A 144179-nucleotide genomic window follows, 5' to 3' on the forward strand; every position below is an offset into this window, starting at 1 on the left:
AAATTTCCAGTAGATTTATTTATATGAAGATCATAAAGGTCTGATAGGCTTTATGAGAGTAAAGGACGAAGATTGTAATATCGCATTCGACTGAATAGATCCATTCATCACCGAACGACTCCTTTCTTGGCTCGAGAGAGAAAGACCCGAATAAAAATTGTCTCATAGGTATATTCTCATTTTTCAGTTCCCGGAGATTAAACAATATCTTCATGGTGAAATACGGCCAATTAATGCAGGTCGATAAAAGGGGTCTTGACAGCCTTGATAGATTCTTGACCTTATATCTCGTTTCATTTCACTATCAAGAAAATGATGGTTTACTGGCTGGTTAAATAAGTGCGCTTTAGATAAAATAACGTAACATTATTACTAATTATCTTGGTGAGTTTTTAGATTTGGTATTGTCCAATGTGCCTGACTTACTAGTCAATAAAACGTGATAATTTAGTGAAGACGGAAGGATACCATCCTCCTTTTGATTTACTATTAAATATTCATGATGATCAGTCTACTAGTCATAAAAGACATATAATATTCCTTAGATTTATGAAATCAATATCTCGTTTCATTTCACTATCAAGAAAATGATTGACTGTCCCGTTATATACGTGCGCTTTAGATGCAGCATTTTACGTCAAAAATGGTTACGTTCTCTAAAAAAATAAAAAATAAAATGTTACTCTTTTCATTCGGTGCGTAAAAGTCGACTACAGCCGAACAACGTGGTTCCTGATAGGGTCAACATCTCAGCAACACCCTACCATGTTGATATCATAACAATTTACGGCGAACGATTTACATACAGCCGTACTCTCAGCGGGAATTGGTTCAATAAGTGATCCTAGGGATTTCATCTGACATACTTATTCGACAATTGAATAAATCATCCAAGGGATGTAATGATCGAACAATACTAAACAAACAATAATATTAAAAAGTGATATTACTGATTACATTGCATAATACTTATTATAACGTTTGACTGATCAGAACGTTATAATGGATAAGAGTTATCATTATTATAATAGGTGAAAATAAACAAATGAAGAACTTGATTTACATTATAGCCTACGATATTAATTACAAAAATTTACAAGTAACATTACAAACAATAGAGGGTTTGTGGGGGCGTCGGTGATCGCAACGGTTTAGGTGTGTCCCGTGAGAAGATGTCAGTACTTCAGAAGGTTATTCTGCATCTCAAATGGGGCAAAAACTTCTCTAAAGTTCAGTCTAATTCTCAGTTGTATTCGACATATTTCACATTTCATGTTGCTTCAACCTTTGACGACTTTATTCCACAAACACCCTCGTATCTCATAAAATATCAATTCTATTGTAAATCTGATTACACTAATAGAAATATCATTAAAAATCCCGTAAGATTCATTTGTTTTTATTGATTTATCGTAACCTTAAGCAAGCATATTGCATAAAATAAATTAGAACTTCTTTCAATTAATTATTCTTTTTATGTAAGGTCTTGGTTGAAATGAAAAAGTTAGTGTCACGAGCGGGATTCGAACCCACGACCTTCGGCTCAATACGCCGCTGCTCTAACCACTTGAGCTATCGTGACTTCGATCGCCCATGCCACAAACTTCTCATTGGCTCAAGTGGCTAGAGCAGCGGCGTATTGAGCCGAAGGTCGTGGGTTCGAATCCCGCTCGTTACACTAACTTTTTCGTTTCAACCAAGTTCTTACATAAAAAGAATAATTAATTGAAAGAAATAATTTGGTCAATAGGCCACTAAATATAATGGATATAATAAATGTTTTAAAAAGGGTGTTTAAAAACTGTGAAGGGTACACAATTTCATACCCATGATTTAAAACCATTAAACATAATGGATTTAATAAATTAGGACATAAAAATTTTAGATTTTCGAAAGTTTTTGTCTAAAGTTAAAGTAAGATTTTCCTGGCTCTGTAAATAATGACTTATATGCGCTTACAGAAAAGTTGCCCCTAGTAATGATCTTAAAACACATGTACGTAATTTCTCAAAGGTTAGTTATCACAAGTCTAAAATAAACGTTTAATTGCTAATAATTTGATTTTTCGGTTACAAATGGTTTAAACAAATTAGACTTTAAAAATTTTTATATGTGATTAAAGCTCATTAGTAAGGACAACTTTTCTGTATGCGTCATATCTGTAAGTGTTTACAAAGGGGAAAAAATCTTACTAGACAAGAACATTGGAAAAGAGGCAAACTTTATGTTCTAATAGATTTTGTACTTTGTGTGCTAAAGCCATGGATATGATCAAATTTACAGTAGGAGTAAAATTTTATGAGATACGGGGGGCTTTGTGGGAAAATGGCGGGAAAAGTTGAATTAACACGGAAAGTATAATAAATCGAAATTGTAAGAGTTTCAACGCGACTTTCCAATGAGAAGTTGATTTTAATACTGCTCAATTTTGAACATGCGAAAAACGTGATTTACAACACAATTAAAATATTATCCTAATACACACTGTAAGAAAAATAACTTTTAATTAGTGATTAATTTCTATGTCAAATATTATTTAAGTACATGTTTAAATTGGGGGTAAATCAAAATGCATTATATTATTTATGCATCTATTTCCATATTTAATTTTACATTTTTTATTAAAACATTTTCATACCACTCTAGTTCCCTCCCTTTGTTGAAACTGTGTAACACTGCTGTATTTAAATTTAATTATTCCAATTAATTATTCTTTTTATCTAAGGTTTTTGGTTGAGATGAAAAATTAGTGTCACGAGCGGGATTCGAACCCACGACCTTCGGCTTTTTCATCTCAACCAAAAACCTTAGATGAAAAGAATAATTGATTGGAATAATTAATATGGTCAATTATGATCACTTAACAAATATGGATTAGGTAAAATAGGAGATAGATCAAAATCTATTAAATTATCAATGCATTTATCTCCAAGTTTAATTTTACCTTTTGTAATTTCAAATTTCTCGAACCAATCTGGTTCTCACCTTTTGTTGAACTTATGTAACACTGTTGTATTTAAATTTAAAATGAAGTTGTGCTTTGTTTGAGTTTGAAAACCCAGATTTTTGACAAGTTGTCAACCCTGCCTTTAGGTTTTGAGAGGATATTTCTAAGTGAAACGTACCCAGCTACTCTAAAACATTCTCGTTTAAGAATTTTACCTACTTTTTTTCTGATAATTCCTAATATATGGCAAGTAAACAAAACTTTCATTTATGGTGGGGTGCTGAGTCTGATTGTTGCTTCTTTTAAAGTTAATTTTTCTAATTGTTTTTACTAACAACTTATCGATAAATATTTCTTGATAACCATTCTTTCTAGCCAAGGTTTTAATTGTTTGTGTTTTTTTGTATAATTAGCTTGTAGTAATGGGAGTTTCAACATACGGACTATGAGATAAAAGAATCCATCAACTTTATAGGTGAGTAGAATGTGCTGGTATCATTGTGTCTGTAGTTGTGGATTTTCTATATACGAATATTTCATGCAGATTATTTATTATGGACAGTTTTAAGTCTAAAAAGTTTAAACAACCATCTTTATTTATTTCCAATGTAAAATTTGTATGTACTAGGAAATAAAGAGTTAATTAGTAGGAGGAATTCTTTTAGATATTCTGAGGTTCCGGACTATATACATAAAACATTCCCTTTCCACAACAGCATAGATTTTATTAATTCGTTATTTAATTTGAATAAAAAATTTTCAAAGTAACGCATGAATATTTCGGCCCAAAGTGGGTATAATGGAGACCCCCATTGACAACTCTTTCATTTCATAAAATTTATTGTTCAATTTACAATAATTAGATAGTAGTAATATATTTAAGGTAATAGAGTTCTCCATATTTATCTCCGTATTTGATCTATTAGTTTAGTGAATTCTTTAACAGGAGTATTTATAAATAAATTAGTTACATCAATTGACACTAAAACACAATTATTAGGTATATTTGTGTTATCAAGTGTAAAGAATTGTTATACCGATTTTAGTTTTGAAGGTAGTGCGGGTTTCAATTATTTTATCTATTGTTATCATCCGTTTGTGGCATGGAAAATTATAAAACGGCACTACTGGGCTTGTAGGTTTATTTACTTTGTGGATTTTGACCGTTCCATATTCTATTGGGGGTTTCGAGTCCATTGGTATGGTGTTTTAACAGCTATTGACCATCTGTGAACAGAATATCAGCATTTTTTTATGGCGATTCGAACTCTAACTTTTAAATTTAAGGATGGATCTTTTTTTATTTCTTTACAATCGTTATTGTTTAGAAATTGTTCAACTTTAGAAAAGTATTTTTGGTGTTCAACGATAACTATACTTGATTATTTAGAGATCGTGAGATGGGGTCTGGTGATTTACTCCCAATTTTAAACATTTACTTCAATTATATTCCACGTACAAATTAATCACTAATTATTTTAAAATTATATTTCTTACAGTATGTATTAGAATAATATGTAGTTATGTAAATCACGCGTTTCGCACGTCCAAAACTGGGCGGTACTAAAACCAACGTCTCGTTGGAACGTCGCGTTGGCGGTGGATTGGCAAGTCCTGATGATGAGCATTTAATGCTTCAAATCCATATAGTTCCAAACGACAAATCTGTGAGTAGAACAATCCTTTACAAAAAAGTGAATCGACATACTCACCACACCTCAATTATTTCTTAAAATGTCTAATACCCTTCTACGTCACTAACCTCACTATTCACAATTACATCAAAATTTCTGTTGTTTGAGGTGATCTGATCCCGCTTCCAAAGGTGCCACACCAAGCTTTCGATCCATCCTAACCCTACTGTCCAAGCCTTATTTACACATTCCCATCTTGTTGCCTTTAACAACGATGGTCTTGAAACCTCCTCGCCCCTTTATGGATCTAGGATGTAGGAGGCTCTTTATGGAGATGCTGGCGGAAATTCTCTACAACATTGACTGTGCGGACTTGAGGCTGACATCTTCGGCTTCTCCTTCGCCAGCGAGGCTCAGGGATTCTTCGCAAATATGTTCGAGGGACTTTGTGCAGTTTCTTCGGCTTTGATCAGGTTCTCTGCCTTCAAACGGCGACGGAGAAGGTTGAGGAGCTCAAAACGACAACTGTGGAAGATGTGCTGATGTGCTCTGCCACCCATGGGGGACGATGCCTGCGGCATGACCATCCTGGCTTCGTCTTTGGCTCATTAGGGTGACCATCTTCTGCGAACACGTTCTTCTGATTGGTACTTTTTAAACCTGACCTCATCATCGTTCTGGAATACTAGCGATCTTAGTATCGCTAAGATACTTAGCGGTTGGGCGGACTCGGAGACTGCTAATCAACAGAACATCCTGATGTACTTCGGTGCTGATGTTCGGAGAGAACTGAGAAGACTGGTGGGCTTGGTAGGTGTTACTATAGATGGAAGGGAGTTTGGCGCAAGACTTCGTAGAGAGCGCTGAGAAAGATGGGTCTGCCGAACTTCGTCTTGGTCTGGGCTTCGAGGAGGGCGCTCGTGGGATCACACATGTACTTATTATATTACACATATTTTGTAAATAATACTGTTTAAATGTTTTATAAGCTGTATATATATATGGTTAAAATGGTTGATCCTATTAAAGTTTTCCTTTCAATGAAAGTGGCATAAAATAATCTCCAGAATAGCATTGTACGATAAAAATATGGGATTCTCATTTAAAATAACAAATAGTGTCATTTCCCAGCTAAATGAGAAAGTTATGCTAAATCTGTTACCACCTTTCGATTCCTAGCCAAAATTTTTAAAGTTAAGCCAAAGTTAATCGTATCTGAATTAAATTGGTGGATTTTAGAAGTTGATACACCGTATATATAAGTTTTAGTCTTTTTGACATAGGTTATTGTCTTTATTTTTATTGAAGGTAACTCAATTTTATTTTGCATTCTTTTCAAACGGGCTTGCCTCCAATTTACTTGTGGACTATAGAAGTCTTAATTGTGTATTGAGTCTTCTTTATGTTACATGATTCATTAATGGAAGATCCTTTCACAAAGGTATTAAATCACTCAGTTTTGTTTTTCTCGCCTGTGAGTATTGCCCACGTGGCATGTGGTGTTTTTCAAAATGTAAATAATACTCAGAAAATGTTATAATATATTATGCAAAAATAGATACTTTTATTATAAGAAAAAATATTTATTTATTAAAAACGAATACAGATTAGAGACGACCGTGTGCGAGTTTGTAGTACGTGTGGGAAACAAAGCGTGGCAGTTGGTCCCACTCGGTTTAATTAATGTTAAAACAATAACGATTGTAATTACTTTCGGGTCCTTATTAACCGAAATGGCCCGGATATCTAAAATCGTAAAAGGAAAAGTTAGTTTTACTTCAGATGAAATGTGACAAGCGTGCAACTTGTGGTTTCATCCTGATTCTGAACCACACAATTTTCAACGGTAAAATCGCAGTTAGATCGGAACTATTATTATAGCTTTTCAAATGATTTATTTGTTCAAATTATGAATTTTGTTGAACAAAACTAAATCTTGGTTGAAATAAAAGCAAATGCTATAAGATTCAACGATGTGGCGAAATAGAGTAGTCATCTAAATAGCGTGACGAATTCGATGAGGGTCTCACCCTCAGCGACAAGGAACAACGTTCTATCACAGTGGTTGTTAAGTGTAGTCACCAGTCACGTCAAGTGACACTAAAGATAATCCGAATGGATGTCTAACAGCCAAATATCGACGTTTCAATGGTCGGTGGAGAAAACCATAAAATCATGTCATTTGGAACCGCCGGAAGGAAATGAACTATAGCAGACAGAAACGTTTATAGTTGTAATAAAATCCACCAGTTCAGCTTCCTGTTAGACATTTAGCAAAATTAGTCGGAAAACTCCTTTCATGCGTTAACCTGATGATGGGCGTAAGCATTTATTTAATTAAGTACAATTGCTAGGCTTGGTAAACATTTATAGAGAATTAACCCTTTTCAAAAATTCTTTTGGAGCATTAAAAATGTCTACGTGTCGTCTTACAGTCTTACCTGAACGGGTTATTAGCACCAATAGAGCAGCCTACGCCAGAAACAATTGACACAGAATTTTATGTTGTGGATAATACTACTACTGGTAATAGACCGAATTTGCTATGCTAGTGGTCCTCGGTTCGATTCCCGGCAGTATGAAAGAAGTATTGTAAAATGGTTTGATCCTTCCAACGGGTAATTGGACGTTAAACCTCATACAAGAATTACGTCTTTTCTTCCTTTTACTTAATAAGTTATAATTTAATAAATAATAATTTTAATAATTCTAGATCTCACAGAGCTAGAAAAATGCAATTCTTACAAAATCAAGAAATTCGAAGACCTGCTTGCCTGCTTTCTCACCAGTCTTAAATCTCGATGAACTGATCAACTCCAAATAATTATTAACTAACGGTCACTAAACACCCCACATTTAAAAACACTTAAAAGTTTTTCGAAAAGTAAAATATGCGTAAATTGCTTTTTTTCCAGACCTTAAAAAATCTATGTCAGCTTTTTTTTAAAACACAATTTCTGCATTTATTCCAAAAACGTTAAAATTAACTTTCAAGTTATAATTTTTATTATTTAACTGGATCTTTTTAAACACTTATTACCCTTTTTATGTAATACATATATTAAGTATATATTGTACATTTTTATTATATAATCTTAATACATTATGTATTATTCCAATTAATTATGCCTTTTATCGAACGTCTTGGTTGAGATGAAAAAGCTAGTGTTACGACCGGGATTCAAACGAACGACCTTCGGCTAATACGCCGCTGCTCTACCACTTGAGCTATCGCGACTTCGACCACTTGGACACCAACTCCCATCATAACCTAAAACCTTATGCATATATCTAATACATATTATATAATAGATAAAAAGTATAATTGATTGGAGTAATTAATAGGTCAATTGTGACTACTAAATAGATATATGAAGTATTATATGTTATATTATTATATAAAATGGTGCCCTTTTTAGATGACCCTGTTGAATTTCTCTTGACCCAATGACGCTATAAAAAAAATTAAAAGTACGTATTTAATATTTTTTTAGTCTAATTACAAATTTTTATCTTTTTTTTGGAGAAAAACTATACAGGGTACCTCAGGCCCAGATCAACTCCAAAATTTCAAATACGACCCTGTACTGTGGACTGATGAATCCAAATTCACCACTAATCGTATACTAAACCGACGGAATTTTCAAACGTGGGCAATGTAAACAATAAAGGCAAGTAAAGTTTACTTTAGTGAAAAATCAAATTATTGGAATTAACAACGAAACTAACGAAATGCGTTTTTTCAAACTTTTTGCCATAACTGTCATTTTTTGACCAATTTAAAATCCGATTGCCGAGGTTGTTTTCAGCGTAAAAACCCCTTTAATCTGACGAGTCAGCATGTGTAGGGTCGTATTTAAAATTTTGAAATGGAACTAGGCCTGAGCTACCCTGGTTAATTTTTATCCAAAAAAGATAAAAGTTGGAAACAACTGAAAAATACTACAACGTATATTTTGTGTTTTTGATACCGTCGTTGGTTAAAGTGAAATTCAGCCGGGCAATCAAAAAAGGACACCCTGTATTACATATTAAATTTAAAATTAACTTCCTTTTCAAATTATAAAATCATTACAGAAAAAATTAATTTTTGTAGTAACAATACTAACAATATAATAAAATAGGTACTTTATTTGTTATAATCCAGTAAAGTACAATAAAATTACAGCAACTAAATAAGTACCATTACGGCATGGAAAGTTCCGTCTGCAGGAGATAAATAAAAACATAAATAGGGCAACAAATTGCAGAACCATACAAAATGTGAAGTGAGAAAAAAACTTCCAAAGAGCATAAATTAAAGAAAATAAAAAAACTAAAATCGTGAATAAATAAAATAAGAACATTAATAAAGAAAACAAATTGAAATGAAATTATATATTATTATAAAAGATTCATTTCATTGATATAAAAATATCTGTATTACCATTCGTGACTACAAAATCCTAGTGGTGACATTGGCTCATAGTTTAACTTGTTAATTAAATTGTCTCGGGAAAGAAAAATTAAGTTTTATTTTCGTTGTATTTTACATGATACATTTCATGAGTGGTAGTATGCAAATGGGTATACATAGTTCTAATCGGCAAGGGACACTGTGGTTGGTGCCTAATGGCAGGTCTCACAATTTTTTGGTTGTCATTTATTAACTATGATAGCCTAATTCCGGCCAGATAGACTTGATTAATCTATAAGGTAAACAAAGAGTGGTTTAACGGTTTAAAAGATCGGCTGTCATACAACCGTCTGGCTTTCGTCTGGAACAAAAAAAGTTGAATAACACTCGTTCTGGCGGAAAAAAACGTACAAACACACGAAGAAATGTACAGACGGGTGTATTAAAATACTATGGACTGGCTGGTCGAGCATAAGCAGGCTTACCGTCGGCTAACAATGGGGAAAGAGCCGTTCAGGCCGTTTGTTTGTATCTATTTAATAATCCTCGGGTCAAATATTTACGGACGTTGTTGTGTCATATGTGCTGCACATCTGCACTCGCCGAGCCGAGAAGCAGCGAGCGAGGTGACGCATCTACACGCCTTATTTAACACTTGTCTCCCACCCTCCTCTTTTGTCATTCACACGTGTTTATCCCATTACATCTCCTTCCTCCTTTCAATTTAGTATTCATTGGCCAAAAGGCGTTTCTATCGAGAGGGTGCCGAAACTATAAAAACCCGCAACAACAACCTGCCAAAGAATACATTATATCATGGGTTAATGCGAAGTTAATTGCTTGTTCTCATAACGTTCCGATTGGCGCTGTCCCCTATTAATTTTGACACTTTTACCGTTCAACTCACTTCCGATAAGTAAATACTTGTTGTTGTTACTTAAATTTATCTGTTTTAGTGGGATTCAAGAGAGTCATGCAATGAGAAATCCATGAGTTAAGGGAATTTTTGTTTCCGCATAAGATATTTACTCATACGGTTTGCTCGCCACGCCTTGAAGTATAGGTACCAATTTAGTCCAGGAATTTAATTTTAATTTCGTATACACCTTTCCTTCATTAAATACCATAATTATAAAAAAAGATAAAAATCTGGACGAAAAGCTTATTACTTTTCTGTGTATTTATTTATATTCTTTTTATGTTCTACAAGTAATGCATGTATATTCAGAGTTTTATGTTTAGTTTTCAATTTACAACGATCTCCGACGACAGACGGATTTAATTCCATGTTGTATATACTTTTAGTAATATGTTTCATGATGTGCTCAAAATTGTAAAAAAAGTATTTCTATCTATCTATCTAAATTTATGTTTTTTTTATATAATTATAATATTATTTGTACCCTACACATATTCGTACATATTACAATAGTGATTTTAAAAAAACGTTTTTTTTTTCACACGGTCACAACACTAACAGTAATTTCACTAATCTCGTGGTCCGCTTGACCAATTAATACATTACAATTAATTAAGGTTTTTTTAGTTGAGATGAAANTATCTAAATTTATGTTTTTTTTAATATAATTATAATATTATTTGTACCCTACACATATTCGTACATATTACAATAGTGATTTAAAAAAAACTTTTTTTTTTCACACGGTCACAACACTAACAGTAATTTAACTAATCTCGTGGTCCGCTTGACCAATTAATACATTACAATTAATTAAGGTTTTTTTAGTTGAGATGAAAAAAAGTTAATGGCACGAGCGGGATTCGAACCCACGATCTTCGGCTAGATACGCCGTTACTAACAGTAATGCCAGCGCTGGCACCCGGAGGGCAAATGCTGTGAGAAACCAGCCAATGCTCGTACTCAGTGTAAAGAAATGATGATTTTTGTGGGATTACGAAGATTCGTATCGGTAGGCGGAAGATTTTTAAAATGCTGAAAATTTGCGGGGACAAATTTGAAGTACGTAGTTAGTCATAGTACGGCGGATTTCATATTTATTTTTTCTGTAGAATAGAGAGGAAAACAAAAGCTTAGTGGTCATTTTAATTTCTTGCCTCGCGGAGCCGATTACTCTTTTAGCGGATGATTATGATTGACGGTGATTCCATTTTGCGCAACAATCCTCGGTTTCGAAATTTCACTGACTGGCCCTATCTAGTAAGTAGCAAAAAGTGCGGCTTACCTTTTTTTTTTTCATAAACCAAGACTACAGTTGTAGGCATATGATTTGACCCGGACTAGGCTTTCTCCTTGGAGGTACACTTTACAATACCGAAGAAGCAGTTGCGGTTTGAGACGAAACTGTGGAGTGAAATGCAAGGTTGTCTGGTGTCGTTTGTGACAAACCGAGCAAGAAGATTTGCATTTGCATTTCTATGTTTGATGTTGCGACAAACAATTGATACACAATTGCTTACTTTTTGCCAAATTAAATCTTTCCTTTGGAATGAAGGTGGGACATGCATACGCGTTGTAAGCGGATTGAAGGCTAATTTTACATTTTACTGCGTCCTTTCCGTCTAGAGAGTGGCTCACGACTAAATTGTAAGAGCCTTTAGATTTATTCGTACTCGTTTCTCCTGAAAGGATTGGATGTCATGACAATATTTTAGATTTTTCTTTAACAAACAATACAAGCTGCTCAAAAGTAGGAATTTGTTCGTATTTGACGTTCATCTCGAAAGATTTAGCAGTTTTGGAGTCTAGTATAATCAGAGCGAGATGAAGTAATAAAAAATCGAATGGATTGGGAATTTTTAGAGCTCGACTCATGTTTCAACCGTATAATTTGTAATATTTGCTTAAAGTAGTCGGACAACTTTTGTCTTGAAATTCAGCTACAAGCGCTTTCCAAATGTGTTCATAATTCTCTGCTGAGGGCAAAACGCCGGATGCTTGGGAGCGCCTTAGTGAGGAGTCGCCCAATCAAATATTTTTGCCCCATCGACCAAAGACGGGTAGTCATGGATTGTGGTTTTAAAACTGTGGTAGAACAGCGGCAATTCTCGGATGTCCCCGGAGAAAAACGGGATATCTATTTGATGAAGTTTTACCACTGCGGGCTTTTGATCTTTTTTGTCTTTAGATGCGTTAAGCTCGTCCTCTGCTTGTTTGATAAAACTATAGGTCACCAACCGCGTTAATTTTTTGATAGACGCTACTTCCTCAATAGTAGAACGACTTTATTCGGATTTCGGAATATCAGCCATTCTGAGGGTTGTTACTTTCTTTTGCGTTAAAGATGTTGAATGCGCTTGAACAAGTTTACTTGTTTAGATTCAAGGATCTTTAATCTAGTTTGTAACTTTCCTTCCATTGTTCACGTTTTGTAGCGTATGGGTTGAGTACTACCACGCGACAAGACACAACTTCCAATTTCTCAAATTGAACAAGCAATTAAAATCCGGCTCGGAGGATCGGTTTTATTCGCGGAAGACCACCCGATTTTTTTTGGGGAAAATAATGAAAAAAATTGATTTGAAATAAAATAAAAATGAGAATTTAAAACTTAAATAAAAAACAAAGTTTAAATAAATAAATAAACTCGCCCAATAGCAGTCGATTAGCAGTATTGGTGGGCAGGAATGATGAGATGGAACGGGGTGCGGGAAAACATGAGGTGGCTGGCTGGTTAGGACAACCCACTTACTTGTATCCGAGACTTCTGCACTTGGATGAAGAGTTGCTAAGTCCCAAGTCGATTTCCCCAGCGGTTTGGTCGAGTTGAAATCAATAAAAGCGGGTGTAAAAAGCGGTTAAAAAACAGATGCGGCAGTGGTGCACTAAACGAAGAGAATGAATTCCAAAAAAGCTAGTCTCTGCCGGAGTGAGGCTCCCCATCCGACATAAATACGAAATTAACCAATTTCGTTCGGAAAATTAAAGAAAGAAAATCGAACATAAACAATATGCGAATGAGCAATAAATACGCAAAACCCTGTATCTATCTACATTTTTATGTATAAACAAATTATAATTAAGAGTCTAAATGAACCGCGTACTAATATCTCCTATCTTATCAAAACTTACAGATTGAGACATAGGGTTGTTTTTCTACATTTGTACGATCAATGAATTTCTTAATTGTGTTAGTCACAATCGTTCGCTTGTGTTTATTGTCTCAGAAATTGGCAACATCTGTCCTTCCTAGGCCGGCGAGATAACGTTTATTATTTATTTCTGGGATTGAGGTGTTTTGTTAACCCCTCGTTGTGTGAGTCGAGACCGAAACCGGTTCTCAGGAATCCCGGGGGATGTTCTCCGGTTTCGGTGGCTGACTAACCCTCACAGCCAGTACGCCATAAGCGTTCTCGCTCCCAGCAAGCTCTTTCATTTGGTGACATTCTCAGCAATCAGCAGAAAAGTTACAATTTAATAAAATTACATGAACTTTCAACGCAAAGACAGCTGTGAAATCTATACTAAGCAGTAGAAATAAACACATCATGTTAAAAGGTGTAAAGCATTACGAGAAAGTAAACTTTTATAGAACGTTCAAAATAATCAGATACACTGAAGGACAATTTTAACGCAACACTCAATATATTTCGTTTAAAATTAACTCCATTACCATTTTACATAAGTTACAGGTAATTAGGAGCTATCGTAGTCAAAATGAACAGCAAATAATACTTTGTTTACTTTTGTACTGATTAATCCCATTCGCACAAAAAGTAGCGTCTTGCCCTTCTGTTCTTCTACGCCTAAAAATCAATTTGAGTTAATCTTTTTCCATCGTTGATTTCATTTGATATTACTCTTAATTTTCATCTCAACCAAGACCTCACATAAAAAGAATAATTAATTGAAAGAAGTAATTTGGTCAATTAGACCACTATGGATTACTCTTAATCTTAAACCTTTTTCAATGGTTCCAGGCAGGCATTTGAGGAGTATGAGGGTCATAACATTATTAGAGGAAGACTACACACGGCCAGCGCGAAGTCGCCAGGAGAGAGCGTAAATCATTCTACGATAAGAAGGGTTCTCCCGCGCTTCAGAGATACAGGACTTCACACTAGAAGACCAGGACAGGGTGGACCTAGGTCTACAGACGAGAGAAACGATAGATTCATCCATCATTAGACTTTACGAAACCGCATCATTACGTGAAATGAGATAAGAAATCTGATAACAAAAGTCCTAAATTTCTCGATTTCCTCCAGGACTGTTAGAAAATACAAATAACCTCAAGGCCCTGGCCTTGACTTCAGAAAATGGCCAAGCTGCAATTCGCACGGAAAGTGAATTGGACTTTGAAGATTAGGGACGCGAGTTCTCTTTACTGATGAGGTGAGAGTTGGCCTCAAATCTTCAGATGCGCCTAATTTCATATGGAGAAGTTCAGGAGCAAGGTAAGCCCCATGCTGTATGGTTTCTTAGGTGGCATTCCATGATGGGCTATTGATGTTCTCGGGTGGCATTTCATTGGACGCCCGCACCGAATTGGTTGTTGTGCAAGGAAGATCTCTAACTTCACAGAAGTACTTACAAGACATAATCGAATCGCCTTTTGCCCCTCACATTAGTGAGAGATGTTTGTTAATGCAGGATAATGCTAAGCTCGATAGAGCACGTATTGTGGACGACTGCTTGAATGCGGTTGGAATTGTGTGCTTGGTGTGGCCAGCTCGAAGTCAGATTTCAACCCAATCGAAAACATTTGGGACCAACTTAAGCGACGAGTACGACAGCAAAACCCAGGTCCTAACACCCCAGAAGAGTTGGAAACGGATGTTTTTGATGAATGCGAAAGAATTCCTCAAGATTTTACCAGAAATCTTTTTCAAGGAATGAAAAGGCGTTTAACGGACGTGATTCGTGCCAGAGTGGAAATAATTAGTACTCAAGAGGACAAAAACTTTTTTTTTACATTTTTGTTTTTGAATCTTCTGATTTTTATTCTTTACACGATAATTTTTTTTGAATTGGGCAATCGACATTTTCTTTTTAAATGTCTTATTTTGACAACCAAATCTATTTTTGGTATGCAAAATATGACCCTAAATACATTAAAATTTAAGGGTGGTGTATTTATTTTTTCCATGAGTGTAATTAGTCCAGGTAAAAAATCGCCTTCTGGCGGCTTATGATCTCATTTATCAAATAAAATAACAATCATAAATCATCAATATCTATACAAATAATGAAGAGAGAAAGTTTGTTTGTATGTAAGAGGTAGTCTAGAAATCTACTGGTCCGATTTTGATCAAATTTTTTTAGGCGCGTTCCTTATGATGATAGGAATGACAGAGATCGTTTTGTCATGTTATTATTGGCCATGTTATAATTGTTATTATTAGCAGCAAGTAAAGATATGAAATTTTGTATGTTAATGTGTATACCGTAACGCAAAAGAGTTCAGCATTACTGCTAATCTCCATCACTGAGATGCTCGATTAGAGAACGTTGTGGGATGTATGCATGGAAGGAGACGTCTATCATGTCGCGCCGGCCCAAACAAGCGAACGCTAAAAGATTTAAGAAATTCGGGAAAAGTTGTGGGTGGTGTTACTTCGTTTTTGCTGGTGATTTAGGCAAACTTTGTCTGCTTTTTCAAAAGGAAGACAAGCAGTTAATGTTACGGTGTTAATGTTAAAATCCCCGACACTTTGGAATATAAGGATATAGTTTAATTAAGGACAACTCTGGGCGCTTATTCAGGAGGTGGAGGTAACCAATTGTCTACTAAATTACTAAGTGTGGGTGATGTCTTAGTTCCCAATGAGAACGATTTGATTTAGGCAGATAATAAATTAGTAAGAATTGTAAGATCTATTAAAGAATTAGTTGACAAGATTTACCCAAATATACACTGACAGGCAAAAAAATTCCACCTAATTGATTTTTTTTCATTTTCTCGATAAAAGAAAATTCTGCCCTTAATTTGTCTCATTGTTTTTACCAATAAATATTTGTTTATGCTATGTTTTAAATTGGAAATATCAATTAGAGGTAAACACGCTTAATCCTTAATCCAAAACAAGGATAAAGTAATTTTCAATGTTTACTTTTTAAGGAATTTAAAATGTTTATTCAGCCTCATTTGAATTCTGAAACTTTTCATCTTCATTTCAGTTTTTAAACTTAAAAATGCCACTTAGTGCTGAGGATGTTGCGCGTGGTGTGACACTTATTGATGATGGACGTTCTATCAGGTATGCGGCTATTACCATCGGAGTACCCTACGAACCCCTGCGAGACGCCGGTAGACGTTTTCGAGAAACTGGTTCGATAGAAGGCCCGATTCTGAACGCTGAAAGAATATTATATCAGTATGGATTAATGGGTTTTCGCCCCGTAAGGCTACGGCTACTATGGATACGAATTCTGACGAAATTTTGTTCCGACGAGATGTCCAAAATCCTTGTCGGAACAAGGTGGTTACATTGTGCGCGTTTTCTGATAGTACGTTTCTGTCTCCCAGCAAAATGGACGAACGTCCGTTGATTAAGCTATTGTTGATAGGTGGTGGGAAAACATAGCATGTTAACCACTTATTTTCCACAAGACACGAGAAGGGAGAGTTTCAAACTTATTGCTAGTCCCTTAAATAAAATCCACGTATGTTTAGCAGTCATAATTGACCATATTAGTTAATTATGCGGAAATCGTGAGATGCGGTCTGGTGTGATGTAGGTTTCAGAAAAAACATTTCCTTTATCGTGCCAACGTTTCGATCTCAATAAAGATTTCCGAACCATCATCGCCTAACGGTCACTAATCACCACACATATTAATTAAAATGAAATTTGAAAAAAAGGGAAAATTTGGACGATTGTAGGTTGAGATGAGTTGGTGTCCGAGTCGATCGGAATCGCTATAGCTCAAGTGGTAGAGCAGTGGCGTATTGAGCCGAAGGTCGTGGGTTCGAATTCCGCTCGTGACACTAATTTTTCGTCTCATCCAAAAACCTCAGGTAAAAAGAATTATTCATTAGAATAATTAATACGGTCAATTAAGACCACTAAACAAATATGGCTTAGTGCTAGTGTTGATTTTTGGAGAAACGTTCTCCAACTTTGGCCTACAAATATCTCTGTTGTGATATTTTTTGTCGTTCATGTCCTACAAACACCAGTCCTCAAAAACAAGACTAATCAGTTTATCATATCCATGGTGAAATACCAAAACTGCCTAAATTGAACATCAGAACGCACGAAAAAATTACTGGTTTGAACGCTCGAATCATTCTGACGACATCGTGCGTGTTCTAACATGCACTTCGCTGCCAAAGTAAACACTCTCATTGGAAAACAAGTATTGGTTTGTTCGGACGAAATAGTCAGAACTCGTCCGAACAAAATTTCCTCAGCATTCGCATCTATAGCAACCGTAGCCTAAGAGAACCACAATTGACCAGAACACAGAGTTGCACGGCTCGCATTTGCTCGAGAACACAGCCATTGGTCTTTGGACGATTGGTCTGCTGTATTTTTTTATAGATGAGGTCTCCAGATTGGCGTGTGTATTATCCACAAGAATTTGACCATTCTTTAAATCCTCCAGGTCTTAATCNAAAATCCTGCATTATTTTCCGGACAACCCAATATTTAGAAATCGTGAGATGCGGTCTGGACCGCATCTCACGATTTCTAAATAAATTTGTTGTTTTTGTTAAAATAGGAAGAGTGTTGTTGTTTTATTAGCTTTTATGTTATACCGTAAAGCTACCATTGATTCAATAGTAAAAGGGTTGGTTAAACACACAGAGAAGTAGGATAATTTTATGTATTCATTTACTTATAGTAAATAAAAAAATATTAAAATGAATTTAATGCGTATTATCGCTGTCCTGAAATGTATGCTTTCATTGTTTTTGTTCGTAATTCAGGCTCTGAGGATGACTTCAAATGAAGTCGAAAGCTTGGCAGAACTGTCTTTAGATTAACGAACACCCCAAATCTCGACCACAACCTTGATCATTTTACATCAGTACAAAAAGAATGTAAATCAATAAATAAACTTTCTGTACAACTTGTACAAATTTTCTCAACAAATTATTCAAATTTTTCATACTACCTGAGCGATGCCGGGGCGACGGCTTGTAAATAATAAATATTACAAGTAAGAAGAATATTGAATCTTTGCCTCCTCATATATATAATGAAAGCTCCATCGAAACCAAACCATTCTTTTATCGATCTTTCCGTAGTACTTAAAAATGGCAATTGCGCTAAGATTTAAAATATTCGCTAAGAGTTTTGTTGTTTATTTCAATGTACATTTATTTTTATTGTTGTGTTAATTACAACATACGTTTTTATCTATACCAAATTAAATGAAATCAGAAATTCAAGAGTTTTGATAAAAAATGTTTAATTATGATGATTAAAATTTAACTTACATTTTTTTAAAATTTTAATTAAATTTATTCTATCAGTCAATGATTATCCCTTGTTTTCGTAAATTTTCTTTCAAACTTTCATAAGAAGGTGTGTCCTGTTTGTTTTGTTTTGAAGGTTTTATAATTGGCGTACACTTTTCTTGTTCTGTTTTTATGAAGCATAACAAATAATTCCCTATTTTTCGTGGTCCGCTTGACCAATTAATAACATTCAATTATCTTATTATTTTTATCTCAATTTAAAACCTTAATTAATTGAATGACAAGTAATTTCTGCTGTTAAGCTAAACCGTATATTTATACCAAAAATCAACCAATTTAGCTATGATCAAATAAGGATCATATAATTAAATTTTTTCAATTATTGTTTCGAATGAGAAATATTACATAATAATATCATTAAATATTCATATTAAATATAATGGAGATCGTAGTTATTACATTTAAGATATTTCCTTCACAATTTTTAGTCGACGATGGAGTAAACGTGTAGAGATTAAGTGTAGAAATACTTTGTTTGAATATAAAATATATTTTGCATTGTATAAATTCTCTTTTCCACATCCAAAATGTAATTGTTAAATGTAAACATTGTTTGTAAATCCCAGGCCCTGAAGATGATCTCAATAAAAGATCGAAACGTTGGCACGATAAAGAAAATGTTTTTCTGAAACCTACATCACACCCGACCGCATCTCACGATATCTGAATAACTAACGATGGAGTAAACTATGAAAAAATGGAAAAATCTCCCCAAGTATTTTAGCGATTTTTATTACCAAGGCCCATGTATTTTTTGTGCTGATTCTCATGAAACAATTTTTGATTCAGTAGGCCTAACCAATTGGCTGCATGCTATAACAAATTATTTAATTTTATCATGCATAAAACAAAGTTTTTGTTAATTAGTTTTTTAAATGTAAATTACCTACTTAATCGAACTATTTTTGTGTTTCTAGAAAGAGCAATTATGAAAACAGTTAAAATCTCAACGAAAAGATCTATTTGTAATGTAAAATAAATCATTACATTACATCGCTCATCAAAATTAAACAAAATAAAATACGCATAACTATTTCATATAATGCTATACATTTACAAGATTATTTTAATAATAGTATGGGGTTGTTTGCCCCCCTCCCCCATGAATATCGAGTATCGGGGGGGGGGGAGTTAAATGTGACCAGACTTTTATGTTTCTGGGATTGAATATATATGTTTTGTATCTATTTTCTAGTTGACGACCTGTGGCACAAATACGAGGCGAGCATTTTAGGATATGCTGTAGCAGCGGACCGGCGACGACTTCACAAGATCTGTCCCTTTTCGTTTTTACTCGTGTAAACAAGATGATATTTCTGATAATCGATGGCTATAATGTTTGATATAATTTAACAAACGCAACAGTGAAACTATTTTTTTAAATGTTGGGTTTTTTTCTTCTATTCTAAATTCTAAGTAATTTGTTACAAGATCCGGGTGGATTTATTTCAATTTTTTGACATTACACATAAAGTTTAACTCTGATTTTCCCAGCTGTATCTCTTTGGGTTAATTGTTAAACCATTTGCTTTAATTTAGGAAATGCCATTTTTAAATGATTAACATGATGTGATTTCGACATTTGGGCGAGAAACATAAAGGTGGAAGGATTTCGTAAGATCTAAAGAAGAAAAGTGCTGATGCCCCTTAAATTTATCCATTACTGATTTTATGTACGGTATGGGATAATTGAAGCATCATAGATGTTACTTTAGCTCTCGGTAATCGATCACCATCCTAACCACCTTAGGATTATTTTTAAGAAATGACGAATATGTCTCTTCTGTAATATTTTGAAAGTAACTTTGACAAAATTTCTTGGGCAATTTCTTTTTCTGAAGTGTTTTAGAAATATAGACTGCAAACTACTGGCTTATCGTTGTTCAATTCTGTAGTTCAGTCGTATCCCATGCCTTGACCAGGGCGGACGCATTGAGATCTCGAGTATGATCTCCGTACGACATTTGATAAACATTCACGCATCTACCTTTTCTTCGCATTGTCCACATCTGATTTATTGAAGGAATAATTTTTCGTACACACCCCTCGGGCTAGGACTCAGCCGAATCACCATACCTGGAAAGAAGAATATATACAGACAATTAGAAGTAGTAGTTCAACAAATGAAAATCCCAGCAAGAGGAAATTAGATGATAGTCCCAACCCATAGAACAAGGCAGAAATTAAAGAAAAACCGATCTAAAGATTGAGCTAGAATGAAGGCGAACCGAATTTTAGTCCAAATTAGCGCGAAACTAATTTGGTAAAACGACGGGCTCGTTTTTCGTGTATGTTGAAGGGATCGAACGCGATGGAGACAAAGCACTTTCAATGCTCGTCGGCAAATGGTTATTCTGAGACCAAAACCTCAAAAATGGAGACATAGTCAGCATCCGTAATGTAGGTAAAAACATAAATAAAATCACATCATCCATAAAAGACGTAACCAATTACCTAACAGAAAGCCAACAACTTAAGCGGGAAAAATTGTTCGTCTGTATCCCTGAGTTCCTGTTAATAAAAAAGGGTGTAATGTGTAGATACGAGCCTACGTAAGGAAGAGATTCTGCAAAAGTTAAATTCCAACCTTCCTCCTGTGACCGTAGAACGTTTGATGAAATATGAAAACCTAAACTCCTCATCGACGAGAGACCCCCTAACTCTTGCACGGAAGTGATAGAAATAATTAACGCAGGCGCATCTCAGAGCATACCCCTTCATACCCCTACAAAGAAAACTACTGGTGGGATGCAACATGTAAAGAACCCTGGGACAGTAAACGAAATTTCTTCCAAAAACGCAAGTGCAACCAAACTCTTACAAACTACTTAGCGGTGCAAAAGGTTTCAGCTGTTGTAAGAAAAACATTTAAGGAGAAAAGAAGAGATAGGCACACCTTTTGCAACTCCCTGAACAGAGAAACCAACATTAGCTGGATATGATCCATTAAAATGAGTCAACAGAACAAACGAAAACTACACAGCCCCAGAATGCATGGGAGAGTTTTTAACAAACTTGCCCCACCCACAGTGCCGGAAAACATGGAGTCCATAGACACTCGTGACAATGATAAGGCCAATAAGGCAATAACCTCTGAGACCCCACGTTGCACGAGCTTCAGACAGGCATTCCCAAAACTAAAAACTCTGCTCCAGGCATAGACAGTATAGCGTACCCAATGATTGTATACATGCGCGAAAGAGGCAAACTATATCTCCTGAAAACATATATACTGACGTATGGCTGGAAGACTTGATTATTAACCAGAGGGTGCACCACTTAATTTACACAATCAGGGAACGAGGTAAACTTCAAGACAACCCGCGAACACACTGACCAATAGTGCTTACATTTAGACTTTCCAAAGCCTTTGAAAGAATGGTCAAAGACAGACTTGAACGGTTTCTGGATAAACATAAAATACTACCCGAATTCCAACATGGATTTAGGAAGGATCATAACATCTTCGACAACCTAGCCACTTTTGCATCCGACTGCCAGTATAATTTTAAAGAGTTAAAGCCCACACCCGCTCTGTTCTTCGACATTTTCAATCCTTATAATAATTACAATTAATTAAGGTTGTCAGTTGAGATAAAAAAGTCAATGGCACGAGCGGGATTCGAACCCAAGATCTTCGGCTTGATACGCCGCCGCTCTACCACTTGAGCTATCGTGACCTCGATCCACTCGGACATCAACTTCCCATCTCAACCACACCTTTTTGCCATTTTTCAAATGTCGTGTAATCAATTTGATTCTCGGCGACAAATGAAATGGCCACGGAGAGCTTTAGTGAAGTGATATAACCTTATAATAATGTGAATATTAAGGTTCTAAAAGCTGGAAATACCCAAGGTGATAATAATGGCGGTGACAAACTGAACAAAGTATCGAAAAGAACACCTGGCAATAGAAGATAGTGAAGTCACTCCTAGGGATATACATTCGGGACTCCCTCAAGGAGTGGTGTTAAGCCGGATATTATTTTACATTTGTACGACGTCATTTAAGAATCTGTCAGAGGCGATATAAAATGTTAACATATTTTTGTATCGACAATGACATTAAAATATGACACTATTTACTAAAAATTTGTACATACATTTATTTATTTGTTTAAAGATTTATTTATATAAAATGTACATAAATGTTATTTGTTACACGCTATTTATTACTAACTTATTAATCTATTTATTTATTTTATTGCACAATTATTTATTTATATAAAATGCACACAAATATTATAAATATTAGTGTGGAATATCCTATATAACGTGAGCCATGGCTGATAGGCAAACTCTAAGGTCAATTAAAAAAATCAATAAACAAATACAAATATTCTGAAGTTACCTCAGAGTTGTTAAGTTAACTCAATTGTACAAACGAAAAAAATATTGATTTAGTTCTTCTTTTGGAACGCCTACGCAATTTATGAACCCATTCTTGTATTCTAGGGGGAAATAAATTACATATTTTTGAAACCAAAAGAAATAACACAGACGACTAGGGAATCCCTTGAGTTCGGTCTTTTTGGAAATCACGTACAATCACGACAGCTAGGTACTGGTAATACTGGAATAACGAACATTGCAAACATCCAAGAAAATTTCCCAAGTTGTATATTTAAGTGTAGGATAACTAGGGTCTTTGAGGTCACACCTGCGTTGAAAAACCTTGGAACGCTAAAAATCGACCGAAATTGTATATAAGTCATCATAAATGACTTGGTATGGTATGGTGAAAAAGGATATTAGGAAGCGGGGTTTGCACTCCCCAGGCACTGTAGCCTTCTGGCTTATTGTACCTTCCTAGTTCCTTAGTTCAGTGCAATAATAGACTCAATCCTTCTCCTTAGAAGGATCAGGTCATTGACTGTCGCTGCTGCAATTTGATTCCCTAAGTTTTTTCCGTACGTTAGGTTAAATCTCCATTGAGCTGTTGCTTCGCATTCGAAGATGATATGAGTGGCTGTTTCCTCCTCCTCATTGCATAATCTGCAAATGGGATCATCGTTGTACATACCCATATTGTGTATATGTTTTCTCAGATGCCAGTGACCGGTTAGTAGTCCTACCACTCCTCTGAGTTTGGCCCTCTCCAACTGTAGCAGTGCTTTTGCCAGTCTTGGTGAGGGTTGTTTCATCATAAGTTTACTATGTTTAGCACCGCTAGAGTTTATCCCCTTTTCCTTTTGTTTTGTTTGGATCCATTCTGCGATGGAGGATTCTATATTTGTTTTTGCTATGCCAAGTATAGGTTCAGGGCCTATGCAGACTTGTATCCAAAAAGACTGGAAGAGATGGGTTTTTGAGGAAAAAGGAGGAAAGTGTGTTGTGATTGGTGGATTTTGAGAAGATAGGGGTTGTAGATAGGTAGTACAGTGTACGTCACAAATCGGGCGCTTCGGTGACGGAGACAACATAAAACCGCCAATAAGACAACATAAAATTTGGGTAAATCGTTCAGCCTCATTTTCAACGTTTTTCATCACTCTTCAATGAGCTCAAGATGTTCCTGGATATTGGACGCTTGAGTTAGAATGGAGTTGGAAGATAAAATGGCAGCATCGTCCACAAGATTGTGGATTCAATTTTTTGAAAAAGATAGTTCCTACTCACAATAAGTTGTTTTCAACCATCCGGATTTCGAGCTTATAGCTCATCATCAGGTTGAAGGAATTTACAACTAAATCGACATGAATTGCAAAAGTGAACCCTCCGATCCCACGGCCAACGCGGCGTTCCAATGAGAAGTTGATTTTTAATCCCGCTCAATTTTGAACGTTCGAAAAGCGGGATTATAACACAGTTAAATATTATATTAATAAATACTGTAAGACATTAATTATAAATTAGTGATTAATTTTTTTTTTTTATTTATTAATTAAGATAAAAATTAATATGATACATTAATAATAGATTAGTAAATTAATGATAAAATTAATACAAATTAATTAATTTGATTATTTTGTACGTCTAATATTATTTATGTACATATTTAAAATAGGCGGTAGATCAAGATCTGTTATTAATGCATTTATCTCCATGTTCAATTTCCAGTTATTATTTTCAAATATCTCAAACCAATCTAGTTCCCTCCCTTTGTTGTAACTAAGTAACACTGTTGTATTTAAATTGAAAATGAAATTGTGTTCTGCTTCTTTTAGATGGTCCTTAAATTCGTAAAATTTGTTCGATTTAGGCAAGTGTTCTACTATTGTACACAATTATACTAAATTGTGGGTATTTCAATTAGGTTGTTTAATAGGACAGTTTTAAGACAACTCTTGTTTTAATTCTCTACCGTTTTGTCCTGTATATTTAATGTCGCAATCATTACAGCTAAGTTAGTAAACCCCGCTTTTTGCCAAGTTGTCAACCTAGTCTTTAGGTTTTGAGAGGATGTTCGTAAGAGAACACGTACCTCTAAGGCTACTCTAAAACCTTCTTGTTTAAGAATTTTACCAACTTATTCTGATCGTTCACCAATGTACCACCCTCTTTATTAATTTCCAATATATTACGGTGCAGAGAATTAACTAGTTGGAGGAATTCTCTCAGATCCGCTAATGTTCCCGACCATATCTATAAAATATCGTAATAAGTCGTAAAATATAAATTTAACATTGGAAATTAATAAAGATGATTGTCCAAACTTTTTAGACTTAAAACTGTCCATATTAAACAATCTAATTGAAATACCCACAACTACAGATACTGATATAATATTTATTAAATACAACAGTGTTACATGGTTTCAACAAAGGAAGGGAACTAGATTGGTTTGGGAAATTTGAAATTAAAAAATGTAAAATTGAACATGGATATAAATGCATTAATAATATAAGAGATTATATTTTAAATATGTACATAAATAATAGTAGACGTACAAAATAATCAAATTAATTAATTTAATTTTTATTAATTTTATCATTAATCTATTATTAAGGTATCATTTTAATTTTTATCTTTTTTTAANTTGGCGGGTTCACTTACTATTAATGTCGAGAGACGTGGTTGTAGACCTCCTTCAACCTGATGATGAGCTAAGGGCTCGAAATCCGGTTCGTTGCAAAACAACTTACTGTGAGTAGGAACTATCTTTTTAAAAAGGATTGAACACCGCACTCACTCCACCAGTCATCATTTCTATAAATTGTGTATATGAAGTCTTTCAAGGACCTTGGACTGTAAAATCTGTACTTTAAAAAAGTTTATGAAAACAATAATTACAAATTCTCCTCTGGATACAATCTTCTTTTAGTGTACCATGTGTATTTGTGTAGTTTACTTGCTATTGGTTTTTTGGTGTCTTCTGTTTCATTCGTGGCCGAAAAAGAAACTTATTCTTACCACATCCAGTTGTTTTTAATACTAAATTATGTTTTTGCGTAGGCGTTGAGTTTACTAGAGGAAAGTTTAAGCGGCGCGTGTTTTATGGCATGTCGATCACAACCCACCCTCTTCAAACAATAATAGGGGGAAGAAGTTAAGAACCACCCGGCACGTTTCACAGGACATATAAAATATTATTATATAGCGGTACAAGTGAATTTAATATAAATTACCGTGAGGTATTAAGTATGCTTCCTCTTCATATCCATCGACAAGATTACAAAATAATTATTCAACATGTTGATGTCATTATGCAAACAGAATTAGTTTAAAATATTCTATAACTTACAACACGCTAATTTAGATAATTCTATTTCAAATTCAATCATTATGACTAAGCACGTTGAGATGTTTCTTTACCAATGAAGGTACCAGGTACATCGTTGGATGGAATTAAATAAAATATAAGTACCAGGAAGTACTGGTCCTTTTGTTATCAAAATTAAGTGAACACAGCGACAATAGGCGTGGAGGACTGCAACGGTTAACACGTTGACATGGCGACTCTTCACTAAGGGTCCTGAGTTCGAAACTTCGAACCAAACTTACTTATAATTTTTTTTATTTTTAACACCGGAACCCCGCAGGCTGATAAATGTATGTATAATTTAAAAACAAGAAGCGCTTTATTGGGAAAACAGCATTTACCAGTAACAAACTACTACTGTATCATACCTATGTATTTCATCAAAATTATTTAAAATTTTTTTTTACTATCTGTGTGAATCACGCTCGGTACAAATGAAATGAAATTAAAATTTTGTAAGGAAAAATATGATAAAACTCTCCGAGATGCGGTTTTTCTCTTTCTACCGAGTCAAAGGACCGATGGAAACCGTCAAAGGACGTTCCATAGCAGATGTGTGCTCAGTTATCGAGTTTTCACTCAACAGCCAACACGCTTTTTCACCTTTATTCCACAGTTTACGTGTTACCTAGTTTTTTTATAACGTTTTTCGAATACTGTATTTTCTAATTTAACTGAAAAACTCTACATTCTCACAGACTTTAAATTTACACGTAAATCAGAGCCAATTCACTGTCTCCTTCGAACTCTCTTCCTACCGTTTATTGTAGTACAGGAAATTCCTTGAATCTTCTTACCACATAACTACCTCTAGCAGCAATATGTACCAAAAACATTAAAATATCGTTCAGTCGATTCCCCCATTCATCTACCTAATGGATCTGGTTCAGGGGCGACGATGACAAATCTGGTCTATTCGTTACTCTATTTGAACACACCTTCGCCCCTCATCCTTGTATACACGTTGCACCTCTTATGCATCACGTATGGTACAACCTTATACCGCAATCAAATCCTTCAAAAATGAAATTTCTCATTCACAAATCCTCAAACACACTCCCACGGACACGATCTCATAACCCCACAGTATTCCAAAATCTTCCCCAGAGGGCCATAGATATTTTTAAACATATCATAAACCGGTCCGCGGCAAACTTCGAGAAAGAAATAATTACAAAAATTAACGAAGAATGAATAAACACAATTAAAAACTAAGAACTAAGAGCACTGAATACAAAAGTTTTTTAAAAATTTATTTACTCATTCTACGTTTATTTTTGAAATTATTATTTTTTCTCGAAGTTCGCCGCGGACCCGGTTTATGATATGTGGGGGGGGCTTTCATAGTAGGAACTGCTCCTTCTGGAACAGCTTGGATTTTTCCTTCTCTAACTGCTGCTCCTTCTAACTTCTCTTGGAAGTGCACTACCTATTTGTGTCATTCTCATTGATCAGTTATATACTCCGTTATTCACTTAGTTATTTACTCACTTACTTATGGAGTACTCTGAGGAAGCATGGAATTTCTCCATCACCTGGAGAGCGCCGAAATGGAATTGATGAGTGGAAGGACAACCTTCCGATGAGGACATTACTGATGACAAGCCAAATAAAAAATAGTCTTCAGATGAAGCACCTCAGCAGGATTCAGCATGCTCAAATTGTACAAGTCTCGATACGATGATACGGAAGAAGTTGCAGGGTCAAACAGCCAGCGAAAGTGGATTATATAAAAAGCTTAAGACAGCTACTTAGATTGGGAATTTATAGAGGCTGGTCAAGCTCAGTGAGTGATTGCGCTAAAATCCTTCCAAACGGATCAATGGTTCCAGTTAAATTGCGTCGTCATTTTGAGGGTACACTTCCAGAACTCCTGTAGAAATAACTGTTTTTTCAGGACAAAGTCCACAGAACTGGCTTGTTCTCTAACTTCAATAAAACGCATGCAAAAACTGTTAATGAAAATTCACTAAAAGCTTCTTACATGATAAGTTATCGAGTGGCACAGGCAGGTAAAGCTCATACAATATCTGAAACCCTCATAAAACCGTGTGTAAACGGTATCATGCATGCTTGTTGAAAAAACGGTAAAACTTAAATGTTCGGTGCTATTATCAAACAATACTCTCAAAAGATGGATACTTGACTTATCAAATGATATGAAAGAATTGCTGGTTTCTCGCATCCACACAATTCATTTTCTTTTCAAATCGACGAATGAACTGACGTATTTTATTGGTTTTTGTCCGTTATGAATAGTCGGGATGTTTCGAGGAGGATCTTCTCTTGTGCAAACCATTTCTTGCTTCTGCCAATGCAACAGGTGCCGAAATAATCAGTTTGTTGGACGATTTCTTTACAAATAACGAAATTCCATGATCTTATTGCATTGACGATTGCACAGATGGTGAATAAAATGACTTGCCGAACGATCGTAGTGATTACTAAAATAAAAGGTGAACCCAAGGAGTGCATCAGCAGTCATTGTGTTCTCCACACAAATGGTTTACCTAAGAATCAAATGCCAGCCTCTTTTAAGAAAGTTTAGGATGAGTGTGTTCAAATTATTAATTATATCAATTCGAGGGAATTGAAGTCAAGACTTTTCACAATATTATGTGACGATATGGGAAACCTTCATCATTCCCTGCTTCTCCAAACAAAAGTGAGGTGGCTGTCTCGTGGTAAAACACTTTCACGATTACAGGAATTAGGTTCTTAAGCCTGTGATGATGGACCCCAACTTCAAATTGGCCACGTTTTTTATGATGAGAAACGGCAATGTATACTATAGTATTTATGAGATATTTTCAAGAAAATAAATGAGATGAATCTTTTTTGCAAGGGAGGAGTATCACAACTTTTGATGCTAATGATAAAGTTCGCGCTTTCAAAAGAAAAACCCTATTTCGGGTTGTCTCTGTTGAGAAGGAAGAGGCGGAGTGTTTTCCTGTGTTAAATGATTTTTAAAAGGAAACAAATTGGAGCTTGCGAACGGCTCGTTGATTGATAAAATATGTGAACACCTTCGAAGTTTGGAGATGTCCTTTGAACACTACTTCCCAACAGCTCCATATACAATACTTCAAGACCATGAATGGAGTGGTAAGTTTCGACAAAGCCAACCGGTCTATATTCAAGTGAAGATGATTATTTTATAGATATCACTTCAGACTCTACCTTGAAATCTACTTTCGAGTCAGGTACTTAGCTCCATTTTTAGCTTCGTTGAAATAGCAAACCTTGTTCTTCTTCAATTTGCCACAAATTACCTATGCGAATTCGAATATTATACAGCCACCAAAACTAAATACCGAAGCTGTCTAGGTGTGTACTCACAACTTTCCCAAATTGTGCAGGTTAAAACAATCTCGCTCCCATTATTTCATTAATCATCAAATTATTACTTTTGAATTTGTCTCTAGTTTTTCCTACCTATGGATTCCGTTCTGTCCAATTTGATTTTTATGTTCCGGATTTTATAAATAAAGTTAAGAATATCAATCTAATATTTGTTTGCGTAGTGTTATCCCCATCCAGCACCTCATTAGGAACGGACCGTCTAATTTATAAAACTTTAATTTGCTACATAATGTAGGTATCTAATTTTAAGTACTTGAATGAGAGGAGTCCGCCCAGGATTTTGTTCTATGAAAAGGGTTGGCTGACTAAAAAGTTTGGGATGTCCTACTGTACACATTCGTCATCCTTAATCCTACTTGGCCGACAGATACTTTAGAGTATAGGTCGGATTCTCAAACTTTCCTTTGTACAGGGTGGACGCGAGAGACCCTCAGGGTATCGTCCTCAGCCTGATAATGTACTCAGTATATACTGCTGATATCCCCTCCTATAACTAACATAACATACTTCCATCCTCTCTTTCCGAACACGTCATAGCTGACCGAACCCTCTAGACACATATATCATCCGCTACCTAGGCGCTATCTAGACAAACGACTTATCTGGAATCCAATACACGACTTAAAAATAAAATAGAACGGAACGGACGATTACATAAAACACTACTAAACAATAGATCTAAACTCTCCACTGACTATACAACTCAATACAAAAACGAACCAATACAGGCATATGGTATAGAACAATTGGACTCAACCAAACCTTCCAATCTCTTCAGAATATAGACAGTACAATCATAAATTCTTAGATCCATCGTCAAAGCCACGTTCTATATTTCCAATAGCGATATCCATAACGACCTAAATGTTGCATTTTTAAATGACATTGCAAAATCAGCTACAAAAAATTCCACATTAACTTCCATCTCCACTCCAATACCCATGAACAACAACTTGTGCGCAGATTATTGCTCAGTTAATCACAAGGAAGAGAAAGAAAGTCTATTAGAACACAGTATAAATTAATTATGTCATTTATTATTTTCATACTCATTTGTCGTATGCCATCACGTTTAAAATGTTGAAGTCGTTTATTATTTCTGACTAAAACTTTAAATTGTCATTGCTTGTTTGTTTTTTGTTAACAAACGATTTACACAAATGAAAAATAAGATGTAAGTATGGACAAAACAAATGAACCTGCGTGTGACAGGTAGTTCACTTTTCCTTCCGATAAAATCGTTTCTTATTTTACACAACAACAAAATCCCTTCCTCAAGTATTAAACTTAGAACTCAGTAATAAGAATACTACAGGTTTTCATTATCAGGGAACTCAGCAGATATTTAGCGGGAACTTGAAGAACAAAACCGAGGGGGGCATCGGTGGGCGCAACGGTTTAGGCGCTCATCACTGTAAGCTAAAGATCCCGGGTTCGAATCCAGCGGCCCTGCATTCGAACCCTACATACTTACAAATGGGCTTTTTTGTTCAAAAACACCGCATCCCCGAAGGTTGAATAAGATCTCTGCTGTTGCAAACCCAGGTAGATGCAATTATAGAATTTACATCTGATTCAGTTTCAAATTTCTTTCAGTCATTGCTTCTTACCGGTATAAAGGGACAATTATTTATCATTTTGTGATTTATCTTCTTTCATAAAGACAAAGAAGGGGAGCAATGAATAATATCAATAAAATAAGAATTAGGCGGTGTCTGACAGGCTGTTCACCTTCCGTCTAATAATCAGATTTCTAATTTTACAAACACCACTTCCTTAAATAGTAAATATATACGTCACCAAAGAGTATTGCTAATGTATTGTCTTATATTATCAGCCTACTTTTTGCAGTATATAAATTAATGATTTAATTGAATATCCCTGGAGGTATGTGAGTCGTTAGCATATGGGAATCGCCGAATTTGACATGTACATTCATTCAATTTATTTTCAAATCTCTTTCCGCCTTAGACCGTATGGACTAATAATTTATCGTATTCTAGCAGAAGAGCTCAAGTTGAGATGAGAATTCGTTGGTTTAGATAAGAAATAGGTACTCTCCTCTACCTTCTAAGGCAGGGCAAGACGACAATGTTGAGTATAACAGTGCCATCTCTTTCAGATTAATTTTGCATTAAAAATAAGTATTTAAAACTGAGAGGTAAGAATTGTCTCTCTTGTTTTTGTGATAAGGGCAAAGAGTGGGCGCAATGAGTAATATCAATATTGTACGAATGAAGCTGGGTCTGACAGGTTGTTCTCTCTCCTTCCTCTTTCCGATAATCATTTCTACTATCAATTTAATGAAATTATTATTTCGGTGATATGAGAAGTGTAGAAGTGGTCTTCGGTCTTTGGTAATTGGTATAGGCGAGGTTGATTGGAAGGACCTCGGTGTGTTTGTGTGTGTTTTATTTAACCCCCTCCCACCTGAGGGCTAGTTAAACTTATCATTGGGAAAGGAAACAAAAATCACGCGTCCCGTAAGGGTTTGTCAAGGCGGTAAAAATCTTTATTCCGTTCTGGGGGTGGGAGGTTCGGGACGCCAATGAGGGTGCGAGTTGAGCGCAGTATCACTCACGCTCCGCCCCATTCCGCCCACTACACTCTTTTCTATAAAGCCGTTATTGAATTAAAGGCTATCATTTGATTTCCACACTACAGTCTGGAAGGACGCTAAATATTTCTAATTTCAATTCGGAGTGTAGTTTATTTCGGTCTGAGTGTAAGTGGGATGGACTACTCGTACCTAAACCAAGCGGCGGCTGCGGCGGCGGCAGCCGGTTTCGACGGCTCTTCTTGCAGTTTGAGCGGCGGCGGTGCAGGGATGGAAGCACCTCCGTTGGGCACTTGTTCCTACCCGGATATCGGCTCCTGCAGCCAAATGTCATACAGGTACACCATGGGACGTAGCTATAACTCGACCACCACCGGCATGTCCGCCCTCGGCCCGGCATCCCAATGTCCACCAGTTATGCCGAGGAGTCATCAGGATCACAGAGCGCCCATATTTCCTACTACAATGAATTTACAAGGTGAATCTTTTAACCACCGACCGCGATAAGCGACTCGACGTCTTCTCTTATCGCGAGATGCGTTTTATTAACCCTCATGTCGCTTATTCGATCACTTTGCTCCCAGTTTATCCACCCTTGAACGATTCAGCTGCAAACACAACAAAAAGACGTTTTTCCTAATTGCATTTGCTCATTTACCCTTTAGGCGAACGACATCCGGGAAATTAATACCTGGGGTTGTAGAGGATTTTGGTGAACCGCGTTGTGGTAAACCCAATGTTCCTTAAATTATTCACAACTCCCTTTGAACTGACTGCTACAATCAAATCTATGAGGGCATCCCTTTCTATGTACGCTCCGCTGCATGCCGTTACCGCCACGTGAATACAAAACTCATAAGATTATTTTTGAGAATAATTAGTCGTTTTTTTAGTAAAAATTAAAGTTTGTAATGTACAAGCAAGAAAATAATTCGGACAGTTTTCGTTCCCTATTGTATACAGTTCTTCTTCACTGTGGTTAAGCCGAAACAGTTTAACACAATAACATCCTTGATATTGCAAAGTAAAACACTGAGGCAAGGATCTGTTTTGTTAAATCTTGTTTATTTTTAGTTAATAGTTGTATTTTTTTCTCTTTCCGATCGTGGTTTCAGAGATAATTCCAATTTAAACTTAATAATCAACCAGGTTTTGACTAAAATTATGAGTGGACCGAACTCCAAATTCATTCTATTGAAAAGACTAAGATTGAAAGTAAAATTATTAAATTATTTACTAAATATTATTATTTATTCTGTTTATTGAACATATTATTATTTGTAAATTATTAAAAAGTCTAACAATAAGACGAACGAACGACCGAATAAAATAAGTTTTGATATCAAAATCAAATACTTTTTTAATTATTTATTTTTTATTAGTAACGAAATTTTGATTTTGTTGGATGGAAGAAGAAAATTTTTTACGCTTTAAATATTTATATGCCGCTGAACATTCGTAAATGAATAAATCGGATTTAATCATGATTAAACGCTAAATAACCATTAAATAACTATATGCCCCAAATACAGTTGCAATTCGACATGCGGTTTATTTTCAAATAAACAGACTTCAAAAGAGTTCTCAAAATGACTGAATTCGAGATGAAATCTATCGATGTTTATTAACTATTATTGAAATTGCATCTCTTTTTTATAGAAATTTTCGCTTTCCTTTTCTGCTCGGTCGGTTTTATGGCGTTCTTTTCCAAACCCTGATTAAACATGGTTTCAGATGAGCAGATCATGCTTGAATTTCTTAATTCGGTTTAATGTATTTCATCAGGCTCCACTTTTTTTATATGCAAAAAAATAACAATACTAGGATTATTACTTATAATGATTGAACTACTTAAACCTTTACTTAAAATGACCCATTTTAACTGTAGTTGTATAATTTTGGCTATAGCACTGCAATAATACGAGGGACGGAGGTTAAATATATATAAGTATACACATATATATCCTAAATTGTAACCCTAATGTGCTAAACAAGCTACGAAGTTAATTAATTACAAACATCAACAATAAAAATATTTTGCACGTTGCCTATTACGGGAATGTTTTGCCTTTTCTGTTAAATTGTGTGGCGTTAATTCAATCAGCCGGATAACAATTATTTCCTGTGTGTTTCTTGATGTAATCCCATCGGGATTCAACTGATTGTAACGCCGTTTTCACTATTTTAAGTCCGTTCGAAGGAGGAGATCCAATTGCCCTCTTTAACTTTGGACGTATTCAGTTTGTCTCGTAAATGAGAGAAATAATCAAATTTCGAGGTTTAATAAAATTCGACGGGGACTTTGACATGTGTATTACATATAAGCACCCATTTTAAAATTATCAAAAATAACTTTTTCTTTCGTTTTCTATACTTACAAAGTGTTTATGTTCACGCTGTCTAAGTTTAACAAAAAACTTACACTACAACTGACTACTTTTACTTTAATTTATATAAAATCTAATAATTAGAGAGCCGAAAAACTATGATCGCAAAAGCAATTGATTCACAATTTTAGCAAAAATGTTTTTCTTAAACTCCGTACAAACATTAAACGATTTTATAGTACTACAAATCAAGTAAAAATAATTGATTAATAGAAAAACCACTGTAAAACAAATAAGAAAGAATTTGTTATACGAACTGACAAAACAATCTTTGCAAAATAATTTTTTTAATCCTTTGTCACTACTGGCTTTATCGTCTATCTTCTAATAATCAATTTTATAAAATGCATGCCATAAACATTCACATATATGTCCTAGGATTCATACTCGAGTAAAGTGTAGTGCACGATTAGAAATGGGATTGATGAAAGAACAACTTATCAGACATAACTTCGTTCTTATATTATTGATAGCACTCATTGCGCCCCCTCTATGTAGATTTTATTATTATTATTTTTACATATTTACTGTTAATTCTGTACTGGCATTTGGAAATTAATCTGAATAGCAAGAAAAAATTGTTATGCTCAAACTATCGACTTGTCAGTTTTTCCGGTGAGTTTACCTTTTCCTTTTCTAAATGACGAATTCATATTAACTATAATAGGTGTCCAAATCGTATGATAAATTAGCTCAAAAAAATAATCATTTTTCAATTAGTGCATAGTATTTTTAGTTAAATCGTTAATTTGTGGTTTTAAAAAACAAAATAAAAAGCACTATTATTTAATTTATTCAAGAGTGTAAACCAACTTTTGGTAATATACTCTATTATTAATATTTAATAGGCTATTGGTTTAATAATATTACCTAATATCGATGTGATATAGTAATATCATTTTGCACAAGTTCAAATCACACACAAATAAAATAAAACATGAAAACTAATTAATTGAAAATTTTATTTTTTCCTCCTCAATTTGTATTTTTTAAATTTTGCATACTATTCTGGGGTGAAGTTAAAAAATAGAATATTCGAAGGATTTTTATTATACCGTTCAATGCGATCAGTGATCAATATTAAGCTTTTTCCAAAGGCAAAAGAGCATGTCTATTTATTATTTATGGAGGAATAATCTCTTGAAACCTCAATTTTAGTGTGTATATTTCCAAAAAAAAATCGCCTCCCCGTGAAAACTCAATTCTTTAATATTTACAATTATTTTCGGACCACAATTTTATTAAGACTTCTTTTTATATAAGCGCTTGTAATTTTCACTTTTTTAGTCTCAAGTTTTATTTACGTGATTGTAATAATTAATATCATGATTTTCTGGTTTCTGTGTTAATAATTAAATGGTTTTGTAAACACTTATAATATAATAATATATAAGTACATAGATTAGAAAAATCTACTTTTTGTTAAACAAAAAACAAAACAATTCCAGTTTTACAATCGTTCTACTCAATATTGATATTTATTTATTTGCTTCTTATTATCTGATAGCTTGACTAGTTAAAAAAAGGCTTTTTTAGTACATTCAAAATTTAATCTATAAATTCTGTCTTTTCTGAAGAGGAGGGATATAAATAGATCAAATAAATAATAGAGGGAAACTAGGAATCAGCCATAAAACCTGTAGCTGACAAATGGAAATGCTATGATTCTCGACAACAGACTTCACATCTCCCCGGGGAAGAAAACAAACATTTCTAAGTATGTTAGGTTCGAATGCAGGGCCGCTGGATTCGAACCTAGGAACCTTGCGGTGATGAACGCCCTGTCAACGCCTTAACCGGCCACCGTCGCCTTTGCTATGAATTAATAAAACCGTTATATTTTCACTATTAAGAAATTTTACTGATATGAAATTTGATAAAGAGTGTCTATTTGACTCTTCTAAAAATGAATGTCTTCAATGGTTTTTAGGCCTGAGAGGATGAAGATTTATCCCAGTTTAAAATGTAAATTCTGTTAATAGAATTTGACATTAATTTCAGGAGATTCGTGCATTTTGTCTAAACTCGCTTCACTTTGAAAAAGAAACCTGTCCAAAAAAATCTATAGTCCAACTTATAACTATTACCAAGAAGTATATAATACAAAAGATGATTTAATTTGTGATTTGAATCTTGCCAAATAATTAATTTCAGAATATCGGGCAATTGTTTAATTAAAAGCCAAGAGATTCGCATTGTTACGTATAATACAAAGGTGTTTTTTTAGAGCTAGACTAAGCCTACCTGAGTACAAAGCGGAAAATCGCTAACTATAGACTGGGCGGTGTTAAATTTTTATGGGAAATGAATTTAAAATATAAACTCACTGAGAGTTAAAACAATTGAACGTTTTACTAAAACGAACTAAAAACTGGATAACAATAAATAAATCTTGGGCGGGCAGAAAAGTTTTGTAATTGACCTAACTCTGTTGGTCCGCTCATCAAACGCCAAATTTAACAATTATTCGTGACTTATTAGCTGATCCGTTATAAATATTTTAGTAAAATCAAGGTTTAGACTACAAATTAGCTTTTTAGATCATTAAAATCATAGAAATAGAGCTTTATTATTTCTCATTTGATAAGATATATTTTATAGATGATTTTTTAATTTTTTTGGCCCTTGAACATAGTTGGTTCTAAAGGGAATTACAGCTTTCCGACGTTTTGGCATCCTGTGCCATTCTCTACAAACTATTTTATTTCTTTACCATATTTTTTATTATGATTATTTACTATTTATTATTTTATTTTAGAAAAATAAAGTAGTTTCTCCAGAATGGCACAGGATGCGGAAACGGCGGAAGAGTGTAATTTCGTTTAGAACCACCTTCAACACAAAGGCATAAAAAATGGTCATATTTAAAAAGAAAAAGGAAACAACTAAGAAAAGATCTATTTTTTATATTTAAATAAACGAAGATTCTTTCGTTCATTCATTCAAATTAGATTTGTTCCGCTTTTGTAACGGTGGGGTATGTGAAAATTTCAACGTAAAAATTGGCAATTAAGCACAAACTAGTGACGCAAATCGAGAAAAATCTTTCAATTAAAAATCAAGAGTTTCACAATTTTATGTGTAATACCATTTTTTTGTAATGCAGTTTTGAGGTGCACTAAGCCTAATGTCAGTTAAAACTGAAAACCTTTATTAGAAAATAATTTAATGAAAGAAATGCAACTAGACGAACGAACTGAGACCTAAATATATTAAACCGAAATTAAAAACACAATACGGATAATAATGAATAAATGTTGTAAGAAAAAGTTTCGTACTGTCCTAAATCCCTTGTTTCGGTCACCAAACGATATTTATAAAAGTAGGAAAAAAGGTTTTGTTATAAATTCTATGAGATTAGGTTGTGATTAGATTGTGAGGAATGACCTCTGGTGAGATTGAAAGTAGCGTAATTCCGCGGATAGCTCGACTCGGTTGGTGAAATGGTAAATACATACAAATCAACAAATCGAAATCGACTCCCGATAGCTGGATAAAGGTGAAAGAAGCTGTATAACAGACGGTGACTGAGTGAACCGTATTATCAAGATGGTAGTGAAAGCAGAGGGTGGATGGGCTGAATCTCTTATAAGAAGAGGGGCCAGGAAAAGGGGAAATAAATGGCGGATCCTTCCAAGGGTCTACTGTTGCTCCATTGATGACAAATGAAGGAGGAAAAGAGAAATCATCTTTTCTTACTCTTTCACAATTAACAGGCTGAAGATGCGTAGGAAAATCTTTTCGGACCCAACAACTACTCGGTTAATCCGATTTAGTTCTAAGTTGCTAAAAGAGATCTTAGATAATTGCCTGTTAGCTGATTGCCTCTGCCCCCGCCACTCACCCTTCGATGGAACAATGTTTCTTCTTAATTCGTCTCCCGACCTCATGCCGCCCCAAGCAATTCAAACCCCGCTATTTATTTTTATATTTACGACCCATTTGTTTATGAGTTCACCACCCGTAGATGACTCCGATAATACTTCAACTCGCTGCGGGACACATGCCCCTGCTGATTATGGCCCGGAAAAGCCCAGATCGCAAATAAACGACAATTCAAACCGTCCCTGAAATAGAGACAGTTATTTCGCACAATTGTCGACAATTAAATTGATTGTGAAAGGATAAAGAAAACTGCCTAAATACTTAAACACGAACCCTCTGGATCAAGGTTGAAGAAAAAAGCAATTCAGTTGGTACTGCCAAGCTTTCGGCCTATTTTAACGTCATCATCAAGGCAAAACAATCTTATATATGTCTACAGATAGACATATAAAGTTTTTTTTTTCAAAGACCTTGGTAATACTAGGACTGAGTCGGTCTTCAAGGAAATTTGAGATTGTCTGTAAAAAACTTACGTATGTCCTTCGCTGTACTGCCACTCCTCCAATCTACTACAACAGTAGAACTTTGTTCCTTTTCCAGCAACAAATGCCATACGCTATTTGGGACTTTACATCGACAAAATACTTACATCGAACCCCCATACTCGAGTCAAAAGAATAGAACTGAACAATGATATAAACCATTGCCCAAGCGTCCCACTTCATACCACCTTACTATCCACACAGGCCCCAAAATCCCATTTGTCCTCGAAACCGGAAGAAGTGATATAGACACCGCCATAAAACCCTAGATGGTCATCCCAACCTCCTAGTCGAACACCTTTCAACCCAAGCCCTCCCCGACAATCCTCAAGACACTTAGGGCGTCGCGATTTCCTCCACTCTAATAATGTTATATGTAATACAAAATTGGTGAAAACAACTAAATTGGTTCTAGCGCTTTGACGCTGATGTATACATAACATAATAATAAATAAAAACAAAAAATTGTTTTTCAAAGCACTCACATTTGCCAATGATTAAATAAAACATAGAAAAATGCAAAGAAATAGGTTTACCTTCTTATACTTAGATGCCGTTTGGTAAAGAATTTTTATTATTTTCAATGGATAAACAAGATAAATTTGCCGCCATTGGATTGTGCTGTGTGTTATTATAATATCAATATCTATTTACCACGTAGAAAAATTACTTTCATATTAGTCAGTGAATGCACCCAAAATCTCAAAATCTGGGTAGTAGCAACAAACTGATATCTTGGGTATGGGGATACTGGTATCTTGGGTATATCATTCCTTGGGACACAGAGGAATTTTTAGAACGAAAAGACCGACAAACTGGCAAGAAAAGGATCTGCAAGACTATGTATAGGCCCTGAACCTATACTTGGGATGACGAAAATAAACTGTGCTCTTCAGAGGTGGTACACACAGTAAGCGTATATTAAAAGAACCCTCATAAAAACTGGCGAACTTATTGCTTCAGTTAGAGAGGGTTAAACTCAGAAGGGTATATACATAAGAGTATAAAATAATTTTCAGGGGCTTAACATCCAACTCGTAGGATCTCGCTGACGAGGGTGTAAAACCACTTTACAGTACAATACTCAATTAAAAACCAATGGGTTGTGCCAGGATCCGAAGCCAGGACCGTTAGCGTGGCAAATACAAGTCAGACTTCCTAACTACTCGGCCACCGCGGTCCCTGACTGAAAACTCAGAGGAGTGGTAGGACTATATACCGGTCACTAGCATCTTAGAAAACAACTACATGGGTAGGTTTAATAATGATCCCATTTGTGGGTTATGCAATGAGGAAGAAGAAACAGCCATCCATGTCATCTTCGAATGCGAAGAAACCACTCAATGGAGACATAACCTGGGATACAATAAAAAAATGTTTCAACGACATTCAATGACTTCTTAAGAGATGGATCGAGTCAGTTGAACTGAACTAAGGAACTAGGAAAAGTACAATAAGCCAGAAGGCTGTAATGTTTGAGGAACATGAACACCCACTTCCCACTTCCCTAACCATTTACGTTTGTTAAATGTGTCAACGTATTCCGAAAGGTTATCTACATGTTTTTGAATTTAAAATTATGTGAGTTTTTGTCATTAATAACGATTGCCAAAGATAAGTAAAAAGGCAGAATTCCATGGGAAATAAATTATATTATTCGGGGTTACCCATGCTTTGGCAGAGGCTATTTCCTCTTCTTGAAACCGTGTTTGCTGGATCACGCTTAGCCATAAATGCCAGTTTTGCATGGTACTGCCTATTTTTACCAGGGAATGCTATATGTCAAAAAGGCCGACATTTATTATCATTTAATAATACCGTCTTAACCAATTGTCTGGTGCTCCATACTTAGGCAGTAGTTATCCTTCCGATAGCTGCAAAATGTGGTGAAATCTTACTCTGCTGCTCCCATTCCGGAGGGACAGATTTGATTTAAACGGTATTTAAACTTCGTATTGGCACAAATTTGAATGATTTACATCAATAATTTGGTATAACAGAAATACTAGTACAATTAAATTCGATTAGAGAAGGAGTCGGTCTCTTTACGACATGCGCACCTGGCTGGTGGACCTCTTCCTACCACAGCTCAGAGAATGGCCAGGCTTCAATTCGCACGGGAACATGTGAATCGGGCATTGGAAGATTAGGGACGCGAGTTCTCTTTACTGATGAGGTGAGAGTTGGCTTCAAATCTTCAAATGGGCGTAATTTCTTGTGGAGAATCTCAGAAGAAAGGTACGCCCCATGTTTATGGTTTGGTGGATCATTAATGTTGTGGGGTGGCCTTCCTTGGACGCCCCCACCGAATTGGTTGTTGTACGAAGAAGATCTCTAACTTCACGGAAGTAGTTACAAGAAATAATCAAAGACATGTAGTGCCATTTGCCCCTCACATTAGTGAGAGATGCTTGTTAATTCGGGATAAGGCACTATAGAGCACGAATTGTGCATGACAAATGCGGTGGACATGAAGTTGGAATTGAGCGCTTGGTATAGCCAGCTCGCGACGAGTTCGACGGCCAAATCCAGGTCCTCACCCTTTGGTTGGAAACGGCTCTTCTTGATGAATGGGCAAGAATTCATCAGGATTTTATTAGAAATCTTTTCCAAGGAATGCAAAGGCTTTGAACGGACGCGAATCGTGCCACAGGTGGCAATCTCGGTATTAAAGGGGGCAAACCGTCTTTTGTTAAATATTTTTATTTGTTTTTTAATTTTCAACCCAATAATTTGTTAGAATATTATTTTTAGAACTAAACCTATTTTTGGTGTGAAAATCAAACTTTAAGGGTGATGCGTTTGTTTTGTCCATCAGTATATATTAGGGCTGTACTAATACAATAAGAAGGGTTATATTCATACTGAACAGGCAGGTGCTCAACAAGTTTTGTCATGAATTACCGAAATGCTAAAAACACCTGGTCAGGCTAAACCTATTTTATGATTTGCATATGATGATCAACATAAAGCCCTCACAAACGCGGTATCCCATGTTTCCCGAAATGTTTTTTGATCCGTATAGATATAATTCACGATTATTCATGAAAACATTATTAAACTTTTGTAGACTTTCTATTACCATCTATTAGCAACTGAATCAGCCGAGTTTTTCTGGATATAGCCACATTGATTAAACGGGACCAACACCTTAATCCAATTTAACAAGGAGAAACCTCATTTAGTTAGCAACTATCCCGCATAATTACACAATAATAAATGCTAGTATTATCACTATTTCTGGTAATAATAATAAATATTTTATTTAACTAAAAAATGAAAATGATAAACAATATTAGACTAGGCCGCAACGGTTAAAGACGTTGACACGGCGCTCATCCCTGTAGGTAAATTCGAATCCAGCGGCCAATGTTCCGAATTCAACTAAATGGTCTTCCTTTCAAAAAAATCAGCACCCCGGGCTTGATATGACCTCAGCTTTTCCAATCCCCGGTAAAAATAAATAAATAACAAATAATAATATAACATTACGCCTGACAATGGTCCAAATTATTCGTGTGTCGTATCTGTGGCATCTAACACAACTATAAATATAAAACGATTATTTACAAAAAAATATGTTCCTTTTTGAAAATAATATCTACACAATTAAGATAATTCCAGGATTAGTAGTTATATCTTCAAACGAAGTTTTGAATCGTTATTTTATTTCTGCTTTGTTTTACATTCCAATATCTTTAGTTAACATTTGGTTAAAAGCAAAGCATATTTATTTAGTAGCGATAATCAAAAATTCGGGCTTATGTTTCCCATATTAGCCAGAGTAAAACGGTACTTACGCTGATTGGTTTATACGGGGGAAGGGGCGCGTGGTAGAAAATTCCAGGGGCGACAGTGGAAATCGAACTCACGACCACAGGGTCGGCGAGCCGAGAGTATAAAGCCTTGTTCCCACGGCATGTGGCTTGGCGTGCCTGATCTATAAATCCTACTACTACACCGTACTAGCGTTGTTTTTTAAATCAACACCGATTTCATAAAAAAAATTTACCCAATGGTGACTACAAGAGCTCGAGATTCGTCAAGCCGCACGCCATGGGAACAAGGCTTAACGCGATAGCCATTCGGCAAATGGGGCCCACGTTGTCTTTTAAATCTGTATGTTTTGTGCTTCATTGACTAACTTACTATGTACTTATGTATTTAATATATTCCACAAAAACCAATTTCAGAAATAGAATAGAATTTGGGTATAAGTTTTGATATGAAGAAAGGAAACATCATTCCTAATGACTGATTCAACTAGACTTTATCTTTAGAAAAACAATTGCACAAAAGAAACTTTTCTGACTTGCTCGCATTAAGAAGCGCGAAAAAGTAATGAAACACTACATTTGGAAAATTCTATTTCACAGATTTACCCCTTTTCCTTCTGTTCACGTCTTTTCAAACAGATGCATTTCAAAAGTAGAATAAAATCGAAACGTAATGACAGTTGGTGTATTTTCAGGTGGCCTGCCTTACAAAGTCTACCCCTCTCACGAAGGCGTGCTGACGGAAAAAAGAAAACAAAGGCGGATTAGAACGACGTTCACTTCGGCACAATTAAAAGAATTAGAAAGAGCCTTTCAAGAAACGCATTATCCGGATATTTACACCAGAGAAGAAATTGCGATGAAGATCGACCTCACGGAAGCACGAGTACAGGTAAAAATTCTTAAACAAATTATTCAAGAAAACCAAACAAATACGAAAATCCGTTCTCCGTTTTACATTGGTGGATGGGAAAATTAAAATGTTAATTATATTAAATGCTATACTATATTACTATACAAAATATAATATTAAATACTATTTAATTAAATAATTAATTAAATTAAGTAATTACTTACGAGTCATGTTTCACCCTAATATGTCCTTTTCACTCCATATTTCATCGCTATTAGGGGCATTCACGATCTTTGTGTTAACCCTAACCAACTCTGTTAAGTCTTGTTATATCGAGAAAAACGAGACGTAGACTTGTAGAATCGGCTAGTTATCATTGCTTGATCTAACAGGCCAGGGCCTATGTTAGATGTTACGTCGAAGAAGTAGTCACATTGCTAGCCGTTAGGGCGTAGTTAACCAACATGGCAGCCATGAATTTAACAGCTGTTTTTTGTTTACACGTATTTTTATTCTTAAATACGCATTAATTAAATCAGACCAATACATTTCTTTTGGTAATTTCTGAGTTATTAGGGGTATTCACGATGTTTGTTAGATGTTAACTCGTGTTAACTCGAATAGAGAAATGTCCAGTAAGATCGTGAACGCCCCCTTCTTTTCATAGCATGTTAAATGTTACTTTTTCCGCAATCGTGTCGACGTAACTTGTATCCTAACGTCAAACAGCCTACAACTTTTGGAACATGGGATGTATCTATTATGAACGAGGGTGTAAGGACACGTCAGAAATTAACAAAAGAAATGTATTGGTCTGATTTAATTAATGCGTATTTAAGAATAAAAAATACGTGTAAACAAAAAGCAGCTGCTCGATTCATGGCTGCCATGTTGGTTACCTACGCCCTAACGGCTAGCAATGTGACTACATATTCGACCTAACATCTAACAATCTACCCTGTTAGATCAAGCAATGTTAACTAGCCGATTCTTACAAGTCTACGTCATAATTTTTCTCGATCTAACAGGACCTATCAGACTTAAAAGGGTTAACACAAAGATCTTGAATACCCCAATTGTTTAATAGCGGAAATAACAAAGTAATATATATATTTAACAAACAAAACGTAATACTGAATCTTTTTTTTCTCAATCTTTCTGAATGAGGTAAATTGTTTATACTCTAGAGGACAAAATTTACTCAACCTATTTCTCTTAAGGGCCTGAATGAGCTTCTCTGTTTCCCCCTGATACCGGTAATATCCTTATTCAGAAGTTTCCATAAATAGAGATCTTCAGTCACTCCAACCATTATTACATCATATCGTCCAGCTATTCAAAATACGTAGTTAGATTTTTACTATTTTCTTTTATTTTAATTGATTGGAAGTTTTAATTCTACCACTGCTTAACAAAATAAAAGATTTGTTCTAATTGGAATCCCCTCAGTTTTTACTTTAATTGTGAAAGTGTTTCTAGGTTTCCTTTGATGATATGAAGTTTTAAAGAAGTAGTTTGATCTATAAAGTATCCCACTGGGTTCGCGAGCCAACGATTACATACATGCCTGGCCTACGGTATCAACAAGTCTGTCTGTTGGTGCAAGTCGATATTTTTCAGCGGGATTAAATTTTCAATTCTTCTCCCAAGTGGGATTAGACTGATAATGCTAACAAAGTGAATTGCGCGTCCAGATGATGAGATTGAGCGAAACCGGTCCCAGGACGGGGGCGAGGGCGAGGGCCGTTCTCTGGGAGCAAGATGGGACCGTGTGGAAGCAAGATTTGAGGATGCAGAGGAGTGGATGTCAAGCGGGGCAGTAGCTAATTTCACGGCGGCGCGTGGCCTTTTCCACGGGGAAACATCATTCAATTCCACCCTCTCTCGCATCCACACCCGCACCCGCGCCTCGTTCGCCGTTCGACTTTTCATGCCATCCCCGGCACCCTTTGTGAAACCCCACACCCTCACCCGCACCCCTAGCCTTCCCGATTCCATCCAATTACACATCAGAAGCCCATCAGATAATTGACTTCGGAAGAGTGATATAAACAGTAAACATTACCAATCTACCATCATCAACTTCCTCTGTGCGACCTTCTAATGATTGTTGTTAGCCTATTATGATCCATTTCAGGGTAGTCGAACAGATAACCTGGAACGTGGAGGTCTTACATTCTAAGAAAAGTGTATTTTTATTTATGCAAATGGTAGTTGTTTTTGTTAGTTTGTTTTGCCCAAATCTTTTTTCTCTGTATACGCTTATACACGTATACCGGTATATGCTTATTTGATTAGTCAGGCGCGTTGGTGAGTATCTCTGTTATTGGAATGCAGCATCACTGGATTAGATGATAGTCAGTGGTGTTAGGCTGGTCTCACATTGAAACCGGCTTGTTTGTCCCTCAGTAGTGGTCGTTCCGTTGTTGTTGACATGAATTTTGAATGATTTTGTCGAATTTTTCATATTTAATTCGATATTTTAAAAGAAATTTCTTGAATTAAAAGAATTACCTATTCCCATGGCTATTCATGAAAAATCCAAACAACTTCACATCAAAAAGTTCACTAAGCTCTTGCATCCTATGGGAGCAGAAGTCTACGAAAAATGCGAATTCGCTTAAATACGGGCGGACAATCCAAACACATAAAATTATGATTTTTTCACCCATGGACTCAAAATGCTGATTGATTCATTTGGCTCATAGACAGTATGTCGAAAAATCATTAACACCTGCTAATTATAAAACAGAATTACAAACAATTAAAAAAAATTCTCACCCAGGAGAGGATATATTTATGGGACCAACGGGAAAATAAATAGAATAAATATATAAATAATATATATTTCGTTCTATAAGTTTTGTAAAAAGATTATGTAAATTTCAATACAATGAAATATTCTAATATATACGGCCGATATATGAAATATTCTAATGTATATTATACTATTATTTTTATATAATATTATAATATATAGCGGGTACAAATTTAACCAAAAATACTGTGGTAGTGGACAAAAAACGTTTTGTATCGTTTTGCGCGTAGAAATTCGAGTACGTTTTTACGCAGTTCTCCCATTGGAAGCGAAAGCCTAGATCTGATCTGATCGCTGTCGTTTTTAACAAATAGAAAGATAAAATTAAAAACGAAGTAACACAAGATAAATATTTAATTAAAAAAATAAATAAATACAAACTCTTCATCACAGGAGAAGAGAGGAGCACCTTGAACCCTTGGGGACCACACGGAGGGTTGGGTTTTGTAGCCAATAAAATAAAATATAGTACCCTCAAATTATAAAACAAAATCTACAGCTTTATTAAAAACTAACGAACGAATTGACTACTTTTTTTGCTAATAAAAAAAATACAACTAATGACTATATTACAATTAATTAAGGTTTTTAGTTGAGATGAAAAAAAGTTAATGGCACGAGCGGGATTCGAATCCACGATCTTCGGCTAGATACGCCGCTGCTCTACCTCTTGAGTTATCGTGACCTCGATCCACTCGGGCATCAACTTCCTATCTCAACCCCACCTTATGAGTTTTCCCTCCTTTTTGCCATTTTTCAAATTAGTGAATCTAATGACTATAGTTAACCAACAAAATAAACCAAACTAACAGAAATATAAACTTGCGCTCTGCGCCACTTACAGGCTATCAAAACAAAAATATACAAAAGCCTCGTCCTTGTAGCATCGAAAACGCATCTGGTGTAGCCACTGGTGCACGTTCTCGGTGTTCCTCCGGCTGATTTCCCTTGGAAGCCTCTTCCTCGCCCCAATGGTGAGAAGTCGTACTCCTCATTGCAGCTACGAATCCCCTTCCGGGTATCAATACTAATCCCTTCTTGTCCAGGATGGCCTCGGTTGCTCACGAGGAGGAAAATCCGACGAACCGCAGACATTCTCACCCCGTCTGTCGCCTCGGACATAACGGATTTGCCTCCCGTCGTTGCCTTCTTATCCATTTTATCCTCATCTTCTCTCCGCCGGTGTTCCAAACCTCCGCTGTATTTCTTCTATTTTCTCTTTTTTTAGTTCAAATTCTATTGCACTCCAAACTTTGCTTTTTAATTGACCAATTTGGATCCAGGCTTAAGCTCATTGCTATTCCCTGGTCTTCCTTTCTTCCTTCCAGGGGAATCACAACATTTTCCTATTCTGGGGGAGGGGGAACTTAAGCATTTATTGAAACCCCTTTTTTGAAATAAAAAATAGTACTTGATAGATATCTCGTCTTTTGTTTCTTTTTTTGTGTGTATTGAGAGTGAATGTATGTATTAGTTTGGATGTGAAGTGTGAGAGGGACGATGGGTAATATAATAGACCCTCAGTTAGATTACTAATGTGAATTGTATGTCCAAAGGGTGATGCACGTTTCTCAAATTCGTAGTTGTTGAAACGATCGGTGAAAAAATATGATAAATCGCTCCAGGCCTGTTTTTATAGGTATAAACGGCAGCGAAAACTACCAAATTATTGTTAACCTGACGTTTACTTACAACTTTAAAACTTCCAAAAATTTAATAAACATGAAAACAAAAAGGGATCGCGACAGTCGGATAGTTAGGGCGTCCGACTCGTACTTGCTATACTAACGGTTTTAGGCTGAAATTCTGGGTTAAGCTTTTGGAATTTTATTTGAGTGTAATTTAGAAAAAAGTATTGTACATTGGTTCTGACGCCTGCCTCATCCGCGTCACCCGACGGTTGGTTGTACGTTGATGGGATTGTCAAGGCAAACCCTCGACAAAATGAACGAAATCCAACTTTTACTGACATTTTCTGCCATCTGATGGTCATATTCGCCATTCCGATGCAGTCCAGGAGCTAAGGACAAAAACTTTAGATGTAAAAATGACGAAAAATTGCATTCAGAAAACTGCCACTGCTCACAGCTCTCTCATTCAATTTGAGGGAAATTTTGAGGGTTGTTTGTGCATTTTAGAAACGTATAGGGATTGGCGAAATTCGCCCCAGGAAGCCCATAATAAAATGTTAAACGTTGTGGTATATTATCATAACGAAAAAAGTAATTCATGTTGACCCCAAGGGACTAAATATTTTTTTTAACCTACTCCAAGGCAAAATATTATTACTATTCAGAGGTCAAATATTTTTCGATCTAGTATGACCGAAATTCCAATGCCTTTCTTACTTCATTGCTGCGATGTGAATATATAGATAAACGATGTAAATAAAACAAATCAAACTAAAGGACACACACATCTCCTGGAGCATCGGGGTCTCTATATAAATCCAAATCCAAACCTTAGGTATAAAGAGTATTTGTAATTTGAAATTTCATCTAGTGGGTATGAAAGGAACACACGAAGGCCAGTAGGAAAGAAATCTAAAGAACCAATGAAGTATAAAATCTAAATTTTGAATCTTTTCATCAGTTAACAAATTTTGAAAACAACTTTTAACTTTTAACGCAGAGCGAGCGTTCTTTCTGGGCTAATTTTGCCAAGCCCCTATACATATAATATTTTTCGATCTACTAAGATTCCTTAAAATTACTTTTACACGTTTGAAAAAGCTGTTCGCAGTGGTAGAAGCTTTGTGACCATTATTTTTGGTCAATTTTTACACCAATTTTTTTCGTGGACGGAACCCGCGGACACGTGTGCATTATTTTTTGTTTCACATTAGTATAAATAAAAACAGTTTCGTTGAAAATCGGTGACCTTCACACGATGGTATAATTCAACAATTGTTAACTCTAAAATTCAATACTATTATCATATTTAACTATACTTAATTATTTTATATACTATAAGAGTTTATTAATTTAGGTTTTTGAAAGCCAGTTAATTATTAATTTGACAGTTTTAAGGCAAATTGCATATTTATCTTTGACTATTAAGGAACAAATTGGATAATTGAATGGAAGTAAATAGAAGAAAAAACATGTCGGTCATTTTGCATAATTATAGTAGTAACAGTTCTATTAATTATTGGTTAAATCGGTAGCCGAGTGGTTAACGTGCAAGACTCGGCTCGTAGACTGTACACCGGTCCCGCGGTCGTGGGTTCGATTCCCATCATCACTCTTGGAAAATTCTTTCACACTCCTCGCCCCCAAAAATATAATAATATACATACTATCGGAATCTGGCAAATATTATAAATGAAATTAATATTAACAGTTAATATGACAAAACAAACAAGTTAAAGCTTTACTAATCTATGCGCAAACCGTCGTTTTTTTCTTCAGTAAATCCACGCTAAAAGTATGTGGCGGTTTTAATGAGTAAAGTGGCTTATTCAATTTCGTAATATGTATTTAGTCATCTGCAGACTAACGAACTGAAACATTTTAAACTAATTTGGAAACTCTTGTATAAATAAATATTTACTGTGAACAGATTTGCCGTATTGTTCTAGAGTTTTATGCAGGAATATGTATTGTAGAAAACATGCCAAAATTGTCAACATTCAAATAGAAACGATATGTTTAGCTGTATACAAGTACATCATATTTACGTTTTATTTTATTTTGTGTACGTAAAAATTAACACTCCGGTAAAAGTTGTATGATAAATGCTCTTTTTGAGATTTTAATATGATTAAATTATCGATTGATTAATGTTTGTGAGTAGGTGTAGTGGTGGCCGGGTTGACAGGGTGCAAGTGGTCTTGTATTGAACATTTGGCTGAAGTGTGTCTGGCTCACTTGTTCACAATGAATATTAAATAATTTCCCTTCTCTGGTTATCCCCCTCGCACAGTAAATGTCCATGTTGATATATTGTGTACGCTGCGAACCCTAACGGCTCCCCTAATCAATATACAACAGCCATATTGTATTCAATTAACGTATGTATCTTCTTCGGAAGAAATTAGAAGGTTTATTATTTTTTTCACCTCCTAGTACGTCTTTTTATATGGATAATTTCTACGTTAACACTATGTATAATGTTAAACTAATTTCATCATTATTATTCGCAAATAAATGCAGGAATAAATCTAAACTGATTTAAATGAATGACAGTTAATTGATTTACCCACTTATCAGCATCTCTAACCGTGTCGGTTACCAACTGAATAATCAGACAAAAATGACAAGCGAGGATACGCGGACCCTGATAATTAACAGGAATTAACAACGTAAAACGAAATTTTATTCTAGAATAGTAAACTTTATAACCAATGGACCCAATATTTTTGACTGGTGAAGTTAGTTTAACGAGAGGACAATACTACGTTGTAACCAATTTCCTTTTTTTTCCTACCCGTAAATAAAACAATAGCTAAGTCAGCGTGCAATTTGGAGAAAAACAAGCGAGACCAGACGAACCCTTTGGAATAGGAATAAACAATGAAAAAACAAAATGCATTCTAGGATGATATACTTTATAACTAATTATACTTTTGATCTAAGGTCTAGATTAAAATGAAACAGCTAGTGTCATGAGCGGGATTGGAACCCCGAATACGCCGCTGCTGTAACCACTTGAGCTATCGTGACTTCTATTTACTCGGACACCTATTCTTCATCTGTGCGACTCTCCATTGAAAATCCCGCTGAATAAACATTTTAAATTCCTTAAAAAGTAAACATTGAAAAGTGCTTTATCCTTATTTTGGATTAAGGATTAAGCGTGTTTACCTCTAATTGATATTCCCAATTTAAAACATAGCATAAACAAATATTAATTGGAAAAAACCATGAGACAAATTAAAGGCAGAAATTTTTTATAGAAAAAAAAGAAAAAATCTATTGGGTGGAATTATATATATATTTAAGTTTAATATTTTATGATGGATGCAATCTTTTTGAGTGGTGAAGTTAAACTAGTGGTCAATACAACCGTAACTAGTACTTATTTTGAGATTTCTTGTTGTCTGGGTCAGGACTGAAACGATCAACCTTTATGTCGTTATAATAATCTTAGTCTTAAAAATTAAAATTTTTAGACTGAGGCTAAGCAAATCGGCTACGTTCTAATCAGCAATTAAATACGTCTGCCACTCGGCTGGTGTGTCAGAGTGATTTGGAAATTGAGAGAGATCGCATACGAGAGGGATGACGAAATAAGGACGTCGACAGTAATAAATGGAGTCATGAATAAATGGACTCATGATATAGAACTAAATCTGTGCCAAATGACGAGGAAGCCCCCGCTCTTCCACTATTCATTTATGCCGGTGAAACCTAGCGGAACCCCAGCTGCTCTTCTTCAACATCATTCTGCATCATTTGACGATGAGTAGCAGTGACACCAATTAGTTTAACATCAACCACCCGCTTATTTCAACATCACAACCAAACACCGGTTAAAATAATTATGACGCTATCAAAATTCAATTTAAGGAGTATTTGTCAAGTAGGAATATAATGAAATTAACCTGCTTACATTACTAAAAGTCTTCTGTACATAATCATTTTAACAGAAATCAGTAATTCATTGCCTGTTATGATATTCTATGTACAATGTTTATTAATCTTCCACCTATGTTAATCTAAAAGCCCTGCAAAAGACTTGATTGATTAATTAAACTCTTATCTGTCCTGGAAATTTTCATGTACTTATTATCTAAAACGTAAAGCAGCTGCTTGCTGTAAATCGGGTTTAAATGATCTGCTTACCCAGGACCTGGTTCAGCTTTCAGCGAAGTTCAAGCCATTTAATTGCGTTTGTCGTTCCATCCTGTGCTATGTTCGCCAGATATGAGGGTTTTAGAAATTTTTTTATTACAAAAAACAATTCTTCTCTCTTTTCCCTATTCTTCATCGATACATACTGTTGTTAGAGACTGGGGTGGATTACTATTTATTTTTACTTTAAATCCAGTTCTCATTTGTATTGAAATGTTTTTCTTTTTTTTTCTTTTATTCAAATTTACTGCGTACAGCGGTGATAAACACGAATTGCACGAAACGGGACTCTTGACTCATGATTATTGTGTTTTCGCGTTTAATGAAAATATAAATGTCTAGCCTATCTGAAATCCCCAAACGTCAAATTAGGGAAATTCATCATCAGAATTGCCTAAGGAAAGCCTCCTTTTCAATCCGTTTCCTCCTTTATGGCGATTTAGACCTTTCCCTTAACCGTCTGGGCGAGCAGGCAACCTTTTCATAAAAGTGCGTTCCGAGTGAATATTTCTAAACTTTGGACTCCGTAAATCTAATGCAAACGAATTGTGCTCTTTACGGACTCAAGGTAAAGGAAAATATTTTTTAGTTTGTGGCTGAATACTCAATTTTAACGGAATATCGTCCTCCGCATCTAGGTGCCTCCACCCTTTCTTGCTTTCCGTTGTTTACAGATCCTGAATGATAAAAAATAATTGTAAACCCCTTGCTTGCTACCTTGCAAACCTCGCGATTGCTGATTCAACAATTCAGTTATAACTTTTTAAAGAAAGAGAACAAACCATTTTTTATAATAATAATAATAATAATAATGTTTATTTGAACCCTGTACAAAACCTACATATTACAAATTTGTTCTTTGTTATCTACACACCGTCACAACACTAACACTACGGCCAACATTGCACTCGGAGGACACGTGTTACTATAAGCCAGCCAAGGGCACCCAATTTTTTATCGGGTTAAGAGCGAGGAGATCTCGTGGCCAACATGTTGGATGCAGTAAATGTGAGACAGTAGAGAGGGCTTGAGGAGAGAGGATTAATGAGGCGAAATGTTAGAGTGGAACTTCAGGATTTACGGATGAAGAAGGGAACGTTAAATTGTGCGGTTATAGACTTAGTAAAAGCTTGTAGAATTCTTCTGAGGAGTTTTGATTGGAATGCTTGGATGGGGTGGATATTAGATGGCTTCGTGGTACCCCACAGTTGTTTGTTCTTTACAGTCATATGTGATTTCGGTTGTCCAAATCATCTATTTAGTTTTTGACACTTGATAACCCTAAGTATTTTACGTGTGCAGATGCCGGTAATACCTTGCTGTTAACGTGGGCAAGGCTGTTTGTTTAAAGTCAACGTAATTTGGGCGCATATGCCCTCGTTCAATTTCAGTTTCTACGTTTTACACCATTCTTCAATAAGCTCGAGATGATGCTTAGAGGTGGATTGAGTTGGATTAGAGTTAGGTGATAAAATTGCAGTATCGTCCACGTAGGTTGGACGGATGGTGTTGGGATGATTCGGCGGGTCAGGAGTTATACAGTATATAAGATCTGCTTCTTTGTGGGATGCCGGCCTGGATCGGTCTTATCTCTAAAAACTCATTGCCGCACCTTGCTTTGAAATAACAATTTGTTAGATAGTATTTTTGGATTATGTAATAAGGAGCGGGTAAGAACTGCTTTAGCTTGAAAAGAACTGCTGAGTTCCAGACCCTGTAGAAAACTTAGGATATGTCTTTTTGTATTTTCAATAAATAAAATATAACGGTAAATTTTGTTGGTCGCATGTTCAAAAGTAGGTTAGAAACAGGAGTTCAATTTTTATCCTAACCTACAGTTCACATACACTAATATCCCGCTGATTATTGGTTTGATGTAACTGTTTTAAGGATTTATAAATGAAATGTACCACAGGTGCGCTGAGAGTTATCATTAATATCTTTTGTTCCCTCCCTGAAAAATGTTTCTTTTAGCGAATTCTAAGCGAACTATTTCCAATTTTCGATTTGTTTATGGACGGCGTTGTAACACCATCAGCTGGATTGACCGACCGAAACGCCTGTCCGCTCTAACGAAGTCGTCTTTTCGAGTATTTATTTACGGTTAAATAGATTTGTCATGGCATCAAAGCTTGCGTGCTGTACTGTTCGTGATTATCTGCCGTTGTCAAGCAACAACTCTGACAAACCGTAATGCATTGTAAGTCAATTGAAAACGTAACAATGTAGTTCGTTCTGATTGCTTGCAGAGTGGAGTGAAAAAAAAATGAATGAAAAAATTCACCAGCGACTGGGCTGGTAATTGAATCACCTGATTGCAGAAGGATCAACGATGTAGGATAATAATTCAAGGTCTGAACTATCTGTTGGCACGAGTTGGCAATTTTTGCCATCAGCTAGCTTTTCATTCAAAAGGACCAAAGACAATCTCAAATTGAATAAACGCAAACTCACTCTTGAAGGTATTCAGTACAGTCAAAACAAACGGAATAAAGAAATAAAGGCATTAGTTGTCACATAAAATTATTATCGTTTTCCAAAATATGAATAGTTCTCAATCATAAGAGATCAAGCAGGTGAAGTTACCTAGTGAGATAACACTTCATGGACAAGGTATCAAGAAAACGATGCGATATAAAAGACAGGGAAGTAAAATTGATAATTTAAAACTAAAGTAATCCCTGTTATACACGGTGTCCTGTGAACAGACATCAATACTTAAAGAAATTATTTTAAATATCAAATAGAACCAAAAAGTCTCTATTGTCCATGGTCTGAATATTCGAGATATTTCACTTTTCTTCTCAGTTCAATTTTTCACGACTTTTTCCCATAAAACCACCGAATCTCATAAAATATTAATCCTTCTGTAAACTCAATCAGGTCTTGATTACACATCTATGGAAAGAGCATTAAATATCCCATAGGATCATATGTTTGTTTTATTGTAACCTTAAGCAAACAAGGAAGTTAGAACATAAACTTTTACGATTTTCCAAAGTTCTTGTATAAAGTTAAGTAAGATTTTCTTTCTTGGCTCAGTAAATACTGATAGATATGGCGCTTACAAAAAATTTGCCCCTTATAATGAGCTAAATACGTGTGCTGAAAGGTCGGCTATCACAGTATAAAATTAATGTTTAATTGCTACAAATTTTTCGGCTACAAATGCTTTAAAAAATTAGTTACCAACTATCTGTTGGATGTCTCGGACGATGGATCAAATCACTTTGTAGGACTTTTTCAAATTAATCTCTACTAACATTCCATGGGTTTTGCCGGGATTTGAAGACACAATAGCTACCGTAGCAATTACTAGAGACCGACGGCCCAACTTAAACTGTTTAAGCAAAAAATTTTATACTATTCAATTTATAAACTAATAATAAGGAATATCTTTATTAATTATGAAATGAAACAGTAAATTTTTAATTTTTCACAATGGACGTTACAAACAATCGAAATGTACAACTAAATAGATTTAGACCATTCTAATTATTCTAACTCCAACACCAATATGAAAAATAGAAAAAAGGTATATTGATAAATTCAGAATCATCAGGAGTGAGGAATAGGTTGTGAATAGGGAATGGCACCCATTCCCGAGAGGAGTAGGAAGCCAGATTGAGCATGTATCTCATTGTTTTCCAGAATTATTTATAGATCGCCGGATGCGGGGCGTTTGCGTGAAGTGAAAACAGAAATATTCATGAAGCAAGACCCACTAAGTAAATACAACAACGTCACCTTAGCGTTGACAATCATTCATACAAAAACTCTTTCCTTCTTCATCCTCTTTATTCAATCCTTGGTAATTTTGTTAAGGAGTTAGAATTGTTAAACTGTTGTTTTCTCAATCGGAGCCACTGTATAACCAAAAAGCGAACAAAATAGAATTGTACACATTTTTAAAATCATCGAACTTTTAGTGTAAGGAGGTTTTTTTATGGCCTGGGACTTCAACAAATATAAAACCTACAAATATGCCCGTACTGAAATATGTAGTGAAGATTGTGCGGTCTACTCAACGGGTTTAGAGGGTTAGTTAGTAATTCGTCCATTACAAATCTATCACATATATAGAATTGATGAAAATAGAAAAAAAAACAAAGGTGATGCATCTTCTTCAGTAACGCACTTAATATTCATTTGTTTTTCGCTGAAATGTTTAACAGTCATACTGTATTATTTCACTGTTGCAATTTTAAGCATTCTGATGTGGCCTGATAGTTGCACAGAAATATTTTAAACGACCGTGGCATTTGTTTCACACGTCTGATAAACGGGTAAAATAAATGAAAAGCTTCCAATCTTCTATTTATTAAAAATCCGGGCAAACCGCTCGATTAACCTACTAGCTACAGACCCATAGGTTTACTAAGTTCGGTTAGTAAAATTTTTGAGCGCCTGATACTTATTAGACTAGAGAAGCACACCACACTGTCTGGTATTATGAGGGAAAAGCAGTTTGGATTTCGCCCTTGACTCTCCACAACTGCTCAGTTGGCTAGGGGGGTTGACTTCATCTCTGGGGAGCTTAATAAGAAAAACACACAGGCACGGTTCTTCTCGACTTGGAAAAGGCCTTTGACATCGTCTGGCAGGAGAGTATAGTGCACTCGCTGATAAGTGATAAGTCCCGGCGTACCTTTTTAGGCTGGCTCACTCATACCTAAATAAGCGGACCTCCAGAGTCTCCCTCGATGAAGCCATCGCACCCCCTTACATCATAGCAGCAGTAGTACCACAGGGATCCATCTTGGGACCCGGTCTATTCACTCTTTTCCTGAACGCTATGCCAAAAATTAAAACCAGTCAATCAGCACTATATGCAGACAACATTATGCATCTAGCTTCCTCCTGGAGAATAAGTGCTATCGTAATTGGACTGAACAGGGAAAACAATTAGACGTTTTTGTCAAAAGTTGAAACTAATGATTAACGTACCAAATGTGGAGCGATTCTGTTCACAAAGGAGAAACGATTAACACAAATGGAACTGTCATCCCACGGTCTGAAAACGTAATCTTCCTGTAGTTAACTCTGGACAAAGACTCCATTTTGGCCCTCACATAACTAATAGGATCGCCAAAGCTAAACTTACTATAATAGTTCTGTACCCACTACTGTCCAAAGAATCAGGGGTGTTAATAAGCAAAAAGCGCATTATTTACATTGAAAAATGGCAAAAAGGAGGGAAAATTCAAAAGGTGCGGTTGAGATGGGAAGTTGTTGTCCGAGTGGATCGAGGTCACGATAGCTCAAGTGGTAGAGCAGCAGCGTATCAAGCCGAAGATCGTGGGTTCGAATCCCGCTCGTGCCATTGACTTTTTTATCTAATTAATTGTAATTGTTTACAATGTGTTGTCAAACCCATGCTATTGTATGCATGTCCTGTACGGAGTTTGCACACCTGCAAATCAAATGTGCTAAAAATTCAATGAATGCAGAGCAAGTTTTAAGGCTAGTGATAAGATCTCGCAGTCGGGCCATGCTAGAGCAACTCCATGACGAATCCGAAATGATTCACGGCACGGTGAAAACCCACATCAAAAATCTTTATTGTAAGCTCCCTAAAGCAAAAATCTCTTTTGCAGATCCATAGGAAAGTACGGCTTTCTGATTCAATGGAAGCATATACAGATGAAAGCGATTCTGTGATAAATAATTTGTGAATACATCATATTTATTGATTTATTCAGAAATATATTATTACAATACAATTTTATTTATTTATTCATCTATTTATCTACTTGCTTAATTATTTTTACTTTCCTATACATGTACATATTTACTTCCTCTCTATTATTTATATATTTATTTATAATTGACGTACGTCTAACTACATAACTTTGAGCTATACAGGGCAGCATAAATCCGAAAAAAATTGGTTTATAGTACATCCTAAATACAGGAAAATGCAACCAACCGAACGGTTCTATTTCAATCCGGTCGGAAGTTATGAATTTTTACGTGTTTTCCGAAAAATTCCGACCGTAAGATATTAACTAGCATTTTTTCAAGATCTAGAGCATCTCTTCAAATTTTTAACCACATTTTTGAATCCGCATTAAATTTGCTATAGAGGAAGCTTTTTTAATTTTATGTTACGTCGATGTATGTTTACTAATTCAACCCAAAATGAAGAATTTTAAAAAAGGAGAAACTTTTGATAAATTTCTAAAAATAACTGTTTTTCAACAAACATATTTGGAGGGGTGCCAAACATCATAAAAACTTTTTCATCTTTTAAGCTTTCTTATTTAACAAAAACAAGGTTGAAATGTGCTAATCTAACCTATTCAGAAAGAGGAGTGAACTGTTTGATTTCGAAAATTTAAACAACATTGTTGATGATGCGGGATTGAATTAAAGGAATGAATTATGTAAGTCAAATCTCTTTATTGTGAAATAAAATGCTAAAAAAAGGTAGATACAACACATGTTCAAAATACATTCCGTGGTGCCTAATGTACGTTCTGCATCGTTTGCTCATTTTTCCAACGGTAACTTTTGAAGTTAATTTGGTCTTGAGAAATCGGGCTCCCTTTTCAATCCCTGTCCATAATTCACCTACAGTATTTACGGACGTTTTGTGCACAATTTCCTTCCAGTAGCCCCACAGAAAAAAGTCTAGCGGATTGAGATCCGGTGGTTTCCACCAATCTATTTCTCTTTTTGTAGATTCGAGGTTGTATAGAAAAAAAATAGAAATGATAAATGATGTAGTGAGTGTGGTGTTCAATCCTTTTTAAAAAGATAGTTCCTACTCACAGTAAGTTGCTCTGCAACGATCCGGATTTCGAGCCTTTTAGCTCCTTCACTCTGATGATGAGCTAAAAGGCTCGAAATCCGGTCGTTGCAGAGCAACTTACTGTGAGTAGGAACTATCTTTTTAAAAAGGATTGAACACCACACTCACTCCATCATTTATCATTTCTATTTTTTAATATTCTTTTGAATTAGAATATTTCATAATAATCGCCTATTTTATTATTTTCATGTATTTTGTATGAGAAAAACTAAATATTATTTGCTATTTTGACATCAGTTTAATTCATTTAAATGTTTGCTCACTATAATTATTTTGTGTTGTATTCAGTTTATTTTTCTTTGACAAACGGCCTCGGCTATTGTCATTTTTGATACTGTTTTTATTATTACTTTTGTATTTGTTTATAATATTGTAAATAAAAGTACCTATCTTTCTATTTATATAAGAGGAAAGAAAGAAAACTTAGAAAATTTTTCTGACTAGCTTGCTATTTAGTTCCGTTGAAAACTAACAGGAAAATATTCGAAGTAGGTTCGAAAATCCAACGCGCCTATTACGAGATATACTGACAACGGTACTAATTTGATTGGGGTCTATAACGAGAAGGTTTTGGGTAAATTTTTGAAAGTAAAAACAGAAGCTAACTCAGAGTGTGCCGACAACGGAATTGACAGGTATTTCATGCCTGTGATGTCCTGGGATTCCAGCATGTAGTCCAAAAACGCCGGAAGTAAGAATATAAAACCTAATAAAAATAAAACGTCAATTTTACTGGAACAGAAATGATGAGGAACTCCAAAATACTTAGAGCATCGTTCTGGGATAGTGTGTCGTAACGCGAAATCATTATGAAGTATTACAATCGAACGAGCCATCTACGAGACATAAGAGGAAAAGCGGAGGAAAACTTTTAATTTTTTTTACTAAATACTTTACCATTTAGTTCGTTCAAAGCTAACGTAAAACCGTTGAACGTATGAAAATCGAACGACCCGTTAATGATAATAATAAAACATTTATTAACAACATAATTTAACATAACATCACAATATCCATCCTGAATCTTTTAAATTGAAGTGCGAAAAGCAGCTGCGCTTTATGACCAATTTACACCTGCCCTTTTGGCTTTTTTATTCTATTTTCTTTGCTGGAAGTACCATTGACGGGGAAAATTAGAGAACAACCCGGTGAAACTTGTAATTCAGAGTTAAAATTAATAAGTTACAAGAATAAATTAAGAATTATTTAACTGGGAGCCATACATATTGTACATTATAACAGAATTAAATAATTTATACAGGGTGGTCCAGTGTAAACCCGAAAAAACTGAGTTATAATACATTCTAAATAAAGTAAAATGCAACCAACCGAACTGTCCTATCTCAATCCGGTCGGAAGCTATGAATTTTTACGTGTTTTTTTCGAAAAATCCCGACCTTAAGCCATAAATTGATGATTTAACATATTTGTAGGGGTACCAAATATCATAAAAACTTCTTCATTTAATCAGTTTCTTATGGTGTACTCGAAGTTCAAAAAACGTCAACCTTTCAACGGTAAAATCAACCTGGAATATTTAAAAAAACGTGGTCCAAATGTGTAAATTTAACGCATACAGAAGAGGAGTTTTTATTTATTTATTTTTACTTTATTATTTATTTTTATCCTTCGCCGGGTGAGTAGGAACTATCTTTTTAAAAATGTATGAAAAATATATATACTCCTTGATTAGTATTTAAATTTTTAACTAAAAAATTAACTACAGCTACACTCGATAGGTATTCTGAACTAAAAAACAATTCCTTGTGTTCCTTAATACTTCCAAAATGTGTAATATACCTTAACTTTTTTCCCTATTACAGAAGTAACAGAGGTAAATTTTTCTTGGGATGTAAGATATATAATTAAGATTTAATAATTCTCCTCTAGTTGTAATTATTACACCAAAATGATCAGCATTTACCGCTAGTTCACATAGTCCACATCTAGTCTTAGTTGCTTATATATGTTATGATATTGTCCTAGCGCCTTTCTTCTCTATAGTTTTGACAAACTTTTATCATTTTATCCCTAATACCCAATCCATTTTTGCCCTGTTCATCTCCAGAACCTGTTCCTTCATTACCCTCATCCAACGATTCCACTTTTGAAACCAAAGAACTGAATTATCTCAGTGCAACAGCGTTAGTGAAGGATATTTTCCAATCGAGAGACCCGAAGAGAATCGTTCAACAGGCTACAATTGCGAGTGTGCGAGCGTCCTTTTCAATCTGGGGAAATCAGAAAGGGGGAGAAATTCGTTAGAAAACCAGCACGGACGCTCCCCTATCTGGACATTTACCAAACGAAAAAGGGAAAAGAGGAAGCATGGAAGTGCCATAAGTGCCTACATTACACCAAGAAGAAAATTTCTTCTCGTAAACATTTTCCGAATGTTCTACTATTCTGATGCACTGGCGTATTGCTGATCAACAATGGTGCTCATTGGAAAAATTTAATGTTTGAGATGAGTAAAATATGTCGTATGGACGTTTGTTAGGGAATAAAAACCATAGCATAACAACCGTTTCCTGATAAGACACAGATAAATCTCAGCACAGTTTAGCAAATTGTCCATCCAGTAACTCAGCGGGTACAAGTGTCTTTTTTAATCTGGGGAAAATCACAACCAAAGGATTTTTTAAAATAAGCATTTCTTAAATAGATTTTGACTATATGTGATTGTAAAAAATTGTAAACGGCTCCATATTTCACACTTTTAGTCGTTTTGTATCATTTTGGTTTGCCTATCCTCACTGTTTTTTTTAATGTTGTGACGATCCAGAAAATACTGCTTTTACCGATCTTTAATTTTTATTATTTATTATTAAGTATATTACGGGAAAGTTCCAAATAATACAGTCTTACATAATAGTTAAAATAATATTTACATATAAATAGTAAGAAATATGGATAAAATTTATAAGCAGCATAAAGCAAAGTTAAAAGTAAATCTGGTACATAACGCAATATAATGCAAAATATAAAATTAATGGAAACAGCACAAATTATTTATTGTGATTGACAACTTTATTCAAATTTTTGTTAAAGGAAACAGCTCAGAAACTCTATGCTTCCAAAATCATCATTAAAATGTATTAATCTCTATCCCTTAGGAAATTTATTTTACTTAATAACTCCGGACATTAAATCCCATTCACCAATTCGCATAAAAAACATAGGCCAAGGGCCAAACCACAGTTATCAATATCGTGAGCCGGATCTCCCGAGCCCAGGCATCATATTCCTTTTTCCTGCCATCTCAACCCCATTTTAAAAGCCATGTACCTCACGAATCTTTTTTGGACCCCCATTTAATTGAATAAGTCTGTAAATTAGATGGAAACACAAACAGAGGGGCTGCAGACAGAAATACTCCTAACAATACAAAAAAGTTCATTTTAAAGGTTTTCGAATTTGTAAAGTCTGAGGTGATCCTTTTAATAAAGCCCAGATTGCGGTATCCTTAGAAACCACTTGCTCAATGCTCCTTAAATGTTATTTCACAGTCAAATACCACGCCAAGATCGTTAATTTCACTAACTTTATCAACTGCAGTGCCACCCAAAAAATAGGTTGAAGGAAACCGCTTTCTACCATTATAAAAAGAAATAGAAAATCATTTTTTAGCATTAAGATCTAAATTATCAATGGCACACCATTTCGAGAACCTATCCAAATCTTTTTGTAATAGTTCACAATGCAGATCACCGTTCTGGTCTACCAGCAAAGTTTCTGATATTTGAGTAAAATAACAAATTCAACGATAGGACGAATGAGAGTTTTTTTTACAATGTTAATGATGAATTGGGATTATGAAAGTTACGAGTGTTTCTTATTACTAAACCCACAATTTTAAGAGCTTTTCAAATCCAACTCGGTATCAAATGAGATATCCAAGTCTTTTACACAGAATACTCTGTTTAGTATGGTATTATTGAGAGAATAATTATATTAACCAACCCTAACCTAATGATGTTGGTTAATTTATGAAGTTCTCTATCTCATGAATTTCCTGTTTCAAGCTTAGAACGTTTATATGAAGAAGATTTAGAGTACCTTTTTTACTCTCAATCTCTTTTGTTAGTTTAGAATTGCCCCCCCACCAATGTTTTTTGAATAAAAATCCTTAGAAAAATATTTTTCGTCTTCCGACTCTTTAATCTGTAAGATGTATGTGCCTTGTTTTATTTTTACACCAAACGAGGTATTTACCGGACCTGTAAGAGACCTGTTATTATTAAATCCTTAGTGTAAACCTAATTGTATATTATTTTATGAAATGATTACTTTTTAAGTAATCATTTACTTTATTCATATCCTTGTTTATTTTAATAATCATATTTCACTACTATCAAGCTCAAAACATCCTTCTGACTAGAAGCTGAAGTAACTTGGTTGTAGACTTTGATTTGGGAAGAGGACGGCATGTTGCATAATTTATTGGATCAGGAAAGCTGAATATATGATTGTCATTGTTGATGACATTCACGGCTAATTCAATCCGGTCTGACATCCGTTATAGCACTTTGATTATTCATATCGATTACTGTATTACTAATACATAATTTTTAGCGGATGCCAATATGATTTCTGACAAACTTATGATCTGTTTAAGTGAAAAATTCTGTGGTTATTAAGATTTAATTCTCAAGAGAACTTAGTTTTCATCGTAGAGATATAGGAAACAACAATCGATTTGAATTTAACTTTCTCACTTGAAGACTTTTTTCATTTAACACTTTAAACAAGTGATGACTAGGAAAGAATGGGTCGACGAAAAATGGAAACTGTCGGGTCGGAACAAATTCCTGAAAATCGAAAAGACTTAATATAAGAAACGACAATTCTACAGAAATCGACGGATTAACGAACCTTGCATGGCTTATCTTTAATCGGATGAGGATAACCCTTCTCCTATGAATCAGATTCTCCGAGTATGTATCGACAGTGCTCTTGTATGTGAGCTCTTCGGATCCGAACCACCGACTCTGTCACTTTCTTTTAATCGGCCATGCCAAGTTGGCACACGGACACTTACTTTTTGGACAAAGCACGCGTATGTTTCCGGCATTTAGAGAAAGATTGAGCTATATTATTTTTTTAAATTTATTTATTTTCAACATGCTCGTTAAACGTGTAATTTTACTAATATGTGATTTTTTAAATTTAATTTAAACTATTCTTTTGATAAATTAAGTAGAGATTAAAATAATTGAATTTAATTACAACTTTTTCTTTAATAAAAAAATAGAACTAATATAAGAAATTTAAGACCAACGGTAAATCGCCAACCTCGCGACGTCAGATGATTCGTCGATTTAGTAAGAAAACGAATTGTGTTGGATGCGAGAAACGATCGATTCTTCCACATCATTTGATAAATCAAGTACCCGTCTTTTGATAGTATTGTTTGATAATGGCACCGAACATTTGTTTTACTGGTTTTTCTACAACAATGCAAGATACCGTTAACACACGGTTTTATGAGGGTTTCAGATATTGTATGATCATTTAAGAAGCTTTTAGAGAGTTTTCATTAACAGTATTTGCATGCGTTTTATTGAAGTTTGAGAACAAGCCAGTTCTGTGGACTTCGTCCTGAAAAAACAGTTATTTCTACATGAGTTCTGGAAGTGTATCCTCAAAATGACGACGCAATTTAACTGGAACCATTGAACCGTTTGGAAGGATTTTCGCGCAATCACTCACTGAGCTTGACCAGCCTCTATAAATTCCAAATCTAATTAGCTGTCTTAAGCTTTTTAAATAATCCACTTTCGCTGGCTGTTTGACCCTGCAACTTCTTCCGTATCATCGTGTCGAGACTTGTACAATTTGAGCATGCTGAATCCTGCTGAGGTATTTCATCTGAAGGCTACTTTTTATTTGGCTTGTCGTCAGTAATGTCCTCATCGGAAGGTCCATCCACCTCATCAATTCCATTTCGGCGCTCTACTGGTTGTGTAGGTGATGGAGAAATTCCATGCTTTCTCAGAGTTCTCCATATCGGAGTAAATAACTGATCAATGAGAATGACACAAATAGGTAGTGCACTCGCGAAAAAGGTTTGAGCTTGAATCACATTTTAGAGAAACAAAGGCTTTATATATACAATATTTGAAAAATTCAGGGTGTTCTAGACGCAGCAGTTTCTTGTAATGAATGCCCCCCCCCACACACACCAATATCATAAGCCGATCCCGATCGACCATCTAGTCTACTCCGGTCCTTCTCTCTTACCGTACTTATTTTGCTTACGTGTGCAAAAATAAACGCAGAATGAATAAATAAAAAAAACTTTCGTTTTCAGTACTCTTGTTACTATTTTTTAGTCGTATTTACTCATTCTAGGTTTATTTTTGTAATCATTTTTTCTCGAAGTTTGCCGCCGACCCCTTAGTTAGATCCCAAGGGGTCCTCCGATCACCGTTTCGGAAGCCCCACTCTAAAACTAAGGGCAGGGGGCCCCAGATACTCTGCCGTGCTCAAGCACAATTTTCACACAGGGGGGACCTTGGAATTTTTCAGTTACTTGATTAGGCCATTAATCGTTGATATGACATGGGTGGCTGTTTCTTCCTCCTGATTACATAATCTGCAGATAATCGTCATTATATATGTATGACTATGTTATGTAGTTGTTTTCTCAGATGCCAGTGACCGGTTAATATATCACTCCTCTGAGTCTGGCCCTCTCCAACTGCACTAGAGAGTTTGCCAGAATTCATGAGGGTTGTTTTAGCATAGAGTTCATTCACTTATCCTTTTGTTTTATTTGGATCCATTCGGTGATGCAGGATGGCACCCAAATCATCAGGTTGTTGAGTTTCCTCATGTTTTGTAAATATTGGATGCGTTCATTGACTAATTTTGATGTGATTTTTTTACAAGCTAATGCTTTAATAGCTGCTTGGCTCTCCGATCTTATAAGGCTTTTTTTGCGAGAGTAACCTCTTTTAAGATTTTCTAGGGCACAAGCATTAATGGCATGTATTTCTGCTTTCAAATTATATAGTGATCATTGTGCTCCTTGTTCATAAAATATGTTCTATCTTTAAACTTGTGCTTGATGTAACAAAATTAATACATATATATAAAGCATATACAGACATGTATCTACTCTGAAAGGATAACGCCAGGATTTCAAAGGGTAAAAATGAATAGACAATGGTTATCTTGCAGTTGGAATGTTATGTCCTGACCTCTAGTGGCACTTGGTCCTGTAACAACATGGGTAATTGCTTCTTTCTTTGTAGTCGTTTCACCTCGTGGAAAAGATGGCGATAGTGCTCCTCCCATACCTGCGCTTCGAAAATATGCGCAGGATTGAACAGGCAGGCGGCTACAAGGGACGACGAAAGGATGCCAGCGGGGTTGTTGAACCGTGTATCTCCAGCGAACGTTCATCAAAAGTTCGTTTTTGGTTTTGTTTGTCTTTCTACAATTTGTTGATCAAATCGTGGAAAGACAAACAAAACCAAAAAAGAACGATTGAGCTATATTCCACATCAACAAATATTTCAAAGATGAACGTTCATCGAGCACTTCAGTATCGAATGAACAGAAAAATAAATGATCATTTAGAGATCGTGAGATACGGTCTGGTGTGACATAGGTTTGGAAAAACATTTTCTTTATCGTGCCAACGTTTCGATCTTTACTGAGATCATCTTCAGAGCCTGGGATTTCAAACATTGTTTAAATTATACAAATACATATAAAATATGACTATGTTATGATGTGATGACTATGAAATGTATTTGTATAATTTAAACAATTTTTATAAATCCCAGGCCCTGAAGATGATCTCAGTAAGGATCGAAACGTAACACGTTAAAGAAAATGTTTTTGTAAACTACATCACACCAGACCGACTCTTAGGATCTCTAAATAATAATTACTTAACGGTCACTAAATATTATACAGTTCTACATGAAAAATAAATTTTGTTTCAATTGTGTCCCAAATTCTACGACTCCGTCTCGAAAAACTTATGAAGCGATCTTTACCCTGTTTTTCAAGTCTTGTCTCAAAATGCAATATCAAACAATAACGAAATCCCGCGGAGTGGAATAAATAATATTCCTGAGATTAATCGAAAGAGTGTAAATAGATAAAAAAGAAAGATTTACGACAACAGCCTGAGAAAAATATAAAACATATCATAACGTACTGCTTATTGTCTTATGCTGTTAAACTTATTTCAATAAGAACATTCTTCTTATAGCGGTTCAGGCTACCTAAGATTAGTTAACTTTGTTTAAGATAAAATATTTATAATAACAACTTATAAATGCAATGTAAAGATAAAACTGCTTTTTTTCCAGCGACAAACCTATTAGAGCAAACGTTTTACAAAATGAAATTAACAGTAGCGTGTTTAAATATTTACCAAACAATGAAAACGAAATGAGTAGGACAAAAAATCATTAAATAGCTAATATTATCCTATTTAGTTAAATTAACATTTTCACTCCAAAAACTAGTATAAACAAAACTTTTTAAAGTAACTATAATTTATTTTTCTCTTCTTTCTTCTTGGTAGTTCGCTTGTTTTAAGATATTTTTAGGTGTTTTTTCAGAATGGTTGTAAGTTCCTGAAAAGTAACTATAATGTAAAAGCTATATTTTTCAAGAGACTTAATTTTAAATTCTACAGTTTTAGTCTGACGTCTTTAAGTCTTAACGAAAAACAAATTGATTAGATTGAAAACCTCACAAATAAAGTGTGCCGAGCGAAGTATCGCGTGAATGTTCGTTTTAGGTCATAATCCTTAATAATAAAAAAGTAAAAAAACCGGTTTGTTTTTCAAATTTGTGCGACAAACATGGGCCCATTTTTGACGGAACACATTTGGGAAATCTGCCATCTTTTGAAGATTAACGTTGTACAATATGACAATATGTTTAGGTAAAAACTTACGTAAGATTAAAATGTCTGAGACGGAAAGTGAGTAGTGGTGCAAGCATACACTTACTCGAGAATTATAGCTGGAAGACGAGAAAATTATATTTATGCATTTATAATTTTTATTATGAAACGTGGATTTTTTTAAGACTTATTGTCTTTTTTAAATTATAATTTTTTGTTTTTTTGTTAAAGCAAATCACACGGAAAAGAAAAAAACACAAATTATATTTATGTATTCAAAGGATACGTATTATGTTATATACATTGTAAAATTATAATGTCTTTNAATTAATAATTAAATAAATATATAAATTTTTGGGTACCTGTTCAGCTTTTTGGAGGACGTGGTGTTTGTTTATCTTTATGTATATTAAATATAGATTTGTCTTATGTTTTTGTTGTTACGTGTTTGAGTGCATGTATATATTAATGTGAGTTTTAAGGGGACTGATGGTGAAAACAGCGTCACCCTCTGGATTAAGATAACTTAAGGGGGCATTAGCGACCTAGCCACATAACGGGGTAGGTGAACTCCCGTGACGTATAGACCCTTGGGTAAAAGTCCGAAAAATTAAAAAATTAAAATTTATATACTTATAATTTTTGTACATAATTAAATTATATTTATGCATTTTCCTTTGCTCCTCTCACCCGAACACCCCAGCTGTCCACCAGTTCTTCGTATGTTTTACTTTTAGTATGGATGTCTTTATTAGTCGATGTTACCTCCCGTAATAAAGGTATGTTCACTTCGTATAACTCAATTAGTTTTTCTATTTCGTTTTTCTCCCAATTCTTTCACAATTTCGCGGACTTGCTTAAAGATAACTCGCCACGTGTACATTCAGTATACGAAATCACTTTTTTTTTCTCCGTGCTGTTTTCGGAGAGTGGAGTAAAAGCGTGTCGACTATCAAACCTAGACATGTCAGCACTCCGAGAGTCGGCCCACGCTTTCGTAGCACTCTCAGAGGCATGTCTACTGGCGAGAACAGCTCTCCAGATTAAAATACTCTCAAGTGGATAGGTACCAAACTTGTTGCTGCTTTTCATTTCAAATATAAACTGCTGAGCTTAAATAATAGGAGGTATGTTGTAAGGAATTTCGAAAATAATTGGCCTCATGAGATAGTTGATACAATAAACCCGATAAACCTGATTTACACCGATATTGAAGAAGGCGAGGAAGACGGCGGACCCAACAAACGGTTTGTTTCCAAAATGGGACACTTGGAAAGCCGCCAAAATCGTTCATACGGTTTGTGGTTGTTGGAAAAAGCTAACTAAAAAAAAACGTCGAATCACATGTTTTATAGAGCTTATTTCAGCGTTTATCCCATTATTTGAACCGCGGTTAAGCCGTGCATCGTGATGATAATTACGCATCCGGACTAATTTCCATTCCCATCCGTTTCCACAGATCCCAACTCAACAACGGGTACATATTTGATAGACTTGACCCACGATTAAATCAGACCTGTGAACTATTAAACAGTATTCAAGGGGAACGGTTTATCTGCACTTCTCCCTAAATGTGTGGAGCACTTCTGCTAACCGTTGTCTTCGGCTATCTGCATGGCACATGTTTTGTTTTTATCGTCTTAACCATTCAGTATGTTACTCTCCGGAGCTCAACGTATGGTATACGATTTTATTTATTTATATTATTAAAGTCGGTCGAAGAAGGTATTAACCTAGTAGAACCTGACACTAGCCCTGTCTGTGGTGATGAAAATAACAGAAGGTGTTCACATCCATGACTGTTATTTTAATCGCACTGTAATATATTCATTTCATACTTGCATGCATACCCCGTCTTTTGAAAAAGGATTTTTACAGTTTCAATCCACAGATTCCTTCACTCAAAATTTTTTGTTATTACAAAGAATTATGGTGATAAAACGTAAAGTGTTAAGGGCACTCTTCAGAGGAACCCATTTATACGTGAGTATATTAATTTTTATTGTGTAATCAAGGAATATTATACGTTGTGGAGATACGGAAATCAGTAATGAATGTACACATGATTTTATTGTGAAAACTCATCACAGCCCAACACATCTGACGCGATACAAATGCCACGTAAATCAGTTTACATTATTATTTAATAACACGTATTGTGTACAGGGTGTCCTTTTTGGAGCGCCTGGCTGAATTTCTCTTAAACCAATGAGGCTATCAAAAAATAGATGTTAATATTTTTTAGTCTAGTTCCAAATTTCTACCTTCTTTGGATAAAAATAATACAGGGTAGCACAGGCCCAGTTCAACTTCAAAATTTCAAATACGACCCTTTGCACCCTGACACATCATTTTAAAGAATATTTTACGATGAAAACAATGGTGCAATCGGATTTTATATTGGTCAAAAAATGACAAAATGTGGCAAAAAGTTTGAAAAAACGCATTTCGTTTGTTTCGTTGTTAATTCCAATAGTTTGCTACTTCACTAATCACGATCTCTGAATAATCTTCTTCACTAATTATTCATAAATCATGAGATGCGGTCTGGTGTGATGTAGGTTTCAGAAAAACATTTTCTTTATCGTGCCACGTTTCGAGCTTTATTGAGATCATCCTCAGGGCCTGGGATTTACAAACATTGTTTACATATAACAATTACATTATGGATGTGGAAAAGTGAATTTATACAATGCAAAATATATTTTTTATATATTCAATCAATGTATTTCTACTCACTCAAAGTGTTTGTCTTCTGTGTAATTGTGCCATTCTTGCGTGTCGTGTCGAGAGTGCCAGTGAGATTTTGCTATTTTGTGTTTATACATATACGTTGGATTTTGAAGGGGTGGCGAAGGATGTCGGTATAGAAAATACATTTTTGTGTAAGGCGTCGGCTTCTTTGAGGTGAAAAGAGCCGACGAAGGGAAAAAATGTGTTCGTAATGGCTCGGTCAGATTATCCTTTCAGGATTATATAGAAAGGGATAAATAGGAAAAGGAAAGCTGAATTGTTGGGAAATTAGATTATGTGAAAAATATTTCATGTGTGGAAGGTAATGTGATGATATAGGAATGTTATCTGTAATGAATTTGATTAATGATATTGGCGTAGCTGCGACTGAGTTTACATGTATCTGTTCTGTAATTGATGCTGTGTTTATCTCTGTTGATATAAACCATTTCTAAGAAATTACGTTTATGTTTGTTTTGTTCTGTGTGTAATACTTTTGGATTTTTGAAGTCGAAATTGTGTTGGTGTTCAAGATGGTGGGTAGCGAGTGCTGTAGGATTTTGCTTAGGTTTTTTGCAATCATAGATATGTTGCTTTACTCTCTTGTCCAGATATTGGGATGTAAGACCGATGTAAGTTGCCGGACAGTTTAAACAGTTGATCTTGTAGATTACGTCAGATTTATTTGTTATTGGTGTGGGATCTTTAATTTTGGAAAAAAGTGTTTGAATTGTTTTATAATTTTTGAAAGCTATTTTGAAGTTATCGGACAAGAGAAATGTGTTTAATTTATGTGATAGACCTTGGATAAATGGTATGGAAATGTATGCTGGTTTGTTTGTATTCGATAGACTTAATGTAGTATTATTAGTAATTATTTGTTTATTCTGTTAATAAACAAATAAAAACAAATAAAGACTTTTAATAATATTAAACAAAATATTTTGGCTTTCTATGACTGGGTAAACTAACTTTTTGGAAAGTTATCAACAGTTTAAGTTAGACATAAAACTTTGGTTATACAAATATCAGACCAAAAGCCTCGTACCCTCGCTGGTATCAAATGAAAAATGTTTTTGTTAATTATGTGTGATATAAAAATTACTTCTTTTATTAATATCTCATAAAAATTTACTCTAGAACGGTTCCCCATGTGAACCGTTTGGTCTAAAAGTTTTATCAAAAGGTATCGACCATGTCTCACCCGTCTCGACTTCAGACTCTATTTTCGCTGACTGACGGCCGTTCAACTTGTCCACAGTCAAATCCTATTTTATTTCCCAAAATGGGGCGCAATTTTTCAAATGACGTATTTTTAGGTAGTATTTCGGTAAATAATGCCGTTCTAAGTGCGAGAGTTAAATAAATGCCGCTTTTTTATATTTTCCAGGTCTGGTTCCAGAACAGAAGAGCAAAATTTAGAAAACAAGAAAGGATCGCCCAGCAGAAGTCGTCCGGTCCGGGCAGCGTCACGTCGGCCGGCGAAGTTAAAACGGTGGATGCTAAAGGAAAAGATAAACCACCATCCCCGCACACGCCAAGTCCGCAGGACATTAAACCCATCAACGGTATAGGTAAGAGGGATTATTTTATTTTATTTTTTTCCCATCGGTTAACTACTATGGTCATTGCCGGTTCCTCACGTATTTCGTCCATCTCGCATTATTTTTACGACTTGTTCGTCAATCAATTTCAACATCTTAAAATTTCTCTTCTGTCCTGTTTATTATACTTTACTTTAACACTACCACATGAAGTGGGTTAAAATTTAAGTATATTTACAAACATACACATACAAAATACACATTCATTCTACTAAAAATATTAACCTAAACTATAGAGTAGAGGTGGACCTCTGAAACCCACCCTGGGTCCATCACCTCGCCGATCACCTTCCATTCACGCCAATATATACATATATACAGGGTATCCTTTCAAAAAAAGGATTTTATTTAAAAATTCGTGAGACCCAAGCATTTTATGCAAAGGAGGATTTCACATGGTCAGAGCATTTGATATGTTGTATTTATTGTCTAATTTTTTTTAATCACCCAACTCGGGTGTTGGCAGTCCGGGGGCCGAACTCAGTCTTATCCTTCCAACCACCGAAGGGTGCTGTCAACTGCTAGGTCAATTCAGCCCCCAACGCGTGCTATTCCAAACCCATTCGTACACACATTCATTCTTACATATATTCTATCCTATTTATACACCACTCATTCAATTAGGGTGGTGGAGTACTCGGTATGTCTCCACATCACTCTTTACACATACAACTGTATACAACTAATATACTAACGATATACAACTAACTTAATTGAGGGCCGATTGAGTACTCAATATTCCGCCATAGCTCTCTCACATCACCCATTAACGCTAATAAATACATTCAAGCTAATAAATACATTTACTCCCAACACAAGTTAGGTATACACAACTATTTTTACTGTATACAATAGAACAACCCCGTTTCCTCCAAGAATGGGAACAGGAGACCCAAATACTTGCTACCGTGCTGAAGCACAATTCTCAAATTGGATGGCATTCCTACACTCTCTGTATGGAGCCCATGTTTAATATTACAATTTACTTTCATTTTTTTATTTACTTAAACATTTTAAATTAAACTACAGTTACTGAGATGTTTATCATGTTTAGCATGACAGAACGGTGGACTACTCTGATTGGCTTTTTAACGGTGGTGAATTTATTTCTAAACTCACGTGCTTAGCAAACCAACAATTGCTATATACTTTCCATATACAAACACCTCCACATTTCGTATTTATCCCTTCCTTTATAATTTTATTTCATAACAAAGGAATAAAATATAAAATACAATCATTGAGCATTCGATCTACTGGGGATAACGAGACAACTCGTTTATATGCGAATATTTTGAACCATGGGGGATATTACATTTTGGGTTTACAAGATTTCATGCCATTACGTGTGGATTCGGCAAAACGCAAAAAAATGTTTTTTTACACGAAGACAAATTCATCGCAGTTATTGTAAATTTATTTAAATTCAATAAAAAATTGTGTGTGTGTTATGTCACGTAGATATGAGTTTGGGATAGGATAACTGTTTTAGAATTTATTATTTATTTATTTCAGTATTCATTTTTGAGTATTAAATGTCTCAACCAGTACTCTGGATCATGGGTTGGTCTTGATGAGAAAGCAAACTAAGTTGATACTGCCAAGCTTTCGTCCTATTTTAAGGCCATCACCAGGGCAAAACAAACTCAAATATGTCTAAAAATTGACAGAATTAAGTTTTTCACATGCGATTTCAAATTTCTTTGAAGACCGACTCAGTCCCAGCATTGCCAGGGAATGTGATACAGTTTGTGAGTAATATTTTTTGTCAAGAAGTTAATTTTAATTGCAATCAAAGCATGATTTCTTCATGATGATAGGATTTCTACTGATAACAAATATTTAAATGAGCTTTTATTCGAGACTGGGAAATATCTCATGGTTTCACGAGAAATATTCCATAGGAATGTCCCTCTATTAGGTTAGTGCAAAGAAATATTTTATGTCTCCTGACGCACAATTCCATCAAATATTTGAAAGCAAATAAGGATTTAGTTCAAAAGTTTCTAAAAAAACACATTTCTTAGTTTGTATATGGTTTATTATTATTTCCATATATTATAACACACACATATTATTATTTATTTATTTAAGTCAATTAAATGAGGTTATTCTTCGAAAGAAGATTATAAACATGCAGAAAAAAAATGAACTTCGACTTTGTCACTTCCGTTTTATTTATTGCTTATTAAACAATTGGTGATAACTATTTATTTAGAAATCGATTAACGGTCACTAATCACCACACATTGGTGATAACAATAGCCGCATTAAATGCTAGGCGTGTTGCTCGAAGACAATAAAAAAGAAATCGAGGCAAAATCAATTTAATTAATTTTTCCTGAAATTTGGTTTATTGTCGATTTTTAGAAAACTACGTGTTCAATAACTTTAACTAAAACCCCGTAGAACCCTGTCTGGTTACATATGCTTAGTTAAAATAATTGCAATTTTCTTCTTATTTTCTTTTGTGGTTGTACAATTTTTCAGTGTGGGTTGCTGCTTTTCTTGAACTAAACACAAAAAAGTTAGTGTTTAGATCTACAAGCGGCAAATAATTTATAATACGTTGTCATTAATTATTTGCCGCTTATAGACCTAATCTTTGTTAATTTTATCTTGCAAACAAGTAAAAAATGAAAATCATTTCGACCGTAATAACAAAGAAACTAGTGATAGGGATTTGCGACTATTTGTACGTTATAAATAATTTTAGGCCTGGTATTTTTGGTGGTTTCTTTTAAAAAAGGTATCGAAAACGTCGTATCCTTCAATGTCACAGAACGGACGTTTTCTGATGCGATTATTGGATTTTTAACAAATTCCTGGTCCAACGTCGCACCTCTACCAAAATGCTGAAATACGAAGGTTTAAAATATAAAAACAAATTAAGAAACAGGGCGAAGTCTGACTATTTGAACCAAAGTACCCCAACCAATTAAACTCAGTTAATAAATAAATTAAAAAATAAAAACTCTGTAAATACCACAAATGTATGTTTGCTGTGTGTTGGTAGTGTCTGTCTACAACTACATGGCACATACATAATGAGTGAGTCAAACATTGTGCTGAAATCAAATCAACCCTTGTTACATTTTACAGACAAAAGTTTTCTGATAATTGTCATGTTCAGAGCAAATTTTCCCGCCGTATTAAAATGAAAATCGAAAAACAAATGTTCCTAGTTTACGATGATTTAGCGGTAAATGGTTTGGTAGAATATGATATCAAGCATAGAAAAAACACCAGTTGTGCATTTTTTTGGTGGCACTCTTCATTCTTCGGATTTGTATAAATTGTAGATTGTTGAAACATCTTATGTTTTTTGCTCTAAACATAAACTTCCACATCATGCATTCTTAATTCGTTCATTATGGTAATGCACTTTTGTCTAACTTATCTTTCTGGGTATTCATAAGTTAATAAAACAAAGTTGTGAGATGTCTTCTCGATTCTGGTTCATCTTCCAGCAAACATGAACCTGCAGCTTATAATATACTGTTGGACAAATTTAACGCACCACTCAATTTATTTGGTTTAAAGTGAAATCCATTATCTTTCTACATTAGTTACAGGAAATTAGGAGCTATCGGAGTCAAAATAAACAGTAAATAATGCTTTGTTTACTTTCTTTGCTTATTTTTGTATTGATTAATCCTATTTGCACAAAAGTGGCATTATGCCCTTCCATTCTGCAACGCCTAAAGTCGCTTTATCGCTTTCAGTTAATCTTTTTCTTTCGTTCGTCGATGAGTGACGATAGATCCATCCATCTACGAAACTGCATCATTACGGGACATGAGATAAGAAATCTGATAAGCCAAGTTCGAAATGTTTCGATTTAAGCCAGGACTGTAAGCAGAAGGCTCAATAAAAATAACCTCCAGGCCCGTCACGACGTCTTCCTACCATAGCTAGAAAATGCCAGCCTTCAGTTCGCACGGGAACTTAAGAATTGGACATTGGAATATTGGGGACGAGTTCTCTTTATAGTTGAGATGAGAGTTGGCTTCAAATCTACGGATGGACGTAACTTCGTATGGAAAAATTCTGGAGTAAGGTACGCCCCATGCTGTATGGTTCTTCAGTTGGCTTTCAATGGTGGGTCATTGATGTTCTGGGGTGGCATTTCGTTGGGAGCTCGCATCGAATTGGTTGTTGTGCGAGGAAGATCTCTAGCTCACAGAGGTGCTTACGAGACATAATCGAAGAACACGTAGTGCCATTTGCCCCCCACATCGATGAGAGATTCTTGCTAATGCAGGATGATGCTAAGCTCGATAGAACACGTATTGTGGATGATTAGCTGAATGAGGTTGGAATGAATGGTTGATGTGGCCAGTTCGATGTCCAGTTTTAACCCAATCGAAAACATTTGGGACAAACTATACGAGTACGACGGCGAAACCCAGGTCTTAGAAGAGTTGGAAACAGTGGTTCTAGATGAATGGGAAGGTATTCCGAACGATTTTACGAGAAATCTTTTGCAAGGAATGCAGGTGATGACTGATGCGTGCCAGTGGAAATTAAAGGAACAAAAAAAGTTACAATTGATTAGGATTATCATAAACGACCCGACTAAAATTACAACTTGTCTCTGGATTAGCTGCCTTAGACCACACCGCCAAATACATGTATACTATATATAGCATATAGTTTCATACTATACTAATTAAGAACTAATAAATTCTTTAGATCCCATTATGTTGTAATACTGACATAATAAGGCCAATAAGTCAATACTACCTGTTTGTTTAAAATCGTTTAAAAATCTTCACACACTGTTTTCTTTGCTTTTCTCCTCTCACAACACGTAGGAAAATGAAAAATAATGCCGATGCAAAAAACTTAAAAAAAAAGACATGAAATGATACGAATTTTAGTTGGGTAGTAATTTTTTAAGACAACATCAAAATGCTATGAACCATCCCTAACCAAGATATTTATTTCCTTTTCGTACTAAACGCGATGTTTTAGACGTTTATTTTCACGTTTATGCGAAGGTTTTCAAGTTTTCCCTGTCTGGCTGTAATACTGGAATCTGAAGAGGTGGCAATCAGAGGGGGGAACGGGTAATAAGGGCATGCGCCGGCAGTTACCACCCCAAGTTGACGATTTTGTGCTGGGTCAATTTTGAAACATTGGAACTTGTCATGGCGTAGGACTATCATGAGTATTAGGGAGACTTTGCATAACGTTTCCGCTATTTCAAGGTCACCGTTCATTTAACGTCTTTCAAATAACGATGAGCTAATTAAAGACTTTATGCAGAGCAGCTTTTGCCGCTAAGCGGCTTGTTTCCTGGGAAGTTTGTAGTAGTTCAGGTACGGAAATACTTGGATATATTTGAAAGTATACTTGAAACAAAATAAGAGCGTCCGGTTTTTGTCGTTGAGTACATAAAAACAGGTAGCTAAGTGCATATAACTTATTATAAAATAAGCGGATTTTATTCTATGCATGAGATTCAAACCCGATGCATTTTCTGTTGACAATAAAACTGACGAAGACAGGAGATGACCCTGAACAGAAAATTATCTTCGATGATGTACAGACTCGGCTTCTGAAAGTGATATGGCCTCAGGCTTCATAGCTTTCAAAAATTATAAAACAATTCTAACACTTTTTTCCAAAATTAAGATCCCACATCAATAACAAAGAAATCTGACGTAATCTACAAGATCAACTGTTTAAACTGTCCGGCAACTTACATCGGTCTTAATCCCAATATCTGGACAAGAGAGTAAAGCAACATATCTATGATTGCAAAATACCCAAGCAAAATCCTACAGCACTCGCTACCCACCATTTTGAACACCAACACAATTTCTACTTCAAAAATCCAAAAATATTACATACAGAACAAAACAAATATAAACGTAATTTCTTATAAATGGTTTATATCAACAGAGATAAACACAGCATCAATTACAGAACATATACATGTAAACTCAGTCGCAGCTACGCCAATATCATTAATCAAATTCAATACAGATAACATTCCTATATCATCACATTACATTCCACACATCAAATATTTTTCACATAATCTAATTTCCCAACAATTCAGCTTTCCTTTTCCTAGTTATCCCTTTCTATATAATCCTGAAAGGATAATCTGTCCGAGCCATTACCAACACATTTTTTCCCTTCGTCGGCTCTTTTCACCACAAAGAAGCCGACGCCTTATACAAAAATGTATTTTCTATACGACATCCTTCGCCACCCCTTCAAAATCCAACGTATATAAACACAAAATAGCAAAATCTCACTGGCACTCTCGACACGACACGCAAGAATGGCACAATTACACAGAAGACAAACACTTTGAGTGAATAGAAATACTTTGATTGAATATATAAAAAATATATTTTGCATTGTATAAATTCACTTTTCCACATCCATAATGTAATTGTTATATGTAAACAATGTTTGTAAATCCCAGGCCCTGAGGATGATCTCAATAAAGCTCGAAACGGGCACGATAAAGAAAATGTTTTTCTGAAACCTACATCACACCAGACCGCATCTCACGTTTTCTAAATAACTATCGATTAACGGTCACTAATCACCACACATTTCTTCAGTACGTAAACTGTAATTGCCTTTACTACACATTAATGTAGTTACATTGTACCACTATGTACCATTCACATTTCATAAATTTTTCACTAAAAAATTGGTTTTATTATAATTTTTTTCCTCTACTACAAGAAATATATGACGTAACTAATTGAATAAGATGCCCCTACACCGTTCATTCATCTTGAGCCTTTAGCACCGACCTATAGTGAATCTTCTATCCATTAAGATCAAACCAACGTAAAAACACCAACTCCAAAAAAGAAATTTCAATTCGACACTGGATATCCCTCATGTCCGACCACCCCATGGAACTTGAGAATGAAGAAAAAGATCGTTCACTTGACTTTGAACTTTCGTTGACTTGAAAATGTCAGCTGGGACTAAATCCAAAATTTCATTTCCTGAACAACAAAACCCAACTGCATGGCCAGAGTTGCGACAACAAGAGGAAGAACAAGCATTGAAAATAAAATGATTAGAGCAACAAGTACGCCATTCTTAGGAGCAGCAGTTAGTCTATGAGAGGAGCATAGTTCAAGTTATAGTCATGATTAAGCAAGGCACCGATTACGGATGTGATGGATTTTCTCTCGATTGCTGACGATGGATACCAAGAACTGGAGGAGGAGGTCCCCCTGAGCACTGCAGCTGTACATCTTATTGTACTTCTATTGCTGACGATAGTTGGGCAAATGTTGAGGGCCTAATAGTTGCAGAAGCTCTAATGTACAGAGTAAACACTGGGTAATTCGGGACAAGTTCAGTTTAAATGAAATTGAGGGCGAAAAGTCAAAAACTCTTAATAAAAAAACCTTTCAACTTAGCTTTGCAATTTGATAAACATGCTCATTACAACCACATTCTTTTTAGCTTTTAAATTGTAGTTAAGTGGTACAACCAATGGGTCTGCTTTACAAAATTGCTGGAGCTTTGTTGATGATGCAGCAGAAAGATAACATAAGGCAGTCAGTAGATAGTGGGTTTGCTAAAGTTATAAATGAATTTGCTATTTTAGGTTTCAAGAAAAATCAAACATTATTGATGCAAGATATAGGAAAGATGTGTAAGGTTGCTGTTTTTCTAGCTAACTGTCATTCGTGCTTGTATGAAAAAATGAGTTAAACATTTTAATATTGGAAAACCAAATGTGTATAAACTGCGCAAAAATGAATGGGGATATTTGTAATTTATTTGTATTCTATTAATTACATTAATTAACCGATATACTCTTGTTAGTTAGTTAAAACAAAACAGAAAATACAAACCAAAAACCAACAAATGTTAATCCTCATTTTTAATAACGGATTTACTTAAGGAAGTAAACATGAAGATAAGCTTACTCATTCTGTATACAAACACCTTTTCTGGCATTTTCTCCATTTTTATCCAGTCGGACCATGGAAAGACATCATCTTGAACCAGAAGTTCTCAATATTATTGTGAGAATGAGTCATCGAGGTCTCCGGCAAGTGGATATCGCACAGACAATTGGCGTTTCTCTGAGTGTGGTCTCCCAGGCTTTAGCCCGATTCGAAGAGGCTGTTAGTGCCAACAGAAGGCCTGGTAGTCCATCTCAGCGCATTTCGACGCTAAGGGAGGACAGAAATATTGTCAGTGCTGCAAACCGGAACCTTTTCCATAGTGCCCGCCAGATCCTAAATGAAGTATAAGATGTTTTAGCAAGGCCTTCATTATTATTATGAATCGTTTGTTGGAAGTTGGCCTCATATCGTATGCCCCTTTGAGACGATCTGCAGCAACAGCCCGCCACCAGCAACTTAGGACAATATGGTGCAGCGAGCGCCGAGAAGAGAAAACCAATTGGAATGGTGTTATGTTTACTGATGAGTCGCGTTTCGTATGTGAGTTCCAGTTGCTTCTGTTATCACTATACAGACAGACAACGGTACAGAGCCCAAATTTGTTTTACAGGTTGATTATGTTGTACACGACCATTTGAACAATGAAAACATGACCCTCAATTGATTAATAACGTATAGCGAATCTTCCAGGATCGTTTTCTAGGTCGGAAGAACACCTGGAATAACGAACAAATTGTGGGAAATTTTGCTGATGTCTGCAATTTCATCCTTTCCATTCATCCTGGTGTGCCTATTTCCGCCGGTTTTATACGTTTTTAGGCCTTACGCTATCTCCCTGCAAAAAGCACGAATGTCCATATAACACAGACCAACCACCGAAGCGTTACCGTTTGCTAATGTCGAAACAGATCAGAGATCGCCAGACGGGGATCCATACTGAATTTATTTGTGAACAACCTGGTCTGTAGTTCTAGAGCACAGATCAACGTGAAGATGATATTCCAATGGGCATCTAACAGACCAGGTCAACCAGGATGACCGGGGTAGAAGGTACAGTCTACTTGATTAATTTTGACACATTTTACCAAATCGATTTTCTTCACCTTGAATATTAAGTTTCAGTTTTAGGAATTCTTAGGAATGACTCCTTGCTTTGGGTTGCTAAATAGTGTTTACTTAATGTTGTTTCTTGTCGTTTTCCAGTTCTAAAGTGTACAAGTGTCAATTTAACAGTTAATTCTGAATATGGCACGTCCATACAAATTGTGAGATTTAAGAGTTTCGTCTAAATCAACTTCAATCAAAGGATTCTTAAATGACAATTAATCTGGGTAATCTAGTGTGCAAAAATAATTAAGAAAAAATACACGATTTTTTATCTAGAAATGGAGGTCAATAATAACAAATTATGTTAAATAAAAATAATATCAATTTTATGTTTATATTTTTGTATTAGTAATAATAAATTATACATTACATACAATTTATACTAATTGATATCAGTTATAATAAATTATAATATTGAAGTTAAATTGTGCGAAATGTAAAGTAAAAGAATAATTTTTAAAACGGGCAATTATCTAATTAGGGGACCGAGTGGTTAGCGTGAAAGACTCCTGCGGTCGTAGGTTCAATTCCCGTCATTGATTCGCGTGATATTTTTTTCATGCTCCCCTTCCCACCATATATTCTTTCTCTGGCTAATATGGAAGACATAAAGCCATTAAAAGAAAAAAGAAAAGAGAAGAAAAAAGAAAAACACCATAATCTCACGTGTGTTGAAATAATCTCAGTTAGTGTATGTTATAAAAGTCTAATCCTTCTATTAAAATGTTTTATAAAGAAGCAAGTAAAAAAATTAATTACTTCGTTTGTATAAGAAACACACTTAATTATTTTGCAATATTATTTCTGAACACTTAGGATAGTGAATTATTGATGGTGAATGGTAATATGTAAGTCGTAAACCAATCTTAACACTTTCTTCCTCTCTTCTTAATAGCGTTAAGTATTATTCTGCTAAAGTTTATAGACTTTACTCGTTTTTCAAATAAATAATGAACATTATATTGCCCAAGTTCTTACAAAATGTTGTTATAATTCTCCTTGTTTGATATTATCTCGTTTAGGGGTAAATTGGGAGGGTTGGGACAAACTCGACTAGCTTCCTATCGCCTTTTTTAAACAACTTTTTTTAAATCAATAATTTATGCGAATAGGCAGTTGTTTACGTATTGAGTATTATAATTGACTTTAATCCACTTTAAAAAATCTAAAATTTTTGAGATAACATTTTATAGTTAAACTTCTTATGATTGAAGTGGCTTAGTATAGAATTTGTGATTTTAAACTTACAAAGAGGAATCTTACATATCAGTAAAACAACAATGAATTTACTTTTTCTTCAAAAATGGATTTGGGGGAAAAATTAGTACTAAAATTATTTGTTTACTTGGTTCAACTTAAATTGTCTTTATCAGCTAAGGGTGTAATTAGAAAAACTTACATTTGTTTCTTTTTTCCTTGCTAGTCACGCCTTCGAAGACGGCCTGCATGTTATTAGTACCTCGATCGCTTTTCTTCTTCTAAAACACTAATGGATATTTGTATTGTATGTTTATTTAATAAAGATTATTAATAAACGTCTTACCCTAACTGCCCAACTAAGGTCCAGGTTATCGACTAGCAAGGCCATTTCAGTCCCCGACGCATGCAAGTACGTAAACATACACTCACACTTTCATTCTATATTGAATACATTCTTCCGTGTATCCACACCGTTTACTTTTCTAGGGCGACGGAGTACTCGATATTCCTCCATCATCCTATACACAAACTAAAAGTTAATAATTAATTATTACTAATTTTAATTATTAATTTTCTAACCTAATAACTTATTTACTTACTTAATTAACTTACTTAATTTTATAACTTTTATAACTAATAGTTTAATTTTAATTATTAATTACTAATCTTAACGATTGTCAACTACATTTTAGACCTCATACTATACATTCACTCTAATTAATATTTTCAATCATACTCTCACTCATTCTTAGATATATACGTTCTTTCTCATATATTATATATCTTGATACGAACTGCATTATAACCTTAAACAAACAAAGTACAAAATCAATTAGGGCGTTAACTTTTACGATTTTCCAAAATTCTTATCTAAAGTTTAAATATTTTTTTTTTTTTGCTTTGTCGATACTGTCAGATATGGTACTTACAGAAAAGTTACCGTTACTAATGTTCTGTAAACACATTTCTGAAAGGTCAATTGATCACCAGTGAAAAATTAACGTTTAATTGCTAAAAAATTGATTTTTTAGTTACAAATCGTTTAAAATAATTATCATTAAGGTGTTGAAACTTCTATTAAAAATAATGAAAGTAATACAAAGTAAACAGAAAAAAAGACTCTTCGGTACAAAATTCAACATAAGAAAAAACAACATGCTCAGATTTAACCCCTAGATAGAATTTTACATAAGGGGAACTTTTACAAGGATCTGCTGTACTCTTTCGAGAGAAGAGAAGCAGGATGGACTCTTAAGAACAGTACAATTTGTCAGGGAACGATTGTATTCTTCAAAAACATGAACATTTTGAACATTTAATTTAATTTTTAGAAGCTTGTGTTTTCTTATGTCCAATTTTGTACTAAAGCCTCTTTATTGTTTACTTTTTATTACTTTCATTATTTTTAGTAGAAGTTTAAACATGTCTAATTTTTTTAAAAAGGGTAACTTTTCTGAGAACAAACCGAGGCGGCACTATTTACTCAACATGTGGCATATGAGGATGACGTATTAATTATAGTAAGAAGAAAGGCGGCACTGGAGGAAATGCAAGAAGATCGGTCTGGAAATTAACTTGGGTAAAACTAAGCATATGAGCACCTCGGGAACCCGTGGATGTAGAGAAGGACCAGTTCAATTTGGAAACCATAGTCTCCCAGTGGGCAGTAATTTTAAAAATCTAGGGTCCTTGTATCGAAGAATAATGATGTTAGGCAAGAATAGCGGCAGGAAATAAATGCCTGTTTGCGGTACAAAAGGTTTGCGGTTCAAGGACCTATCTCGCAAGGATAAGATGCGATGAAGAGAAAGAAGCTAACAAAACGATTATTGGGCTAATAGTTACATACGCTAGCGAAACACGGGTGTTGAGTAAAGAAAGTGAAAAGATTCTTGGCGTATGTGAAAGAAAAGTACTAAGAAAATTTTTCGGACCGAAGTGTGTAAACGGCGAATGGCAACAATGATGAAATAAAGCAATTATTTGACGAGCCGGATATAGTTACGCAAATAAAAAAATGAAAATTGAGATAGATGGGTTTCATGGAGAGGATGCCTCAAGAAAGGCTTCCAAGAAAACTCCTCTACGGGTAGCCAGGAGGCTCAAGAGGACGCCTTCGGCTTTCGTGGTTGGACGATGTGGAGAAGGATCTACGTCATACGGTTGAAAGGAGATGGCGCCTCAAGGCCGAAGACCGAAACGATTCCTGCTCTAAGGACTGTCACTCCGATTAGTAAGTATCGGGTTGTCCGGAAAATAATGCAGGATTTTAAGTTTTCATTAAAAAAAATCTATATAAAATATTCTGTTTACGTTTACAGGATTACTCATTTGTATGAATGTCAACACTTATTAATCCTCTTCCAAATGATATTGTTTGTTTACCTCTGTAGCATTCCGCTACTTGGAAATAATTCAGTCATCCTTATAATGTCAAAGCGAGAATTTCGTACGATTTTCTTTTACGAGTTTAAACTCGGCCGAAGCGGAGCCCAAACGGCTAGAAACATTAACCAAGTCTGGGGCGAGGGTTGTGTTAATGAGTGCACTGTGCAAAGGTGGTTTAAAAAATTTCGGGAGGGAGATTTCAGCCTTGAAGATGAAGAAGGTCGTGGAAGGCCTTCCTCTCTTAATGATGATGTTCTGCGATCAGTGGTGGAAGAAAACCCCAAAACAACTGTTCGAGAACTTGCAGAGCAACTCAAAGTCAGTAAAACGACCGTCGCTGACCACCTCAAGGCGATTGGAAAAGTGAAAAAACTCGAAAATTGGGTTCCACACTCATTAAACGATCGCCAAAAAAATCAGCGCTTTGATGTTTGTGCATCACTTCTTTGTCGAAACAAAAATGACCCATTTCTGGCCAGAATTGTTACATGTGACGAAAAGTGGATTCTCTACGATAACACTAGACGTTCTGGACAGTGGCTCGACAAAGGAGAAGCTCCAATACATTTTCCAAAGCCCCCAACTCATCAAAAAAAGGTAATGGTTACGGTATGGTGGGCTTCATTTGGTTTAATACACTACAGCTTCTTAAATCCTGGCGAAACCATCAATGCTGAATCATACTGTAACCAAATTAATACCATGCATCAGAAATTGGCAGTAATGAAGCCCTCTTTGGTCAATCGGAAAGGGCCCATTTTGTTGCATGACAACGCTCGACCACATGTGTCACGTGTAACGTCACAAAAATTATTGGAGCTTGGCTATGAAACTTTGCCTCACCCAACCTACTCTCCGGACCTCTCGCCTACTGACTACCATTTTTTTAGACACCTGGACCACTACTTACAACACATAATATTCAAAAATCAAACGGAACTGGAAAATGCATTTATTGACTTTATCAATTCTAAAAATTCTGAATTCTACTCAGACGGAATTAATAAGTTACCAACACGTTGGGAGAAATGTATTGAGAGTATGGGAAATTATTTTGATTAAAGAACATTGCTTTAAAGTAACTAGTTTCTTTTTTTTTTGTTTAATACCAAAATCCTGCATTATTTTCCGGACAACCCAATAAGTGTCTTTTCTATATGCGCCATATCTGTCAGTATTTACAGAGCAAAGAAACTCTTAAACTGCTGACAAGTGTTTGGGAAAAACGTAAAAGTTATTTTCTAACTGATTTTGCACTTTGCTTAAGGTTACAAGAAAAACAAATGAATCTTATTGGATTTTTACTGCACTTTCCATTGATGAATAAAATTTCCAGTAGGACTAATCTTTAAATAGTTTAAAGTTATGAAAGGTTCAGGTAACATGAAAAGAGAAATATCTCCAATACTTTTTAGTCCATTTTACATGTAGAATAAATTCCCGAAGTATTGAAGTCTGTTCACGGGTCTCCTCTACATATACATATCACTATCAACACTTCCATCAATAAATACGCTAATAAATATACTGATGGACAAATTTGTCGCACCACTCAATTTATTTAGTTTAAAATTAAATCCATTATATTTCTACATTAGTTACAGGTAATTAAGAGTTATCATAGCCCGAATAAACAGTAAATAATGCTTTGTTTACATCCTTTGTTTAATTTTGTACTGATTAATCCCATTTCCACAAGAAAGAAGTATCATATCCTTCCATTTTGCTACGCCTAAGGATTGCGTTCCATTAATCTTTTTTCTTTGTTGATTTCATTTGATATTATTCTTATTCTTAAACCTTTTTCAATGGCTCCAGTCAATTATATGAGTGAGTTTGTGTGTCAGGGTAATAACGTTATTAGAGGAAGGAAACAGGCAGCGCAAAGTCGCCAGGAGACTGAGTGTAAATCACTCTACAATATGAAGGGCTTTTCGGCACTCAAGAGAAACAGGACTTCACAATAGAAGACTAGATGTACAGACGAGAGAGTCGATAGATTCATCAGATGGGCGTAATTTCATATGGAGACGGTTAGGAAAAAGGTTAGCCCCATGCTGTATGGTCCCTAGGTTGCATTCAATAGTGGGTCATTGATGTTGTGGGGTGGCATTTCCTTGGACCCGCGCACGGAATTGGTTGGAGTGCGAGGAAGATCTCCAACTTCACTGAGGTACTTACGGCATATAACCGAAGGACATGTAGTGCCATATCCCACCACATCGATGAGAGATTCTTACTAATGCAGGGTGATGCTAAGCTCGATAGAACACGTATTGTGGATGACTACTTGGATGAGATTGGAATTGGGCGCTTGGTGTGGCTAGGTCTAAGTCCAGATTTGAACCCAATCGAACCCAAAATTTGGGATCAACTTAAGCGACGAGTACGACGGTGAAACCCAGGTCCTAACACTCTAGAAGAGTTGGAGTAGGCTGTTTTTGATGAATAGGAAAGAATTCGTCAGGATTTTATCAAAAGTCTTTTACAAAAAAAATGCAAAAGCGTTTAACGTTAATTCTTTTCTAACTACTTTACTAACTGTCTACAATTTAATTATCAATAAATGTCCTATTTTTTACGTTTAAATTTAAGGGTGGTGCGTTTATTTTGTCCATAAATATAAAACAGTTCCGTGACCGACTGACAGGCAACTACAGAACAAACCGCTGGATCTAAAGGGCTGAAATTTCGACAGTGCTTTCCTATAATGAAATGGATAGCTTCTAAGAAAGGATTTTTTGAAATTCATCCTTAAGGCGATCATATGGACAACTTTTTACTATGTGCAGAGCGAAGCGAACTGAAGAAGGGAAAAATTTTAAAAACAAGACATTATATTAGAAAGCCGTACTAGCACTTTGCATTGCTTTAGAAAGGTACGCTAAAACATTACCGTGTGGACGAAGTCACGGTATGTAAATACTTTTTATACACAACACATAAAAGTGTCTACAGCTATACATTTACGCTAATAAAAACTTTATTAATATTATAAAAATATTTAACACACAAAAATACATTATATACAACAATACATTGCAGAAGACCCCTAATTTGTAACTAAAATTGGAACCTCGCTGTTTCGGCTTTTCGTCATTATCGAGGATAGACAGACCAGAAATGATCGGAAACGGTTACCCTCTGACGCTATACATTCATACAAATGTATGGAACATTTAATACTACAAGCTTTATTATTTACAACTATATGCAATAGAAGAACCATTTCAGAGGGATTATTACTATTATTATTATACATTGTTGAAATAGTAAAACGTGCTTTTCTCGCAGAGGCAGTAGAATTTTATTAGGAAAGAGGATGACTCCAGTTTATGGAGTGGGCTAGAACAGAGATTTGCTGATTAGATATTTTAATTGTTGAAAGGAGTCAGATGTAGGTTGCACTAATGGGCCGGTTGGAGGCCAATTAAGATATTGGATGGAATTTGTTAAATATAGGGAAGTATCGACGTGAGCGAAAAGCGTCACCGTGGAGAAGAATGTCAAACGTGTGGTACTGTCATGGAATAATGTAGTAGCCGTCGGTTCCAATTTGGCCTCAACGTCCCCAGCGGCCATATTTAATTCAGGGACGGAACCGGTTTCAAATCCCTGTACCAGGGCCGTATGCCTGGTGTCAAACAATATTTCATTGGCGGACCCCCGATCATTTTTCTATAGAGGCCGAACTGTTGCTCTCCACCCTTCCCCAGTCCAGGCCCCTCCGCCCTTGCGAGTACCACTGACGTTTAATCTAGAAAATTGCTGTGTCGCCCGTCGTTCGTTTAGATTACTGTCAGGCGGACCCATGTGTGCCAGCCACTCCCCCTCTCGCTCCTCCACCACTTCCATGCACCCTCCATCACTATCCCTCAACCTCGCCCCCTTTTTCTTACCCTCCTCTTTCCTTTTATTTCCCCACTACCTTCTACTCTATCTATTTCGTCTACGAATCCGAACCTATATAATTTCTGTATCCTCATATAAACAGATAACCTCTAGGGAAAAAAAAACACATGTCACCACTTTTTAATTCTATGCCATGCTTAATTGGATGATTTTAACGTATCCCGTCGGGCCCATAACTTGTATCCTCCTCCTCTCTATTCATCTAGTTCCTAATGTTTTTGCTGGATTTGTCTGGCGAAATGCCGAAATTCTTCTCAGGAGCATGGAAGAGGCAGACATGATGAACAGGGACGATCAGGTACAGATCATCACCGCGCAATCTTACCCAACGTAATAACAGTTAGTCCATTACTACATTTTCCAACGAAAATAATTCTGCTTTGCGTCTGGCTTTGTCAAATACTAAAATTAATAGTTTCAGAAGATGCTTTTTCTTAAAAACCTTCATATCTCACGTAATTAATTAATAATTACGTTGAATTTTTACAATATCTCACCATGAACGGGATTGGACTATTGATTATGAAAAGCCGAATAGTGAGGGATCATCTAGAAAAATAAAGTTTTCAATTATTAACAGGCAAAGTTTGGATCTTGCTATACCTGGAAGTAATCCAGTAGTAATACGGTCTTTCAGAATATTTGTGGTCTATCTTCCATAACGACCAGTTTCGGCTTATCGCCTTCTTCGGCGGTGGGTTTGTGCTTTATTTTCCTTTTTCGTGTCAGTTATACACATCTGTAAATTGAGCAGGAATAAAGGATATTGCGAAATACCGAAACACAAATTTGACAGACCAAACAGTAACAAATTTCCATTTTTTATATATGAACCTAAACTTATTATTGTCGTGTATATCCCCCTTTCTCTCTCTCTGTCCCTCCCTCCCTCTCTCACTCACTCACTCACTCACTCATTCACTCACTAACTCATTCTCACTGACTTACTCTCTCTCTCTCCCTCCCTCCCTCTCTTTCACTCTCTCTCCTCCCTCTCTCTCCCTCTCTCCCTCCCTCTCTCTCTCTCTTTCCCTCCCTCTCTCACCCACTCTCTCTCTCTCTCACTCCTTCCCTCTTTCTCTCTCTCTCTCCCTCTCGCCCTCTCGCCCTCTCTCACTCTCTCTCTCTTTCTCTCTCTCTCTCTTTCTCTCTCTCTATCTCTCTGTATTAGGTGAGATTAATGGAGGACCACTTTCGATGCGTAATAGTTGGAAAGTAGTGAGCTCCTTTTTGAGAAGAAGTCCATACTTTTTCCCATTATTTCAGAGTTGCGGCGGCCAATTTTCTCTTAACGAAACTGCTGTATGCTGCTGAGTAGAATTCTGGGAGGTTTTTATCTTGCTACTTGCTCGGCTAACATATACTTCTTTCATCACCCAAAAGGCCTGCGTGTGTTCTCACCCTGGCAAGTCGAGTCTTGAGATAGTAATTCAACCCAAATGGGCACTAATGGCATGTGATAGGAATCCTTTTTTATACAACGCAATGCAAATGATGACTGTCCATTCTAATAATAACTTTTTTCGACAGCTTTTCTTCATAGTGATTATTTTGGATTTGTATTTTTCCAACAACAGTAACAGCTGTACTTCACATAGCAATATTAAGATGTACATCCATTATACTATTTCAAACAAATCAATTGGTAGAATAGAGTTCACAATCCTGATAAATCCAAACAACTCAAAATGTCTGTAATAGATTTGATCTCTCTGACAAGCTTGCCTTAAGGTATAATTTCGCTTCTTTACATTATACCAGAAGAAACGCTGAGGACTCCCTATGTCGGGATCTGACCATTGAAAATGATAAAATATTTTGTGTTGCTGTTCGACAGAAAAGTAATTTTTGATAATCTATACATATTTAACAGACATTTTGTCACAAGTGACAAGTGATGGCCTGGGCACGTCCAGATTCAAGCTGTGTATTGTTGCTACCGGTGCTTATATAAACCTTTTTTGTGGAGTAAAATCAAACTGCTTCTCACATAGCAAGCGTCGTTTATGGATGGAAAACATTTTTCAATCTATCATCACTCTTTCCGGTATTTTCCCTTAATGGGAAGCAGACTTATTGGCCTTTTTTTTGGATGCATCTACTTTACACTCCTTGCATGGCTTAATTAACAAGACTATTTCTGATTGTTTCCATATTTTAGGGGAAACACATTGGGATAAGCAGCTGTTGTATTATTTGGTATACGAACAGGAAGGGTTCTTTCTGTTTAGTTTATTGGCTTGAACGGATTTTTTTTCAAGTACTAAAGATTAGAGGGGCTCTCCGTTTTCATGCAGCTACTCTGTACCCTGCGTTCCAGATTCCCAGATTCCAGATTACCCTGACCAGAGGCGTTACAATAAGCTTTCCGCTAATCTCGCTTATACTGGTTTATTTTGTCGTAATATCTTCTTCTCACTAAGATACAGTTTCTTTCGGTTGCAAAGACCATCATTAGTGGTCGTTAGTTGCTATTTCTTCTCAATTTTTTATTTGGGATAACATAAGAGTAAGTACGCGGGACCACCTTGATGTGCTTTTATATTATTGAGCTCTTAGTTTTTTCTAACTTGTTATGCTTGCATCACAAGCACGTGTAATTAGCTCAATGAATAGTTTTCCCATACAATCAAGATTTGCTCTAGAGTTTATTAGACGATTGAACGAACCTCTGTCCATCGTCCGATTTTAACGGTAACCCCACCAACTCAGTTGCGCAAGTTGATCCTGAACTCTTTCCAGTTTGCTTCTTATCTTGTATTGATGTCTTTATATGTCAATCCTCCTTGGAATTGTTGCATTTGTCATATTCCTCACAACATATGCTAAAACTCTCTTAAAACTCTGATCGACTTTCAGTGTCATAATTTGTCTATGAATGCACAGTCTTAAGCATCCAGTAGATAGTAATAGGAATATTAAATCAATATTGCCTTGATCGCGGCTACTTTGTGATCCCACGTTTGTTGGGGTCGACCTTCACATACGCAAGCTGGGTTTACACCGCGATTTTACCAGTCCAGTAAAAAATAGATGTTGAGGGAAAGGACTTCTTTGTGTGGATCCATTTTTGTTTGTGTTTTACAGCTTTCTCCTTTTTCTGGGGATGAACATTCGATATCCTTACTCACATAGGAAATTGGGACGAGATAGAATTAAGGTGCTTTGCTTTCTGATAAGGCAGCATCTTTTGCCATTTGGTTGAAACCAACTCGTTTCCCTCCGTTCCTTGATGGGCCTGAATCCCTTTCAGCGCAATATTCCAATTTTCATCGAAGGTGAGGTGCCATACGAGCTTTCGTGTTGGTTCTGCATTTAAGTCCATCTTTTGACAGATTTTAAAGATACGATGGATGTCAGGCTGGTGGAGGTCTCCAACCAATCTATCACCTTGAAGATTGCCAGTAATTCCTGTACTCAAAGTCTCATTCCTTATACCCCAATAAACCTTAGCTGATCTTGACAGGTATAAGTAGGCATATAGTAGTAATATAAGTATATACTATAAGTAGGCGGGCTTTGTCACAGATTTGAAGTATATGGTGAGCCAAATTCTGGTAGAGCCTTATTCCAACGTAGCGAAGTGTTTGGACTTGTTCGAGGCATTTTTTCCAAAAACATACGGAGAGGGTCTCCTTAAAACGATGTTTCTGCTTATTTATAATACCTTTCACTTGGAATAGTTACACATTAATTTATTTGTACTGCCCATTTTTCTATATTGTTTAGTGCCTCGTTAGCTGAATCTTTGTTCTTGTCCGATTACTAAGAGTAAATCTCTGCATAAAACGGTAACATTTTCTGGGTAATTTTGTTATAAGAGTGAGAATTATATATTGTGGTCCAGTAACCCAGTCCGTAACAAAAGCTTCATTCGTGAGCAGACGCTGTACCGCGTATGTACTCAGTCACTCCATGCCCATGGGTAGAGGAAGCTTCTGAGGCTTTGGATAATCGATGGTCGCCAAGCGCCATCCAAAGCTCCTTGGACGCCCAAAAACACCATAAGAACACTCTTCCCGTTATTAAGCAGGTGCTGGATATCCTTGTTTACTGCCATTAGTGCCTCCGTTGTACTCCTCTACTGTCTGAAACAGAATTGTCTGTCTTAACATTCTTGGTGATGTGTTATTCCACTACTGAGGAGCTTTTCTAGTACTTTACTCATCAACGGGAGCAAAATAATTGTGTGTTTGTGTATGTGTGTGTGTGCTACAACATGAATATTTTATGATAGCACAACATACATATTTTATAACGTATACTTTATCGTAAAAGCATAGTGAACGAACGAACATGTGTTGAACCTGCAGCTTGATTTCATAAACCATTATTATGGTCAAATGTCGACGGTTTTGCATCCCTTATTTGAAATGAAATATAAAATATGCAGATACTGTTAAAACACAGGAGTTTTGCCCGTTCATCATATTTTTAGTGCAGAAGAATCAGAAATTTCATGCCCATATACGTGTGTTCTTTTTGTTTACCACAAATCCGACCTAATTGTCCGTATGTGGTCAAAGTAGGATTTAATTTCAATTTGTTAATCTTTCTCACTTTTTCTGCACATTGTATTGTGATTATCTTCTCAATCGCAAGGAGAATCCAACGTATTGATTCTGCAGCCGCATTGGCAACTTATTGTCAAGGGCATTGCCCTGCGTCCTGAGAAGGTCAACCAGTTACAATTTCCTCCGTAGTATCCTTAATTCGGTCTTAACATTTTTGATATTCGACCCGGCTGAATCTTTCTTTGTCGTTCTTTTCAGCAGTATAGGGATTTGGTCATTTTTATTTGTCTATTTATCCGCATTATTATTTTTTTTATCTTCACCTGTTCAGCCAATTTTGCAATTTTCAAATTCAGCAAATTTTGCAGTAGATTTTCAATAGAAGTTATGGAATAACCAAACGCCCCTCAGACCAACACGTCAGCAAAAAGTCTAGCGGGTCCAGACGGCCGGCCATCATCTTAATGAGCACCTCTTAAAACTAGTATAAAAACTCTAATCCCCAAATATCCTTGCCTTACTCTTACGATAGCCTTCTGCCGTCACTCTGTCGGTTTAAAATTAAACATTGTACAGTTTTGACAATAAAGTTTCTTCTTTTTTAAAAAAGTCTTCTTCGAGCGATTATTTAACTTCGATGTTTTCGGATTAACCGATGCTAAAACCACGGATAACACCGCAAAGGGGAGAGTTTAATGAATATCGCGGCGATATTCGGCGATGTATCAGAGACGACTGTGGGCATTGGCGTCGAAACCGTGCCAAACTGGAAGCATTCGCGCTACAACCATGTTCAACGCCGGCCGACCGGAAGTCGACGAAGCCTCCAGAGTGCCCATTGACGAATGAGGCTATCTTTTTGTGGTTCCTTCAACAGAGGAGCAAAGGAATGAGTATTTCTTGTCCGATTGCTAACAAATTTCCCACCGAAACTGAAAAATTGCAAGCGATTGAAGGTTAGTTATGGTAACAACATATCCAAAATAAACATATATTTGTGCAAAATGCGTTTTTAATTAATTTTCTTTTCATTTTTTTTAAGAAGTCGGATTATCCGAGGTAGGTCTGGTCCCGACAACCTCGGTTGATCGAGAGTCTCCTGTATTTAAAAATATCCGGTATGATTTTTTATAGCGTATTATTTTATGTATATTCATGTACATGTATTCATGTAATTTATGTACTTTTCATATATATATAATTTTTTTTAAATCAAATTTACAGTTTATGTGTAATGTGTGGTGATTAGTGACCGTTAATCGATAATTATTCAGAAATCGTGAGATGCGGTCTGGTGTGATGTAGGTTTCAGAAGAACATTTTCTTTACCGTGCCAACGTTTCGATCTTTATTGAGATCATTTTCAAGCTCAAAATGTTTGTCTTCTGTGTAATTGTGCCATTCTTGCGTGTCGTGTTGAGAGGGCAGCTTGAAAATGATCTCAATAAAGATCGAAACGTTGGCACGGTAAAGAAAATGTTTTTCTGAAACTTACATCACACCAGACCGCATCTCACGATTTCTGAATAATTTATGTGTAATGTTAATACAATCATGCAGATCTATTTTCCTATGCTAGAACGTTAGTATAAACATGTGTCACTAACTTGCTCTGAGTAAAACGTTTACATTTTTTTACCTATGTATCCATAAATCATCACGATTTCTATGTTTATATTGAAATAATAGGAGATTCCTCGTACCAACGGTCAATATTGCATTTACTCTCGTGATCACAACCTGCTCGATTCTTAGGGTGTGATTGCTCTTATAAAATATTTCCACTGCCCTCTGGAAGACATTCCATTCTCTAGGAGTCTAAGGGATTGATTTTTACCCCGGCCTTCAATTATTTCCTTGGCAAAGCTGAAGGAATGAGGTATTGAAGCCCCAACAAATAGACACAATTTCTAGCTTTTGAATTTAAACATTTATTTCCAGAATCATTTTTAGATTGTCTCGTTTTTGCAAAGGATTTTTTTTATAAATTGTGATACTTGATCTACCAATAGAGGAATAATTGTAATTCGTTAGAATAGATAAGAATAATCTCGTCCACTGACAATTCATAAATTCATTATGGTGAAACCATAAATTTCAATATTGCAAGTAGATGTTCAAATTTGTTGACATTGTAATAATTATTAATAATAGTTTTAAAAAATCTGATGGAGGGAATAATTTCTCGAAAGCTTGGCGAAGGTAGAGCATATTTTTCTTGTCATTCAACATGGCCTTATCCCAGATTTTTAATATAACATTATTGCATAGTATAACGCTTAGAACAAATGTACGTAATTGATCGGTTTTATTGTTTTAAACACGGTTATCATTTATTTCAGACCAATTTGTTGTATTATTATTATTTTCACCAGCAACTTTATTTGCAATAAGTAAAACTTCATAGCATATTCATGATCAAATTAAACATGATAGGAGACGCCATCTACTGGGACACGCCCTCATACAGTTATCACTGAGACAAATCCATAGGGCTAGGCCATTGTCTCTTCATCCAACGTGGAGATTTTCCAGGTGGGTTTAGTGTGAAAAGTTGTTGGACGACGGGGTTTGGGTTTACAGAAAGGGTACTGTGGAATTTCTGGTAACGTGTTCTTACAAGTTCGTGAATGAATGGAATATGAAGGTGAGTGTGTTTATTCCAGACATAGAAAGGAGCATCAACGATTTTTATTAAGATTTTGGATTGGAATGACTGGATATGGGATGAATTGGAATGTTTGGTTGAGACCAAAAATTCCACTCTGTTGGTCATTATCGGACGAATGACAATTTTGTAAACGGTTAGTTTGTTATTAAGGTTCGGGAGAATCGTTAATCGAGTAGTCTTAGCGAGAATTTGTCATGTCGTTTCAGGCCCATATATCGTAATATGCCAGCAGTTGGTATCAGTATGTCATTCATTAGTAATGACAGCTGCTTACACTGGGTACAGCTACTTTCTTAGTGCCAAAGTGACGAACGCATTTCTTTTTCGTTCACTTTGATTCTCTATTTGCGGTAACAGGTAGGGTGAGATGACATTGCAGATAGGAGCTTACTACCGATGGGTTGGAGTTAGAATAGAGTTTAGCCGTGTTGTCGACAAGCGTGTGGAGATGACTTTTTTGGGGAAATAGAAATGTCAGCAGTGTACATTGTAGAAAGGATCGTGCCAAGGATGATTCCAGGACTCCAGATTTTACCGGAATATAAAAGGAAAGGGAGGGCAATAACGGTCTGTCAGACAGGATCGCAGGGTAAGATAAAAGGTACTGGGAAGAATCTTCTTGATTTTCCACAGTAAACCTGGGCATACCCAGTCGAAAGCCTGGGCTATATCTAGGAAGTAATGGTGTCCACCAAACGATGCACCTTCCGTACAGTGGATGTGAGCGAAACCCAAACTGATGAGACGGTAAAATTTTTCTATCCTCTAGAATAGGCATTAATGTTTTAAGCAGTTTTTCAAGGATATTCGCTAGAATGGAACGGAGTCTGGCCGGACTAGGATCTTGGAAGTTTGACTGGTTTGTTAGATTTCTGATCATTCTAATTTATTTCCAGCGTATTTCCGTTGAATTGGGAAATACATGGTTTTAAAATGGGTTGTGGCAAGTAAAGTAGTTCTTTTTTAGGTAAGCTGTTCAACAATTTAGGGGTAATTAGGTCGTGTACTGAACCCCCCCCCCTTCAGACTATAAATTTGATTTCTACTCTTGAGGAGAATTAGCCATAATAATAATCCATGTAAGTTTAGCCGTCATAATTTGATTTATTTAATTATTTCAATTAATTATAGTTTTTATCTAAAGTTTTGGTTCAGATCAAAAAGTTAGCGTCAGGAGCGGGATTCGTACCCACGACCTTCGGCTCAATACGTCGCTGCTCTAACCAACCGCTTGAACCAATGAGAAGTTTGTGGCATGGGCGATCGAAGTCCCGCTCCTGACATTAACTTTTTCATCTCAACCAAGACTTTAGATAAAAAGTATAATTATTTGACTGAATTAATTGACACAATAATAATATTTTCCTCGAAAATCTAATGCATCATATTCCAGCCGTTGTTCGAGAAATTTGGTTTTTAGGATCCTAGGTAAAAAATAAACTTTGTTTCAATTGGTCGACCGAAGTTAGTTTAGAGACGTATTGTCGAAAAATGTGAGAATTTGAAGGTAACAAAGCAAATGGAAATGGAAGATTCCAACAAACGGGATAAAATGGGAAGTCAAAAAAACTTGGAGGACCGTTTTCCTTGTTAAGTTCCGCTCCCGGATATGCAGAACAAGAATATATAAATAAAGCAATGGTATAATATATGCTAAAATGTTTATATTATAACCAGTCAGGCTAGCTTAATAATTTACATTTTCCTGACTGTTACCTCAATAAAAACAGTCAATATTCAAAGTAAATATTTTGTTTGATAATCACTAGCAATTGTACGATTTGTTAAATTTAAAAAAATCTACATAACGAATTTCTAGTTCTTTTTAAATTGTACACAAATACTTTGTCATCCTATCTTCACATTAATTAAATTCTTTTGTTTTTGCAGGGAAGTTGAGCGAAGAAGTAGGAAACAACAACAAATGGAACCAAATGGGAAGTCAAAAAGAACTTGGAGGACCGTTTTCCTTGTTAAGTTCCGCTCCCGGATATTTGCTCAGCCCAAGTCATCACCTCCACGGCAACAAACTGCCCAGCAACCACCTCTTCTGAACTCCGCCCTTTTACAACAATTAACCACCCTTCCCTTCCATCCGCTCTACATTGTAAATATGTAAATATTATATTTAATGATTCGTTCACCCTATAATAAGGGAAGTGTCTAAAACTAATTTAAAAAATAAAAAGTAAAAAAATATGAATGCTGCTTACTCCGAACGAGCTGGGCGGAGGAGAGGGCTGCCGAATAAAATGTCTTGCCGATATCTCGTCCTTATGGTTATTAAAGAAAAAAAAACCGGTAGATTTTTTTGTTGTTACCTTTTTAATTGTTCGTTAATTTAAGCTGAAAAAAAAGGTTTCGACGTAAAAATTTCACAATACTCTACGCTTCCTGGATACCGTCAATGGCATACATTTTTAGAAAAGGTTGAATAACAAAACAGGGAGAAATTAACATTTCGCGGTAAACAAATAGCAATCTTTGATATAAAAAAAGTGTCATGCTATCTGTTTATTGATCTTTGTGATCATTGTCGTTTATAAATATGTAAATATAAATCAAGTCAGTCAGAGAATGCCTCAATTTTTTTACTTGCTTACTTAATTACTTAAAACAAGAATAATAACTTTTCAATGAAAATGACTGACAAAGGAGATAAGCGATGAAGTTTACGTTCTATTAACAAAAAATTACTTAATAAACTGATTATTAAAAAACCAATCACTTGTCTGTAATGTTCAAAAACGTTTTCCCTTGGTATTTGAATGTTACACTAGAACCATTGTGTAGCACGTACTTTTTAAATTGAATAATGTAAAAAAATATAATCAAAAGAACACGTCGATCTGGCAAAAATATTTTTTATATCATTGTTTTTGTTTTTTGTAACCTAAATATAATGTTAATGTTATAGTATTTTCATGACTGTCGAGACATTAGTAAATACTTATTTATTTTGTACATTAATGGACCTTTAATTTTGGGTGTTCCTTTTTATACTCGATACTTTGAAATAATAACATTAATTATCGTGTTTTATTTCAAATCCATGATCTTTTAAACACCTATTCCACTCTCCAAATCACTATCCTTTTATATAAATACTTATATATGTTAAGTACTCAAATTATAAGGCTTTATTCAAAATAATTTCAAATGTTTAACCTCTGTTCTGTCTGACATGTAGCCAATCACATTATTGACCAATAAAACATTAGAGACTCTTAACTTTATGCCGAAACAGAGTTAAAAACACGAAAACAAATTAACTGTAATAAATGTAACATAAAATAATAAAAATATTGCCCTCCTGCAGATGCAGGGGAAGAATTAATCTATTTTCCAATTTATGAAAATAATTCCGAAAACATTAAGTTTTAAATGTTTTCACTATTATAACGCGTATGACTTGAATACCAAACATATTTTACATTAGATATGAAGATTTTTTAATTGGCAAATTAGACTAGTAGAATAGCGAATTATGCAAATTACATTAATCCTCTGACAATAGAAACGACGATTAATCAGGCAAGCTTTGTTAAGTTTAAAATTATACCCTTTTAAAATTAATAATATTCAAATTATACGACTGGGCAATTTTCCAGCATTAGAAGATACCATATTTACACAAACTAAAACGTATCCTTCCAATCCTGCCAATCTTTACCTAATTTTTTGCTCCTACCTATCAGAACGATTCTTCAAAGTTCGTCAGTGAACGGACTACTCGGAATATTATCCTCTGGAAGCGGGAGAGCGGCAGGGCATTGTGCTCGGGCCAATATTGGACCTCATTTACACCTAAGATATCTCAAGTTCACCTACCTACCACCTTCCTTACTTCCTTGAACAACTACTGTACTATCCTCTGATCCTGGTCCCGCAATTCTTTCGGGGGAGCTGCAGGCGCACGTGTTGCGATTAGACAAATTCTGGCGTATTAAGGCAAATGAAAGAAAATATACCAATATTACTTTTACCCACAGAAACAAAACTCGTCATACAATATTCCTCAGTAGTAATACGCCTCTAACTAAAACACACTACCTGGGCTTCATCTCGACTAAGTGTAATCTGGAAATTGCCCCGGGACCTTCTTACGAAAAACTATCAGAAAGCTGGGAGAGCAATGGTTGCTGGCTCCCCTCAGGATATCTGTAACAATGTCAAACGGTAAAATCGTATTCTATCTAATTACTTAATGCGTATAGTTTGTTAAAAGGTAATAAAAAATGTTCTCTTCTAATAATGGATTAAAATCAGCTTTTACTAAATTTCTACGTATGTAAGTAAACAATTATCCTTTAGTATTGATGTGCATTCAGAAAGAATGATCAAATCTGGAGCGAGGACATGAAATTTAGATGATTTCGGTTCGAACAGGTGAAGGACGTAAATAAGTTTTGGTAAACTATCAAATGTCCTTCTGCAGCATGGCTAGGCCACATATTTACTGTCTTTCTCAGAGCAATGAATTCAAGAATTCAAGACTAAAGTAGTAAAATGGTTGCAACGATTTGCCACTAGACTCAACATTGTACCAGGGATTGGATTACAAATACAAAAATATGTTCAGGTCAGTAGCATTGTAATTTTAATATTATTTTAGATAAATGTCTCGGAAAAGTGCAATTCAATTCTTCATTCAATTCAAGAATGAACATTTTACTTTGCCTTTATGTGTACTATGTACATTAAAGTATCATTTTATAGAATTTCATACGGAGAATACGAGGAAGAGGTATTATGATTTATGAGGTGCCTAAATCGACCGAAATTGACAAGTAAGTTATACTCGAACAATAAATCTTTAACTTGATTATATATAATTTATGATTATACTTTTGCATTTACAGGAAACCAACCAGCAATGGGCTATGGGAATGCTCACAATTGACATGTAGTCGGTAGAAACAATAAAGTTGTTGGCCTGTTGTCAACATATAACAAGCAATCCGGAGTTTATCTTATATCATTAAAGGCCTGTCGACGAGGATCAAATCACTCGCGGATTAACTATTATGGTAACAACGGAAAAACGTGAAGCGATTGGAGCTTTATATATATTTAAAAAAACGAAATTAAACAGGCGCCTACATATTTTCTGCTGATGATTTGTCAGGAGTAAAAATAAAAAAGTAAAAATCAGCTACAGCTTGTGTAGCGGAGAAAATGAAACAGAGATGCAGCAATCCGCCGGATGATGGAGCCTTTCAGGAAGAAAGACTGCAGATTACGTGTCCGGTAACAAAAAGATTTGAAGCGAGAATAGACGTCTTTCTTTCCAAGCCAGAATCAACCATGACCGATGCGACCACTTACGACAAAAGTGCAAAGCGACGACGGCTTTTTCCTCCGTATTCTTCGGGCCGATTCCCAATTCAACTGACGCGACAAAATATACCAATTTTTAAATGTAGTAAAAAAGTCATAAATAATTTTTTAATATTCACTATTACATTGATATTAGGCCAAAAATAACAACTCTTTATCATTTTTATCATCTAAAGGATGCAAGGGCGTTGAATATCTTGCTGTTGATTTGTATCTGAATGAAATGAGTTCAATTCCCATTACCAAAAAAAGTATCTGTCCCATGCTTCCAATATCGATCAAACATTTTAATCAGTAGTGCATCGAGCATAGCCAGAAACCGGGGATAACTGATAAATATGGATCGATGGATTATTTTCGTTTAAATATCTGAAATGAGTCATAAACAATTTGTTAAAGCAACATTTTTTTTTAAATTAAAAAACTCGAATATTTCTTTGTTCTTAAGCGTAGGATCGACAACAGATCAAAGTTTGGGAGAAAATCAGGTGCTCAATTGAATGAGACAATAGTCACTTTTGCCGAGCTTTCTTTCGGAGATATAATTTCTCCTTCCGCAGGACCTATATTTACGTACATTTATATCAGATAATTATAATTTTAAAAGTTACCACAATGTTACAGCCTAATTGGCAGCTTTAATGGTGTGCAGAAGAAGAGCGGAAAAAATTGGGGATGCAGACTGGTAACCTTGCTTTGGATGTACACCTTGATGGTGAAACCTAAACATCTGGCGCCATAGCCTGGACCGATAATAAATAACAAAACGAAGAGAACTCACAAAAATACAGAGACTTGCATGCATCTGTATAATGGGAGCGATGAGAACATGTCCCACAGTTGGTATGGAAAAGATGCTGATATTAATTACCCTCCATCACATGCTAATGCAGGCAGCACAGAAAACGATATTAGTATTAACAAAGAGAACATCCAATAGGAATAAAACTAAAATGGAGAGATATCAACAGTCTAACGAAAGACCATCAGATGCTCATGGCCCCAAGAGATGACACGAACAGGATGTTTGAATTAATCAAAATTTCCAATAAACTTAGGGACCAAAAAAGAGTGGTAAAGAGAAAAATACACCTTTAAGAATGGCACCATCTACCATCTACATGAGTGCACAGGTGGATTTAGAACGCAAGAAATACGGGGGCACGAGTATTCCGTCCTGGAACCAAATACGCAGAACTCAAATAAACCAGTAACTTCCAAGCTGAGATTGACGCAATCGAGTGATCAACCCGACTAAAGGGTACAAAAAACAAGAATATAGCGATCATGTCAGATAGCCAACCAGCCATCAAACCACTAAGTTCAACATCATTACCTCAAAGATGGTGCTGAATTGCAAAACTAAACTAAACAAATTAGGTATGCAAAACAAAGTCAGCCTCTGCTGGGTCTCAGACATGTGGGAGTAGAGGGCACCGAGAAAGCACACGCCCTTGTAAGAAGAGAGGCTGCTATACCGCTGATAGGATCCGAGCTCATCTGTGGCATGGGAATCCACACTATCAGACAACCTCAGACAGAAGGATAAAAAGAAAGAGGGACCGATAAAATTCACTCATTGGACACAAACAATCCATGAACCTCCTATCAAATTTTTGAAGGAAAGAGGTAAAGGAATGCATTTAAGGAAGCAGAAAAAACTGCAAATCCTAGCAAAAACATTTGCAAACAAAATTGAAATCTGAAGAAGAATGGCAGACTCACCACGGCAAGGGCAGATTTTCCACAGAAACACCAACAAACCTACTAACAAACTGTGGTGCTACTCTTGTCCGCAGGTACAATGGACGTACAATGTAACCGTAGAAAAAATTAGAAAAGCGCAGTGTAATACACGCCCCGAGTAATACATCTACATCTACAGCCTAATTACTTACATAGTAGCTCTTATGTACTTTTTGAATTAACATGTACATTTGATTTCTTATTCAATAAAGTCGATATGTAAATTCTGTGATAAATATTTAAATATAAATAAATTAATCTGAGGTATTAGGTGTAAAGATCTTGAGACACATAAACCTACTAATTCTTGAAGGCTAATAGTACAAGTTTATCCAATGTAAAGATTTTTAAAAAACAACAAAACCCAACGCTAGGTGGATATCTACAGAGCCAGTTACTTCTTAATAGTTGACTGTTTTTAGTACCAATCCCAAATATTATATATTCCTCATTATTTAAATATGTCAATATATAAGCTGAATTTAAAATGATATATCATTTTCAATTAACAGGTATATTAACATTAAATAAATTATTAATACGTTATACAAATATGAGTTGGGATTGTGGAGGAGCCCTCTGTTTATCTATCCTTCTATGTTTCTCAATCGAAATTAACCCTGCATAAAATTCGCTTGTTTTTATACTTTCTGTATTGCAGTTGTTTGGCGTCAATTTAATGTGTAAAGCTTCTTTTTTCTTTTTGCTCCCTTTCTAATTTCTTCGGTCTTTCCAAGTTGAATTGGTGTTTTTGTTCATGACAGTGTTTAGATAATCAGGTGCCAGTCCAATCCAGATTGGCCCTAGCCTCATGCGAGATGAAGGGAAAGTGAGTTTGGAATTCATGGGAATCAGCAGAGCAATGACCTATCACGGCTCCCTGGGCATTCTGGGCATAGAAACAAATGAACTTGCCACAAAAGAGGATACCGCCTTAAAATGGATCCTTAATGAGTCCAAAGTTTGATGGAATAATACCCCAGACAAGAAGAACACGAAGAGATTCATAGAAGGGCCATCCGCAAAACTTAAAAGGGAATTACTAGAAGGCAACCGCAACCGAACCAGGATTCTAGTTGGACCTGTGACAGGGCACTGCTACTTAAGAAAGCACATGGACGAATAGGAGTGCAGACAGAAGAAACACTGTGTAGATAATGCCAGGAAGAGGAGGAGACCGCAGAACACATTTTATGTTTTTGTGATGGTCTTTGTAGCTGCAGATTCTTGCAATTAAAAGAGGAAAAGCCGCAAGGAAGATCCTACACTAATGAGCCGCTGGCAGTTTTTGAGTTTTTTAACAACTAGAAGTTGGCCAGTGAGTTATAAAAAACAGAGGAGAACAATAGAAGAACTGAGGTCGAGGTGCAGAAGGCGTTTGTGGCCGCTTCTTTTAACCTTATCCCTATCCCTCCCTATCCAGGTTATTGCAATCTAAACTGTGTTGGGTGAGCAAATATAACTATTGTTTTATTTGGCCAACATAATAATGTTGCACGCTATACAGCTAAATCTGTATACTAAATTTGATATTTCATCTATTGATTGACATTGATTCTATTTTTATAGGTGAATGCTATTATTAGACAAAGAATTTTTGTTTTTAAGACTATCTTTATACCTTGTTCGGAAAATACGTGAGTGTACTATAGTTTATATCTACTGTAAGTTCATCATTTATGTTTTATGTGAAAGTAGGTTATTTTCCGTATTGTTAATTAGTTTATTATTTAATGTGATCGTATAATCATTGTTAGTTAATATTTTCTTCATTTTTGGTTTATTGGAATCATGAAACGACCCATCACTTAATTTCAGTATCCAAATATAAAATTAATAGCTACATTAATTTTTTGTTGAAAAGAGTGTGAGGCGTTGAAGTTAAGACACTGCTAGAGGGCTTTGTGTACCAATCAGTAAGTAGGTCACCATTATCCTTTCTAATCACCAACATATCCAGAAATGATAATGTGTTGTTAGTTTCTATTTCCATTGTAAATCGGAGGGAAAGATGGTACTCATAAAAAATTTCAAGAAGCATGTCTAGTCTGTCTCTCGAGATAATTAGAAGCATAGCATCGACATACTTCTTGATCATTTTTAAGAAAAAAATATAACAATCTAATATTTCTGATCCACTCCTGCTACGGTCTCCTAAATATTCCGAAAACGTAACTTTACAGGTTCCTGACAGTCCTTCTCAACTTTTGTAATTCAACGGTCCATCACCTTAGTCTCACAGCTAATTCAGAACAGCCAGAACCATCTTATCCCATCGATTAATTTGGGGTTTGTGTCAGCTTGAGATCTAAGCAAGTGATTATTCTTTAGTATTTATTTAAGTGGATTGACCATTCAGGATTATTTTTTCCTAAGATTAATTTATTCCTCAATGCATACAATGGCAGCAATCATTCAGCCTCACACGTACTGGCTGGCAGTTTATTGACTTTACGGCTGTAGGATGAACCCTGCTCATCCTCTGATTAGGTCATCGATCATTTTTTCCAATTCCTTTCTTTTTCCAATTAATACTCCGTCGTCGGCAAATTCGACTCCATAGACCGTCTATTCTAATTCCATTCCTTGACCAGCTTGATTCGTAAAAAGCACCCTGCAGAGCCAGCGTAAATATCAGCACCGAATTGGTTGTGCGAGGAAGATCTCTAACTTCACAGAGGTACTTACAAGACATAATCGAAGAAACACGTAATGCCATTTGCCCCCCACATCGGTGAGAGATTCTTGCTAATGCAGGAGTGTCAGGCCCCATAGAACACGAATTGTGGATGACAACCTGGATGAGATTGGGAAAAAAAAAGGTGTGGCCAACTCCAAGTCAAGATTTGAACACAACCGAACACATTTGGGTCCAAGTTAAGCGACGAGTACGACGGCGAAACCCAGGTTCTCCCTACCTCCCTAGACGAGTTTGGACACAGTGGCTCGTGAGGAATGGGAAAGAATCCTCAGAATTTTATTAGAAATCTTTTCCAAGGAATGCAAAGACATTAACGGACCTGATTGGCGTGCCAGAGGTGGAAAAAGTCGGTATTAAAGGGGACAAAAAAGTTTTTGTTAAATATTTTTATTTATTTTTTTAATTTGCTGTGGTTTGTTCTTTACACAATATTTTGTTAAATTAGATAATAAACATTTTCTTTTTAAGCGTCTTATTTTGACACCTAAACCTATTTTTGTTATGCAAGATATGTGAATAAACCTTTATTTTGTCCATCAGTGTATTTTAATTGTTGGTTAATGTCAGACAGTATTTCCATGTGTTGTTTAAAATATATTTTTTATGATAAAGGATATGCATTGTTTATTAACATTTTCTTAGGGAGTTTCGGGAATTTACACCTATCATGATCAATCTATATTGTTTATAAAAATACCTAAGCAGAACATTAATATTCATATTGATGAGTAATGATTCAGCCTTGGCGAGATACAAATCGTCACTGTAGTAAAGTTATATTTAAGCGAATGAAAGTTGTGTTAAATTTTTTGGCCAGCCGTGTGAACGTGACGACTCTGGGTAGATTGCCTGTGAGTCTGCAGAGAACTCAATACAAATTGAGAAATTAAAAACATTTTTTTCTACAGTTTGTTAAAGCCGGCAGAGGCCTGAGTTAGCTTACCGCCTTATCCACAGATTAACATAGTTTTGAAGTAAGGAGTTACGAGTGGGAGTCAGCCTACGCTAAACGGTGCGTGATATATTATTTTTACTTGTCACTTTCCTTACAGCCGTATTTCGAGGTAAGCTGAATTAGACTCTCGACGACGTGTACTTTGAGTACTATAAATAAGCGAGACGTTTTTGTTTGCAATCTGGACAGAACCTATAAGATCATAAGACGTCAAATAATATTATTTGGAAAGTGCTTAAAAACAGAAAATAATTCAGGACTACTTCCCACACAAACCTCCCTCCCCGGCGTCAATCAGAAGTTTCTCAAAACGCATACGAGGTTCTCCAGAAGAGAATAAAACAGGGTGCAAAAAACCTTCATTAATGCTAATTCATTAACATCTACCAGGATGCTCGACCCGACTGGAAGTCTAGAAACAGTTGGACAGCTCTACAAAAATGAGCTTTTAAAATCAATGGCCACGTTAATGAATTAGCTCCTCGGCTCAAAATTAGAGACCTTAGCATCTAAAACATTTAGGGAAGAAAATCAGCGTCTTCGAGATGAAGTGCGTGAAAATAAAAGAACAGTTAATAGGGCAAAACTATCGTATAGGTGATTTAGATCTCATATCTCGCCGAGGTAACCTAATTTCAAAGGTATAGAGATTCAAAGGATAGTGATCTAGGCCAGTTAGTCTCTGATCTCTGTGTTCAGATCATGAAGATCAACGTTGAGAAGAGAAGTCTCTGTGTTAACCATCGGGGAAAGAAAGAAAACGATATTAGCACGCATTTCATTTGTGAATGATACGTTTCAAATGCTTGCTAAAAGCAAGGAAATCCTTAAACACCGGCTTCTCTATACAGGAGGGCCTACCAATCAATATGAGGAAGAGCAGAAAACAGTTTTTGCCCGTAGGAGATCCTGCGACTTATGTGATGTCACAGACACTGAACCCTTCAATTCAATGGAATCCAACGGATGGATTTATACAACGAAGATGGCGTACTAAAACTCAATGAGCTGCTAAACCATGACTTCAGGGACTTCATAACCAATTTAAAAGCCAAACAACAGAACTCTGGACCAAAGAAATTAAGTTTGTGAAATATTTCCGTCTGCCGAGAGAAAAACTCTTGTGACAACCCACGTAAGATACACTCCTTTAATGTGAATGGTCTTCATTCCCAAATATATAGTGTATTTTTGTATTTTAAAGTTTCGATATTTTTATTTTGTTAGAAACCTTCGTGATAGAGGATAATTTTGTTAATTTTGAATTTATTTACCATTTACGGTGGAGGAATGTTGTTAACTACTCATGATGTGGTCATCCAAAGGGAGGTTGTTTATACGCAATAAAAAAGGAGACATTCAATTTTGTAAGTTTTCAGGCCTCAACCTTATTTCGGTTAGGACATGACAGTATATATTTTGCCCTTATAATACACAATGGATATTAAGGTAGATAATTTGACAATTATTGGGGACACGAATGCCTCGTTCGAATCCTGCCCAAGTTACCTCCAATATCCAACATCACCTTGAGCTTATTGAAAACGTGCATAAAGTAGAAGACAAAACTGAATGAAGGAAAATGTACTCAGTATATATTCACCTTGAAAAAAACAGTCTTATATTCCACTATGCATTAACAACAAAGAGATACCGACTTCCACTCAAATCAAATACCTAGGACTTATCTACATATACTGACGTGGAATCCAAACACAAGACTTAAAAGACTTAGCAGGACCAAAATCCGTCTTGTCCATGTAGGTACGAAGTCAGTGCAAAAACGTCACTGTCCACAACGACCTCAATATTCCTTTTGTCAACGAACTGATCCGTTATGTGTATGACTGCCTTTTTGTCCTGTCAAACATCATTACAGTGGTATTGGCCAAGCCTAAACAGAAAGTTTAGGACTTAAAAGAAGCCTTTCGACAGGGTGGATCGCAGGGCTTTGATCATGAAGTTGATTGGTCTAGGTTTTTCCACTAAGCTATTCCAACTTTTGTAGTCTCTGTTTTCGGAAACGGCATCTGTGTAAGGAGTCAAAAAGGAGTCTCAGACTATTTTTGTGTTCCTTCTGGGGTAAGACAGGGATGCCTACTAAGCCCAATTCTATTTTCCCTCTACCTGGATGACCTCCCTTCGGTTCTAATCTGTGGAGCCAAATAGACAGGTCAAAAATAAACGTTCTAATGTATGCAGATGACATTTTCATACTGACAAACTCTACAGTAGACCTTCAAAAGAACATTAACATGCTAGAGTCTTACTGTAATCAGTAAAACTTATAAATGTTTTAAATTATTGCTGTACTAAGGAATAAAAAAGAAGTAAAAAAGAAGTAAAAATGTATATGTTGAACAAATAATTAAATGCAAAAGAAAATTTTCTGCCGACTTCAATATTCCCGACCAAAATTTGGTTCGCCGCACTTAATTTAAGACGGGCCGGAGTTGGTTTTGGGTCGTTACAGAGTGTGTGAGTACAAGAGAATTTATCTTTTCGGAGACGACTGTAACCTCGTGACCACGAACGCCTCAACGCTGCAAGAACAAAGAAGAGGAAGAAAACAGAACCACAAATCAGGAACATGGAATCTTTTTTAGTAAAAACAGACTTCAGCTACTAATTGGATGTTGGTATGTACACGGATTCGACACACTGCACAACTTAAATTCCTTAGAAATTGCCAGATTACGTTTGTATATCATTTGTTTTACTGAATCTTGGCTGGTTACTTATATGCTAGTTATATATAAATGTGTGCGTAACTTCTCATGTAAGGCTGAAAAATGTCTAACAAAGGTAGAGGAAGCGTAGGCATAATTATATTTTATATATATGTATGTCGTANTAGTGGACCTTTCGTTTGAGTGGTGTTTAATTTCCCACGTAGCGACTGAAATTTATTTTTGGAAGGGAGAGGTGGTCTCTCCTTTGCTTCTGAGGACTGAGTGTCCATCTGGGGGTTGGTTCCCAGATTACTGATTGGGTTTGGAGCAGTGGAATCCTGCTCTGGGTTATGTTTTTCGTTTACTTTGCTCATTGAAATCCCACGAGTAGCTAGGGAACTATAAGGTCCACTCCATCAGAGCCCCGCATGATGGAGTAAGGCTAAATACTCTCTGATGTCGCCCGGTGTCAGAGAGGCTCCGTTCAAGACAGCCACATTAACCCCGGCTGCCAGTGAATCACTCGGCACGGAACGCATGACACCTTTGATTGGGGCGGATGCTGTTTTCTGTCAAGCCCAAGACTCTTCTTAGGGGACTGATAGGATAGAGGGAGAGGGGTTGGTGATAGGAGTCTATTTAGTGAGGAGTGGTTAGGGAAGTGAGTACCTCACTTGGGGATAGGACACCAGAGCCCCTTTAGCCTTTTCGCACCGTACCATGCCGTGGGGATCAGTGTGAATCCCCCCGTCAGGACGGCGACGAACGTTTCCCGGGGTTCACTACTTGGAAGCGGGGTTGGTCTTTGAACCCCAAGCGTGCTAGTGGGGAGTGTATCCATCTTTTTACTAAATAAAATTATTTGTTAACTAGTCGTGTTTGTTATTATGTCCGACTTTGAAGAGGGCCAGATCTCCGAGGATGAGACAACAAGATGAACTCCCGACATCAGAAGTGGGATGCCGACGCCGACCACGTGCTTTTCGAAACACGTGGGAACTCTTAAATGCGCAAAATCATAATTTTACTCGACTCCTCGACCGTGTCCTCGGTGGACAAGAAATGACATTGCACGAATTCAACGCCCGCAGCGAGGAGTGCGATTCACGAGCTTGGATTAAAACAGTGGAATGTTGTTTGCACAAAACTGAACGGTCCGGACGGCGCCTTACAATGCACTTAGCCAAAGCTTTAAAACAAGACGCTGCCAGCTGGTTAACAACCGTGGTACATCCTGATCTGACCTGGGACGAATTCCGAACTGCATTTATTACGCAGTATGACGCACATAGAACACTAGCTGGTGTTTTCCTTAAACTTTTTGGCGAACAACCAAAGGAAGGAGAAAGTCTTTTGACTTTTGCTGCAAGGACCATAAATACTATAACGGCGCAATGCAGGGAAGCCGACATTGAAGAAATGGCTGTTAGCATGGCATTGGCTCAAATCGCCACCGTTAGCCAGAAAGCAAGACATCTTGCATTCACAACCAATATCAAAACTCGTGAGCGTCTTTGCAAGAGCTGAGGGCTATCTCGTACAAAAGAAGTTCTGATAAAATGCATGGCGAAGGATCACCAAAAAGAAACCACGTTTCCTATCATCTTCACCAGGACGAATGAGTTCACCAAGTGTACGCTGTTTTCTCTGTAACCGACTTGGACATCGATCGACGGAATGCCGCATGAAGAAAAGATTTTCTCAGTCGACCACGGGATCTTTCACGCCGACCTACTACAACTGTAATCAGAAACATCTTTCCAACCGATGCCCGAAGAAGATGAACTTGCCCAAAACGGCAATACTGAAAACTACACCGGACGTTAGGCCGACCGACAAACTGCTTGTGCGCAGCCAACCCCACACTCCTGTGACTCGAACACAACGGTGAGCGTTACCATTTTTATTTTGACTCGGGCTCAGAGTGCTCTCTTCTCAAATCAAGTTTAGAAAAAATATTTCAAGGAACACGATTTTCAAATTTAATTAACTTGCATGGTCTCGGATATGCCACAGTAGAGTGCAAATCACAGATATTATCAAAAGTTAAAATTAATGGGCACGATCTGTACATTTTATTTCATATTATTGACGATCGATTCCTTTCAAATTCCATTATTATAGGACGTGAAATTTTATTTAAATATTTTTCCATGACGATAACAGGAACAAAATGTACTCACATTCAAATAACACCAGACCAAGAAGCCCCGCTTGAAAATAATAAAAGAGAAACTGAACTCTCCGAATTACATCCTCCCGTAAAAATCTTTTCTGATCGCTCTATATCCGCAAAAAATTTAAACGACGCGGTAGGTACCCACACAATTAATAATGCCAATAAAAAATACTGCCGTGCGAAAATCCAATCCTGTAAAAGTTTAAATGCAGAATGTGATTCTGGCGAAGTGTTCCATGATGACATCAATTTTACATCTGAGATATCCGATTTCGATACTGACAATACAGTTCCAGAAGTTTTAACAGACTTTTCCTCGTTTTCAGTTGACGTAAACACGGTTGAAAATATTTTTGAAAATGTGACTACTGATATTCCCCTTGATCGAAGAAATGATCTGTTTGCTATCTTCACAAAATATGAAAAACATTTTATTAATGGTATACCGACTAGCCGGGTAACTACGGGTGAATTTCGTATTCGATTAATTGATCCAAGTAAAGTCGTTAATAGACGGCCATATAGGTTAAGCCCTGTAAATCGCGAAATTGTTCGAAAGAGTACAGCTGAGTTGGAGGCAGCCGGAGTAATTCGACCAAGTTGTTCCCCATTTGCTAGTCCAATTTTATTAGTTGCTAAGAAAACAGGGGATTTCCGAATGGCGGTAGATTACCGAATGCTAAATTCAAATACAATCCCTGATCGTTTTCCCCTCCCACTAATATCTGATCAAATTGCCCGTCTGAGTGGTTCAAAATTTTTCTATTGTCTCAATATGGCTAGCCGATTCTATCAAATACCTGTTGAAGAGGAATCAATCGAAAAGACTTCTTTTGTTACGCCCGATTCCCAATGGGAATTTTTGGCTATGCCTTTTCGCGTTCGTAATGGGCCTAGTGTGTATCAATGAGCGATAATGAACGCCTTAGGAGATTTAGCTCACAGTTATGCAGTATGCTATATGGATGATCTGTTGATCACGGCTACGACCTGTGATGAATCCCTTACGCGTCTAGATCACGTTTTGGAAGTCCTTACCAATACTGGGTTTTCTATTAACTTATCTAAATGCTCCTTTGTGGTTAAAAAAATAAAATATTTAGGTTATGAAATGAAGAATGGCGAACTTCGCCCGAATTCTTCCAAAATAGATGCCTTAATCAAATTACCGCCTCCTTCCACAATACGCACATTGAAACAGTTCCTAGGATTAGCGTCTTATTTCCGGCAATTTGTAAAACATTTCTCACTCATTGCTGCACCGTTATTTCGCTTGACCCGAAAATCTGAAGCCAATATAAACAATAAGATTGTTAATTGGACCGAGAATCATGAAGAAATTAGGCAACAAATAATTTCCCTACTTACGACTCCACCAATTTTAGTTATTTTTGACCCAAAATACCCCATCGAAGCAAATACCCCACTGATGCAAGTTCTGTTGGTTTTGGCGCCGTATTAATTCACATAATTGAGGGTAAGCCTCACGCTGTCGCATATTTTAGTAAGCGAACAACTCCAACAGAAGTAAATTACCATTCCTACGAGTTGGAGACTTTGGCTGTTGTCTACGCAATAAAACACTTTAATAATTATTTGCAATGCTATCCATTTGTAGTCGTCACTGATTGCTCTTCTCTACGGTCCACGCAAACTAAGCAAGAACTGATACCCCGTGTTCAACGCTGGTGGGCATTTTTACAGGATTATGATTTCAAATTGCAGCACAGAAAATCTGATAAAATGCAACATGCAGATTTCCTAAGTCGTAATCCTATTCAGGGCGATGAATATAAAGACGGAAGTGATAATACAAGAATTATAAACAATTCTATACCGCTTGTAGAAGTTGAAGTTCTCGACCCTCCTGAACAACTCCGCACAGTTCAGATAATTCAGAAATTGTATCGTCCCCATGGTAAACTGCGTACGAAAGACTCCAACTTTCCTTCCTATGCATTACGCACTGCTGACAAACAAGTTACTTTACAACGGTATCAACTGACTGGTTATTAGCAGCACAACAGTCTGACCCGTTCATTTCAAATATTGTCAATAAATTAAATTTGAATGAGGTTGATGAAGAAATACAGCATACGTATGAAATTAGGACTGGATTATTATGTCGCAAAATTCAGCGAAACAATCGCAACCGATGTTTACCGATTGTTCCACAGTCACTCAAATGGTCTGTAGTTAATAATATTCACGAATCCCTTTTCCACCTGGGTTACGAAAAGACATTGGAATCATTGTATCAGCACTATTGGTTCGAACATATGGCCAAATACGTTAAGAAATTTGTAGATAATTGCTTAATTTGCAAATCAGCTAAATCGGACACCGGTCCTCGTCAAATAGAATTGCACCCAATACCGAAGTCTACATTTCCCTGGCACACTATTCATTTAGACGCGATGGGAAAGCTAAGTGGAAGAAATGATGCGAAGGAATACCTATTCGTAACCATAGACGCTTATACCAAATATTGTCTACTACATCACGCTCGAAACATTGATGTTGCAAATGCCCTTAAGGCTCTTAGTTCAGTGATCCATCTGTTCGGGCCACCCAGTAGGATCATCTGTGATCAGGGGAGATGTTATACTTCCAAGGAATTCCAGGACTTTTGTAGCGCTCATCAAATTGACTTACACTTTATAGCAACGGGCGTGCCACGCTGTAAAACGGACGGGTTGAACTTCTTATGAGCACACTTCGTAATATGCTTACCGTTGCGTAGGTTAGCGAAAATAAGTCATGGCAAACATGTGTTGGCGAAATCCAACTGGCATTAAATACAGCTCCCCATAAAATCACTAAGGTGTCACCAATGGAACTCATGTTTGGCAGAGTTTCTCGCCCTTTAGGACTGATCTCAATCACGGAGCATATAGCCGATTTACCTTCAATTGATTTATCCCAGGAGAGAGAGCACGCAACCCGAGCCATGGATAAACAAGCTGACTACGAAAACTCGCGATTTAATAAGGGTAAAGCTAAAATAAAACAGTTTAAAGTAGGCGACCTAGTACTTCTTAAAAATGAAGATAGAAATCAAGTTAAACTCGATTGCAAGTATAGAGGACCATTTCGTATACACCGAGTTTTGCCCAATGATAGGTACACTGTAAAGTCTATTGATAAAAGACGACTGCATAAGTTTTCACATGATCGCATAAGGAAGGCACCGGAACCGGCCAACGATGGTACATTGATTGAGGAATTTGAAGATTAATTAAGGGGACCGCGGTAGCCGAGTGGTTAGCATGAGAGACTCTCACGCCGCGGTCGTGGGTTCGATTCCCACCGTTGCCCCTGGCCCTTTTTTCCCAATAACCCCCCAAATTTGAACACACATATACGAATTTGTCACATGGCTAATATGCATAGTTCATAACGCCAAAAAAAAAAAAANAAAAAAAAAAAAAAAAAAAAAAAAAAAAAAAAAAAAAAAAAAAAAAAAAAAAAAAAAAAAAAAAAAAAAAAAAGATTAATCTAATTTGGATTTTCTCCCATTTTAACGAATAATTGATTATGTATGTTACTAAAGTTGATCATGAGTAAAAGTTTTATGTGAATTGTAAATACCTACTGATTGTTGGTTTAAACTGAAAGAGTTGGTTTAAATTGTTTTTAAATTGGCTAAATTAAAACACAAAAAAAATGAAATAGTATTATTTTGGAGTCATATACTGTCCTCTATTTTGTTGTGGCATATACAGTATTGTGTTGACTTAGCTTTTCGCCGGTCCTAGACACGTGCGATGCGGTCAATCACGGTAGTGGATGCTAGTGACTTAGCTTTTCGCCGGTCCTAGAAGCGTGCGATGCGGCCACGAACCATCACCATGGACAGTTTAGCTTTTCGCCGGTCATTGATGAGAGCGATGCGACTGTCAGCCCAACATGATGGACGTCTGGGCCCTGATTTCAGAATTTGTACTGTTTTGCCACATCCCAGGTCCTCCCACTGTATTCTATTTTGGTCGATTGACCGTGTGTTTGGGCCTAGTCCCTGGTTGATTATTGCTGAAGGATTGAGCTTTGCATTGGAGGAATGTTGGATGTTTGGCGGTTTTGCATTATTGACTCATCGATTTGAACGGACCATATCTCGTTTTTCAGTGTGTATACAGCTCATAAAGTAATGTTTCTGGGAGTTACATTTACCATCGTTGTGCGGATTCCTACACCTTTAAATATCTATTGTAATATTTTGTTTAATATATNGTCATCGCCGGCCCTCCGAGCGTATTCCTTCTCTTTCCTGTTTTTCCCGCGTATTTTGTATTGAACTGCAGCCATTTGAGCATTTCGATTTGGTTACTGACTCTCTGCTTTTACTTGTATATTACGTCGTTATTTTAAAAAGCTAGCCTCTTGTTAATACCTCAGGTTGTCAATTTAAGAATAGATACACAACATACAATACATAACATATATATCGCCACAAACATAGAAGTCTGATCACATTCACTCCCCCAGAGTACTCGATATTCCTCGGGCGGGGCCGAATCCACTCCATTCCCGTAAATAACTTACTTTTGCTCTCCAGACATCACACACTCACCCCAGAGTACTCGATATTCCTCGGGCGGGGTAAATAACCCCTTCCTTTCACGCTAATAAATTACATTAATCCTAATATATTAACATAAACACTACACACACAACACAAGCACAGCACAAACATTTATAAACTATATACATTTGAAAATCCCTACAGCCCTGAGGTACCCGTACAGCGATTTGTGCCTGCTGCCGTGCCCCAAGACTACGCACAGGTCCGATATTCCAAAATATTGCCTATAAAGTCGAGTATTCTACAATTGAAACGATGCTCGACTGTTACTCTATCCTTGCATAATGGGCACCTATGCGGACTCTTTCCTGCTAGAAGGTGCCCTTGCGTAATTCTTGTATGACCTATGCGTAGTCTTGTCAGTATGACCTTTTCCCTTTTTGACCCATTTTTCGTGGCCGACGTCTTGCTTAACCCGCCACAGTTTGGCAGGGTTATTTCTATTTTTCCGAGCCCAGCGGTTTTTCCATTCTTCTTTTGTCGTATTTGAAATTAATAACTTAAGATCCGCTGGGCGTATAGGTTGGGAAGCGTCGTGAGGTCCTCTGGTTGCTTCTTTGGCCGCCCTGTCTGCTTCTTCGTTCCCGGCTATCCCTATGTGGCCGGGAACCCACACCAACACGACCTTCTTCCCAACTGTGTCGATCCTTTTTAATTGTTGTTTCATTTTGTTTACTAATGGGTCCACGGAGCTTCTTCTCCTGAGCTTCTGGACCGCACTGAGCGAGTCGGTATATACTACAAATGACTTTTTATTACACTCAGTGCGAGGGATATGGCATATAGTTCCGCCGTGTACACGGTCGCGGCGGGAGGGAGTGACAATTTTTTTTGTTTCTCCCTCCATGTACACGGCACACCCCACGTCCGCTGCCGTTTTTGACCCGTCTATGAAGACGGGTCTGGCATCTCTATATTCATTTTTCAGGGCTTCAAAAATTCCTTTATATACGTAGTAGGGTGTCTCGTTCTTTTTTAATTTTGCCAAATCTCACCGTACGATGAAGGCAAGGAGTAACCGGGGGGGGGGTGTTTCAGGTAGTTTTTCTGCCTCCACTTGGTTCAGCTCTGCTCCCCGCACCGCTAATATTTCCTTGGCTCTTATGGCCAGCGGCCTCGTACGGGTCCTCAAGAGAGAGTATCTTTCGCTGGAGTTAGGGTCAAAAAGGGTCTTATGTAAGAAATGGTTCGGCTTTGCACACTTGCTCGCATAATATTTCAACGATATTTCTTCTCTTTTTAGAGCAGGGTGATAACCCCTGCCTCTACACATATGCTATCGAGCAGGCTTGTCCTGAACGCGCCTGTCACTAGTCTTAGTCCTTGCATATATGTCCTGTCTAATTTTTTGAGGCGCGTTCTTCTTGCCGACCGTAGGCCATACAACCTAATTATGGTAAAATAATTTCTGGCACAGCAGCGTTTTAAAAAGGGTCATCAATACCTCTCTTTCTGCTCCCCACTTAAGGTTCGAGAGGTGTCTCAGGAGGTTGATGACCCGCTTGCACTGGACTTTGATGTTCACGATATGTGGTTGCCATCTTCTCGTCGAACCTTGAGTGGTCCGCATACTCGAGAGTTTCGTTCCCCATCCGGAGCTGAGGGGGATCATGTTCCCTCCTCAGTCTAAAGAAGTGGACTGCCCTCGTCTTTTCAGCCGAAAAGGAGAAACCTATCCTCTCGGCATTGGCAACCATTTTGTCGATTGCGGTCTACACTCTTCTTCCAACTTCTTGTACATCTATACCATGTGCGTAGATAGCGGCATCGTCGACGTAGAGCGAGATCATCATTGGGGACTCAATGCCATCGACGATACCGTTAACCGCAATCGTGAAGAGTGTAACCGACAATACTGATCCTTGCGGGATCCCATTTCTTTGGTCTCTCCTTTCGGATAGCGTACTTCCCAGTCTTACCCTAAACCTTTATCGGCGTGGCTAATTATATCAAAGATGTTTACCACTGGTATGAATCAGAGGAAACACGACGAACTACCACAGACTACGCTACCAAGAATGGTGTAATTTGAATCTTCAACCCTCCGCATAGCCCACATTTCGGGGGTCTCTGGCAGGCTGGGGTCAAATCGGAAAAGCATTGTTTTATAGAATGATTGGCAACCTTTACGGAACATCAACGGACCACCATCTTCATTAAAATTGGGGCTATTTTAAATGCCCGTCGAATGATACCTCTTTGAGATGATCCGAATGATCTAGAGCCTCTTACGCCCGGTCACTTTCTGGTTTGAGGACCCTTAAACGCCCTTCCCGAACAAGTCCTAGCACTTCCCAGAGACGGCACTTCGCCGGTGGCACCTACTGCACCGTTTCGTTCAAACATATTGGGTTAGTTGGCGTAAAGAATATGTAACTACTCTGGAAGAGAGGAGGGAATGGGCCAAACATCGTGTCAACTTGGCGGACAGAGACTTAGTTCTCATCAATGAATACAACGTACCAACCATGGTTTGACCACAAAGGCGTATCGAAGTGGTCCATCCAGGGAACCGATAATGAATGAGGATTGTAACCCTAAGAATGTCGTCAGACACAAGAGAACAGTGGCCAAGGTCATATCCCTCGCCCCGTCGTTTTATTTATTTATTTTGTTTTAATTTTTTTTTCAAATATATAACACTTATTATTATTTTCCTAATTGATTTATTAATCCATATATGCATTTAGCAGTCCCAATTGACCGTATTAACTGTTTTAATCAATTATATTTTCAATCTAAAGTCTTGCTTTTCATAATCATCTCGATTCGTCATCTCAACCAATAGATTGTAGATATATTTCATTAAAATTAATAATTGACTTAAAACTTAAACACAACATTAATAACTTGTGGTGTATCTTTATTTATCACATCAGTTTTAGCCCTTAATGTCATACAGAGGGAATTGGTTCGTACAGTTGTATATATGTAACGGTTCAGGCGTTGACACGGCGCTCATCACTGTAAGGTAAAGGTCCTGCGTTCGAATCCAGCGACCCTGCATTCGAACCCGATATACTTACAAATGGGCTTTTATCAAAAACATCGGCACCCGAGGGTTCATATAACCTCGTAGTTGAAAAAAAAACTTACTAATATACCTGACATATTTAGTCAGTAGTACTTAGTTTCAAGTATTTAATTACTATAAACATTTCCATATTGTGAAGATAATAGTTTTATAATTATTTACAATGTTAACAATAATGGCTATATTGATAATTATAATGATAACCAAAATACCAATTGTACTGATAATAACGAAATATGTAATAATTTTAATTACAATAATTAATAGAATAATAGTTGAAGACATAAATTTAGAATGAACTAAAGTAATGAATTATCAAACTGGCTAATGATATGGAAATACACATGAACTTACAATGATAATATTCTATGAGATTTAAAGGGCAATTAGTCATAACTAAATGTACAAATTTGGGTATTATAATTTTTATACAATAAAGTATTGTATATTACCCTTACCCTTTCTCTTATATAATTGTATGTTCAGTAATGTGATATTTACAACGAAGATGGCTAATATATTTGATCTGGTAGCGGTCGATCGATTAAATTAAGGTGGAGTGATACTAATAAGTGGTCTGATACGTGTGCAATGTCAACAACACGAAAATCATCACAGATCGGACGTGAGCGATAGTTAACCCAAGCCAGGTCAATAACACTGCTGTCTAGCGTGGCGAACTACGTAAAGTTAGTTAGCAGGTGCGATCTGCCGTTCAGTAAAAATCCATTTTTTCCATAAACCTAGTTAGCCATTCTCCCTTATGATCTACAGTAGGGGACAATGTCATTCTTGTGACAGTAAATATATTATCAGTCAAGGAATTCAGAGTTCCTACTTTTGAGTTAAGGTAACCAACTAATATAATTTGAGTTGTTTCTAGTAATCTGAGTAGTTTATCAGTAAATTCTGTATTATTGAGGAAAATGTGTTGTTTATCTCCTGCATTTTGCTGTCGGATTTGAAGTAAAACGTTCCTAATATGTGTGGTGTTCAGTAACCGTTAGCCAATAATTTTTGGAGATCGTGAGATGCGGTCTGGTATGACGTAGGTTTTAGAAAAATATTTTCTTTATTGTGCCAACATTTCGATCTTTATTGAGATCATATTCAGGGCCTGGGATAAACATTGTTTAAATTTGACAAATACATGTAGGATTCAACAACAGTTCAAGTTGTTGTTTGTTGTTGTTCCTAATATGTATTAAAATTCTTAATGGTTAAGCAAAGTGCTAAAGACGTACTAGAGGATTAAGTCAAAGAAATATCATTACACAAAATAGGTTGCACAAAAATATTTCTGTTGAACCGGCACAGGGTCACTTACTGGGCCTGTCTCCACTCGCGGGTTTTTGAGTTATTTAAAGCGTATCGCCATTGTGCCATCTTCAGAGAGGAACTGCCCAATCCTTTTTACACTTTCCCATCCAGTCGCCTTAAACAACAATGACCTTGAGACCTCCTCGCCCTAATCCCTCATATTAAGTGCCATTTTATCTTCTTACCCGAATCCTGTCCGAACGCATACAATCCTATCAAACAAAAATCCTCTGACAAATTGTTAATCTCCTTAGTACTTCACTAATCTTACTCTCTGGTGATTAGTGACGGTTAGTCGATGATTATTCAGAAATCGTGAGATGCGGTCTGGTGTGATGTAGGTTTCAGAAAAACATTTTCTTTATCGTGCCAACGTTTCGATCTTTATTGAGATCATCTTCAGGGCCTGGGATTTACAAACATTTTTTAAATTTAACAAATACACGTAGGATGTGGAAAAAAGTGAATTTATACAATGCAAAAAATATATTTTTTATATTCAATCAAAGTATTTCTACTCACTCAAAGAGTTTGTCTTCTGTGTAATTGTGCCATTCTTGTATTGAATGTATAGTGGTTTGTAAGTTTATATTAAATAATCGTTTCTTAAAAAACTCAGTTTCTCCCATTGATACCATAACTTATAAAACTTAAAATCCTCTTTGCCACTAGGAAGAATAATGGCACCAGCCATTTTCCCTTGTATTACCTCTTGTCCTTGTATTTATATGTTATGTAATACACTCAACTCAAAGCATAAACCCATTGCTCATGCTTTTTTTTTCAAATTTCAATATTTTATTACAATCTGCAATTTTCGGTTCCAATATGTAATTTGATGAACATAATTATATTTACACCTATTTACATATTTACATTGTGGGGAGCAAATAATAAATATTATTCTCCTATTTCATTTCACTAGATAACCTTCACTACCTACCCCTCGGAAGGGAGATCCAGGGCCATTTTTCTTGATCGCCTTAATGGAATTGTAGGGATGGGTTCTGTGGGAAAGGCTTGGGAGTGATTATTGTGGAACTTGGCAAATTTTTGTGGAATTGTTTTGGGTAAATGAGATTTTAAAGCAATTGTGGAGGGTAGTATTGGAGACATAATACGGAGCATTTATAATTGATCTGAGGACTTTAGAATGAATGGATTGCAGACGTTGGATATTGGAAGGCTTAGCGGTGCCCCAAATACCGTATTCAAAATCGTTTGTAGTAGCGTTTCGTAAATTGTAAGTTTGTTTTTCATCTATAGCTAAGATTGTCGTCCTATACGTCTGTAGATTAAACCGTAATATCTATTTAGGTCTTGTAGTTTCAGTCGTATATGCCGATTCCGCGTTAAGCGCGGGGTCCAGGCGGAACCCAAGGTAACGGACCCAATCGTATTTGGGGATGGGAACGATTTTGTAATATATTGTGAGAGAAGTTTTGCTTCGGAGTGTCAATGTGGCATAGACGCACTTGCTTTTGTTAATCTCTATTTTCCATATCTACACCAATCAGCTATGCAATTGATATGTCCCTGTAGATTTCCGAAGCAGGAACGGAGTTAGAGAACAGTACAGCTGTGTCATCGGCAAAAGACGAAAGGAGGGTGGTAGATTCATTGGAAGCATATGTAGTATAAAGGATATAGAGGATTGGTCCTAGCACACAGCCCTGAGGTACACCCGCGGCCCGAGAACAGTATTCGACGTAATCTGAACCTTGTCGGATCTGAAAGGACCGCTCTGTTAAATAAGAGTGGAGGAATAAGTAGAAAGTATTTGGAAGGACACGCATTAATTTGCACAGGAGACCCTTGTGCTACACGAGGTCAAACGCTTAAAAGAAAAGCTCCTTTATAATATTCTTCGCGCTCAAGGGAGGATGAGGAGGATACGGTCTACAACGGGAAACACTTGCTGGATTGAGAAATGATGGGGGAGAAAGCTAATGATCTGGAAGAAGGTTAGTGGAGTTTCATTTTGGCAATAGTCTTTTAAGGAGAATTTTTCTAAATATTTTGGACATGATGTAGAGGATGATGTTCGAGTATTTACATGGTAAGAGAAAATGGGTAGTGCGGAATATACTATTGTAAAGGGATGTGAGGAATACAATAGCTTTTTGAGGGAATTGTACAAAATTTGGGAAGTAATTAGGTGAAAACCAGGATCTTTGAGGTTCGGCAAGCGTGACAGGATATATGACCTAAGCGGGAGTGACGGCTTTCGGGGGAGGGTCATAGGGAGGGGAGATATGAGATATTCATCAATATATCTGTTTCGTCCAAATTATTGTCAGGCTCAGATTGGAGAGTTTCGTGGAGATGTCAAGCAAATGCATCGGTTTTTTCTTGAATAGACATCGTCTCGAAGGAGGGGAAAGATGGAATGTGGTGTTTCAGGATTCTTTTCGCGACAGTCCAGGTGATTTATTAGAAGTTTGGATAGGAAGGAGTAAGAAGCATTGTTGCTGTGGATTTTTAATTCTTTGTTAGCCAAACGGGATAATTTAATCAATATTATAGGATTGGTGGTCGGAAGAATGTTATGAACTCTGCCAGTTTAGGTACAGTTTCGCAATGTGTGATGGGAGGGGTTTGGATAGTTTGGGGTTTTGAGAGGTCTGGCTAGTTGTGTCATCATTGAAGCTTGATAGCAGTGGTGAAGAGATTCACAGACTCGTCCAACTCGTCTGCGATTTGTAAAGAAATGCTGAGGTCGATGGAATTTTCTATTTGGGAACGAAAGGCGTTCTAATTTATAATTGGAATGGAAGAATTGGAATGAGGGATATGTTTAGGGGATTCGGACTATGGTCTGAGTAGGAGGGATCGTGGAGGGTTGATATTGAACTGTGGAGAGGTCCGAGGTTTTTTTAAAATGAATACGTCTATAAGATCAGGAAGGCGGTTCGGATCAGTTGTCCAAATGTGGTGTATCAGGAAAGATAGTGAAAAGGTGGAGAGAGTTAAGTGCTGAGTGAAAAGAGCGACCTCGGGAGTTGGTCACTCCGGAGCCCATTGCAAGTGTTTAGCATTGTAGTCGCAGTCGGAGAGCAATTTGGTTCAAAAGATCCAAAGAACTCTTAAATTTTGGAGAGTGTTATTATTTTATTGGATGGGCAGTATAGTGAGGCGGTGGGAATAGACGCGGAGTGAAAGCAGCAGTACATCGTAGGAAATCATTGGCATTTGTAGGAATAACGACATGTGATAGGAATGGTTAGAGATGGTGGTCAGTTTTGTATGTTTCGTATCCTGTTATGTGCAAGATTTTGGGTTTCGTCAATCGAGTTTCTATTATTCGTGCATTCCTCACTTTTCTGTCATGTAGTAGTGTTGTAAGTTTATCAGTAATTGTATACACACCGTTTGAATTCCAGAATCATTCATAGAAGAATAGGATTTGTAAATCTATCTACACCTTTTTATCGGGTAGATAAATTTACTATGGTATATAAATAATGTCTCTAATAAAATTATTTTAAATTATCTTATTAATTACGATTAATTATTAAATCATTAAAGATGTTATCTAAAGTAAGTTTGACGAAAAAAAAGTTTTGAAAGATTTGTTAGTTCCTGTCAATCTATTTTTCTTTTGGTTCTAATTTTTAGTTATAAAAAGTTAATATTTAATTGAAGATATTAGTTTATTTACTAACTACTAATTGTAGTTGCTTTAATTTTCCCTTACCTGCGTTTATGTGCTTTATTACTCTTAAACAGACAACAAACCAGCAGATGGAAATTCGATTGTATGATGTTTTTATTAATTCAATTTATATGATTAAGATGAATAAGAGATATATCAATCTATTTTTCAATCAGAAACGAAATCCCACGAGTAATAAAAACAAAAGGTTATAGTGAGAGATTGTAGCACATAGCTACTGAAAAACAGAAAACTAGCGACAAGACCACCATTGTGACCGATAAATTAAAATAATAATTTCTAAGTTAGACGTTATGAATAATTCACTAATTTCGTGGTCCGCTTGACCAATTAATATATTACAATTAATTAAGGTTTTTAGTTGAGATAAAAAAGTCAATGGCACGAGCGGGATTCGAACCCACGATCTTCGGCTAGATACGCCACTGCTCTACCACTTGAGCTATCGTGACCTCGATCCACTCGGACACCAACTTCCTATCTCAACCCCACCTTTTGAGTTTTCCCTCCTTTTTGCCATTTTTCACTTTACAAATGATTAAAACGTACTAATTGCCCAAAATAAATTTTATATAAGCACAATTGAAATTAATTGTGTGCTAAATTGTAAGTAAAATAATTAAAACGAAGCATGCATTCATGTATTTTCCCAGATGATTTCTCCAATTACGCACTTTTTGTCTTAGCCTAATACTAATTAAATTCAGTCGCACAAATAAATACATTCATGGATTGCACTCATCCTGATTATTCAGTGGTGTACTGGATACTCCTCCATCGACCTATACACCTATTAACAATCTAACCTAAATTAGGGTCGATGAGGTACTTCTATAAACTGTATATATAAGCGATGGAGACGCTATATTTCACCATCAGTCCCTCGCCGCTCACACTAATAAATACTCGCACACAACAAAACTAATAGAATTTAACTATATACAGTAAAATGCCCCCATGTCTCTAAAGCCCGGAACAGAGGACCCAGAAACTGACTGCTGTGCTCGAGAACCATTCTTAAATCTCTGCAAGGATCCAAGGTATGACAAGCTTCTTGCTCTTACTAATTGCACCAATTGTATGGGATTTTCTTGTGAAAAATTAAATCATTTAACTTTTCTTAACATAATTTGGGCTTCCAGTCATTTTCCATGAAAAGCCATGATTAATACAATAATACTTTAATCACAATTTCAGTCGTGTTGGTAATTTTTTATTATTATTACGATTGTTCTACCTTACCAATCCTCCAACCGCGGTTTTTCCTTTCCTTCATCAATTTATTCATTTTTGAAAAAAAGTAATTAAAAAAGCAATTGCGTCAATAAAATGGATATTAAATGGAGTACACTTGCTGAAATTTGCTGGTTTCTAGGTGTGGAAATAGTAGATGAAAATCATCATAGTATTTTTTAACTTTGAAAAAAAAATATGTTTTTCAAAGTTCTGGCTACTAAAACGATTATTTCATGAACGTTTACAAGTTTAGAATTGATCAGATCTTATCGGAAATTTAACGTAGTTTTCAATGGTCAACAGATTTGTTCAAAACCTTTTATTTATGGAGCTATCATTGTTTATTTGAAGTAAGGTCGTGAAATCTTAAAAAATCAGAAAAAGTGCAATAACTCCGAAACTGTTGAAATTAGGACAATAGTTAATTAGGAAATTTTTGGTTCCTTTTTGATTGTAGAATCTAGTGGCAAAGTTTGTAACACGAGTAGCCGAACACCCTGTAAATTGATTGACTTTAAAAATTATGAAAGTTTAACAATTGTTCAAAATTAATTTACATAAAGACACGGATATTAAAAATATATTTAAAAAGATAAAATTAATTAAGCAATTTAAAAAATCGTGTGGGATGATTGACATTAGAAATATTATGACTATATGTAGTGATTGGAACACATTATGATTCATTATATCAACTTTTACAAACCTAATTTTTTTAAAATATATATAAATTATAATTTATTTGTCGTAATATGCTAATAACCCTGCAGTCACCAGTTATTCCTAATCGAATCACATCTAAACTTTGATCGACGATAATTAGAGCAGCAATGAAATTAGTAGGTCAAATGTTTCGGACAATTGAAAATTGTGAATAAATCCGGAAGCCCGTGTGTGAAACGATCCGCTGCAAAACTGTTGGAAGAATCCTTTTTAATATAATTCATGACAAGGACGATGGGGAAGAAAATTGTCGCTGCCTACTTGACGATAAGTAGAAAAGTAGGTCATTAAGTGAGTGGCAACTTGGTATAATGCAAATCCGTGTCTTGGTTGACATATCGAGATGGGTGGCATTCGTGTCAGAATCGATGCACAGGTCGAGATAATTTGTAAACTTTCAATTTAAGCGGTAATATGTGAAGGGATCCTGATCGTAGTGGAGGAGGAGGAGAATTGGCTTCAATCCGTCTAGTTCGTCTTCGGACCGCTGGGCGCCCTTAGCGGTGCAATAATGCCCTTTTTCTACATCCGTCTTGCACTTGCAGTTGAACACTGCAACCATTAGGTCATCAGCCGAATTTCTTTACGAGGGGAAGTGCTCGCGTATTGTGAAAAAAAGTGCTTTTACTATTTTCCATTTCCGCCTCGAACACGAGAGAAAAGTGGGCCCACGATCGCTGTAAAATTTGCTACAGTCGATTAAAAAAAATATATATATATATAAATATATATACAATTATTTTTGTAACACGAGAGGAATTTTTCTGTAGTGTTCAAATATTTTTGGGTGTGATCCGGCCGTAAATGATCAAAACGGTGTTGGACGCTAACACGGAACGCATCATGGAGTCGGAAGAAAAAGACCATTCGACCGCGGCCAACGATGAAGACAATTCCTCTTCAAATAAAAGTTCGACTCGAAAGCGGAAGAACAAAATTGTCTATTGCAAGTTGTGCAGGAACCATAAAATTTTCAGCGAGGTCAAAGAGCACAAGGACTATTGTCACTACAAGTACTGTGATTGCATCAATTGCCTCCACACGAAGCAAGAAAGAAAAAGATTCGCGAAACGCACACGTGAGAGGAGGGCGGAAAAACTGGCGAAGCAACGAGCCGAAAAGAATCTGCCCGCAATACCCGTGATGAAGCCGAATACTAGTGACAGGCAACTTTCCATACCATCTCCCTCCTCCTCGAGTGGAACGAACCCAAATCCGGACTCGGCACCAAATTCACCGATCGCGATGTCAACTATCTCTCGTAAGTTATGCCGAATAAACCTTCTTCCTTTTCTGTTATTTTTTGTTATTGCTGCTTCTTGTTTTCTGGAAATCGATACCGTTGTCTTTACAATAGAATGTACTAAACAAACCGGAGCAACAGGTGTCGAGTTCTGGCCGGAGCCCGATTTGTTTTTAAGCCCACGTCCCGAATATAATGTTATCCTTTGAATAATCACCTTTGGACAAAATATTCCCCTTTATAAATTATATTTCTGTTGCCCGGGTTTGCACAGCACCGTAATAATACTATAAATAAGTTTCTCACATTATTCATAGGAATCCCTGGAAAATAATTGTGATTTAAAAGTCCCATCCGTACTAATTTAACGTTAAAATACCTTAGAATGCTAAAAACTAGTTTAAAACATTATAACCCCTGCTCGCGCCTCCTTGGGTTGTAGACCATAACTCAAATAAACATATAACTTCAAATCTTAATTTGGCCTGCTAGGTAGAGAGCCCTCACGCGAAATCTCTCTCTGAATTAGCCAGCTAAACGCCTGGCGTCTCTTTTTCAATTGATTTCGTTCTCTTATCGCAGGATAACTGTTGATAATAAAAACTTACTTATTTTTAACCATTATCGATTGAAATTAATAGCCACCAATGCATTTTTTACATTTCTACCCCACTTGATAAAGGCCAAACGCACAAACGTCATTTAATAATAGCAATCATCTTATAAATTAATCCAAATAAATTGTTATAGTAAATAATTTGATTAAATAGTTTATATTATTATTGAATAATTGCATCTTGTGTTTAATAAAAATAAAAGCAAAAAAACTGTGGATTTGTGGAGGAATAGATAAAACTAGTAAAAGCTATCTTGCAAGATTTATTTTCAACACTTACAACAATTAGTCGAACCTGTTCGATTAACTATGCTTGAAAATCTTTAAATAATTTATCTTCGTTGAAACTCTTCCTCGTCTGTTCGGAATGTGTGATGGGCATGGAACAACAGTCTTCACGTTATAAGATCGAACCCTTTTATTGTTAGTAAAATTGGTAAACAGTTAGCAGTATTCCGTACGACCGTGACGTCTCTTTGAATTGTGTCTTTCAATTATAATAAAAACAAAATAAAGAGCAAAAAAAAAGACAAAAAGAAGTTGTAAGTGCATTTACGCAACCGATCGATTTCTAGGGGGGTCGCTCGGTAATCTGTGAATGCAGAATCTACCTTTCGTCGCGGATTTCGAGTCATCGTTTTATTAACCCTATACATTTTTCATTGCAGTTGTTTAAATTTTTTTAAATTATTATTACTATCATTTTTCTGTTTATATTGCAAATAGAAATATATTTCCTAAATGTATTCCAATATTTTATCGTAGCATAATGTATTGTATGTCAGTTTTATTTAATCCGTATTATATTAGCTTTTTAGTTTTATCATATGTTGATTATAGTCGAAAGATTTGCCTCTGATATGGGATAATATAAAATTATCAATTGGTAATTTATTTTTCTTATTCGAGTGTCTTATATCTTATCTTTTGGGATTTAAAATCAAACATCTACATATTCATCATGTACAGCAAAAACATAATAATGGTAACTTTTTTAAATAAATGTGTTTTCGAATGCACATACGTAATTTCTTTTACAGTATAGCCACAATGAAAACAGCAATACTTCAGTAGATTTGAACATACTAGAATCGTTCGAAAAGTTAATAACTATTTAAAAATATATGATAACACTCGGAACGATGCAACAATCTTGGTTTTACACGCTCGCATGAAAAGTTAATTTTTATTTCTCCTTCCAACGATCTGTCTGCAAAAAATTTTTGATTTCGTGATTGAACGTTAATAATTTTGTATATTAATATATAATGTATGAAATTGCTTTGATTTATGGGATTTAACATAATAATTTTTTACTGGCGAACATTTTATTTTATAATTGAAGGTGGTTTACAAATCATAATTTTCAATGTCCTTGTCATTCGTCCTTGTCTAACCATTGCCCCAATCATCTTATATTGTCGTGGAGTTACCACTTCTCGTAGAATCTGAAAAAGCGGTCTTACTATGTAGCACAAATGAAATTAATTAAATTTGATAGCACTCAAGCCGTCACAAATATTCCCGATGAAATGGAATGGTTGAAATTGTAAACTATTTATATATATCATATTGTGACCAGATTGGGCAGTTGTTGGCTTTGTCGTAAGATAACCTAAAAACTAAATCAATATTTTATAATATTAACTGTAAAAATAGTACGTTTTTAAATATTTACAAATTGAAAAGTAAGTCATGATAATTAAGCCTTATACCGTTGAAGACAATCTAATATTATACACCCCCCCTTGCACATTATAACTACTGTTTTTAAACTAATAAGTAATTTGTTAACCCAGTGCTAATTAGATTTTTATACAGAGTAAGTAGTTCAAGGAGAAACAATTTAGAGGGGGGGAAATGTTGGTTGTAGAATGCAATCTTTTTATTTTTAAAATATACATAATTTTTTCTTCGACACCAACTTGGAGGGATTTGGAAAAATATATTTAGTTTAAAACTAAAGTTTAAACGTTCGCGCAAACAGCCCTAGATGGTCATATTTAAGACTCAAATTGACTTTCTATTCTATAACGAAAATCGGTTGCTTTCTTTGTTAAATTTCCGTCGAAAATTATGATATTTTTGGATCTCATGAAAGTTTTTCCTTCCTTATGCGATTATCTGTAACTTGTCCTGACAGAAGAAAACCATCTGTGTACAATTGACAAAATCTTTAAGGTTTAGAAAAGGTGAAGTGAAAACTTTTAGAGACGCTAGTGCAAAACCGACATATCCGAGTCAACCTGTCTTTTTTCTTTCTTTTATTCCTTTTTCTTTTCTTTATCTATTTTACAACTGAATAGAAAATGCAACAAGCAAAAATTATGACGTTAAAAGGATATACATACATAGCCCCAAGCACATACACAAGATTGTATGCACATGCTGGCGTGCTTGATTTGAACGGCCAACATCCAGTGAAAGTGGCCGTAATTATTCACTATGGCGTGAAATCAACAGCCAAAATGTATATCCCTTTGTTGGCGTTTTCAACAGCATACCTTAGTGTTACGGAAGTTGTACAATCAAATGGTCGGAGGCCACCTGCGCCAAGGTAGGGTTGAGCTGGACAGGTTGCGAATTGAGAGAATGCAAACACAGGAGGATAGTTTCATCAAAGTATGAGTGGTGACGTAGAATGAAACATCAACTATTGTGGGAAGGATTTTGGATTGAAGGAGTTGTCGCTTAGTTGTCCTGTACAGTTCAAGTCCGTAGGTCCAAATTAGGCCGGTTAAAGTAGTGTATAATAGGTTTTTGTTGCAATACTTTAAATCATTTGTAAAATAGTCTCTTCAGCATTTTATATCTAAGATTACAGTCAAAATATACTATCTATATACATAAGTGGGAAAATTTGCCCTCTTTTTTTTTCTTTTTTTTTTGTACCATGCTCACTGGAACCCTTTGGTCAAATTTAATTGAGCATTTTGTGTTCTTGTTGTTTAATGTTTGCGGATAACAATTGAATATTGAATATCTTTTTAGCAAAAATCACTATATTTTAAATTTCAAATGTTTTTGTTGTTTTAATCGTGTTCCATTTTTAAAGAACATATTCCCGTTTCAAGTTTATAAATTCATTTTGTTTTTCAAAATATGCAATATATACCAAAAAAAGACATTCGTATTTTGTTCCTTATTTCAACCTATGTACATGTATTTTTATCGTTATATTAATTACAGCATACTTATTTTAATGTAAACCAAATTAATCAAGATCAGAAAATTTTAAGATTTTTAAAATGTAAATTTAAATAACAAATTATTCCCTGGTTTTGCTCTTAAGTTATTAGAGGTTGTGTGAGAAAATGGGCGACCGCGAAGGTGGGAATCGAACCCTCGACCACTCTCGGCTTCTGCGGCCCTCTAAATTGAAATAATTTTTATTAAAACTCATAAATTTCTGTCATCGTTTAATTTGGCTTACATGAAAATAAGTATGTTGTAAATAATGTAACAATAAAAATACATACATATAGTTTGAAATAAACAACAAAATATAAGTGTCCTGTTTTTTGTCTTTGAGCGTATATTGCTGAATGATATAACACAAATACAAAACTCAATTATATTAATAAGACTTAGAAAATTGTAGATTTGTGAGAGACAAAAAAACGTAATTTCCAAATATATGAAAAATCCGTATTTTTGCCCATATTCGACAACCTAGCTTTAGTTTGCTAATCCTTTGTTATTTTTAAACCAATTGTTCCACGTCATAATTTTAATTTTTGTCTGGTATATCCCATCTAGGACAAATTTTTAACTTGGTTCGTCATTTTGTCAAGGCTTGTAACCACACTTTTCTTTGACCGCATTGTGTTTCATATTTACTTGTTTAAATATTTGTAATTTTTATAAACTATAATTCACTAAAGATTTTTTATATTCATTTTCTATTGATTGATATTCACAAAAATCTACACTGAAAAATAAGTTTGTCAAATTGGTTTTCAGTAATCTGTACTTTGCTTCAAACGCCATGTTTGACCGTTTCTATAAATTTCAGGTATAGACTACATTGTAAAAAAAAACCGATTTTTTCAACTAATTTTTGACATCGTAGCCCCTGAACTGAACTGAAAATCACTGTAGGTAAAAAATAATAATTAATATAAACATATCTCTTTAATCTAAGTGGAATAACAATGGAAAAATAATAATTAGAACTGATTGCTTTGTATCATATCATTTATTAACCAATTGATTTATTTCAAATGGAAAATCTTCTTATTTTACAAAAATTCAAGTTCGATCATTTTTTAAAATCCAATTCGATGGAAATTAGGTAAACGGTCTTCGAGTAACCTCTGAAGCAAGAATGAAGTGATACTAACCAAATTGTTGTTGCTGCTTAAGCTAAACACCACAGACAAGTTTTTAATGTTATTACTATTATTCAATTTTTTATTTCTAACATATTCACTTTCTTGTAGGGAAAGAACTTAGAAAATATAAGTGTGGTATTTAGTGACCTATAATTTATTTATATTAATGATTATTTGGAGATCGTGAGATGCGGTCTGGTGTGACGGAGGTTTCAGAAAAACATTTCCTTTGTCGTGTCAACGTTTCGATGTTTATTGAGATCATCTTCAGGGCCTGGGATTTATAAACATTGTTTAAATTATACAAACACATGTAAGATGTGAATATGACTTTATACATTGATGTACACAATATAGAAATTTTAGGTTTAATCAAAGTATTTGTACTCACTCAAAGTGTGTTTTCTGAGTATATATGTCATGGTTGTGTGTCGTGTTGAGAGTGTTAGTGGGATATGATTGTTTTGTGTTTATATATGTATTTTATATACATATTAATATTTATATATTTGTAATACATATATGTAAACAAAAAGACATTAATAATCTAACACTCACACAATCGTAACACATCTACACAGAAAACGCACACTTTGATTACAAATACTTTGATTAAATTTACACTTTCTACAATGTTCACATTATTGGATAAATTCATTTTTTCACATCTTACATGTATTTGTATAATTTAAACAATGTTTATAAATCCCAGGCCCTGAAGATGATCTAAATGAAGATCGAAACGTTGGCAAGATAAAGAAAATGTTTTTCTAAACTAACACCACACCAGACCGCATCTCGCTATCTCTAAATAATAAGTAGAAAATATATTAAAATTCACGATCGATCGGGCGGAATCCTTAATCTAATGGACATTGCGCAGGATTCTTCTTCGATCTCCAATGAAATAAGTATAAAAGAAAATTTTGCGTTATTGTTTGGATTTAAAACATTATGTTTATCGATTTGAAATAACAACGGCTAAATGACTGGAATGCGAATTGGAGTTGTTTAGCCCAGGCGGCGCAAAATCGATTCTTGCAGCTGTAAAGGGAAAGAGTTTGTCTTGTCCTGTGACAACCAACATTTTCTCCAATAGCATTTCCATTTCCAATAGAATAAAGTAAATTATCTTTTCATTTACGTAAAACAGTTAATAACCAATGATTTTCCAATATCAAAACGTATAATAACGTATTTATCTCAAATTAAAAGCAAGAATTTTTTAAAGTGGTGGGTATTTTAGAAAAACACATTTTTATTTTTTTGCCGAGGTTTCGACCTTTATTCGGGTCATCTTCAGGGCCTGGGTGAATTACAAAACATATGTTGATCGGAAAAAGTATAATACAGATGTAAATATAAATTTTGAACCACTATTTCCTACTCACATAAAGTGTGGTACTATTCTTGCGGTGTCATATTTGTTTCGTGTGAAATTGCTGTGAAATGTGTATTCTGCTATTTTTTATATGATTGTGACTGGGTGGGAGACGCGGTAAATCTGTAAAAATTTTCTTTGATCATAGGCGGTTACATTTGACTCAAAGGAAGTCGAGAATGGGGTTTTTCTGATCACTGAAGATGACCCGAATGAAGGTTGAAACATCGGCAAAAAAATGAAAAAGGTGATTTTCCAAAATACTGCTTTCTTGTCTGCTCCTCGCGAGCTGAACAAATTATGTAACAACAGGTCACGAAAAACACATAAAATTCAAAGAAGAATTCGCATATTTCATATTATTTAACGTTAATTTGGCAAATCCTAATGTCTTTGTTTTGTATATAAACATTGTATGAAAGCTTTTGGCCCACTGTTAGTCCAGTTTTTTCCGTATTATCTTAGCTGATAGTACACACAATGTAGGTTCGGAAGTCTGTTGTCGCCGAAAGCATCGGCAAGAATCTTTGGAACATTACTAAGACCGGGATTATTTTTAGCATGGCTTTTATACACATTAGATTTAACCTTCGTTCTGCATTCATTAAAATATTTCAATCATAGCGATTGTGTGTCATTCGATTTTGAATACGTGCAAAACTACCAACAAAACTTTGAGAGACACTGCTGATTAAGCGAATTTACACATAGTAACTATCCCACGCTTTAATATTTAGGGAGTAATAACTATCAAGCAATTACGATTTTCATTGCGTTTTTTGGATAAAATCTTAACAGCGTTCACTGGTACATTAGTTGATAATTAATGCTCTACATTAGTTTTAGATCTTTGTGTAGTAATTAAAAAAAAATTACATCAATACAAAGGGCGGTCAAAGAAACTTGAAGGATTTATCGTAATTTTCATTACCTATTTCTATAAATGTACTTAAGGGGACAATTTTGATCATGATTTTGAAGCAATACAGCAGGAAAAACCACATATATGTTACTAATTTTCAATCTCTAGATGTATTTATTTACAAAAAAATTACCAGACAAACGCTATTGTTTGGAGATTCAGGCGTAAACCTGGCTTTGTTTACTCTGAAGTTGACTGCATTGGCCAATTAATTTTTAAAAATTAAATATGTAAAAATTTTTTTTAAATTTGGTTTATTTTTTACGGGGGTTTGCTGCAAGAAAGTTTATATACTTCTGGTGTTTCTAAGGGTCTATTTGTTTCGAATTCTAGGCTATTGAGAGCGTTGCTGCCCCCTTGAACATTATGTTAAACCATATATATTTAGTGGTCGAAATTAACCGTATTTATTATTTAATTAATTATACTTTTAATCTAAGATCTCGGTTGAGATGAAAAAGCATTGCCACGAGTGGCATTCGAACCCACTTCTGACAACTGGCGTTACGATTGCTCAAGTGGTTGGTTACAGCAGCGGCGTGTTGAGCCGAACGTCCATGGGTTCGAATCCCGCTCGTAGCACTTATTTTTTCAACCAACAACTTAGACTAATAGTATAATTAATTATGTTAACCCTATAATATAACGGGAGTTCTGAACTCTTAAGTACATAGTATGTTTGCGATAACGAAAAATTTAATTGGTTCCGTAACTATTGTGTTTTCCTTATAAACTAGGTATATAATAGATTTCTAGAATCTTTAATTGTTGAATTCTTATTATTAGTATGATTGGATTACTCTTATTTCTGAACGCTCAGAAAAATCGGTTCGATTATGTTAAAATAATGTAAAGATATGTAAACAAACGTCATTATAGATGTATATGAAAACTGTCGAAAGAAAATACAATTTTGATTTTCGGGTAACATTATGTAGAAAGACAACAAAAAGGCACCTCTGTTTGCTGTTGCGATGCGTTGAAAATTTGTCATTTATTCAAAAAGTTCAGCCTTTTTTTTATTAAATGCATGTTATGGTTTCAAACATTGACAATTATTCATTAAATTCACTAATTTCGAGGTCCGCTTGACCAATTAATACATTACAATTAATTAAGGTTTTTAGTTGAGATAAAAAAGTCAATGGCACGAGCGGGATTCGAACCCACGATCTTCTGATAGATACGCCGCTGCTCTACCACTTAAACTATCGTGACCTCGATCCACTCGGACACCAACTTCCCATCTCAACCCCACCTTTTGAGTTTGAAAAATGGCAAAAAGGAGGGAAAACTCAAAAGGTGGGGTTGAGATGGGAAGTTGGTGTCCGAGTGGATCAAGGTCACGATAGCTTAAGTGGTAGAGCAGCGGCGTATCTAGCAGAAGATCATGGGTTCGAATCCCACTCGTGCCATTGACTTTTTTATCTCAACTAAATACCTTAATTAATTGTAATTGACAATTATTGTTAAAATGAAATATTCAAGTGGCTCAAATAATCTTATAAGAAAATATTTTAATATTTTATTTAAGTACACCTTGCGCGCTTTTCCCTAACTAAAACCTTATTTTGATCTCGATAAATAATTATTAATCATAATAATTAAGGTTGAGACAGGCGTTATCTTTGACGAATGTACGTATTAAAAATTTTCGATAGACATATCTTTCATTTGAAGATGTCCTGTATGTACAACCCAATTTTATTTTTTACCTCTCTATGAGATGTAAATTTTTTAGATTTTGGTCCTCAAAACCGCACGGCCGGGATAAATTTTAAATTCGTGGTCAGTTTGTCGTTTCACACTCGTGAACTTCTGTATATGAGAGGCTGTAGCCCAATTAAACTTATTTATGACTTTGGCGAGTTATCAAGTTATAAGCCGAGGTGAAAACTTCAAGCTCTCCCCGTCTTTATTATTTTTGTTCTATGCCAATTCTACATCCAGTATTAAATTATACCAAGTGTGGACCGTGTAGATAGATATAAGAAAAGATGAACCAAGTTGACGGTTTCTCGTTGGAATAAACTTTTTTCTAAATAAATATCTTTTGAGAGGTATTAATAAAATATTTTACATCTTACAAATGTGAGTATGTATCTCGAAAAACGAATGTGCACTCTGCCCGTGTTATTTAAGTTTTAAATTTAATAATCAAACGATTTTTCTTTTATTTCAAATTGACACGACAAATTCAGAAAAAAATTGTTTCTTTATTTACTAAAATGAAAGCTTAAATTATTTTGTTTTGTTTTTTGTCCTCACACACAATTCCCTATATTTGTATTTATATTATATTGTTTTCAAATGTAACACAATTCTAATAACTCTGTCAATTCCACACATACTCTCTATCAAGGCGTAATTGAACTTTTAACTGTTAATTGAATCCTCAGCAATTATTTTCCTCATTTTTTTAAATGTTTGTCAGACAATATAAACCATTACGTTTGTGATTAATTTTGCAATTGTATTGTTAATTGAGAAAGAAATATGATTTGGAAGTTAGTTGAATTATTACATTTTTCACAACAATTCAATCATTTGGACAATCAAACAAAAATTGCTTACGATCTTTAGGAAATATTATACTGAGAGACAAAAAAGTGATCATCCTTATCTCTTAGACAATCCTCCGTTGATTATTTTACAACAATATTTGGTCCTTTATAAAGTATTAGAGTTAAATAAAACATTGATCAAATTTCCCACTTGCGTTTACAATTGGATTTTGTAAATAAATCTTTGAACAGTTAATCTCGTCTGTAATACTTATTTCTAACGTTCGGTAGCTTGTTGTTAATTCTATAGCCGTAAGTTTCACATATAACAAAAACTAGTCTTTCTGAATGTCCATGACTTGTCCAACAGAAAAATCATGAATAATTTTTAACATTTGCCGTTTCAAAGCTTAAAAAATCAACACAAATCTTCCACTTGTGTTTATAATTGGATTTTGTAAATAAATCTTTCCATAGTCAATCTCTTCTTTGTTGGTTTTTCGTTGGTTCGATTTTTTCAAGTTGTACCATTTTTAAGTTTTAAATTTCTTTGAGTTTTAGTGGTTTTATGTGACAGAGATTCGGCTAGAATCATACCATTGTTGGAAGATGGACGAAGTAAAGCGTATGTATCCAGGATGCTTAACATTCCCAGAACAACTGTCCGAAGTGTCTTCCATAGCTATTGGAAGATACTGGAAGCACTACTCAAGAAGGCATAGATCAGGTCGCTATCGTGTTACATTTCAGAGAGAGGATCGTTTTATTGTTTCCAATGTACTCCGTCATCGACATTATACCTCTGTTGCGATCATGCAACGACATCAACGAGATAAAAATGTTGATGTCACTTTGCCCACTGTAAGGCGAAGACTTTCAGCAGCTGGATTAAATGCGAGAAGGCCTGACACAGGTCAAGAAATTCTGACAAGGCACAGAACAGCTCGATTAAGTTATATAAAAAATCACATCAATTGGTCTGAGCAAGATTGTACTAAAATCTTGTTTGCGGATGAGTCACGGTTTTGTTTGAAGTCTTCTGGGAGAGGGTTTGGCGAAGAATAGGAGAGCCCTTTTCACTGCGAAAAAGCTATGGAGGTGGTGGTGTTATGGTTTGGGCAGGCATTTGTATGGATGGTCGCACAAACTTGACTTTCAACAAGGGCTCCCTAACAGCTGCGTGATACATTGAAGATGTGTTCCTTATATATCACTAATTGGCGACGGTTTTATTTTTATGAATGACAATGCAAGGCCCCAAACAGCTAGGATCATTGGTGACTACCGCGCTGTAATGCAATCAATGTTTGGAGTGCTACCAAGTAGCCCTCACTTAAAGCTTATCGAACACCATTGGGATTAGTTGTCAAAGAGGGTAAAAAGTCGCCCAGTCATGCCAGAGAATTTGCAGGAATTAGGAATGGCGCTGTTGGAGGAGTACGAAAATATTCCACGGCACAACATTCAAAACCTCATAAAATCGATGCCACGTCGAATGCAAGCGGTAATCAACGCAAGAGGGTGAATTACTCCGTACTGAATTCAATATTTTCTTCATTGTTTCCATAGCAACATTTTTGGTAAAATTATTTTACTTAGCTTAATTTTTTATTTAGTTATATACAATATTTTAAAAGTATTTATTATTAAACATTTTTTTAAAAAAGGTGGCCATTTTTTTACCTCTCAGTGTATTTACAGTCTTTATTTATTATTTTTAGCAGTTATCCATCCAATAAGCAATAGAAAACATGTATTTAAATATTAAAGCTGTTAGTTGATGCACATTTTATTGAAATTATGTAACCACTAATTCAATAAGCTGGGTTTGGGTTACCTTTCTGGAATTTGGCTGGATTTCCTTTATTATTATTAATATTTGTTGTTCTGTTTTACGACCTCATAACTGGCATAAAACAAGATTTGACGAGATGGGGCAAACATAAAATACTCTTCTGCAGCGGATTTGATTTGAAAACAGAGTATCAAAAAGGCATTGAGTACAAAAGAATTCATTTATACATGTTTTCAGTTTAATGGTTTGGTGGAAATTTTGATTTATAATAGGATCCGTTGAACAAGTTTTGGCGATTTCATTATTATTTAAGTATTTGCTAACCAGCCAGATTGTAATGTTATAACGATTAGATTTTATTCTGAACTATAAATTTGGTCATCTCAGCTGTTTTACGATCTTTTGGAACGATATTTCATATTTTGAGGCGGAGAATAATAAGTTATAAAGTATCATATTCATACAACTGGAGTAACATACATTAGTACATTTGCAACTGAATTTATTTTCTAAATTGAAAGGCAAAATTTTTATAAACATTAAAAATGGTTATTATTAGAAGAACAAAATACATAACAACAGAGGTTGAAAAACATTACAGGTACTATAGTTTAATGATTGGTCGCAAGTGTTAATGACATCTAATTATTTCAAGTTAAGTTTCAAATTAACTAATTATTTCATTTGGTAAAAAGTTTGTAAAGAAAACATTCCATGTGTTGTTGTAAAGTTCATTAATAATTTTTCTTTTTAAAAAGAGGACTTCTTTTTTCAGTATTAAAAGTATCGATCACTTTTGCACACACGAACACTCTGGATCAAGGTTTGATCTTGAAGAAAAAAGGCAAATTCAGTTGTTACTGCCAAGTTTAACAGTACTCAATACTGTTATCAACAAGTCTTTGGCAATGTTAGGACTGAGTCGGTCTTCAAGGAAATTTGAGTTCGCCTCAGTAAAATATAAAAAAATATTGAAATATGCCAACCTGTAGTCATATGCAAGAAGCCTTGCCTTTATGAGGAATTTAAAATAAACCGAAAGCTTGGCAGTAAGAACTGAGTTTGCTTTTTTCTCAAGAGCGTACCCTGATCCAGTATGTTCGTGAAAAAGAGGACTTACAACCTAGTGTGGCGTTTTGTCTGAATAAATGGGGCGTTCACATACGCCAAAGAGTTCAGATAAATAAATACAAATTCATATAAGTTTTCAGCTGTCGTATCTTTAATAGGAATAGCGACAATCAATATACCTTACCTCAACCAGAACGCAGCAACACTGTTCAAGGTAACCATGAATTCTGTATTTACTTATTTATTTATTTGTAACTGACGTGTTTAATTTAGACGTTACTCTTTCCAGATTTTTTAGATCACAAATGCTCTTAGAAACTATTGACTGCTCGGGCGAGTACCTGGCATATTCTATTTTTAAGGTAAGTAATTGTCTAAAGCAGTTGAAAAAACCCAATGAATAAAATCCTTTACCCTGTTTAGGCGGATGTTAGAAGAATAGAATAGAATGTTTATTCAAAATATTTATAACAGTTTGAACATATTTACTTAGGAGTGCTAATTTATACTATAACTTCCTTCTTCAGAATTTTTTAAAAATGTGTTACAACAAGACAAAAGAAAATTTAATTTAAGGGTAAAAAGAAAGATCCTAAGCCGTAGGCAAGATTTGAACTAAAGTGTTCTTCACTCTCCCATGCCTGTACACTAAGTTCAAGACATAGTCCCCATTTTGTCGAACTGATTACTGCTTAACTCACACTTCTTAAAGAAATTCTTTATGAGACGTTTTATGTGGTATACAACCTAATCCTTGGTTGCGGCGTGATGTGATCACCAACTGTAAAAACATATTTTGTATAAAGATGTTAGAAGAAACGACGGGAATCGTGTGGTATCATACACAGCTGAACATTAATTTTTCAACATTTTTCTGAATTTGATAAATCTTGAATGAAGTTACGCTTGAGAAAGTTCAATTAGGGTGCGCAAATTGAAATGTTTCATTAAACATTTTTTAATGCAAATTGTTACAATTAGCCTCATTCTTAGTGTGCATGCTTAAGTATATTGGAGTTACCCACAAATATTGTTTTTGTCTAATGTTGGTTACTATAACAACTTATTAACGAATTATACTAAACTAAATTAGTATAAAATTTATAGTATTTAAATATTTTCTTCTCAGGATGTGTTGATTTTTCCAATTTACATATAAATAAAAGGATAGTGTGCTTATTTTTGTTTTTGTCTATTTTTATTAACCTACTGTATAAATTATTCGGAAAATTTCTGAATAATTTCTACTAACGGTCACTAATCACCACACATTTCTACTGTAAAAAAAACATTGCAATATTGAAATAACTAAATCAGTTTTTTGTTGATAACACTTGGCTCTGTTTACATGGGGAAGTTATAGTGATCATTCCTATATGGTGCACATCACAAAACCGATTCGATATATATCGTGGGAACTTTCTTTTCAGACTTCCGGATGGTTTATAATGAAATTTGGAAGAAAATTGTCAGATTCCTCTTTGAGGTCTGCGGGTTAACGAACCGTTTCCGATCATCTTTAATGATCATCAGTCAATAGCTGAAGATTGCGAAATGCCGAAACGCGTCTGACAATTATAAACAGCTTGGATAGGATAATAGAGAACCGTCGGGGGATATCTGTCAGAAATTACGCACCATACCTCCGCCAGGGAAGTCTGGGACAGGGTCAGAGCCCTCTCTGGCCGATCCAAACCTCCGTCGGTCCTGATCTTAACCACATATCATGGGAGCGTGAAAGAAGCTTCGGAGGTGTCCGAAGAACTGGCGCGGCATTTTGCCGTGGTATCCAGCTCCCAAGCCTACTCCGATAGCTTTCGGCAAAGAAAGACCGAGGCGGAACGCATGACAATCGACTTCGACGGCGGAACAAGTGAAGCGTACAGCGAGCCCCTGACGATGGGAGAGTTCGAGTCTGCGTTGGGGCGCACCCGGAATTCAAGCCCCGGGTGTGACGGTATCCCATATGAGATGCTTCACCACCTTCCCCAGGGTGTGAAGCGTCGCTTGTTGGACCTTTTCAACAACATATGGGAATCAGGCTCGTACCCCGATCGTTGGCGAGAGGCGCTCATCATACCTATCCTTAAAGAGGGTAGGGATCCAAGCTTGGCTTCGAGTTACAGACCGATTTCGCTGACAACCTGCTTGAGTAAGATCCTGGAGTCCATTGTAAATGGTCGGTTGACCTGGTACCTTGAGACGAAGGGATTTTACAGCCAGTATCAGGCGGGATTCCGTAGACATCGCTCTGCGGTAGATCATGCATGTCTTCTCGAGGGCGACCTTCAGGACACGTTCCTGAACAGAGAACACGCTCTGGCTGTGGACTTCGACCTTGAGAAGGGTATGATACGTCGTGGATATACTACGGAAGTGTTACGATTTTAGTCTGAGAGGTCAGTTGCCGAGGTTTCTCCGGGGTTTCTTGGAGAACCGCAGGTTCTGAGTCGGGCTGGGAACCGTGCTCTCTGGGGATCACGTTCAAAACAACGGCATCCCCCAGGGTTCGGTGATGAGCGTTGCGCTTTTCTTAGTGACGGTGAACGGCATTACTGACGGCATCCCTCCGAAGATAAAAAGGATGCTTTTTGTCGACGACCTCTGCTTCTACCATTCCGGTAAGGATTTGGCGGAGGTCGGCGGCAGGGATGCAGTCAGCGATAGACGTTGTGGCTGCGAGAGTCGAGGAAACAGGCTTCTCCTTCTCCTGGTCGAAGACGGTGGGCGTACACTTTTGCAGACTAAGGAGGGCCGATAGGGCTTGCTGGGCGATTAATTTTTTTACAAATCTTACTCTAAATTAATTTGATTAAGATGGCAGGAATGAAAAGGAGCTTTAAAAAGAAAAAAAAAACAATCAACAAAATGGCAAAATGTTAGTATATTAGAATGACAGGAATTTATAGGATTAACATTGCAGAAAATCAATAAGCAAGAACGATGGCAACACAAACCTCACCGTTGATCCCAGTTCACATCATGATTTAACTATTAGACGTATAGATGTAAGAGATTTATCAATACATTTTTTTCAGATCAACAGTGATGATGGATTCCTTTTCCAGAGTAGCGAGTTTGAAGGCTTGAAATTGGTGGCTATTGAAAATATCAAAGAAATCAACGATACAAATCTAGACCTTTACTGTCCAACATGCCTAGTCGAATACCAGTGTGGACGTTCCTGAAGTTCTTATAACCCAACTATGCTAAAATAAGTTCATCTCCTGCGCACTCACCTCGGTGGATAAATATTGTATGTATTTTTTTTTTCTTAAGTATTGATATGATCATCTTTTATTTTTATAGTGACCAAGAACTAAAAGTGTAAATGGTTAGAAAGCAGAAACATACGCAAGAGTTCCTAAAGCAACAGAAAACTGAAACGTGTATGATATAATATCTATATATCTCCTGTCTGAAAAAAAAGTGAAAAGAAAATTCATCCTCGAGGAACATAAAGCCAAGATGCTTCAAGTTAAAAAAAAAAATAAATAAAATAAAATAAACGAGGCTCGTATAGATGTTTTTGCAATGCAAAATAAATAAAGTAATAAAAATGAAAAAGCCAAAAAGTTGAAAATAAATTTAATTGAAATATATATATAATTTTTTAAATAATTGTATTTAATGTATAACTCTTTTACTATAGTATAAGTTATAATAGTTGTGAACATAAGTACCTACTCTTTAAAAAGTGTTTAATATTGATGTTAATTCATAAAATTAAGAAAAAGAAGAAGAAAGTAACTTTTATTCTGGGGCTTAGGAAGTAAGGATTGGAGAAAGGGCTGGGATCCAAACACTATATCGTTAGGTCCTCTTGGATTGATGTGATAGATAATTTGAAGTTCATGAATGAAAAGGATAGATAGATTTGAAGTCAAACGAGTTGAAGTGTCAGGGGTAGCGTGGGGGCGCGATGGGGTGTTATGAGACATTTCGTTTACTGTTTACAACAATTTATTGTACCTACTAACTGAATTTGGGAAAAAACGAGTTTACCACGATCCATTATGATGATTATGGAGTTTTCTCTTTTACAACACATCCTCCCTTAGATGAAATATTTGTGCAAAAAGTAACTTTTTACATGATATTTTACCTTAGGTTTCGGGTAGGACTAGCCTTTTTACCATTCATGTTCGGTTTGAGTATCTGTAATTGCAACAGTTCCAGTTTTAACTAATTCTAATGTCCGTTTATTTCTACAATAATGTTTTAGAAAAATTATTATAATAAGAACTAAAATACCGATAATAAGGTTAATTAACTAGTCATGATGATAGTCGTGAATATTTGTATTCCAATTTTCATCCTCAAGAAGTTCATCCATGCTCTTACCTCAGTTTTCATTAGTCGAGTTGGTGTAAAAATAAATATTAGGTAGTTTATTACTTAACATTGCTGCTTT

The 144179-nt window shown here is 35.7% G+C and overlaps 2 protein-coding genes and 1 non-coding gene across 4 annotated transcripts; 2 read left to right on the forward strand and 1 right to left on the reverse strand.

Annotated features, from left to right (window-relative positions):
- Positions 1–1508: 1508 nt before the first annotated feature.
- Positions 1509–1582, reverse strand: Trnan-auu. The gene has a single exon. It is a non-coding gene; the product is annotated as a tRNA-Asn (tRNA).
- Positions 1583–32182: 30600 nt separating this feature from the next.
- On the forward strand, positions 32183–98544 carry LOC106668884 (paired mesoderm homeobox protein 2B-like). The gene is made up of 4 exons (XM_024229147.1): positions 32183–32489; positions 43237–43433; positions 71820–72003; positions 97623–98544. Exons 1-4 carry the CDS (start codon positions 32189–32191, stop codon positions 97784–97786), a joined length of 846 nt encoding a protein of 281 aa, XP_024084915.1. The 5' UTR covers positions 32183–32188; the 3' UTR covers positions 97787–98544.
- Positions 98545–126408: 27864 nt separating this feature from the next.
- Positions 126409–143331, forward strand: LOC106668927 (doublesex and mab-3 related transcription factor 3, truncated-like). 2 transcript variants are annotated; one of them, XM_014398124.2, is made up of 5 exons: positions 126409–127160; positions 139906–139979; positions 140055–140127; positions 142804–143021; positions 143075–143331. In XM_014398124.2, the coding sequence occupies exons 1-3, from the start codon at positions 126704–126706 to the stop codon at positions 140061–140063; spliced, it is 540 nt and encodes a 179-aa protein (XP_014253610.1). In that variant the 5' UTR covers positions 126409–126703; the 3' UTR covers positions 140064–140127; positions 142804–143021; positions 143075–143331. The 2 variants fall into 2 exon arrangements, with proteins under 2 accessions (XP_014253610.1, XP_014253611.1); XM_014398125.2 differs by having other exon boundaries at positions 139924–139979.
- Positions 143332–144179: the final 848 nt, after the last annotated feature.

This window comes from Cimex lectularius, unplaced genomic scaffold (genome assembly GCF_000648675.2).
Source record: "Cimex lectularius strain Harlan isolate CLEC.00 unplaced genomic scaffold, Clec_2.1 scaffold376, whole genome shotgun sequence".
Classification (NCBI taxonomy): Eukaryota; Metazoa; Arthropoda; class Insecta; order Hemiptera; family Cimicidae; genus Cimex; species Cimex lectularius.

Bases quoted from the DNA above. Each gene is read 5' to 3' on its own strand.
- LOC106668884 (XM_024229147.1), top strand. From the start codon at position 32,189: ATGGACTACTCGTACCTAAACCAAGCGGCGGCTGCGGCGGCGGCAGCC. The intron at 32,490-43,236 runs GTGAATCTTTTA...GTGTATTTTCAG, and splicing joins TACTACAATGAATTTACAAG to GTGGCCTGCCTTACAAAGTC. The intron at 43,434-71,819 runs GTAAAAATTCTT...TATATTTTCCAG, and splicing joins TCACGGAAGCACGAGTACAG to GTCTGGTTCCAGAACAGAAG.
- LOC106668927 (XM_014398124.2), top strand. From the start codon at position 126,704: ATGATCAAAACGGTGTTGGACGCTAACACGGAACGCATCATGGAGTCG. The intron at 127,161-139,905 runs GTAAGTTATGCC...ATAAGTTTTCAG, and splicing joins CGCGATGTCAACTATCTCTC to CTGTCGTATCTTTAATAGGA.